The 144,179-nt window shown below is 41.5% G+C and overlaps 3 protein-coding genes and 1 pseudogene across 12 annotated transcripts; 1 reads left to right on the forward strand and 3 right to left on the reverse strand.

The window, feature by feature from the left end:
• Positions 1-4,515: 4,515 nt before the first annotated feature.
• On the reverse strand, positions 4,516-7,121 carry FAM24A (family with sequence similarity 24 member A). 2 transcript variants are annotated; one of them, XM_055246595.2, is made up of 3 exons: positions 6,989-7,115; positions 5,939-6,065; positions 4,516-4,942 (listed from the first exon to the last, which is right to left on the reverse strand). In XM_055246595.2, the coding sequence occupies exons 2-3, from the start codon at positions 6,052-6,054 to the stop codon at positions 4,750-4,752; spliced, it is 309 nt and encodes a 102-aa protein (XP_055102570.1). In that variant the 5' UTR covers positions 6,055-6,065; positions 6,989-7,115; the 3' UTR covers positions 4,516-4,749. The 2 variants fall into 2 exon arrangements, 1 of the variants encoding a protein (XP_055102570.1); XR_008651820.1 differs by lacking the exon at positions 5,939-6,065 and having other exon boundaries at positions 4,799-4,942; positions 6,989-7,121.
• A 9,147-nt stretch (positions 7,122-16,268) lies between these two features.
• On the reverse strand, positions 16,269-22,160 carry LOC129461937 (non-histone chromosomal protein HMG-14-like; annotated as a pseudogene).
• Positions 22,161-26,889: 4,729 nt separating this feature from the next.
• LOC129464976 (putative uncharacterized protein C10orf88-like) lies at positions 26,890-41,209 on the reverse strand. Its single transcript, XM_063617153.1, has 6 exons — positions 40,985-41,209; positions 40,233-40,436; positions 39,434-39,503; positions 37,182-37,388; positions 32,501-32,841; positions 26,890-27,043 (listed from the first exon to the last, which is right to left on the reverse strand). Exons 2-6 carry the CDS (start codon positions 40,304-40,306, stop codon positions 26,947-26,949), a joined length of 789 nt encoding a protein of 262 aa, XP_063473223.1. The 5' UTR covers positions 40,307-40,436; positions 40,985-41,209; the 3' UTR covers positions 26,890-26,946.
• A 224-nt stretch (positions 41,210-41,433) lies between these two features.
• CUZD1 (CUB and zona pellucida like domains 1) lies at positions 41,434-96,863 on the forward strand. Of its 9 annotated transcripts, XM_063617059.1 has the most exons (10): positions 41,502-41,623; positions 83,853-84,244; positions 87,680-87,830; positions 89,802-90,016; positions 91,474-91,624; positions 91,979-92,196; positions 92,680-92,852; positions 93,935-94,326; positions 95,081-95,349; positions 96,566-96,863. In XM_063617059.1, exons 2-10 carry the CDS (start codon positions 84,163-84,165, stop codon positions 96,736-96,738), a joined length of 1,824 nt encoding a protein of 607 aa, XP_063473129.1. In that variant the 5' UTR covers positions 41,502-41,623; positions 83,853-84,162; the 3' UTR covers positions 96,739-96,863. The 9 variants fall into 9 exon arrangements, with proteins under 9 accessions (XP_063473140.1, XP_063473159.1, XP_063473162.1 ...); XM_063617065.1 differs by lacking the exon at positions 83,853-84,244 and having other exon boundaries at positions 41,458-41,623; XM_063617061.1 differs by lacking the exons at positions 41,502-41,623; positions 83,853-84,244 and adding an exon at positions 70,958-71,091.
• The last annotated feature ends 47,316 nt before the right edge of the window (positions 96,864-144,179 follow it).

The raw sequence follows: 144,179 nt of genomic DNA on the forward strand, positions 1-144,179 counted from the left end.
TTTGCTGTGGAGGTGACAGGAAGCTGTACCTTTGCACTGTTCCTGCAAATCATGAACTGGCATTTGAGGCCTTTGACATTTGAGGCCTCAGTGACATCTGAGGCCTTAGGGGCTCTGGGGGAAGGGAAGCCTGTGGGAGGCTAGAGGATCAGTAGAGCAAGGTGGGGGTGTGGCACCTGGGCAAACTCTAGGTCCAGCTGGGTCACTGTCCTGCCGAACGCCTATCAACTCCAATGGAGATGACACTAGGTTCAAGAGGCCAAAGAGGAGACTCAGAGCCAGAAAATGAGACATGGGATTTTATTAGGGGCTACATACAGGAGACAGAGTTCAGCATGGGCTGGACAGAATAATTGCGTGGCCCAGTGGAGATGGGCTGGGAAGGAAAATCACAGCTGCTGGCAAAGAGCATGCAGTTTATATGGCATTTTCACTTAGCACCCTTCCCCTAACAGTCTCTACCTGGCAATCTTTACTTAACCCGAAACTCAGGGCCTTGGTCTACTGGTTGGCCTGCAATTCCTTCGGATGGGATGGGGGCTCAGATGTTCCCCACAGACAAGAAATGAATCTCAGGGCTAACCACTCCTGGATTCACCACCTCTGAACATACATTCAGTAGCATCTGCCACACAGGGTCATTCTCAGGGTATGCTTCAATTATTGATGTCAGGTGTGTTTACCTTACAGTCGCTCAGATGCCCTGCCAGATGACTGAGGGGTGGAAACGGGGCAGAGCATTGTGAGGAAAAGGGAGAGCAGATCCAGGTTCCCCTGCAAGGATTTCTAACAGGTTATGTCTGGAGAGGCTGGAGCAGTTAGCTTAGTCCCTTGGGCACTGTGTTTTGCGGCCAAGAGAAGGAAATCCTGGTGTCCATGATGAGACTAGGAAGGGCAAATGTGTGTGTACTAGGGAGGGTGGGGGCTGCCCTCTTTTCATTTTCATTTATTTATTCATTTATTTAGCAAATATTATGTAACGTTCTAGGTCCTGAGCAATACGGAATTGAACATGAGAGACACAGTCCTGCCCTCATGGAACTTGTATTCTAAGTGGAGAATTAAACAAAAATAAATGAAGAATTCAAATAGTGAGAGGAGCTCTGACTGCAATAAAACAGGGTGACCTGTTTTATTAATAGACAGTGGCTGCCTTGGGGTGGGGAGGAAATATGAGGGTGGGAGGGAAGGTGTCTTGAGAGATGAAATCTGAGCAAAGACAGAAAGATAAGAGGGAGGCATTCATGTGTGATCTGAGCTTGGGGGTTGCATTTTAGGCAAAAGAGAGCAAGTGCAAAGGCCCTGAGGCAGGGACCGGATGGGCACACCTACAATAGTAGAGATGAAAGAACAGCTTGGCTGGACATGAGTGGGAGGAGCGAGCTAGGAGGGGAGGATAGAGAGGAGCAGGTAAAGGTCAGATGTGGAAAGGACCTGTAGGGCAAATGAGGAGTCTGAGTTTCACTCTAAGTTCAGGTGGAATATTTTGAGTGGACAATGCCAGGACTGGCTACTTTTTGTAGAAACTCTGTGCAGCTTTGTGGAGGTCTGACGCTGGTGTAGGCTGCGTCTCCTGGGTGAAATCCTCTGGCTACCGCCAACTCCTCTTTATTGTTCTGACTGTGCTGCAGCCCAGGATGCCTCCCTGGGGAGGCATGCTGTGACCCAGGGGATCCATTCCTTGTTGGGCCCACACCTATTGCTGCAGGGGAAAGGCAGCACCTGAGATGCTGGGATGTGGTGCTCAGGAGGAGCTTAGACACTCTCCAAGGCCCCTGCCCAGCTCTGCCGCATTCCTGTCTGCTCGGGCTGGCTGTGGATGAGGTGGGACTGGGGCGAGTGAGCAGGGTGCAGGCATTTGAGAGGGGACCCTTCTGATTACTAAGCGCTGCTCACTCACAGCTGCGTCCATGAATGCCCACCCCCACCCTGGGCTCTCCCTCTGAACCCCTCTCTCTCTCCCATGGCCAGGATCTCAAACATCCCTGGCCCATCCCCACTGAGTGCGAGAGTTTCATGACCACACTGTTGAGGGGTGGGGTGCCTGATAAATGATCCAGGCTTCTGGGTTCAGTCAGGAGGGAAGCCACCTTCAGGCCCTTGGCAACTTTCTGTGGATCATGGGGTGCTGTGAGGTCATCCGGCCTCATCTTGCTGCCTCTTCCCTGTCACCTGTGCTAGTCCCCACTTCACATCAAGGACACAGAGGCTCAGATGGGTCAAAGGACTTCCCCTAGTGAAGGCCGAATTGGGATGGGAACCGAGTCCATAGGGCTCCAAAGCCCATGTGTGGTGTTTTGCCCTCCTGCTAATGGGGGCATCCTGAAGACCCTTGTCTCACCCGCCTCCCTCACGGCCCCTGCGATGCCTGCACCAGGCATAGTTGCCCATATAGGGAGGCCCTGGCACAGGCCTTCTGCGTCCAGGCACTGGGCTGCCCACTGGGTAGGGTAAGAGGGGACTCATGGGTGCTCTGTCAGCTCAGAGCTTGCTGGTGACAAGAGTAAATCGGTGTCAAAGGATGGAAATAGTGCCCAGAAACTCGAGAGTGAGAGATCACTTCCAGGACGAGGGTCTCAGGGCAGCCTCCAGGGAGTTGCTCGGCTCCAAGGGCAGCCCCTCCAGAGCTGCTGGGCCTGCCCACCTCTGGCCTGTTTTTCCAGCACTAAGGTTGGGGGAATCCTGAAGATTCCCAAGACTCCCACACACTCTGCCCAGGTCCCTGGAGTTCAGCCAGCAGGCAGCCCCCCAGATGCTTTGTTCCACCCTTGTTCACCCATCACCTGGAAGCCACAGCTGTTTCTTTCATTTGCTATTCCTGTTTTCCTGTTTACCCCTTTAGTAGGTAACCAACGGTTACTAGTTAATAATTATTATTTTTTATTTTTTATTTTTTTTGGAGACAGAGTCTTACTCTGTTACTCAGACTGGAGTGCAGTGGTGCGACCACGGCTCACTGAAGCCTCCACCCCAGGGCTCAGATTATCCACCTCAATGCCCGCGGAGCTGGGACTGCAGGTGTGGGACACCACATCCAGCTAATTTTTTTATTTTTATTTTTGGTAGAGATGGGGCCTCACTATGTTACCCAGGCTAGAATAATTCTTTATATTGTCTACACGTGATGTTCACAAGCAAGGGTTTAGTTCATGAGAGGAGTGTACATGGCGGTTATGCCTTTCTCGTGCTTGAAAGCAGTTCCAGGAGGCTCAGAGGAAGGAGCTGGAACAGAAGGCAACTGGGAGCAGAAGAAGCGAGGGGGTGCTTCCTGCTACCTGTTGCTGTCCTTGACCTAAGGAAAGAAACTGAAGCAAAATTAACATAGAGAGGTTATTTGGCCCAAGGTTGAGGACCGCGGCCAGGACACACTTCCAGGTTGCTTTGGGAAGTGCTCTGCTTGGCCTGTTACTAGTAGGTTCTTAAAGGCAAAGGGGCAGGCACGGTGGTTCATGCCTGTAATCCCAGCACTTTGGGAGGCTGAGGTGGGTGGATCATTTGAGGTCAGGAGTCTGAGACCAGCCTGGCCAATATGGTGAAACCCTGTCTCTACTAAAAATACAGAATTTAGCCGGGCATGGTGGTGCATGCCTATAACCCCAGCTACTCAGGAGGCTGAGGCAGGAGAATAGCTTGAACCCAGGAGATGGAGGTTGCTGTGAGCCAAGGAAACGCCACTGCACTCCAGCCTGGGGGACAGAGCAAGACTGTGTCTCAGAAAAAAAAAAAAAGGCAAAGGTGATCAGGAGTGGCTAATACAGGAATTCTCACTGGTTTACAGAGATGACATTGGTTAGTGATTGGTTCTACAGGGTTGGATTATGGGGTATGAGTTTTGGGGTCCAGCATGGATTTTTATGGCTTCTTGGCATCAGTTAGTCCAGAGCCCATATAGCAAGTGGCTTCAGGAGGTAATTATTTAGCTCAAGGGGGCAGTGGGACATGACTGCTGTTTCATTTCAGTTTCTCTCTGGGAATGATAATTAAAGGAGGCTCACATTCCTCATGTTTTCCTGCTATCCTCAGATAAAGTTTCTTTGCTTTCTCACTGTGGTTCAGAAAGTCTGGGCTTTGGTGGAAGTCCCTATTATAGTTGAAGATGCTGATAGCTGGATCAACACACACCAGTGTTACCGTGATCCACAAAGGAGGCATCTGCTCTGACGATCTAGGGGTGGCAGCAGGAGAAATCTGGTTTTCCAAATGTGCCCCTTGAGGCCACTGAGCTCAGGACTTCTTTTACACAGATCAGACAACTTTAATGCAAGGGAGGTCCTGCCTGGCTCCTCTCACTGTCTTAGATGAATGAACCATTATTCATGGTGGAGGAACTAGGTGTCAGCGACCACAGCTCTCAGGAGAGCCGAACAAGCTACTCCAGCTGGGTGAGATCAGCTGGGACTGACATTGGAAATGTCCTAATATCAATGTGCATTTTCCTTGTAGGGTGGGAGATGTGCTGGACACTTTCATTTTCTAACTTTCTTTTACCACAATGTAATATTACCAGCTAGTGACCCCAAATCCCAAAGTAGGTAATACACACATTTAAATAAGCAATGTTTATAACTAACAAAAATACTGGAGGCAGAGGATTATTTCCAATATTGCACATTTATTCAAAAGTACAGAAAATAACACTGTACATTATATAATAGCATGTAAACACTCTAGAACTTGACTTGAATAATAAAACGTTCTATTAAGAAAGAAGTACTGCTCATGAAGATTTTTGTGCCCAGCTTTCCCAAGTCAGAGGCCTTCATTTACCTCACAACAGCAAGGTGGCAGGGAATCAAAACTGGCATGCATTCTACATCCTTCACAGCACTGGAGAGATGGACAAGACTCCATGGTGGTGGCTTTGGCCTGGCTGTTCTTTGCCCAACACACCTTGTCTGGGTTGTGATTTTTTACAGCCACAGCATCAGGGTCCTTTGCAGCTCTTAAGAAAAGACACACACAAAGCTCAGGCTTAGAATTTTTCTTCTCAGTCCACTTGTTAGAATTGTTGGGGGTATTGGGGAAGTTTAGTGCTGAAGCCAATCAAACATGAACACCAGCCCTACATTAAGGCTCTCTCTCCCCTGTCTCAAATTCCTCTTGAATCCCTTCCTCTCCTACGGTTGCTATAAATATAAACTCAGGTTACAAAAGTAAGGGTAAGTGAATTGCAAGCAATCACCCAGCTGGTCACTGCAGGCTCCTGAGATGCAGGAATGATGGGAAGGTGCTGCATTCAGCTGTGCTCCAGGCTCCGGGATGTGTCTCTGTGAACTCCTTAGAATGGACTGTGTCTGACAACCAACCTCTCTGGTACTTGAAGATCTTCTCTCCAAACTGCAATTGTCTTTTGTTCAACCTACATTCCCCTTTCTGCTGTCTCCCAGGATATTCACACGTCAGCTGTCCCAGAGTCCTAAAGACCCACCTCTTTGTCCTCAAGACCACCAGAAATAAATGAAGGAACACTCTCAGAGCTCCCAACTCAGGCAAGAGGAGATCAATCCAGCCCATCCTCCGCATGAGCACAAGGCAGAGGCTCATTCATGCAGTCTCCCCTACAGAGTCTTCAGCCTACAGTGCCCAGGGAGGTACTGGCCAAGGTGCTGAACAGAGGGAGGCACTGGCCAAGGTGCTGAACAAAGGGAGGCTTGGCCAAGGTGCTGAATTAAACACCTGATGGTAAACTCATTGAGGTCCAGTGACAGCCAAGCACCACTGACACTCACGGCCTTAAACTGAGGACATTCTACAAACCCCAGGCAGAAGGGAAAAAGATTTTACACTCAGCTGCCATTTCTGCCTTTTCAAAACTGCTTGTTCTTCTTGACCTCACACACTCAGGGGTATGGCCACAGCAGCAAGGAATGACCTTGCTCAAATAGGGAGTTCAGGTATCCCATTTGAGGAGGTGTGATTCATCTTCCCCGTGACTCACTTTAGTGCCTTAGCTACTTTGAAGTAAAGACAGAACACAACACTTAGGAGCACCATCGCAGCAACCAGTAAGCTGCTTCCAATGCCGATCATGATCTTCGTCCTGAGATCAAACATCTTTGCCACGCCTAGGGAGAAAGTGCAGGGAAGCAGAATGTGGCCTTCCTCCCCACACAGCCACTAAGCAATCTTCCTTTAGTAGAGGAAGAGTGAACCCCAAACACAGATCTTTATGCATGTAAACTGCAAGCAAATCTTTCCAGAGAGGCCTAGGATCCTAAGCTGGTCCAGGGGTAGACAAAAGGGTTTATTTATGGATAAAAATGGACTTAAATGCAAACTCCAGAGGGAAGGAAATCATAATGGCAGACAGTGGGAAGAATCTTTCCCTCTCATAGGCATGATGTGCAGCTGGAAATGACCACAGGCCTGCCTTGGAGCTGATGGCTTCACTCCCCATCACCTGGGCCCTGAAATATGTTCACTCAGAGGGTCAGAAGTCACCCCTCACTGTACATTAGGTTTAAAATTATTTTATGAAACTAAGAGAATTAGTTTAAAAAGTATTGTCCAACAATACTGAGAATATGAAAATCTATTTTGTAAGTGATAAGTATTTTGGGAAAAACAGTTTTCAATTTTCCCACTGACAACTGGGTTATCTCAGGGTTTAAGGAGATTCCTGACACTTCCAGCCAAACCCTTGCCAGGGCTCAGAAATGGGATGTGGTCTGCAGAGACCATCAGCCAGCTTATCCAGGAGCCCCTGTCCCTCATTCTGTCTTCCTAGTAGACCATAGGCCTACCTCTGCCATTTTTCCTAGTAAATACTAAATTCACCCAGGAAACCCAATTTGTTTGGAATAAGTAATTTGCTTAATCTAACACTCTGAAATTGGGGAACAGTGAGCCAGGAGAGAAGAATAACCAATCTGATAGCTAAGCATACTCACTACAGTTCAACCATCCAGAGCTAGATGGAGGCCAATTGTAACAATAAAATTAAGGGAAAAAAAACTTTAGGGCATGGGATATTTGGAACTTCTCAAACCTGTAATCTGAGAAAGAGGGACCTAATTATCCCTGCTAGGAGTAATTAAGATCCAAGGTTGAACAGCTCAGCTCACTTTTGGAAGTTCAGGCTCAGCCAGAGCTGGTAGAATGGGCCTACTCTGACATTCATGCCACAGGCTGTGTGACATCAGCTCTCTGGACACCATATCTCTTTCATGGAATTCTGAATTCTATTCCATGGTTATATTTTTGCTTTTGTGAAATATAAATACTATTTTGAATCACTTAATTCTAAGTCTTTTACCTTTTCAGGTCTTATTTCCCTTCCATTAATTTTTGGAGTTTGACTGCTAATCAAAATGAAGTTTGAGATTTCAATTTAACAAATAAAAGAAAAAGAAATGTGGGAAGGGTAAAATAATCTTACATTTAAAAGTTCAATTATAGAAGACTGGTTAGACTTTAGATTTTAGTTGCACAGTGAAATAATATGAAGCCGTTTACTAGGATTCAAGCACACTTCCATTGACATGGGAAGATTTTAATGCTTTATAGTTAAAAAAAGTACAAAAATGAAAGTTGAACAGGATATCTGTTCTAGTCAGGTTTGTATGATTTTAAGGTACTTATATCCAGCCAGTGTAGTAAAATTAAGTGAAGAGACACCAGGTTCAAGGAAGATTGCGTAGACATGTTTCCCCCTGCTAAGCATAACTATTATTCCTGGAAATAACACGAAATCAAACAAAGGAGAACTCTGAAATTGGAAAGAAGAAAGCAAACTACTAGGGACCCCAGGCCTGGGTAAGCTCCACAGTAGCAGAACAGGGGAGTAGGACAGGCCTGGTGTTTTCCAATGCTCAATCTAGCCTACTCCATTCCCAGATTTAATGTGAGTCCTGCTGACAACCCCAGGCTTCCCAGCAGCAGTGGCACGTTGGGTGGATTGCGAACCCCACTGGCAATAAGCCTGCAGGGGAAGTGCTCATCTTCCTTGCTAGTCCTGAGACTCCCCTCCTCAGACCCTACAGGGGATCTGACCACATTCAGTGACCTAGCCCAGGAAGCACTCTGTTCTCATGTGCTAGAGACCCCCCTGGACTCCAGGTGGCTCCAGCTTGGGGACCCTCCTTCTGTCCCTCAGGCAGCACTTTCAGGGACCCAGAAGCCCTAGTGACACCAGATAAATGAAGTAGACCAAAATACCACCACAAAACCTCTGAAAATTAAATTGTCATTGGAATCTAATCCCACAAAAGTAAGCCAAGATCTGCATGCTAAACCTAGTCAGTGACTAACTAATAAAATAAAATGTTTAAATAGGACCTAGAGTCTCCTAGCATAGAGTCAAAATGTCCATGATTCAATGAAAAATCGCCCTTAATACCAATAACCAGAAAAGTCATGCCCAAATGAGAAGAGACAATGAATTGATGTCCTGAGCATGGAATAAGTTTGGTGTGGTCCAGGAACAAGAAAAAGGCCATTTGACTGGAGATGCATAAAAGCGAAGATGGCAGGAGAGGACTTGGAAAAAATTGGCCAAGGATATGAACATGCAGGGCTTCAAGCTCTAGTATAAGCTTAGATTTTTTTTTCTGCCTGTTATGGAACATCCTTGGAAGATGTTGATTGGGATTTTAGGAAGAAACGCATGCAACCTGGCTGAGGAGGATGTGCTTTTAAACATAGACCAGTGGTTACAGAAGAGAAAACTGAGGTCAAGTAAGGTCAAATAATTTCTCCAAAGTTACCTAACAAGTAAGTGACTAAGGTGGAAGGAGAATTCAGGTTTCTTTACCTACTGTTTTTTTCCTGTAAGCCATCTTGAGCATGTATCTTCTGAGGGTATTTGGGGAGATGATGTCAGAATGGGCAGAAAACTAAAATCCTAGGCTTCCTTGCCTGATGAAGGCATGGGACTGTCTTTCAGTATGAGGAAGTAGGGACATGGGAAGAGGAAGGGACAACTGGGAAGATGCTAACATTTGCTTTACCTTGAGAGGCAGCCATGGAGGAAGAGTTGCTTCACCTTTCCATAGATTGCAAATGTGAAAGAGAATCAATTCTAAATAAGAAGGTTCTACACCAAAACCCACATGGGCATGGGGAACAGGAGAGATGGAAATAGGGAGAAGGAAAGGGGTCCTGGATTTCAAACCCATCCTCACCATCTGTTGATACCAAGACTAATAAAGCAGTTCACCTCCCTGAGCCTGCTGCTTCTTTTCTGAAGTGAAGGGATAATGAATGGTGTGAGGTTTGACAATGATGGCGGTGGCAGCTGTTAGTGTCTCAGAGGTTTCTACAAGGACACATGTGTCACAGTTTGGAAAATTGTGATGCCAATGTGAGTAATTAACTCTTCTGCTGTGGCTCTTCTCCAGCCACAGGTGTGTTCTGCCCACAGGCTGGATCCAGGCAGAAGGTGTGAAAGTGAGGACAAGATTTTGAGGGAATCTTTACCAATGGGTCTCTGCTAGAAGTCTGCAAATGACTGTTCAATTGGAATCATCACTTGGTTTCATCAGGTTTCAAGATTTCTGACTCCTCAACAAGTCAAAGAGCTTTACTACTTCTCTTCTGGATCCCACAGTTCTCATTTAAACAGCAACTTTCAGGAGCATCTCCTGAACGCACAGGTTGCGCAGACACCTACTCTGAGTTTTTGGAATCTTCAGTCTACTTCTTCTGAGACTTATCCATTTATTGAAGCAGCGTTTCTCTAACTTATGTGTGCATAAGAATCATCTAGAGAGCTTGTTAAATCACAGATTCTGGGCCTAACCATAGAGATCCTATTCATTGGTTTGGTGGGGAGAGCCCATGAACTTGCCTTTCTAAGCATCTCCCAGGGGAGGCAGAGGCACAGGTTGAGGGGTACTGTGTTAGAGCCTGTGTTGGTCAGGGTTCTCTAACAGGACAAAACTAATAGGATAGATGAATACATAAAGGGGAGTTCATTAGGAGAACTGACTCACACAATCACAAGGTGAAGTCCCACAATAGGCGATCTACAAGGTGAGGAGCCAGGAAGCCAGTCCGAGTCCCAAAACCTCAAATGTAGGGAAGCCAATAGTGCAGACTTCAGACTTCAGTCTGTATGGAAGGTCCAAGGGTTCAAAAGCTGAAGAACTTGGAGTATGATGTTGGAAGGCAGAAAGCATCCCACACAGGAACAAGATGTAGGCTGGAAGACTCAGCCAGTCTAGTCCTTCCAGGTTCCTCTGCCTGCTTTTATTCTGGATGCTATGGCAGCTGATTACATGGTGCACACCCAGATTGAGGGTAGGTCTGCTTCTCCCAGTCCACTGACTCAAATGTTAATCTCTTTTGGAAACACCCTCACAGACATGCCCGGGAACAATATTTTCCATCCTTTAATCCAATCAAGTTGACACTCAATATTAACCATCACAGAGCTGAAAACAGGGACTCCATGTTCAGCCTGTTTAATAATAGCCCTGGAATCTCCTGCAGTGGTTCTTCAGTGACCACACCTCATTCTGCTCTGATTCCTTAGATCTGGGTTAGGACTGTGGAACCTTCATGTTTAACAAGTCCCCCAGGTGATTCTGACAAAGAAGACTGTCTGGGGAGTGCGTGCTGGGCATCTCTGGCCTCGTTTCTGAAATTTAAGGCTGTCAGGCAGTTGGTCAGAGGCTACATGTACAGGGTTCTGCATTCACAGCACCTACATTCCATTATGACCAATAACTTCTTCAAGTGGGTTCATGAGGAGAGCTCCAGTCTGTTTTTTTCCTTTAACGTTTTTTTAAAATAATTTCTCAACGTTTTTCATCGCATGGTTTATCTTTTTATTAACAAAGTATTTTAATTTTTTTCAATAGGTTTTTGGGGAACAGGTGGTGTTTGGTTACATGGGTAAGTTCTTTAGTGGTGATTTCTGAGATTTTGGTGCAGCCATCACCCAAGCAGTATACACTGTACCCAATGTGTAGTCTTTTATCCCTCATCTCCCTCCCACCCTTCTCCCTGGGTCCCCAAACTCCATTGTATCATTCTTATGCCTTGGTACCCTCATGGCTTAGCTCCCATTTATAAGTGAGAATATAAGATGTTTGGTTTTCCATTCCTGCGTTACTTCGCTAAGAATTATGGTCTCCAACTCCATCCAGGTTGCTGCCAATGCCATTATTTCGTTCCTTTTTATGGATGAGCAGTATGAATAAACCACATTTTCTTTATCCACTCGTTGACTGAAGGGCATTTGGGCTGGTTCCATGTTTTTGCAATTGTGAATTGGGTACTGTAAACATGCATGTGCAAGTGTCTTTTTCATATAATGAGTTCTTTTCCTCTGGGTAGATACCTAGTAGTGGGATTGCTGGATCAAATGGTGGATCTGCTTTTCATTATTTAAGGAATCTCTATACTGTTTTCCATCCCACCAGCAGGGTAGAAGCATTCCCCTTTTCACCACATCCACGCCAACATCTATTATTTTTCAATTTTTTCATTATGGTCATTCTTGTAGAAGTAAGGTGTTATCACATTGTGATTTTGATTTGCATTTCCCTGATAATTAGTGATGTTAAGCATTTTTTCATACGTTTGTTGGCCATTTGTGTATCTTCTTTTGAGAATTGTCTGTTCACGTCCTTAGCCCACTTTTTGATGCGATTATGTTTTTTTTTTCTTTTGTTTCAGTTCCTTGTAGATTCTGGATATTAGTGCTTTGATGGATGCATAGTTTGCAAATACTTTTTCCCACGCTGTGGGTTGCGTGTTTACTCTGCTGATAATTTCTTTTGCTGTGCAGCAACTTTTTAGTTTAAGTCCCATTCCATTTATCTTTGTTTTTGTTACATTTGCTTTTGGGTTCTTGGTCTTGAAGTCTTTGCCTAAGCCAATGTCTAGAAGGGTTTTTCCGATATTATCTTCTAGAATTTTTATGGTTTCAAATCTTAAAAGTTTTTGACTCATCTTGAGTTGATTAGTCGATTTTTGTATAGAGAGATAAGAATTCAGTCTCAGTCTTCTACATGTGGCTTGCCAATAAACCCAGCATCATTTGTTGAATAGGGTGTCCTTTCCCTACTTGAAATTTTTGTTTGCTTTGTTGACGATGAGTTGGCTATAAGTATTTGGCTTTATTTCTGGGTTCTCTATTCTGTTCCATTGGTTTATGTGCCTATTTTTATACCAGTATCATTTTATACCAGTACCACATTTTGGTGACTATGGCTTTATAGAAGTTTGAAGTTGGGTAATGTGATACCTCCAGATTTGTTCTTTTTGCTTAGTCTTGCTTTGGCTATGTGGGCTCTTTTTTTGGTTCCTTATTAATTTTAGGATTGTCATTGCTAATTCTGTGAAGAATGGTGGTGGTATTTTGATAAGAATTGCGTTAAATTTGTAGACTGCTTTTGGCAGTATGGTCATTTTCACAATATTGATTCTACCCGTCTATGAGCCTGGAGTGGGTTTGCATTTGTTTATGTTGCTTATTATTTCTTTCAGCAGTGTTTTGTAGTTTTCCTTGTAGAAGTCTTTCACTTTCTTGGTCATGTATATTCCTAAGTGTGTGTGTGTGTGTGTGTGTGTGTGTGTGTGTATACATATATACTTCCAGCTACTGTAAAAGGTGTTGAGTTCTTGATTTCATTTTTGGCTTGGCCACTGTTGGTGTATAGCAGTGTTACTAATTTGTGTACGTTGATTTTGTATCCTGAAACTTTATTAATTCATTTATCAGATATAGGAGCTTTTTGGATGAATCTTTAGGGTTTTCTAGGTATGCAATCATATCATCAGCAAACAACAACAGTTTGACTTCCTCTTTACTGATTAGTATGCCCTTGATTTATTTCTCTTGTCTGCTTGCTCTGGCTAGGACTTCCAGTAGTATGTTGAATAAAAGTGGTGAAAGTAGGCATCCTTGTCTTGTTCCAGTTCTCAAAGGGAATACTTTCAACTTTTCCCCATTCAGTATAATGTTGGCTGTGGGTTTGTCATAGATGGCTTTTATTACCTTAAGGTGTTTCCCTTTTATGCCAATTTTGCTGAGGATTTTAATCATAAAGGGATGCTGGATTTTGTCAAATGCTTTTTCTCCATCTATTGAGATGATCACGTGATTTGCAACAGACGACTTGGTGAGTGATTATCCATTCTGCCATTCTGTATCTTTTAAGTGGTGCATTTAGGCCATCTACCTTGATTTTACATTTTGTTTTTAATTCTGTTTATGTGGTGTATCACATTTATTGACTTTTTATGTTAAACCATCCCTGCATCCTTGGTATGAAACTCATCTGATCATGGTAGATTATGTTTGATATGCTGTTGGATTTGGTTCGCTAGTATTTTGTTGAATACTTTTGCATCTATGTTCATCAGGGATATTGGTCTGTAGTTTTCTTTTACTGTTATGTCCTTTCCTGGTTTTGGTATTAGGGTGATACTGGCTTCATAGAATGATTTAGGGAGGATTCCCTCTCTCTCTACCTTTTGCAATAGTTTCAATAAGATTGGTACCAATTCTTCATTGAATGCCTGATAGAATTCAGCTATGAATCCATCTGTTCCTGGACTTTTTTCTGTTGGCAATTTTTAAATTAAAATTTCAATCTCACTACTTGCTATTGGTCTGCTCAGAGTTTCTATTTCTTCCTGGTTTAATCTAGGAGGGTTGTATATTTCTAGGAATTTATCCATCCCCACTAGGTTTTCTAGTTCGTGCACATGAAGGTGTTTATAGTAGCCTTGAATGCTCTTTTGTATTTCTGTGGTATTTGTTGTAATATCCCGTTTTGTTTCTATTTGAGCTTACTTGGGTCTTCTCTCTTCTTTTCTTGGCAATCTAGCTAATGGTCTATCAATTTTGTTTATGTTTTCAAAGAACCAACTTTTTGTTTCACTTATCTTTTTTATTGTTTTTTGTTTGTTTCAATTTCATTTAATTCTGCTCTGATCTTTGTTATTTGTTTTCTTCTGCTGGATTTGGGTTTGATTTGTTCTTGTTTCTCTAGTTCTTGAGGTGTGACCTTAGATTGTCTATTTGTGCTCTTTCAGACTTTTTGATGTAGGCATTTAATGCTATGAACTTTCCTCTTAGCACTGCTTTTGCAACCCCAGAAGTGTTGATAGGTTGTGTCACCATTATCATTCAGATCAAAGCATTTTTAAATTTCCATCCTGATTTCACTGTTGACCCAAAGATTGTTCAGGAGCAGATTATTTAATTTCTATGTATTTGCATGGTTTTGTGGATTCCTTTTGGAGTTGATTTCCAACTTTATTCCACTGTGGTCTGAAAGAGTACTTGACATAATTTCGATTTACTTAAATTTATTGAGGCTTGTTTTGTGGCCTATTATATGGTCTATCTTGGAGAATGTTCCCTGTGCTGATGAACAGAATGTATATTCTGAAGTTGTTGGGTAGAATGTTCTGTAAATAGCTGTTAAGTCCATTTGTTCTAGGGTATAGTTTAAGTCCATTGTTTCTTTGTTGACTTTCTGTCTTGATGACCTGTTTAGTGCTGTCAGTAGGGTGTTGAAATCCTCTACTATTATTGTGTTGCTGTCTATCTCATTTTTTAGGTCTAGTAGTAATCGTTTTATAAGTTTGGGACCTCCAGTGTTAGGCACATATATATTTAGGATTGTGATATTTACCTGTTGGACTAATCCTTTTATTATATAATGTCCCTCTTTGTCTTTTATAACTGTTGTTGCTTTAAAGTCTGTTTTGTCTGATGTAAGAATAGCCACTTGCAGGGAAGAGGAAGATGGAATCACACTCAAGGGGGAGGCAGTGCAGAAATTAAAATCATACACTGTATCTTGATTTAATTTCTTGATCACCCACACATCCTTTTCAGCCATTTCAAACGCAGTGGTTACCTTGACACTTTTGAAGGTGCATTTGTCAGCCCTAACTTCCCAGCATCCGGACTTGGCTTATTGGGTGTGGCACATACAGAGAAAAGTTATAAGAAAAAAAGACTGAATAGAGATTTTTAAGTGCTGTGCTCTACTTTGCCTAGTTGAGCAAATTCAGGCAGAGTTTTCTTAGGACTAATAATTTTAGCAAAGCAATTACACACATATAAATATGTATGGTACTTATATAAACACAAGAAAATCAACACCTATGAATTTCTAATATAAATAAAATATAATTTAGGTCTTCATTAGCCTGTAAAAGTCAAGAAATTGAAGATCAGGAATTAAAACTCACTGGAATTATTTTTAGTACTACAACCATGACTATTTTAATTATTTTATAAAATATAGCTTATGTGTTCTAGTTATAATTATATTGGAGCATTTTGTGAATCAAAAAACAGACTGCAATTATCAGACACTAAAGAGTTCATTCATCCTTAACTGAGACACATTTCTCCCAAATGCTGAAGGAAATGCTTCCTCATGGCTACATATATTATAAAAAAATTAGGATGCCATCCTGGCTAACACAGTGAAACCCCATCTGTACTAAAAATACAAAAAATTAGATGGCTGTAGTGGCACGCACCTGTAGTCCCAGCTACTCGGGAGGCTGAGGCAGGAGAATCGCTTCAACCCGGGAGGCGGAGGTTGCAGTGAGCCAAGATCACACCACTGCATTCCAGCCTGGACAACAGAGCGAGACTCAGTCTCAAAAAAAAAAAAAGAAAAATTAGGATGAGTCTGGTAAAAATAACATACACGTTCTCATGTCACTGAGGTCCGAGTGAGAGTCACAAATGAACAAACATTATATGTTAGTTCTCATGTAAAAGAAGTAAATTCACCAAAATATTAAATGAGTGTAAGACATCCTTTTACATAAAAACAAACATGTTCACAAAGATGCGAACAATAAACACTCGGGATTCCAAAAGGGGGAGGATGGGAGAGGGGGGAGGGTTGAAAAAACTACCTATCAGGTCCTATGTTCACTACTTGGGTGATGGAATCACTAGAAGCCAGTCTCAGTATCATGTAATATACCCATGTAACAAACCTGCATATGTACCCCCTGAATCTAAAAAACCAAAAATCTTAACAAATATTAGATAAAAAGACAATATTTCTATTTATTTCAGACAAGTAGTTTCCAGGGTGGATGCATTTATTTTTTGGATGTGAATATATCACTCTTCAACACACACACAACAGTTACAATCTCTGAAAATGAAGTCTGCCAGAGAGAACTGCAATCTCCTTGATTCATATACCTTAATCCTTCAGTGGGGAGCCTCGGCATTTCACACTTTAAATGTATCAGGAAAGGGTTTCGAAAGAAGAATCTATATCAGCTCAAAAAAATTAAAAAAAAAAAACCCAACAACAAACAAAACAGACTTCCTTACACTTTCTGGGTTTATTGAGATAAAATGAGATGAATTCTCCCATTTTACATCATATACTAAATCCAAAGTAATAATCCTAACAAGGAATAGACCAGTTCTGATATTCACTTTCTTATCTACTGTTACAATGTGACAGAATGTACAATTAATGGCCCCAATGTGAACTGATTTTACACATGCCAAACATCACATCTAATTTTTTATCTGAAATAAACAATATAAAATTTAAGTTGGTGATCTAAAATAAAGGTTCCAGGTTAAGTACCCAGTTTTCCAAGGTCAGTCAATTAGAAAAAAAAAAATCAAATACTCTAAGCATTCCTTTTATATCCCTGAAACTATAAAATAAGGTCTTCATATAAATTAAAACAGTACTTCAATCAAACATATACTATATAAACTAATGAATTATATTAGAAATCCTTAAACATTTAAAACATATAACACAGAAGTATATATACACTTATGAGTGAAAAATATTACTAGCAAAAATAATACTGTATCATGTTAACTCTTAGTATACAGTACAAGTGTAGTAATAATGAACACTGAGGTCACTTCAGTAAGTAAGATGATGATCCTTAAAACGACATTAAATTCTTGCTTTTTATAAATATTTTTGGGTTTTGGCTTTGTAATAAATATGTAATAAATATCTACAGTACACTCTTTATGTTGAGAGCTTATCTTTCTCCATTTGAAAGTCTTTCTCCAGAGTCATAATGTCTTAGAGGCAGACCACTGGGCGGGGAGTTGGGATTTTGCAGCAAATCCATTAACAAAGCAATCTTATCATCAATGTGCTCCTGGAGTTTATATATTTGCTGATCGATGTAGTCTATAAGTTTCTTTTCCATCAGTTCCATATTTTTAGAAAGAATCTATTCCAAGTAGGAGCAAACAGGCTGCTCTTCCATTCTGGAAAGACATTTTAAAAATATATCAGTTTTCCTTAATATTTTAACAAAACAACTGAACTATACAACAAGCAACCAACATATATTGCTGAAATTTGTCTCTATAAACTGTGCTGTCTTCTTACGGTGTATTTCCAGGTTCTAATGTACATCCACAGCAGATGACTGCAGTCATGAACACATACTTATTTCTTTAAAAATTTACTAAATATACAATTGAAATGGGAATATAAAAGTGAAGATGATTCCTTAAAGACCAAGTCCTTAGGAAGGGTCTTTTTGATATGGAGTTCCAAATCAAAACTGAACTTGCCGAATTTATTTTAAGGTCAACCTGTATATTTTCCAAGTACTTCCCCCAAGCAACCCTACAATTTAAACAGTTTTGTCTTCTTTCTTTCATACAAACCTTACTAAAGTACTAGAAAGTTCTTTGCTAACCTAATATGAAACTGAGGAAGAATTTAACTGGAATGGGCAAATTAAAGATTAAGAAAAAAAGCACACCAGTTTCTAAAACAAAACTCATATTGCACTCTAGGGCAGTGACTCTTAGAGTACAGTTCATAGAACACTACAGGATCCTTTTAAAAGTTCCAGGAGGACAAAGTGTTTTTATAGTAACAAGGAGGTAATGTATGCCTTTTTCATCCTCATTCTCTCATGAATGCACAGTGGTATTTTCCAGAGGCTAAACAACCTGTTATTGATATAATGACTAATCAAATGTGTGATAGTACATTTTTGTGTTTTCTAGAATTTCCTAAGGTACTAGGTTTAGGGTATAAATATTTGCTTTTTAAGAGATCAATTCAGTTTGTTTTGAGTAGTTATATTGTGCTTTTATGCTATATTGGACTATATGTACTATAATGCAGAAGCAGACATGAGCAAGTTAATACAGATTTGTGTAAATTTAATACAATGTCATTCTTTTCACTGATTTTTTGAAAATAAGATTTTGTAAAATAAAAACTATTGTTTATATTTATATGCAAATAATTACTATTTAAAAATAAATACAAATTTTAATATAGTCTATATAAACAGATATTGAGTTCTTCATTTTTGAGATTAGACATCCTGAGATGAAAACATTTGAGAACCACAATTCTAGAAATTGCCAAGCAGGTTAAAAATTATTAAATTAAAAAAATTGAAATACAAAATTATAGATTCAAAAAAAGTTGCAAAGATACTGTGGAGAGTTATCCAGTACCCTTCACCAATGATCTCAATGGTTACATCTTACATAGATATGGTACAATATTAAAACTAGGAATTGACATTGGTACGATGTATGCGTATAGTTCTACTTCACATGTGTAGATTCATGTAACTACCATTACAATCAAGACAGAGAACTATTCCTTAGCCACAAAGATTATCCTTGTGCTAAACCTTTACCATCATAGTCACCCCTCTTTTCCCTATCATCCTTATTCCATGGCAGCCATGATGTTCTCCATTTCTATAATTTTATTTTGAGAATGTCATATATGTTGAATACTATAGTGTGTAATCTTTTGATTTGTTTTCCACTTGTCATAGTTCACTGGAGATTCATCCAAGTTGTTGCATGTATCAATAGTTCACTTTTTTTATAAGTGTATTAAATGTACTTACATTCACGCAGAAATCTTATGTATGTAATTGTTCATAGCAGCTTTAATGTAAAGCCCAAAACTGGAAATAACTAAAATGCCCTATATTAGCTGTGTGTTAAAGGGTGATACATCCATAAGTTTCAATTTCTGTGGGATACATGCTAAGGAGTATGATTGCTGGCTTGTATCATAAGTGTATGTTTAGTTTTTTGAGAAATTGGCACTGTTTTTCCAGAGTGGCTGTACATTTTACATTCTCACTAGCAATGTATGAAAGATCTAGTTTCTCTGCATCTTTGCTAGCATTGGGCACTCTCAGATTTTTTTCTTTCATAATGGAGATTGTATTGGTTGTGTTGAGGATCACTACACAGACATTTCAATTTCTGCACATCTCAAATGTATGTACTGAAAATCTAAAAAGCCATGCATCATGATTCTTTTTTGAAGTTATTTCAGTGACTTTTTAGCTTAAGATTTAGAGACAAAATTTCCTTGAGGATATTAAGCACCTATATTGTTAAATGTTGTAAGCTGTTATAAAGTCCCACCAATTCAAATTTAATATTATATATAACATAGTCAGATTTTCAGTCTTTCACAACACATTAAGAAAGTTATTAAGAAAACTGGACTACTACATGACCAAAGACACTACAGAGTACACATTATTCTGACAGGGAGAGGCAAGATCAAGGAGTAGTTTTTAGTAAACAATTCTGCTAATAAACATAAGAATAGAAGTTAAAATGATCAAGACATATTAAATACACAACTGTGACTCAAATTGCCAATTATGCCTTGTATTATAAGATATAACCTACACCCTCATGGAATGTTAAGCTAACACTCAAAAAAGTCAAATCCTCCCATAATTCAATATCCCACTATTTTCTGGTTGTACCAAAAATACAACCAGAAAGTGATTTCTCCTCTTAAAAAGAGCATTTAGGCTGGGCACAGTGGTTAACAGTTGTAATCCCAGCACTTTGGGAGGCTGAGGTGGGGGGATCACTTGAGCTCAGGAGTTCAAGACCAGCCTGGCCAACATGACGAAACCTCATCTCCACTAAAAATACAAAAATTAGCCGGGCGTGGTGGCAGGTGTCTGTAATCCCAGCCACTCGGGAGACTGAGGCACAAGAATCCCTTGAACCTGAGAGGCAGAAGTTGCAGGGAGCTGAGATTGCCCCACTGCACTCCAGCCTGGGCCAACACAGTGAGACTCTGTCTCAAAAAAAAAAAAAAAAAAAAAAGAGCATTTACACTTTAAAAAGTGGGATGAGGTGGTATTCCCTCCTTTTCAATGTTTCCTAGAGCTACTAAAAAAAGTGTAGTTACAAACTAGTTGATAAAAATATTCCTCTGGATTACACGAGAAGGGAGACAGGGACCACTGATAAGACATGGTACCTGACTTGAATCAGACGTGGCTTCTTTCTTTCCTGCTTCATCAGATGCTGGACTCTTCTCATTTTCGGTCTCTCTGTTTTCTGCAGGTAAATCTTTAAATCTTTAGTTTCTTGTTTATCCACTTTGAATCTGCTTTCCCTTTGCTCCCCTTTTCCCTTTTATTTGCACTTTTTTGTCTGAGGATGATTCTTCCTTGCTGCCTCTTTCGGTTTTGTTTTCACTTTTGCAGGAGCAGGTTTATCTGACAACCTCATGGGCCTCCTCTTGGGCTCTTCCTTCACCGCCCCTTCAGCTGGGCTGAGCTTCCTCTGGTGCCTGAGGGCTGAGGTGCACCATAAGCCTTCATGAAGCTGGGCTGCTGGACTGCCTGCACACTGCCACTTGTCCTGCCACCTGAGCTTTTATTTTAGCTGTTCAAATAGGTGTGTTGCGATATCTCATCACGGTCTTATTTTGAATTTCCTAATGGATAGTAATGTTGAATATCTTTTCATGTTCATATGCTGTCTGCATATTCTCTTTGGTGAAATATCTCCTGTCTCGCCCATGTTCTAAATGGATTTTATTTTATTTTTTTTTACTGTTGAGTTTTGAGAGTTCTTAATATACCCTAGGTATGAGTCATCTGTCAGATTATTTGGTTTGCAAATCATATATTCTCCCACCTGTAGCTTGTATTTTCATCCTCTTAACTGAGTCAGAGGGCAAAATTTTTTATCTTTAATGAAGTCAAATTTATAAATTTTATTTTATGGATTGTACTTTTGGTGTCATGTTTAAGTACTTTTCTGCAATTCTTAGTTGCTAAAGATTTTCTCCAGTTTCCATCCAAAAGATCATTTAAATCTATGACCCATTTGGAGTTAATTTTTGTATTGGATGTGAAGTTTAGGTGAAAGAATTTGGATATGTAATTGCTCTAGCACCATTTTTGGAAAGTGCTATCCTTTCTGCACCCCGCCCCTCCTTTTTTTTGTGACAGACTCTCACTCTGTTGCTGAGGCTGAAGGGCAGTGGTACAATCTCAGCTCACCACAGCCTCGACTTCCTGGGCTCAAGTGATCCTCCCACGTCAGCTTCCCAAGTAGCTGGGACTACAGGCATGCGCCACCATGCCTGGCTAATTTTCGTATTTTTTTTGTAGAGACAGGGCTTTGCCATGTTGCCCAGACTAGTCTTGAACTCCTTGGCTCAAGTGATCTGCCCACCTCGGCCTCCCAAAGTGCTGGGATTATAGGTGTGAACCACCACCCTGGCCAGTTTTGCACCTTTATCAAAAATCAATTGAGCATATTTGTGAGGGTCTATTTCTGGCCCTCTATTGTGTTCCATTGATTTATACTTCTATCCCCACACAATACTACACAGTATTGGATACTCTACACTGGGAAGAGTGATTCCCAATCATTTAATTCTTTATTTGAAAGTTGTTTTAGGCTGAGCGTGTAATCCCAGTACTTTGGGAGGCCAAGGCAGGCGGATTACTTGAGGCCAGGAATTCAAGACCAGCCTGGCCAACATGGTGAAACCCCATCTCTACAAAAAATGCAAAAAATAGTCAGGTGTTGTGGCGGGCGCCTATAGTCCCAGCTACTCAGGAGGCTAAGGCATGAGAATTGCTTGAACCCAGGGGGTGGAGGTTGCAGGAAGCCGAGATTGCGCCAATGCACTCCAGTCTGGGTGATAGAGCAAGACTCCATCTCAAAAAAAAAAAAAAGAAGAAAAAAGAAAAACAAGTTGTTTTAGCCATTCTACTACTTTTGCCTTCTCATATAATTTTAAAAAGCCTTGTTTTTGTCTACAAAAAGTCTTGGTGGGATTTTGATACAAATTACATTAAGCCTGCATATCAATAGGGAGAACTAACAATTTTACTATGTTGAGTCACCAATCCATAAACAGGGTATGTCCCTCAATTAGTTCTTCTATGATTTCTTTCATCAGCATTTTACAATTTTCAGCATATATATCCTGTGCATGTTTTGTTAGATTCATATCTAAGTATTTAGTTTTCTTTGGAGCAACTATAAATAGTATAGTGAGTGAGTCTCTTTTAAGTTGAAAAGCTTACTTTTATTGTTACAATTTTCTACTAGGAAGTCAACATTTAATAATTCATTCTTGACAGGTGAGTTATAAAAATAAATTGTTTTTAATTTTGGTTTCCACATGTCATCATTTGTACAGTTAAGCCTCAGTATCTGTGGGAGACTGGTTCCAGGACCTCCCTCCCCAAACCCACCCTTGTGGATACCAAAATCTGCAGATGCTTAAGTCCCTTACATAAAATGGCATACTTAATAAAAGTAAATTCTATGTAAATACTTGTTATACTGTATTACTTAGACAATAAGGACAGGAAAAAAGTCTACCATGTTCAGCAGAGACACAATTATTTTTTCTCTATTTCTGATCCACAGTGGGTTTAATCCATGATGCAAAAGCCATGGATATGGAGGGCCAACTGAATATAGATAAGCAACTGATTTTGATCTTTCATCCTGTGACTTTTGCTGAACTCATTTATCAGTTCTAAACCTTTTTTAAAAAAATATTCCTTGGGATGTTCTACATAGACTATCTTGTCATCTGTAAGTAAGGACAGTTTTCTTTCATTGCAATCTGTATTTAATTTTTGTGGTCTTACTGCAGTGGCTATAACTTCCAGTACTATGTTGAGTAAGAGTGGTGATGGCCGGGCGCGGTGGCTCATGCCTGTAATTCCAGCACTTTGGGAGGCCGAGGTGTGTGGATCACGAGGTCAGGAGATCGAGACCATCCTGCCTAACATGGTGAAACCCCGTCTCTACTAAAAATACAAAAAAATTAGCCGGGCATGGTGGTGGGCACCTGTAGTCCCAGCTACTCAGGAGACTGAGGCAGGAGAATGGCATGAACCCAGAAGGTGGAGTTTGCAGTGAGCCGAGATCGTGCCACTGCACTCCAGCCTGGGTGACAGAGCGAGACTCTGTCTCAAAAAAACAAAACAAAACAAAACAAAAAAAAACTCAGTGGTGGGAAAGGACATCCTTGCCTTGTTTTTCACTTAGGAGGGACGCATTCAGTCTTTCACCATTAAGTATTATGTTAGCTATAGGTTTCTTGTAGACATCCTTTATGAAGTTGAGGCAGCTCCTCTCAATTTCTAGTTTTTTGAGTTTCTTTCATCATAGATTGGTGTTAGAATTTTAAAAATACTTTTCTGTGTTAATTTATATAGTCATATGAATTTTCTTCTAGTCTGCTGAAATGGTAGATTACATTAACTTTCGAAATGGCTGAAATGGAGTGCTTTACAAATGTCAACTAGATCCTGATGACTGATAGTGTGCTATTCAGTTCTATATCTTTCCTATAAGTTTGTCTAATAGTTCTATCAATAACTGAGCGTGGGGTGTTAGGTATTCAACTATAATTATGGTTATGTCCATTGCTCCTTTCGTATCTATCAGTTTTTTGCTTCATGTAGTTTGAACCTCTGTTTAGTGCATACCCATTTAGGATCACTATGTCATTGTCTTTTTATTATTATGTAATGTCCCTCTTTTTATCTAGTGAATTTATTTGCTCTGAAGCTTGCTTCACCTGATACTAATATATGACTTCTGCTTTTTAAAAAATTAATGTTTTCATGGCATATCTTCCTACTTTTGACCTATCTATGTCATTATATTTGAAAAGTGTGTTTTGTCAACTGCATATGGTTGGGTTGTTTTATAATCCATTCTATACATCTCTTTTAATTGGTGAATCTAGCCATTTATATTTACAGTAATTATTAAAATATAATTATCTTAGATACTTCATCTACATATATTAAGTACCACATCATACGGTGTTATAATTTTTACTTCGACCATCAAATATGATTTAAGAGACTTATGAGAAGGATAGCCTGTTATATTTACCTCTATTTTTATCCATTCCATTGATCTTTCTTTTTTATTATTATTATTATTATTATACTTTAGGTTTTAGGGTACATGTGCACAATGTGCAGGTTTGTTACATATGTATCCATGTGCCATGTTGTTTTGCTGCACCCATTAACTCGTCATTTAGCATTAGGTATATCTCCGAATGCTGTCCCTCCCCCCTCCCCCCACCCCACAACAGTCCCCTGAGTGTGATGTTCCCCTTCCTGTGTCCATGAGTTCTCATTGTTCAATTCCCACCTATGAGTGAGAACATGCGGTGTTTGGTTTTTACTCCTTGCGATAGTTTACTGAGAATGATGTTTTCCATTTTCATCCATGTGCCTACAAAGGACATGAACTCATCCTTTTTTATGGCAGCATAGTATTCCATGGTGTGTATGTGCCACATTTTCTTAATCCAGTCTATCGTTGTTGGACATTTGGGTTGGTTCCAAGTCTTTGCTATTGTGAATAGTGCCACAATAAACATACGTGTGCATGTGTCTTTATAGCAGCATGATTTATAGTCCTTTGGGTATATACCCAGTAATGGGATGGCTGGGTCAAATGGTATTTCTAGTTCTAGATCCCTGAGGAATCGCCACACTGACTTCCACAATGGTTGAACTAGTTTACAGTCCCACCAACAGTGTAAAAGTGTTCCTATTTCTCCATATCCTCTCCAGCACCTGTTGTTTCCTGACAGTGAGATGGTATCTCACTGTGGTTTTGATTTGCATTTCTCTGATGGCCAGTGATGATGAGCATTTTTTCATGTGTTTTCTGGCTGCATAAATGTCTTCTTTTGAGAAGTGTCTGTTCATGTCCTTTGCCCACTTTTTGATGGGGTTGTTTTTTTCTTGTAAATTTGTTTGAGTTCATTGTAGATTCTGGATATTAGCCCTTTGTCAGATGAGAAGGTTGCAAAAATTTTCTCCCATTCTGTAGGTTGCCTGTTCACTCTGATGGTAGTTTCTTTTGCTGTGCAGAAGCTCTTTAGTTTAATTAGATCCCATTTGTCAATTTTGGCTTTTGTTGCCATTGCTTTTGGTGTTTTAGACATGAATTCCTTGCCCACGCCTATGTCCTGAATGGTATTGCCTAGGTTTTCTTCTAGGGTTTTAATGGTTTTAGGTCTAACATTTAAGTCTTTAATCCATCTTGAATTAATTTTTGTATAAGGTGTAAGGAAGGGATCCAGTTTCAGCTTTCTACATATGGCTAGCCAGTTTTCCCTGCACCATTTATTAAATAGGGAATCCTTTCCCCATTTCTTGTTTTTGTCAGATTTGTCAAAGATCAGATAGTTGTAGATATGCGGCATTATTTCTGAGGGCTCTGTTCTGTTCCATTGATCTACGTCTCTGTTGTGGTACCAGTACCATGCTGTTTTGGTTACTGTAGCCTTGTAGTATAGTTTGAAGTCAGGTAGCGTGATGCCTCCAGCTTTGTTCTTTTGGCTTAGGAATGACTTGGCGATGCGGCTCTTTTTTAGTTCCATATGAACTTTAAAGTAGTTTTTTCCAATTCTGTGAAGAAAGTCATTGGTAGCTTGATGTGGATGGCATTGAATCTATAAATTACCTTGGGCAGTATGGCCATTTTCAACGATATTGATTCTTCCTGCCCATGAGCATGGAATGTTCTTCCATTTGTTTGTATCCTCTTTTATTTCATTGAGCAGTGGTTTGTAGTTCTCCTTGAAGAAGTCCTTCACATCCCTTGTAAGTTGGATTCCTAGGTATTTTATTCTCTTTGAAGCAATTGTGAATGGGAGTTCACTCATGATTTGGCTCTCTGTTTGTCTGTTATTGGTGTACAAGAATGCTTGTGATTTTTGTACATTGATTTTGTATCCTGAGACTTTGCTGAAGTTGCTAATCAGCTTAAGGAGATTTTGGGCTGAGACAATGGGGTTTTCTAGATATACAATCATGTCATCTGCAAACAGGGACAATTTGACTTCCTCTTTTCCTAGTTGAATACCGTTTATTTCCTTCTCCTGCCTGATTGCCCTGGCCAGAACTTCCAGCACTATGTTGAATAGGAGCAGTGAGAGAGGGCATCCCTGTCTTGTGCCAGTTTTCAGAGGGAATGCTTCCACTTTTTGCCCATTCAGTATGATATTGGCTGTGGGTTTGTCATAGATAGCTCTTATTATTTTGAGATACGTCCCATCAATACCTAATTTATTGAGGGTTTTTAGCATGAAGTGTTGTTGAATTTTGTCAAAGGCCTTTTCTGCATCTATTGAGATAATCATGTGGTTTTTGTCTTTGGTTCTGTTTATATGCTGGATTACATTTATTGATTTGCGTATGTTGAACCAGCCTTGCATCCCAGGGATGAAGCCCACTTGATCATGGTGTATAAACTTTTTGATGTGCTGCTGGATTCGGTTTGCCAGTATTTTATTGAGGATTTTTGCATCAATGTTCATCAAGGATATTGGTCTGAAATTCTCTTTTTTGGTTATGTCTCTGCCAGGCTTTGGTATCAGGACAATGCTGGCCGCATAAAATGTGTTAGGGAGGATTCCCTCTTTTTTTATAGATTTGAATAGTTTCAGAAGGAATGGTACCAGTTCCTTCTTGTACCTCTGGTAGAATTCGGCTGTGAATCCATCAGGTCCTGGACTCTTTTTGGTTGGTAAGCTATTGATTATTGCCACAATTTCAGAGCCTGTTATTGGTCTATTCAGAGATTCAACTTCTTCCTGGTTTAGTCTTGGGAGGGTGTATGTGTCGAGGAATTTATCCATTTCTTCTAGATTTTCTAGTTTATTTGCATAGAGGTGTTTGTAGTATTCTCTGATGCTAGATTGTATTTCTGTGGGATCGGTGGTGATATCCCCTTTTTCGTTTTTTATTGCATCTATTTGATTCTTCTCTCTTTTCTTCTTTATTAGTCTTGCTAGCGGTCTATAAATTTTGTTGATCTTTTCAAAAAACCAGCTCCTGGATTCATTAATTTTTTGAAGGGTTTTTTGTGTCTCTATTCCCTTCAGTTCTGCTCTGATTTTAGTTATTTCTAGCCTTCTGCTAGGTTTTGAATGTGTTTGCTCTTGCTTTTCTAGTTCTTTTAATTGTGATGTTAGGGTGTCAATTTTAGATCTTTCCTGCTTTCTCTTGTGGGCATTTAGTGCTATAAATTTCCCTGTACACACTGCTTTGAATGTGTCCCAGAGATTCTGGTATGTTGTGTCTTTGTTCTCGTTGGTTTCAAAGAACATCTTTATTTCTGCCTTCATTTCGTTACGTACCTAGTAGTCATTCAGGAGCAGGTTGTTCAGTTTCCATGTAGTTGAGTGGTTTTGAGTGAGTTTCTTAATCCTGAGTTCTAGTTTGATTGCACTGTGGTCTGAGAGACAGTTTGTTATAATTTCTGTTCTTTCACATTTGCTGAGGAGTGCTTTACTTCCAACTATGTGGTCAATCTTGGAATAGGTGTGGTGTGGTGCTGAAAAGAATGTATACTCTGTTGATTTGGGGTGGAGAGTTCTGTAGATGTCTATTAGGTCCACTTTGTGCTGAGCTGAGTTCAATTCCTGGATATCCTTGTTAACTTTCTGTCTCGTTGATCTGTCTAATGTTGACAGTGGGGTGTTAAAGTCTCCCATTATTATTGTGTGGGAGTCTAAATCTCTTTGTAGGTCACTCAGGACTTGCTTTATGAATCTGGGTGCTCCTGTATTGGGTGCATATATATTTAGGATAGTTAGCTCTTCTTGTTGAATTGATTCCTTTACCATTATGTAATGGCCTTCTTTGTCTCTTTTGATCTTTGTTGGTTTAAAGTCTGTTTTATCAGAGACTAGGATTGCAACCCCTGCCTTTTTTTTGTTTTCCATTTGCTTGGTAGATCTTCCTCCATCCCTTTATTTTGAGCCTATGTGTGTCTCTGCACGTGAGATGGGTTTCCTGAATACAGCACACTGATGGGTCTTGACTCTTTATCCAATTTGCCAGTCTGTGTCTTTTAATTGGAGCATTTAGCCCATTTACATTTAAAGTTAATATTGTTATGTGTGAATTTGATCCTGTCATTATGATGTTAGCTGGTTATTTTGCTCATTAGTTGATGCAGTTTCTTCCTAGCCTTGATGGTCTTTACAATTTGGCATGTTTTTGCAGTGGCCGGTACTGGTTGTTCCTTTCCATGTTTAGTGCTTCCTTCAGGAGCTCTTTTAGGGCAGGCCTGGTGGTGACAAAATCTCTCAGCATTTGCTTGTCTGTAAAGGATTTTATTTCTCCTTCACTTATGAAGCTTAGTTTGGCTGGATATGAAATTCTGGGTTGAAAATTCTTTTCTTTAAGAATGTTAAATATCGGCCCCCACTCTCTTCTGGCTTGCAGAGTTTCTGCTGAGAGATTAGCTGTTAGTCTGATGGGCTTCCCTTTGTGGGTAACCTGACCTTTCTCTCTGGCTGCCCTTAACATTTTTTCCTTCATTTCAACTGTGGTGAATCTGACAATCATGTGTCTTGGAGTTGCTCTTCTCGAGGAGTATCTTTGTGGCGTTCTCTGTATTTCCTGAATCTGAATGTTGGCCTGCCTTGCTAGATTGGGGAAGTTCTCCTGGATAATATCTTGCAGAGTGTTTTCCAACTTGGTTCCATTCTCCCCGTCACTTTCAGGTACACCAATCAGACGTAGGTTTGGTCTTTTCACATAGTCCCAAATTTCTTGGAGGCTTTGTTCATTTCTTTTTATTCTTTTTTCTCTAAACTTCCCTTCTCGCTTCATTTCATTCATTTCATCTTCCATCGATACCCTTTCTTCCAGTTGATCGCATCGGCTACCGAGGCTTCTGCAATCTTCGCGTAGTTCTCGATACTTGGCTTTCAGCTCCATCAGCTCCTTTAAGCCCTTCTCTCCATTGGTTATTCTAGTTATCCATTCATCTAATTTTTTTTCAAAGTTTTTAACTTCTTTGCTATTGTTTTGAATTTCCTCCCGTAGCTCGGAGTAGTTTGATCGTCTGAAGCCTTCTTCTCTCAACTCGTCAAAGTCATTCTCCATCCAGCTTTGTTCTGTTGCTGGTGAGGGACTGCGTTCCTTTGGAGGAGGAGAGGTACTCTGCTTTTTAGAGTTTCCAGTTTTTCTGCTCTGTTTTTTCCCCATCTTTGTGGTTTTATCTACTTTTGGTCTTTGATGATGGTGATGTACAGATGGGTTTTTGGTGTGGATGTCCTTTCTGTTTGTTATTTTTCCTTCTACCAGACAGGACCCTCAGCTGCAGGTCTGTTGGAGTTTGCTAGAGGTCCACTCCAGACCCTGTTTGGCTGGGTGTCAGCAGCGGTGGCTGCAGAACAGCGGTTTTTCGTGAGACCACAAATTCAGCTGTCTGATAGTTCCTCTGGAAGTTTTGTCTCAGAGGAGTACCTGGCCGAGTGAGGTGTCAGTCTGTCCCTACTGGGGGTTGCCTCCCAGTTAGGCTGCTCGGGGGTCAGGGGCCCACTTTAGGAGGCAGTCTGTCAGTTCTCAGATCTCCAGCTGCGTGCTGGGAGAACCACTACTCTCTTCAAAGCTGTCAGTCAGACAGGGACATTTAAGTCTTTAGAGGTTCCTGCTGAATTTTTGTCTGTCTGTGCCCTGCCCCCAGAGGTGGAGCCTACAGAGGCAGGCAGGCCTCCTTGAGCTGTAGTGGGCTCCACCCAGTTCGAGCTTCCTGGCTGCTTTGTTTATCCAAGCAAGCCTGGGCAATGGCGGGCGCCCCTCCCCCAGCCTCGCTGCCCCCTTGCAGTTTGATCTCAGACTGCTGTGCTATCAATCAGCGAGACTCCGTGGGCATAGGACCCTCTGAGCCAGGTGCGGGACACAATCTCCTGGTGTGCCGTTTTCCAGGCCCATTGGAAAAGCGCAGTATTAGGGTGGGACTGACCCAATTTTCCAGGTGCCATCTGTTACCTCTTTCTTTGACTAGGAAAGGGAACTCCCTGACCCCTTGCGCTTCCTGAGTGAGGCAATGCCTCGCCCTGCTTCGGCTCGCGCACGGTGCGCTGCACCGACTGTCCTGTACCCACTGTTTGGCACTCCCTAGTGAGATGAACCCGGTACCTCAAATGGAAATGCAGAAATCACCCATCTTCTGTGTCGTTCAGGCTGGGAGCTGTAGATCGGAGCTGTTCCTATTCGGCCATCTTGGCTCCACCCCAATCTTTCTTCCTTTCTGAAGTTCTAAGCATTCTTTTATCATCATTTCCTTGGATAACTTGCTTTATCTATTCTTTAAGGGTAGGCCTGCCAGTGCAAAATAATCTGTTTTCGTTTATTTGAGAATGTCTTTATTTGCTGTTTGTTCCTAACGGATATTTTTGCTGGATATACAATTTGTGACTCACAGTTCTTTTACAGCACTTGAAAAATGTGCCTCTTCTTATTGGCCACCATAATTTCAGATGAGAAATCAGCTGTCGACAAATTTGGTATTTCTCTATGAGAATATGTTGTTTCTCTCCAGCTTTCTTTTAGAATTTATTTTTTATTTTTTCGTTTTCAAAAAATTATGATATGACTTGGTATAGACTTATTTGAATTTATCCTGTGTAGGACTTACTCAGCTTCTTGAATCTGTGAGTTCATGCCTTTCCCCATTTCAGCTTTGGGGAAATTTCAACCATTATTTCTTCAGATATTTTTTCAGCTCCAAACTCTCCCGTCCTCTCCTTATACCACCCCAGCTAGAAAATTAAAGTATCATCTGATTTTGCAGGGCAGTGGTGACATCACCCTGGTAGAACTGAAGTACTGCTGGTTTCAGCTGAGCAGGGGCTGGAAGTTTAGCTTCTACTTGGCTCTGTTGATACCACCCAGTAGCAGAATTGGAATGCTGCCCACTTCTTCTGACTGAGAGATGGAAGAACAGCTCACCATTTAGCTTGCTGATACCACCCCAGTAGAGAAACCAGAGTACAACTGCCTCATTCAACAGGGCAGGCAGGGGGGCAGTATTTCCATTGGTGTTTGACTGGAGTAGGACAAGTATTATTGAAAGGTTTTGTTTTGTTAGGACTCCCTTTTCCTGGTCCTTTGGTTAGAAGGAATAGGCTTTTCTTGAAGCTCTTAATTTTCGTCCCCATTGGTTGTCCCAGGTTGCAGACTTCTTTGGCACCCCATCCAAGATATATGGCAGGCAAAAAAACTCAACATTGCATTGCTCCTCAAATCCCACAGTCCCTAAGCAGTCTGACTTCTTTCTACTTTTCACAGTCCTTGTATGTTTCTTCGTTGTACTATGTCCAAGGATTTTTATTTGTAAAATGAGGATCTGAGAGGAATGGCAATATTCTATCTCAGCTGGACCCAGAAGTGTCCCAAGCAGTTTTTGAATCCCTGTATACTGTATAGTCTTTTAATTTTTTTTTTGCCATTACACATAACAACTAGTTATCATTGATACAGATTATCAACAATTGAAGACTATGCCATCTCATATAACAAGTAATTATCATTGATGTAGACCGCCAATTATTGAACACTAATGTTATCTTTCTATATCCTAAGAACCACCTTTATTTAAATAAATTAAATTCCTAAAATTTTAACAATGTTGGAAACCGTAAACAAATCTCAACCAATACAAATATCTAACTTTACACATTGAAAAAAAAAAAAAAAGATTTAACCAGTAATGCAAAATAGTTAAGCCAGGTCTCTGACTGAGTCCTTAATTCTAGCCTAGTGCAATATTTCAGCATGCTCTATCTACGTAAAGAATGGGGAACATATTAAATACTCAGCCATTCCTCAATCCAATCAGGACTGTCACAAACTTGGAATTATGAGACCAGGGTATAAGGGCCTATATGCTATAAATAATTACAATGTTAATACATTTTTTGATGACTTCAAAATTAGCCTAGGTCAAATGTGATTTACAAAGAAAATCTGTTATGATGGCTCATTTGCTACAATCAGGAAAAAATATATACATATTATGGTTCCCACAGCTGCTCTCCATTCATATGGATCACTTTCAACTTCAACCATTAGCTATGCTTGTAACTCACAAAATGCCTGACAAGTGTGCAACACCTCCAGTTACAGGCACAGGCACTTCTTTCAAAACAATCTGTTCTCTGTAGAATAGTTATTCCCTACAAGTATATTAATAGTAAGCTGTTAAAAAAAAAAAGCTGCTAGAATTTTCTATTGAAACAGATTTTAGGCAGTACTCACTGAGACAAATCTGCTTCTCTTTCTCTTCATCTAATTCTCCCACCTACCAAATCAAAACTAGATCCGTGTTAAAATACTTACCCAACACCAAGAATGACTTCATCAGGTGATGTTTTCCTGTCACTCGGCCTTATGTCCCACAAAAAGATAGTTAACTTGACTACATAAATTCTGGAGAAAAGGCAGCAACTCAGAGTTAGGTATATTTGAGCTGTCATTTGCTTTCTTTGGTAAGAAAGGGGATGTTGCATTTTTAAGATCATTTTCAAGAAGGGAATGGTTTTGTGGCACAACTTTACACTCATCAAGCTTTGTAGAATTCTCTCCACTAGATGCCTGTGTACTTTTATCAATGTACGCTTGTAAGTTTTCAGTCACGTTTCCAGATGTCAATCCAGTTCTAAAAGGGAAAGGCGTGGAGGATGACTTGTCTAAGGCTCCTAAGGCAGATGAGCATTGTAGTCCAATCATATGCTTGTATCCAGTATTGCCCAACACCAAATGAAGCTGCTCTTCAATAGGAATACAATTCTAAACAAGATAAATAAGTAAATGTTAATATTAGTAATCTTGACAGCTACCTTTTAGAGTAATTAACAGCTAACTTTTGGAGCATGAGTCAGGCACTGTGCACTATTTCATCTAATCCACAAAACATCCTTATGAAGTAGGGTAATATTACTATCACTTTATATTAAATTAAATTGAGGAGACCAAGGCTAAAGGTGGCCTGGCCAAAGTAACACAGCCAGTAAGTGGCAGAACTGCAACATGTACTCAGGCCACTTAACCCCACAGCTGGGGCTTTTAATCATTTAACTGTAGTTTTTTCTAAAAATATATTAAAATAAATATAGAATGGTTAGTAAAGTGGCATTGGCATATTTCAATGTTTCCACTACAAAGACTTCTTTAATTAGCAGTAATAAAATGCAGTACTCTCAACTGAGTCACAAGAATTGACAATTTTCTTAGAAGTTTCTGCTTAGCAGTGCTAATCACAATACCAAAAAATTTGAGAAGCCTAAATACTCACTAATCTAGCAGTGATTAAATAAGTACAAAATATTCATAAAGTGACATAGTATATAGTTATTAAAAATGACATAGGGATATACTTCTCACTTAGAATGTGGTCCATCTCATATTAGAGGAAAATGACTATAGAGCAGCATAAAGGAACATTAAAAATATTTATGCAGAATTGTGTCAATATATATGAATATGTAAAGAACTATATATGTGTGTATACATAATTTCATATATTACATACACACAATTTCATATAAGTGACATTTCTGAAAAATCAAGTGTTTTATCTCTGAATATCTTATGGGATTTATGAAATTAGTTTTACTTATAAAAAATTCATATATCATTTTGAAAAAACAAGAAAAAGTTATTTTTATTTGGAAGGGGAAAAGGAAACCGTATAAATCATAATGGAATATATTTTGAGAAAATGGGGTGCACCATTCTTTCATTCAGATAACATTAAATGACAACAGTATACTACACACTTTGATATGGAATTCCTACTCAATATTCTAAATTGTGAAGCAAAAACAAAGCCAGCAATCTAAACTTCAAACACAAGGAAATAAGAACCTTTATATTTATCAAGATATCACACAGATGACCATTTCAGACTTACATGACTCAGAGTACCAAACTTTAGTAAAACTTTCAAGAAAGCAAGTAATCTCAATTCAGAAGTAAAGCTGAGGGGCTGAGACTTCCAACACAGGTCCCCAGGTGCTTCCTTTCTCCAGGACAGACCCTGCCTAGACAATGTGTATGGTTACACCATTACACAGGAGTTGTTTTAGTCATGAAACATCCCCATTTTATGCTCAGATAGTTACAAAGCTTATATGACATTTTCTAGGGAGACAATATATAGATGTCTGGTTTGTTAACTCCATAAATAAGAACTTTCTTACTAGGAAGTAAGTCTTTTATTAGCACGTTTAAAGGAAGAATTAACATTCTTCCTTCTCCAGGGTGTTCCCCAAATGTCTCCAGATGCAATGATTTAGAGTGTGTGCTGGGAGACACAGGGGGTGGGAATTGGTTACAACACAATCTACTGACTGGAAGGAACATGCTTCTATATGCATAGAAAACTCTAGACAGATAGAGTTTATATTCATAATACACTATGCATAAGACTCATCTGGAGATGCTTGTTTAAAATACTGATTCCTGGATCCCACTCCCTAGGATTCAGGGCACTGGTGAGGGCCAAGAATCTGCATTTTATAAACATTTCAAGGGATTCTTGAAGTTCCTTATCTCTTTCTTGAAATAAACCCGTTACCCTGGGTACCTCCATATTCCAAAAACCCATTTACTATCAAATCCCTGAAAATCTGATTTCCACCTCATCACTATTCAAACTGACCCCCCCAAGATCTCCAGGGAGTACTTAATTGATAATCCAGAGGGCACATTTATCGTACATATATTCCATACCATAAACAAGAAAGACTAGGTGTCTATTGCATAAAGTTTATTTTAATGAGATAAACAGACCAATATATAAACAACAGTAAAAATAGTCAAGAGGGCTCTGAAGAAAACGTGATATAGATTTGGAGGGAAAGCCTACTTAAAACTGGGTGGTTAGGGAAGATCTCATTGAGGCTGTAACATTTAAGCCAAAATCTGATAGGACAAAGTCAGTTATGCCAAGATTTAGGGAAAGAAAACAGTTATAAGTGTAAAGGTCCTGAGGTAGAAACACATTTGGATATTTATAGAATGTATACATCAGAATGTCTGGAGCAAGTTGCCCAAGGAAACATGGCAGGAGATGAGGTTGAGGAGGCAAGCAGGGCCTACACCTTAGAGATCAGGGTCAGGAATCAAGATTAATTCTAAGTGTGATGGGAAGCAGTGAGAAAGTCTTACACAGGATGAGAACTTAGGCCATTCTGAGTGCACTGTGAAGAATGAATTTTAGCAGAGCTGGAGGACCAGTTAGGAACCTCCTGAGGTATCCAAGTGAGATCACGGTGTGGGAGGAAGAAAAGTACACATTTCCATCTTTTTTGGAACTCTTCCTTCTGTCGTTTCCATAATCTTCAGCTCTCCTTGTTCTCTTAACTCAGCCCACATGGTAATAGTGGTACTCCATTAATATCTGTAGGCCACACATCTACAAGGAGTTCTTTACTTGCATTATTTATTTTAAATTTTTACGTCAAATTTAACATTGTTACAGTGTTACCACTTAGATTTAGATTTTGTACATGAAGAATTTGTGTTAAAAAAAAAATGAATCAACTTGCCCAAAGGATGCAGAACTAAGAGGAGACAGGACAAGAGCTTAGGGAATTTTACCTGACATCAAATTCTTTCTATTGCTACTCTATCACGCTGCTACCTTCTACATTTCTGGTTCCTTTTTCCTCTCCCTGTATCTGTACAAACGCAGCTATTCTCCAAGGATCTTTCTTCCTTGCTTCAGTCCCTCTCTTCACCACACTCCGTCAGCTACTGTGGGTACACCTCTAAACTTCCCTTCCAGCCACTTAAGGTTCATTCCATTTCTAATCCTCTGTTTTCAGATGTTTGCAATATCCTCCCAGGGAATGTTTTATTCACAGCTAAAACTCAATATTCCCAAAACTAAACTTTTCTTCCCCCCAAGCATCCTCCTTCCTTGGGTTGAATTTAGATTATTTGTATTGCCATCCTTAAAGCCTCAATTTCACATTTGATTCTATTTTTCTCCCACAACACCAATATTAAGTAAGTTGTAAAGTCCCAACAGCTCCATTGTTTTAGCATTTCACCATCCAGCATCATGTTACTATGTTGAATCTTAGACCCTCATTCTCGCCCATCTGGATGAGGGGAATAACGTGTAGCTGGTCTTCTCCTTGTAGTCTCACTTTCTTTTGATTTACCTTACACATGACAGTGGAAATACTTACAAATTTAAAGCAGCACTCAGACAGGGTGTGGTGGCTCATGCCTGTAATCCCAGCACTTTGGGAGGCCAATGCGGGTGGATCACTTGAAGTCAGGAGTTTGAGACCAGCCTGGCCAACGTGGTGAAACCCCGTCTCTACTAAAAATACAACAACAAAAAAAAAATTAGCCAGGTGTGGCGGCAGGCACCTGTAATCCCAACTACTAGGAAGGCTGAGGTGGAAGAATCACTTGAACTTGGGAGGCAGAGGTTTCAGTGAGCCGTGGTCGCGCCACTGCACTCCAGCCTGAGCAACAGAGTGAGATTCCATCTCAAAAAATAAGTGAAGTAGCATTCAAAGCTCTCACTATGACCTAGCTGAAATCTACTTTAAACTTCCCCTACTACCCTTCTGCTTCAGAGAAATGAACTACTACGCATTTCTCAGCTATATCCAATTCTTTCAGCATTGAAGATTTTATTCACCCTATTTTTTGTCTGAATTGGCCTTCTTCCAAATTTACTTGCCTAATCCTGTCCTTCAAAGGCCTAGATAAAAGTACCACTTCCTTTAGTGAGCCTTTCCTAATCTTCTTCATCCTTCCCCATTTGTATGTCCTAGAATGTAAATCCTTAAAGACAAATTATAAACTGATAGCTCTGCATCATGAAATGTACTCAAACTAGTGCCTTGTTCACTAAGAAGGTGCTTAATAAATACTTGCTGAACGAATATGTGAATGAATTCACGAAAAAGTGTGAAGATTTGTAGTCAAAATATTTTGTAGGAGGGCAAGTCTATGAAATGTTATTTTTTACACAAGTAAATAAGGATAACAGTTAAATCAATTACAAAATTTCAAAGAAAAAATTTACATCACTACATGTACTTATAAAAAGCCATTACTTTTAATTTTTAATGGGATCTGGAAAGTCATCCATTTCTACTTACCCACTGCTGAAACCTAACCATATTAATCAACTGCTGAGCTCCAGGAGATAACTTTGACCCCATGGACTCCATTATGGTTTGGATCCTGTCTAGGTCTATTCTTGATTTTAGAGCAGGAGAGCTTGTTGAATAATTTGCTGAAACTGCTCTCATGTGTATCACAACTTTACTGATGAACACACACTGCCTTTCACCAAAGGAGTGCAACTATTACAATACAAAGTTCAGGAAAATAAATAATAATATTAAACAATATTCACTATTTAAGGTCACTTCTTTGTATTATCAGCAAGAGTAAAGTATTCAGGAAAACAAAGATAAACTTTAAATATATTTTCAAGTTTTCCCTAATACAGTAATGGTCAGAGGTTTCCATTTATTATAAAACTCAGAAGAACAATTTATATAAGATAATGGCATTTTCAAACTAAAAAAATATACTAAATATATGAAAGAAGGTAAAATTAAAGTTTCATTTATTTAAGCAACTCAGAATAGACTATGCCAATCTGAGACTTTAACACACAGCAGCTTACTATAATATTCTTTAATACAAAATAAGGGTGTTCAGAAGCCCATCCAAAGTGTTTACTGAATTACTAAATATAAATGAGCCATTTAGAATTATAAGGCAGGGTCAAGATGGTCTCATGTAACCCACTGGTTTACACATTTAAAAAGATGAAGTTAGAGGTAATTTTCTAACTTGTCAAAGGATTACCCAATTAGTAAAAGTCAGGCTTAGAACCTAGCTCTCCTGGCTGTTGTAACAGTGCCCTCTCCAATGCTTTATGCTGCCTCTCTTCATTCATGTTTATGACCAAAAGACATTTCATGTGTGGCACGAAAAACAGTATCAAAGTGGAAAGGAAACAGGATTTAGAATGAGATAAACCAGAGTTCAGTTATGAGTCTGCTCTGTATAGCCTGTATGATCCTGGACAAATGCCAAAATGCAAATCAGAGTTAACATGAGGGAGGATAATATCAATGATTTCACATGGTGGTTGTGATTATGTACCAAAATTTCCAATAAGTATTTGAAAATATTCATCAGTAACTATTTTTTTAACTTTCATATTCTGCTGCCTCAGAATAAGCTTTAGTAGGCTTGAGATTTTCCTAAATGAAATGACCCTTTGCACTCACATATACTTCCACAGAATAGTTACAAAAAATACTCATCTTCAGAGAGACACACAGAACCATATGTAACCCAAAGACACAGGTCAATTCAGACCCATGGCACCAAAGACGTGACCATCCTTCACAATTAAGAAAACACTGTTAAATTTAAACACTCGCCTCTCATCCTCTCTCTTATCCCTTTTCTGCTTCTTAATCCTTACAGCCTTTCTCGCCACCAAACAAAACACAATTTTATTCAGAGTGTGCTCGTTACCTGTCTCATCCCATTTGAATATAAGCAACACAAGGATAGTTGCTCCATTTTATTACTGCTGCTTCCAAAATGCCTACTACAGCCTGTATCTGGTATCAGTAGGCACTCAAGTATTTGTTGAATAAATCACTTTATTTAAATGACTTTGAAAGCTATTAATATATACTACCTAAAACAATGTCTTGGAACAATCTGATCTGTAAGTTTGTTACTTGCCTGCTATAAAAATCACTAACTTTTTCCTTATTCTTTTCATTTTTTTTTCTTTTTTGAGACAGGGTCTCCTTATGCCACCCAGGCTGGTCTCAAACTCCTGGGCTCAAGGGATCACCCTGCCTCGGCCTCCCAAAGTGCTAGGATTACAGGCATAAGCCACCATGCCTGGCCAACTTTTTCCTTAAAGTAAGTCTCACAACCCTGCATAATGTGGAGACAAAAAGAGTACAATGCTTTATTTTCTTTAGTCCTCTAATTTACCCATGAGGTAGGTCCAAAGAAATGTAGAGATTTTCCCAAGGTCACTCAGGCAGTAACTAACAGAACGGCATTAATACTTTGGGCTATTTGTAGCTCAGTACTCTTAGACTGATGACATCACTAAAGTTCACTTCAACAATATTTTTCATATTAAAGGTACCAGTCCAAATAGCTTTTAGGTGCTTTTCTCTGCAACTTCTCTAATTCTTGTCTTTTTAAATATAATGGGGCCAAAACGTGGTTTTCTTGGCACCGTAGTTTCATATAAACAGGGACTAAGTTGGACTAACTGTATGAACAAACCAACAGTACATAAGTATATTATACATACATTTGCAATTGTCAAATTAGTTAAAATTTAGTGATGACCTACCTTTATTTTACAGGCATGAGTGGAGGATGCCAATATTAAGTAATTTTTGTAGAAAATAATTTCGTGTTTACTGAAAATAAAATAGAATAAAAATTATCTTTTCACTTATATAAATTATCATTTTAAACAGCTGCAGTAAAAAATAAATTGTTTCCAGGCCATTAGTTAAATCCTGAGATTCAGTTTGCCTGGTAGGGGACAAAGAGTTGAGATCCCTTCTCAAGTGACCTGGTTAATAACCCTGTGTCGTGTATTTATTATTTCTAATATGCACAATATATAAAATAGTTGACATTTTGATTTATATTAAGGCGAGATTAGCGTAGAATGTTCCTATACGGGACTAGAGAAAAGATCAAACTATAACACATTGAATATGGACTAAATAGGCTGGTGCGGCACAATCTTGGGCTTGTAGGTTCCTTACAAAATATGTGATCAAAGTTCCAGACTGACTGTTAAATTAATTTCTGGAAAACAGAGAATTGTGAGTTTATGGAGAGAGTCAAGAAGCAGCAATAAGGACTGCACTCTTTCCTGGACACTTTAACTAGTATGACCCTTTCCAGGCTCACCTCCCCTTTATTAGCTCTAAATTTCTGCATTCCTAAAAATGAGGAAGCTGAACTAGATTGCCTAGAAGATGCTTTAATGGTCTAACCTTCTATCCCATAGTAGGTTTTTATCTTCTCTTCTCTAATGTAAACATCAATGTCAGAGAGTCAATCAATATTGCAAAAGGTGAATAGAATAAAAACACCAATTCAGAAGAACACTTTCCCACGTACAAGTCACACACCTGTCATCCAGGACAGTACAAACATTCTTGCCCCTACTGGTTCCACAGTACTCCTCGCCTAAGTACACTTCCATATTTCTTGCTGAACTTCAAATGCCAATAGAAGCGATTTCTTCACCTCCATCAGGGCCACACCTCAGGTAAAGAAAGCAGGGGTTTTCATCTTGGTTGTTCAATCTTCTCTTCTAAATCACCAGATTCTGGCTGAGAAGAAAACAGGTGAAAACATCACACAGTATAGTTTCTGAACATGGCTCAAAACCCACTTGTTAGGCCATGAGGTTTATTCCAACAAATGCTCAACAGAGAATTCATAAGGAAATGGAGGCATCACACATCGGGGCTTCCCCCTCTATTTTTTCCTCAATCATCAACGTTCTACTCAGTCCCCTGCAATTGATTCTCGGATAAATTACTGGACACCTACTGTGTGCATAGGAGTAGGAGCAGAACACAATAAAAGACAAAGTGTATCTTTTTCGAAATGAAGTCGACGGCGGTCGTCTGTAGCTGGACTTTTTACACAGCCTGTTTTGGTGGAGAGGAGGTGGCTTGTTTGAGGGTAGATGGGCGGACTGACTTTGACAGCAGCCCTGACGGGGACGTTTATGAAATTCCAAGTCCTGGTCACCTTCCCCCGCTCATGCCTCGGGGCCTCGGGTACTTCCTGGCCAGACCCACCCCGCCTCCGCCCACCCCGGTCCTCGCCTCCACCTCGCAGCCCCGCTCCCCCGCAGAGACCCGACACCAACTGCTCTCCTGGATCCCAGACTCAAACCCTCACGGTTCCCCGAGGAGCGCGGCAGTCGCCGAGCGCAGCGACCCGGTCCCCGGCGGCCCGGCGCATCCTGGAGCAGGTGGCGCCAGAAGCTCCTCCCAGTCGAAGTCGCAGGCGCGGAGACCAGCCCCGGTGAGGAGGCTGTGAGTTAGGGCCCCGCCTGCGGCATCCCAGGAAGCGGCAAGCGTGGGGCAGCGGGTGAGGCCCCCGTCCTCGGACCGCGTGTCCACTGCGCCGCCTCCTGCCAGGCCAGCCCAGCCCTGGAACCTCTCTTCCAGTGCTTAAGTGTCGGCCAATGCAGCGCAGAAACGGGCAGGCAGAGCGACTCCCGGCTCACATCATTTCAAATGCCCGCCCCTTATAGCTTTGGTGAGAACCTGCACCAGAGACACGCATGCGCATAAACCAACCGGACTCGAGAGGCGTTCAAACTGTGCTCAGGCGGCGCGAAAGAGCGGAGCATGCGCACTGGCAGCCCCTCGCGCAGCCTTTGGAGACTATGCGCAGGTGCCGTGCACTGCGCGCGGGCACCAGGGCGGTTTTTCGACGCTGGCGGTGGAGGGAGGCAGCATGAACCACGGTTGCTGGGCGGATGGGGAGCGTCTGTGGTCAGGTAGGTGTCGTCTCTTCGCTCTACGCGATGTGCACGACCGACTCCTGACCTCGTTCTTTCCCGAGTGGACGCCAGGGCCTTTTCTGCCTCCACTCCGTCGGGTCTGCAGCATTTGTGGCAGCGAGCGCGGCGGAAGCGCTGTCCGCTCGGGTTAATTTTACTCCGAACTCTCCCTGCCTCCCTCATACACATTCTCGCGTTAGAGGGGAGTTGGGGTGGATATTGAACGGCGTTAGTGGTGGGCGTCGGGCCACACGGGCCTTCCCCAGGTGCCATCTCAGCTGATGCTCCTTTATCCTACGGCGCTGCCAGGACTGTGCTGGACGCCCTCGTGACAGAAATCAGAAGGCTGAGAAAGATCCCAGGTGTTTGGATGGAGCGGTCACCTGAGGGAGTTTAACAGATGCCCCTTGGGATAGGAAGTAGATGTCGCCTCTTTCTTCCTTTTGTACTCCGGATGTATTCTAAGTTGTGTACACCAGACTTTCTGTTCTTTATGCCCTGCCCATTGTAGTCATAAGTTAACTTTGATACGTGTCATCATAATTGGACAGTCTAAAGGAAAATAGGCTTTTTAGAATTACCTATCTGAAACTTCATGAGCAAGATCAATACTATAAGCTGGATTTTGACTTCCTTAAATAAGGCAGAAAGCCTACAGCATTTTGTCTTCTCCCCTTTCATTCAATCTCGTATATTCAATATATCACCCAGTCTTGTTTTATTTTTGGTTTTTAAAGAAAAACTTCCCTGTCTTTCTCCGTCTCTGCCTCTCTGTTTTGAAATACTAGCTTTCATCGGAACAATTCCAGGAGTTTCTTTACTGGTCGATAGTCGTTATCTCCTCACCTGCGTTTCATTTTCTGCACTGCCCTCTAATCTTTTATCAATCGTCCTGGTGCTTGATGCTTTCTGACTGAATCACCATCACCATTACTTTTTTTTTCTTTTGAGATGGAGTTTCACTCTGTCACCCAGGCTGCAGTACAGTGGTGTGATCTCGGCTCCTGCAACTTCCGCCTCTTGGGTTCAAGCGATTCTCCTGCCTCAGCCTTCCAAGTAGCTGGGACTACAGGCGTGCACCACCAGGCCCAGCTAATTTTTGTATTTTTAGGAGAGACAGGGTTTTGCCATGTTGGCCAGGCTGGTCTCAAACTCCTGGCTTCAAGTGATCCACCCGCCTCGGCCCCTAAAAGTGCTGGGATTACAAGCGTGAGCCACCGCACCTGGCCACCATTACTTCTTAACAGGCATACAAAGCCCTTTATCCTTGACTTCTGCCTGCCTCCTAGACCCCCCAGCTTTTGTATATGTTTTTCCCTCTACCTAGAATGCCCCTTCTTTTGGATAGCAGGAAAAATCCAGTTCATCATTTAGTGCCAAGCACAGCCCTCCACACTGTGAGAGAATTTGTCGGTAATTTCTCTCTGCTACACTTAGAGTTTTTAGATACTATAATTCTCTTCTGGTATGGAGCTTTACCAAATAATTCTCACATTTGTTTTCCCAACAATCTGTACAGTTGTTGAAAATAGGAATTGTTTTGTGCCTAGTAGAGATTGAGTATAGGTTTGTTGTGTGGAATTGATAGAGATAGCAATAGAGGTTGTTTGGGAACTCTATCACAGTATAAGAGGAGTAGGAAGAGGTGAAACTGGCAAATTCAATCTTATTTTCAAAGCTGAAAAACTTTGCAAAAGTTAGTGAGAAAATTATGACAGTGAAAGAGATCTGAGCTAACCCATCCCCAGTCTTGCCTTGATTATTCTTGGGCTTTTGGGACATTTAGGCTATAGTTTAAATTATCATAGGCCTTCCCCTAAACTCAACTGCTTTTGCATCAGGCTGGCAGGAGGAGAGGAGCCTGGGTCCTGCTAAGGTGCAGACATGAACTATTATCAGTCATTATTCAGAAGTTATAAGATATGCAACTTCCCCAATTATTCCTGCAGATAACACCACTATTGTAGATTGGCCTTTTGAGATATCTTTTCAGGTTTTTTTGCATGTCTGACACCCACCATTCCTACAGCCCCACCCAGAAGTGACTCAGTGCGCAAGAGGACAGCTTCACCCCTTGTGATTTCATCTCTGCCCCAACTAATGAGCAGCAAGCCTAGCGACCTCCACCACTTCCCCCAAACTGCCTCTGAAAAATCCCTAACCTATAAGCTTTGGATGAGAATGATTTGAGTACTAAATCTATCTCCCTCATGGTGTGGCTGGCTTCATGTATATTAAACTCTTTCTTTACTACAATGCCATGATCTTTGTGTAGCAGGCAGGAAGAACCCTTCAGATGGTTACAAAGCCAGGGTGTTGTGCTGGTGCCTAGGTGACCGCAATTTTAATGTAATAAATTACTCTTGTCATGAATGGCAAATGGTATTTTTTGCTTTATTTTTATTTTTTCACTTGAAATAAAGAATAAGGCATATCTTTGAAATCTTTCCACCAATATCACGATGTATTTTTTTTGGCTTGACTGTTTTAAAGAGAAGTTTATTATATACAACTTGTAGAATTTAGAGTAGAATCATATATGTATCTACTGTTGCTAACAGAGTGCCTTTGCATAGTGGCAATCAAACACTTTAGTCCCAGGACCTTTTACCCTCAAAATATTGAATATTCTAGAAAGCTTTTGTTTTTGTGTGCTCTTTTCTTATTTTTTAACACTTCTGGTTTTATCTGTGACATGTAAACCGCTTAGAAGTCAATCACAACTGTCCTCACAAGAAAAAAGCTGAACAAATGGAACATTAACAGCCTTTAAAATATCCATCAGATAATGGAGGTCACAAATTGGCTACCCCCAAACTGGATAGGCAAATACAAACAATCACAACTGATATCAGCATGCTAGGAACCAAAATCCTCATGAGGCAGTAAATGGTAGGAACACTTAAAATGGTCATTGATGACTTGCTGGAGGCTGAGTGTGAGTTAGCTTGAGAGTTAGAAACTCCTGGGAGACCACTCATATGGTGCCCTTACACTTTTGGGAGTTTTACTTTTCAGAGCTGCAGCAGATTCTTAGGACAAGGATTGGATTAAAACTCCCTCCTGCTTTGTGCAGAAAGAGGGGGCAAAGTAACCTTTTTGAAAACTGCCCTCAGCATTTTCCCTAACAAAAGCCTTCTCTCAAGGGAAGGTACTTTACCAGAGCCTTATCTGTTCTAGGGAAAGGGCAATTAGAAGATTCCAGCCCCCTCTAGCCTTCCTGTTGTTAGTGGTAGTGAATCTGCAGGGGGCTGCAGCAACCTCAATTCTTGTCAGAAGAAAGAATTTGACCAAGGGTCGTAAGGAAGAGTGAGAGACCAAGGCAAGTTTTAGGGCAGGAGGAAAAATTTATTTAAAAGCTTTAGAAGTGGAACAAAAGGAAGTAAAAGTACACTTGGAAGAGGGCCAAGCAAGCGCCTTGAGAGATCAAGTGCGTGGTTGGACCTTTGATTTTGGGTCTTACATGTTGACATGCTTCTGGGGTTGCATTATTTCTTGCTAATTCTTCCCTTAGGGTGGGCTATCTGCATGCTCAGCGGCGTGCCAGCACTAGGGCAGGGCCGTATGCGTAGTGTGTTTACTGGAGTTGTATGCATGCTCACTTGAAGCATTCTTCTCTTACCCATCAAATGTTCTTAGAAGGTCATATACCAGTTAAACTCTGCCATTTTGCCTCTTAGTGCACATGCTTGAACCCACTTGCGAACTCCTGAGATCTTATCGGCAAGCTATTGATAGCCAGTTTCAGGATTTTTTTTAATTAGGAGACTGCCTTTCCCTAGTGTCAGCTGTGACCAATTATTATCAGACTAACATTTTATTGAAAAGCAGTCTCTGGGGAAACCCAAAGACAATGACAATGTGGAAACTCAAAGCAAGAATAGTAGATTGAAGCCTCTGACACTGATAACTACAGCAAACATTAAACACAGCCTAACTTCTAGTCAGATTGACATTAATCAAGTAGCCTGATTACCTCAGTTTCTATACATTCTTCCAGATATATTATGTCTGGCTTTCAACAAAAATTTACAAAGCATGCTTAAAGGCAAGAAAGAACAAGAAATAAAGGAAATATCAGAACCATTCTTACATATGATGCAGATTTTGTAATTCTCAAGCAGGGAATTTAAGGTAGCTATGATTGATATATTAAAGGCTCTAGTGGAAAAAGCAGATAGCATGCAAGAGTGAATGGGTAATGTAAGCAGAGATATGGAAACTCTAAGGAAGATTTAAAAGGAAATGATAGAAGTCAAAAAACAATGTGACAAATGAATGCCTTTGATGGGTTTTTCAGGAGACTGGACAGGCCAAAGAATAAATGAGCTTGAAGAACTGTTAATAAAAACTGAAAAGTAAAGAAAATAGAGATGAAAAAGTAGACTATCCGAGAACTGTTGGACAGTTACAAAACTTGTAATAACATGTATAATGGTAATACCAGACGGAGAAGAAAGAAAAGAGAGTAGAAGAAATATGTGAGATAATAATGGTTGGGAATTATCCAAAGTTAATGACACCAAACCCGTTCTTAGAGCAGGAAGCTCAGAGAACACCAAGCAAGATAAATACTAAAAGGTCTATACCAGGGGTGTCCCCGGGCCACCCTGGAAGAAGAAGAATTGTCTTGGGCCACACATAAAATGCAGTAACGCTAACAGTGGCTGATGAGCTTAAAAATTGCAAAAAAAACCTCATGCTGTTTTAAGAAAGTTTGCAAATTTGTATTGGGTTGCATTCAAAGCCGTCCAGGGCCGTATACAGCCCGCAGGCCGTAGGTTGGACAAGCTGAGTCTGTACCTAGGCATATTATATTCAAGATGGGAAAACCAAAGTCAAAGAGAAAGTCATTGAAAGGAGCCAGAGGAAAAAATACACACTATAGAGGAACAAGAATAAGAATTACATTTCTGATTAGAAACCCAGCAAGATGGGACTGGAGTGAAATATTTACAATGTTGAAAGAGAAACCCCACCAACCTAGAATGTATCCACAAGAATTACCTTTCAGAAGTGAAGGAGACTTAAAGATTTTCTTAAACAAAAGCTGAGGAAATTTGTCAGTGATAAACCTGTGTTGCAAGAAATATTAAAATAAGTTCTCCAGAGGGAAGGAAAATGAACCAAGGTCATGAACTTGGATCTGTATAAAGGAAGAGCATCAGAGAAGGAATAAATGAAGGTGAAATAAAATCCTTAATGTGTATGTATACATAATGTATATGTACCTAACAACAGAGCATCAAATATGTGAAGCAAAATTGATAGACTTGCAAAGAGAAATAGACAAATTCACTATTACTGTTGGAGACTTCAACAACCCTGGATCAGTAATTGACAGTTTCAGCATGCAGAAAATCAGCAAGAATATAGTTGAACTGAATTGTACCATCTGTCCACTGGATCTAATTGATATTAATAGGACACTTCAACAATAGCAGAATACAGATTTTTCTGAAACACTCCTGGAACATTCACCAAGATAGAGCACATTCTGGGCTATAAAACACCCCTTAACAAATTTAAGAGAATAGAAATTATACAAAGTGTGTTCCCAGATCACAATGGTATTTAATTAGAAATTTGTAACAGGAAAATACTTGAAAAATCCTAAAATATTTGGAGATTAACAGACATATTTCTAAAATAACATTTGGCTTGAAGTTTCAAGAGAAATTTAAAAATATTTCAAACTAAATGAAAGTGAAAATACAACTCATTCAGAATTTGTAGAATTCAACAAGAGCAGTGCTTAGAGGGAAATGGAGAGTATTGAGTACATGTTGGAAAAGAATGATCTAAAATCTATTATGTAAGCTTTCATCTTAAGAAACTAGAGAAAGAAGAGCAATATATAGGCACACCTAAGAGATTCTGTGAGAAATTGCTATCTATGGCTACTAAAGCCTTATGAAATGTATTTCTTATACAATAAGACTTGAAAGTTGAAATTACTCCTTGATCCATGGGCTGCGGAATGGATGTTGTGTTGGTAGGCATGAAAACATTAATCTCCTCGTACATCACCATCTGAGCTCTTGGGTGGCCAAGCATCAGTTAGCACTAATGAATTGAAAGGAACTTTTTTCTGAGCAGGAGGTCACAGCAGGGAGCTTAAAATATTCAGGAAACCAATGTGTTGTCATTCTGGTTTTGTTGTTCCATTTATAAAGCAAAGACAGAGCAGATTTAGCATAATTCTTAAGAGCCCTAGGATTTTCAGAATGGTAAATGAGCCTTGGCTTAAACTTGAAGTCATCAGCTATATTAGTCCCCAGCGACAATGTCAGCCTGCCTTTTGAGTCAGAATCAGCTTTTAAGCCAGGCGTTGACCTCTCTAGCTGTGCAAGTCCTAGAGGGCATCTTTGTCCTATAGAAGTCTGTTTTCATCTATACGGAAAATCCATTGTTAAATGTGGCCGCCTTCATGAATTATCCTAGCTAGAGCTTCTAGATAACTTGCTGTACCTTCCTGTTTCACCTTGCACTTTTATGTTTTGGAGATGGTTTATTTTTTAAACCTCATGAACTGACCTCTATTAGCTTCAATCTGTTCTTTTTTTATTTTATTTTATTTTTTTAAATTATTATACTTTAAGTTTTAGGGTACATATGCACAACATGCAGGTTAGTTACATATGTATACATGTGCCATGTTGGTGTGCTGCACCTATTAACTCGTCATTTAGCATTAGGTATATCTCCTAATGCTTTCCCTCCCGCCTTCCCCCACCCCACAACAGTCCCCGGTGTGTGATGTTCCCCTTCCTGTGTCCATGTGTTCTCGTTGTTCAATTCCCACCTATGAGTGAGAACATGCGGTGTTTGGTTTTCTGTCCTTGCGATAGTTTGCTGAGAATGATGGTTTCCAGTTTCATCCATGTCCCTACAAAGGACATGAATTCATCATTTTTTATGGCTGCATAGTATTCTGTGGTGTATATGTGCCACGTTTTCTTAATCCAGTCTATCATTGTTGGACATTTGGGTTGGTTCCAAGTCTTTGCTATTGTGAATACTGCTGCAATAAACATAAGTGTGCATGTGTCTTTATAGCAGCATGATTTATAGTCCTTTGGATATATACCCAGTAATGGCATGGCTGGGTCAAATGGTATTTCTAGTTCTAGATCCCTGAGGAATCGCCACACCGACTTCCAAAATGGTTGAACTAGTTTACAGTCCCACCAACAGTGTAAAAGTGTTCCTATTTCTCCACATCCTCTCCAGCACCTGTTGTTTCCTGACTTTTTAATTATCGCCATTCTAACTGGTGTGAGGTGGTATGTCATTGTGGTTTTGATTTGCATTTCTCTGATGGCCAGTGATGATGAGCATTTTTTCATGTGTTTTTTGGCTGCGTAAATGTCTTCTTTTGAGAAGTGTCTGTTCATATCCTTTGCCCACTTTTTGATGGGGTTGTTTTTTTCTTTTTCTTTTTTTTCTTTTTTTTCTTTTTTTATTTTTTGGATAGCATAATGTTTCTTTTCTTTTTTTTTATTATTATACTTTAGGTTTTAGGGTACATGTGCACAATGTGCAGGTTTGTTACATATGTATCCATGTGCCATGGTGGTGTGCTGCACCCATTAACTCGTCATTTAGCATTAGGTATATCTCCTAATGCTATCCCTCCCCCCTCCCCCCACTCCACAACAGTCCCCAGAGTGTGATGTTCCCCTTCCTGTGTCCATGAGTTCTCATTGTTCAATTCTCACCTATGAGTGAGAACATGCGGTGTTTGGTTTTTTGTCCTTGCGATAGTTTACTGAGAATGATGTTTTCCATTTTCATCCATATCCCTACAAAGGACATGAACTCATCCTTTTTTATGGCTGCATAGTATTCCATGGTGTATATGTGCCACATTTTCTTAATCCAGTCTATCATTGTTGGACATTTGGGTTGGTTCCAAGTCTTTACTATTGTGAATAGTGCCGCAATAAACATACGTGTGCATGTGTCTTTATAGCAGCATGATTTATAGTCCTTTGGGTATATACCCAGTAATGGGATGGCTGGGTCAAATGGTATTTCTAGTTCTAGATCCCTGAGGAATCGCCACACTGACTTCCACAATGGTTGAACTAGTTTACAGTCCCACCAACAGTGTAAAAGTGTTCCTATTTCTCCACATCCTCTCCAGCACCTGTTGTTTCCTGACTTTTTAATGATGGCCATTCTAACTGGTGTGAGATGGTATCTCATTGTGATTTTGATTTGCATTTCTCTGATGGCCAGTGATGATGAGCATTTTTTCATGTGTTTTTTGGCTGCATAAATGTCTTCTTTTGAAAAGTGTCTGTTCATGTCCTTCGCCCACTTTTCAATGGGGTTGTTTTTTTCTTGTAAATTTGTTCGAGTTCATTGTAGGTTCTGGATATTAGCCCTTTGTCAGATGAGTAGGTTGCAAAAATTTTCTCCCATTCTGTAGGTTGCCTGTTCACTCTGATGGTGCTTTCTTTTGCTGTGCAGAAGCTCTTTAGTTTAATTAGATCCCATTTGTCAATTTTGGCTTTTGTTGCCATTGCTTTTGCTGTTTTAGACATGAAGTCATTGCCCCATGCCTATGTCCTGAATGGTATTGCCTAGGTTTTCTTTTAGGGATTTTATGGTTTTAGGTCTAACATGTAAGTCTTTAATCCATCTTGAATTAGTTTTTGTATAAGGTGTAAGGAAGAGATCCAGTTTCAGCTTTCTACATATGGCTAGCCAGTTTTCCCAGCACCATTTATTAAATAAGGAATCCTTTCCCCATTGCTTGTTTTTGTCAGATTTATCAAAGATCAGATAGTTGTAGATATGCGGCATTATTTCTGAGGGCTCTGTTCTGTTCTGTTGGTCTATATCTCTGTTTTGGTACCAGTACCATGCTGTTTTGGTTACTGTAGCCTTGTAGTATAGTTTGAAGTCAGGTAGCGTGATGCCTCCAGCTTTGTTCTTTTGGCTTAGGATTGACTTGGCAATGCAGGCTCTTTTTTGGTTCCATATGAACTTTAAAGTAGTTTTTTCCAATTCTGTGAAGAAATTCATTGGTAGCTTGATGGGGATGGCATTGAATCTATAAATTACCTTGGGCAGTATGGCCATTTTCACGGTATTGATTCTTCCTACCCATGAGCATGGAATATTCTTCCATTTGTTTGTATCCTCTTTTATTTCATTGAGCAGTGGTTTGTAGCTCTCCTTGAAGAGGTCCTTCACATCCTTTGTAAGTTGGATTCCTAGGTATTTTATTCTCTTTGAAGCAATTGTGAATGGGAGTTCACTCATGATTTGGCTCTCTGTTTGTTATTGGTGTATAAGAATGCTTGTGATTTTTGCACATTGATTTTGTATCCTGAGACTTTGTTGAAGTTGCCTATCAGCTTAAGGAGATTTTGGGCTGAGACAATGGGATTTTCTAGATCTACAATCATGTCCTCTGTAAACAGGGACATTTTGACTTCCTCTTTTCCTAATTGAATGCCCTTTATTTCCTTCTCCTGCCTGATTGCCCTGGCCAGAACTTCCAACACTATGTTGAATAGGAGTGGTGAGAGAGGTCATCCCTGTTTTGTGCCAGTTTTCAAAGGGAATGCTTCCACTTTTTGTCCATTCAGTATGATATTGGCTGTGGGTTTGTCATAGATAGCTCTTATTATTTTGAGATATGTCCCATCAATACCTAATTTATTGAGAGTTTTTAGCATGAAGGTTGTTGAATTTTGTCAAAGGCCTTTTCTGCATCTATTGAGATAATCATGTGGTTTTTGTCTTTGGTTCTCTTTATATGCTGGATTACATTTATTGATTTGCGTATGTTGAACCAGCCTTGCATCCCAGGGATGAAGCCCACTTGATCATGGTGGATAAGCTTTTTGATGTGCTGCTGGATTCCGTTTGCCAGTATTTTGTTGAGGATTTTTGCAGCAATGTTCATCAAGGATATTGGTCTAAAATTCTCTTTTTTGGTGGTGTCTCTGCCAGGCTTTGGTATCAGGATGATGCTGGCCTCATAAAATGAGTTAGGCAGGATTCCCTCTTTTTCTATTGATTGGAATAGTTTCAGAAGGAATGGTACCAGCTCCTCCTTGTACCTCTGGTAGAATTTGGCTGTAAATCCATCTGGTCCTGGACTTTTTTTGGTTGGTAAGCTATTAATTATTACCTCAATTTCAGAGCCTGTTATTGGTCTATTCAGAGATTCAACTTCTTCCTGGTTTAGTCTTGGGAGAGTGTGTGTGTCGAGGAATTTATCCATTTCTTCTAGATTTTCTAGTTTATTTGCGTAGAGGTGTTTATGGTATTCTCTGATGGTAGTTTGTATTTCTGTGGGATCGATGGTGATATCCCCTTTATCATTTTTATTGCGTCTATTTGATTCTTCTCTCTTTTCTTCTTTATTAGTCTTGCTAGCGGTCTATCAATTTTGTTGATCTTTTCAAAAAACCAGTTCCTGGATTCATTAATTTTTTGAAGGGTTTTTTGTGTCTCTATTTCCTTCAGTTCTGCTCTGATCTTAGTTATTTCTTCTGCTAACTTTTGAATGTGTTTGCTCTTGCTTCTCTAGTTCTTTTAATTGTGATGTTAGGGTGTCAATTTTAGATCTTTCCTGCTTTCTCTTGTGGGCATTTAGTGCTATAAATTTCCCTCTACACACTGCTTTGAATGTGTCCCAGAGATTCTGGTATGTTGTCTCTTTGTTCTCATTGGTTTCAAAGAACATCTTTATTTCTGCCTTCATTTCGTTATGTACCCAGTAGTCATTCAGGAGCAGGTTCTTCAGTTTCCATGTAGTTGAGCGGTTTTAAGTGAGTTTCTTAATCCTGAGTTCTAGTTTGATTGCACTGTGGTCTGAGAGACAGTTTGTTATAATTTCTGTTCTTTTACATTTGCTGAGGAGTGCTTTACTTCCAACTATGTGGTCAATCTTGGAACAGGTGTGGTGTGGTGCTGAAAAGAATGTATATTCTGTTGATTTGGGGTGGAGAGTTCTGTAGATGTCTATTAGATCTGCTTGGTGCAGAGCTGAGTTCAATTCCTGGATATCCTTGTTGACTTTCTGTCTCATTGATCTGTCTAATGTTGACAGTGGGGTGTTAAAGTCTCCCATTATTATTGTGTGGGAGTCTAAGTCTCTTTGTAGTTTACTAAGGACTTGCTTTATGAATCTAGATGCTCCTGTATTGGGTCCATATGTACTTAGGATAGTTAGCTCTTCTTGCTGAATTGATCCCTTTACCATTATGTAATGGCCTTCTTTGTCTCTTTTGATCTTTGTTGGTTTAAAGTCTGTTTTATCAGAGACTAGGATTGCAACCCCTGCCTTTTTTTTTTTGTTTTCCATTTGCTTGGTAGATCTTCCTCCATCCCTTTATTTTGAGTCTATGTGTGTCTCTGCACGTGAGATGGGTTTCCTGAATACAGCACACTGATGGGTCTTGACTCTTTATCCAATTTGCCAGTCTGTGTCTTTTAATTGGAGCATTTAGCCCATTTACATTTAAAGTTAATATTGTTATGTGTGAATTTGATCCTGTCATCATGATGTTAGCTGGTTATTTTGCTCGTTAGTTGATGCAGTTTCTTCCTAGCCTTGATGGTCTTTACAATTTGGTATGTTTTTGCAGTGGCCAGTACTGGTTGTTCCTTTCCATGTTTAGTGCTTCCTTCAGGAGCTCTTTTAGGGCAGGCCTGGTGGTGACAAAATCTCTCAGCATTTGCTTGTCTGTAAAGGATTTTATTTCTCCTTCACTTATGAAGCTTAGTTTGGCTGGATATGAAATTCTGGGTTGAAAATTCTTTTCTTTAAGAATGTTGAATATTGGCCCCCACTCTCTTCTGGCTTGTAGAGTTTCTGCTGAGAGATCAGCTGTTAGTCTGATGGGCTTCCCTTTGTGGGTAACCTGACCTTTCTCTCTGGCTGCCCTTAACATTTTTTCCTTCATTTCAACTTTGGTGAATCTGACAATTATGTGTCTTGGAGTTGCTCTTCTCGAGGAGTATCTTGGTGGCGTTTTCTGTATTTCCTGAATTTGAATGTTGGCCTGCCTTGCTAGATTGGGGAAGTTCTCCTGGATAATATCCTGCAGAGTGTTTTCCAACTTGGTTCCATTCTCCCTGTCACTTTCACGTATACCAATTAGACGTAGATTTGGTCTGTTCACATAGTCCCATATTTCTTGGAGGCTTTGTTCGTTTCTTTTTATTCTTTTTTCTCTAAACTTCACTTCTCGCTTCATTTCATTCATTTCATCTTCCATCGCTGATACCCTTTCTTCCAATTGATCGCATCGGTTACTGAGGCTTGTGCATTCATCACATAGTTCCCGTGCTGTGGTTTTCAGCTCCATCAGGTCCTTTAAGGACTTCTCTGCATTGGTTATTCTAGTTACCCATTCGTCTAATTTTTTTCAAAGTTTTTAACTTCTTTGCCATTGGTTCGAACCTCCTCCTTTAGCTCGGAGTAGTTTGATCTTCTGAAGCCTTCTCTCAACTCATCAAAGTCATTCTCCGTCCAGCTTTGTTCCATTGCTGGTGAGGAGCTGCGTTCCTTTGGAGGAGGAGAGGCGCTCTGATTTTTAGAGTTTCCAGTTTTTCTGCTCTGTTTTTTTCCCATCTTTGTGGTTTTATCTACCTTTGGTCTTTGATGTTGGTGACGTACAGATGGGTTTTTGATGTGGATGTCCTTTCTGTTTGTTAGTTTTCCTTCTAACGGTCAGGACCCTCAGCTGCAAGTCTGTTGGAGTTTACTGGAGGTCCACTCCAGACCCTGTTTGCCTGGGTATCAGCAGCGGTGGCTGCAGAACAGTGGATACTGGGGAACCGCATATGCTGCTGCCTGATTGTTCCTCTGGAAGCTTTGTCTCAGAGGAGTACCCGGCCGTGTGAGGTGTCAGTCCGCCCCTACTGGGGAGTGCCTCCCAGTTAGGCTACTCGGGGGTCAGGGACCCACTTGAGGATGCAGTCTGCCCGTTCTCAGATCTCCAGCTGCGTGCTGGGAGAACCACTACTCTCTTCAAAGCTGTCAGACAGGGACATTTAAGTCTGCAGAGGTTATTGCTGTCTTTTGTTTGTCTGTGCCCTGCCCCCAAAGGTGGAGCCTACTGAGGCAGGCCGACCTCCTTGAGCTGTGGTGGGCTCCACCGAGTTCAAGCTTCCCTGCTGCTTTGTTTACCTACTCAAGCCTGAGCAATGGCAGGCGCCCCTCCCCTAGCCTTGGTGCCGCCTTCAGTTTGTTCTTATGCGGCTTCCTTACCTTTCTTAGCTTTCACAGAATTGAAGAGAGTTAGGGCATTGCTCTGGATTAGTTTTTGGCTTAAGGGAATGGTGTGGCTGGTTTGATCTTCTATCCAGACCACTAAAACTTTATTCATATCAGCAATAAAGCTATTTTGCATTCTTATCTGTGTGTTCACTGGAGTAGCACTTTTAATTTCCTTTGAGAACTTTTCGTTTGCATTCCAACTTGGTAACTGTTTCATGCAAGAGGCTTAGTTGTCAGCCTATCTGGGTTTTCAACATGCCTTACTCACTAAGCTTAATCATTTCTAGCTTTTGATTTAAAATATGACGTATGTGACTCTTCCTTTCATTTGAACACTTAGAGACCATTGTAGGGGTATTAATTGTTATCATTTTGATATTTTTGTGTCTCAGGGAATAGGGAGGCCTAAGAATAGGGAGAGAGATGAGGGAATGGCAGTCAGTGGAGTACTCAGAACACAATTTGTTGATTAAGTCTGCCTTATACGGTCATGATTCATGGTGGACCAAAACAATGGCAATAGTAACATCAAAGATTGCTGATCACAGATCACCATGACATATAGAATAATAAAGCAAAGGTTTGAAATATTGTAAGAATTACCAAAATGTGACAGCAGAGACATAAGTAAGCACATGCTGTTGGAAAAATGGCACTGATAGACCTTCTTAATACAAGGTGGCCAGAAATCTTCAGTTTGCAAAAAATGCAGTATCTATGAGGCACAGTACAGAGAAGCACAGTAAAACAAGGTATGCCTGTATACCTAAAACAAGCAGAAGAGAAGACATAATAAAAATCAGCAAGAATCAATGAAATTGACAGAGAAAAAAATCAATGAAATCAAAAGCTGTTTCTTTGAAAAGATAGATAACGTTGATAGGCCTCTGGTCAGGCTAAAAAAGACACCAATTATTAATATTAGAAATGAAAGTGGGACCATTAGTATTTATTCCACAGGCATTAAAAGGATAAAAAAGGAGGTCAGGTGCGGTGGCTCATGCCTGTAATATCAGCACTTTGGGAGGCTGAGCTGGGCGGGTGACCTGAGGTAAGGAGTTAGAGACTAGCTTGGCCAACATGGTGAAACCCCATCTCTACTAAAAATAAAAAACTAACGAGGTGTGGTGGTATGCACCTGTAGTTCCAGCTACTCGGGAGGCTGAGGCAGGAGAATCGCTTGAACCCGGGAGGCAGAGGTTGCAGTGAGCCAAGATCGCACCACTGCACTCCAGCTGGGCAACAGAGTGAGACTCCATCTCAAAAAAAAAAAAAAAAAAAGATAAAAAAAGAATAATACAAACAGCTGTCTCCGAATTTGATAACAGATGAAATGGATCAATTTGTTGAAAGACACAATGTACCCAAACTTAGAAAGGATAAATAGATAATCTAAATAGGCCTATATCTAGTAAAAAAAAAAAATTAATAATTACCTTTCCAAAAAATAAAGCACCAGCACCAGATGAGTTCACTTGTGAATTTTCCCAAACATTTGTGGCAAAAATAATACAAATTTTATGCAGTTTTGTCCAGAAAATAGAAGCACAGAAACACTTCCTAATTCATTATATGAGGCCAGCATTACCCTAACACTAAAGCAAAATAAAATCATTAGGAGAATGGAAACATACAGACCAATACCTCTCATGAACACAGATGCAAAAATCCTCAACAAAATATCAAATAGAATCCAACAAGTAGAAAAAGTATTATATATCAACAGCAAGTGGGAGTTACTCCAGGTGTGTAAGGTATTCTAGTATGTTTCTGATTCAATATTGAAAACCAATTAGTGTAACCTATCACATAAAGAATAAAAGAATAAAAATCGTATCAATAGATGCAGAAAAGAGGATTTGACAAAATTCAACACCCATTCATCATAAAAAAAATTCAGCAAACTAGAAATAGATGGAAACTTCTTCAGGTTAATAAAGAACATGTACAAACATCATACTTAACAAGTATGTATTAGAATGGCTAAAATAAAAAAACAAAACCTGAGAATACCAAATGATGCTGGTGGGTATGCACAGCACCAGGAATTCTCATTCACTGCTGGTTGGAAATTTTGAATGGTACATAATGGCTCAGCAGTTGGACTCCTAGTTATTTATCCAGCTGAGCTGAAAATCTATGGGTACACAAAATCCTGCACATGAATTTTTATAGTAGCTTTATTCATAATTGGCAAAAGCTGGAAGCAACTAAGATGTCCTTCAGTAGGTAACTAAAGAAACTGCTATTTTCATATAATGGAATATTATTCCGTGATAAAAATAAATGAGCTATCAAGTAACAAAATGACATGGAGAAACCTTAAGTGTACATTGCCAGTTGAAACAAGTTAGCCTTAAAAGGCTACATACTATATGGTTCCAACTATGTGACATTCTGGATAAGGCAAAACTACACAGACAATTAAAAGAATGGTTGCCAGGGTCTGGCAGGGGGAAAGGAGAAGGGTAATGTTGAATAAGTGAAGCATGGGATTTTGGGGGCAAAATTAATCTGCATGTGATATTATAATGGTGGATATGTGTATTTGTCAAAACCTATAGGACTGTACAACACACAGAGTGAGAAAACTGAATATAAATTGCCGAACTTAGTTAATATATTAATATTGTCCCATTAATTGTAACAAATGCACCACAGTAATACAAGATGTTTTTTCTTGTCAAAGTTACTTTTATTAGTAAAAGTGTAGTACCTAAATATGTATACAAAAGTTACTCAAAAAATCCATCATTTTTCCTTTGCTGGTGAAAAGTAGTACACACAACAGACCTCAGTGACATTATGCAACAGTGACCCATGCTGGTGTAGAATTCTCACAACTTTTTAGGAGAACTTTTAAAAAAGCAAGTGAAATATGTAATACCTGATTGTTTTAACTCCAGTGAACTGTGGAAGTATGAAGAAGCTAAGGTTCTTCATTATTCATCAATGCCAAAAATAAAGGTGAAAACTTGAATTCCTATTTGGCTTTCTTGTATTAAATGATCAGAATAAAATTACTGTAATGCTAAACTTTTTCAACAACTTCATGTTTTTCACTCTTGCTTTCTATAGTGAACATGTGTTGTTTCAGTTTGCTCTGAATCCCTTTCCTTTTGGGATGAGCTTCACCACTTATCCATTGTGATTGTGGCAGGAGTTATCAGTGACAGTGCATGTGACCCTGACCTGAACAAGATCATGGGCCCTTGTCCCTTTTTCCACAGGGACTGGTACAATTCAAGGGCAGGTGATCCAGGGAAGACCAAAGTCCTTTTGTAGGATTTGTGCACGCTGGAAAAGGACATTATCTCTCTCCTTTTTAGATCATAGATCTTAAGGATGTGGGCTTGTAGCTGACACTGGCCCAGTATGTGGAGGGGGCCAGCCTGAAAATGAAACCAGGAAATGGAAAAACAGTCAGGAGACATTGGTAAAGAGCCCTGGCAACATCAACCGAGGCTATGCCTATGGATGGTAATGAAGTTTTGAGGTTGTTACTTCAGTGAATCAGTGTAAATGAAGTATTCACTAAGGAATTGAACAGAACTAAACAGGACAGATTGAATAAAATAAAATAACAGTGTATGTGAGCAGGGGAGAGGGACATATGGGAATTCTGTCCTATCTACTCAATTTAAAAATAAATAGAAAACTGTTCTAAGAAGACTTTTGAAAGCTCTGTAGCTGATTTGAATGCACATACAGTTTGCTAACCACTAGTCTCGTGGTTTATAGCCTGCCTCTGGAACCAGATTTGCTGAGTTCAATTCCTGGCCCTTTTCCCTGCTAGCTATATGGCCTTGGACAAATTCTTAACCTCCGTATGTCCATGTTTTCCCATTTGTTATTGCCTCCATTAATAAAATGGGGATGATAATAGTATTACCTACCTCATAGGGTCTCTTAAGAGAATGAAATATCTAAGAGCTAGTGCCAGGCATGAAGTCATTAATCAGTGTAATATCAGCTATTACTTTGTGATTGTGGATGTTACTGTTACCTGTAGGTAGGGGCAGCTGAATTCTTTCCACAGAGATTCTTCAACATGGCCAAAAAGCTACATGTCCTGGTGATAAGACCAAATGCCTTGGCTTAATGGAAGTGGGAAAGATGGTTCTGATGTCTCTGGTCTTTCCACTCTTCAGGAATGGTTCTCATTGAAATTGAGCTTAGATTCAATGCTTCATGGGTTTCCTTTAGCCTGTCCCGTCCCAAGCTGGCCCTGCAGCTTGATTTGCTTGATAGAGACTGCACTTGGTGCTAAGAAGAGTTGGCCACACAATGAGTGGGAATATACTTTCCTCAGGTGATTCTTACACAGTCATTTAGCTAAATACCATCAGCAATTGGTTTCTCCCATTTGGACACCTGAGAGAAAAGTAGTTATGATGTCTCTGTGTATAGTCCTTAAAAGAGCAAAGAAAATATAAGGCAGAAGGAACGTTGTCATACTAGAAGAATTATTATTTGCATTTGTGTTAAAAAACCCAGTTTGTAATGAACCTGACTTATTCTTTATAATCTCCATATATAATGCAGCAACCATTTTGCTTATTATTGGCTGAAAAGTCCCTAAAAGCAAAGGCCTTTTATTCATTTATTTTTACTTAAAAATAACTCATTTGAAGAACAATACATGTTTATTATAGAAAAATAGGAAATACACTGAAAAGAAAAATAATAAAATTCCACAATCCCAACCACGTATAGACAATCACTGTTAATAACTTCATGTATTTACTTTTCTTTTTTCTCTTCTTTCTCCTCCAGATTTCTAAAATGCATATACTTACTGAGTCTTATTCTAGGGAATGTGAATATTGAAATGAACATGAGAGACGGTCCATGCTGTCATGGCATTTATATTCTAAATAGGGGAGACACACAGCAAATAAACCAAAATTAAATTATAATTGCTGTTTAGAATCTAATTAAACAAGGTGATGAGACACAGGATGTCTTGTAGGTGGGGGTTCAATAATATGGCCAAGGAATGCCATTTGGAGAAGGGGAAATTTTAGCAAAGACATAAAGAGGAATGCACTCAGGTGTGACATGTCTTGGGGAGGGGTTGGTGCATGTTAGGCAAAGAAACAGACAAGGGCTAAGGCCTAGAGGCAGGAAGCAACTGGGCATGTCTACACAGTAAGGGAAGGAGGGCCATTGTGGCTTGAATGTCAATGAAAGGAAGCAAGATGGGAGGTGATGACAGAAAAGAGAGGCAGGTAAATGGTCAGATTATGAAGGTCTGTGTAGGTCAGATAAGGAGTTTGGATTTTACTCTAAGGTCAATGGGTACTGTTAGAGCAGGAAAAATGATACGGCTGACTAGTTTTTAAAGAATGTCCCAGTGGCTCAGGATGTGAGCTCAGCAATGATGTCAATATGTAAAAATTCACTGCTCCTGGGTACCAGCAATGAACAACTGGAATTTGAAACTTGAAAATAATACTGTTTACAATAGCACTAAAAGTTAAAGAAGCATTTAGGTATAAATCTAATAAACTTTGTGTAAGATCTGTATTCTGAGTATTATAAAACGTTGATGGAAATTAAAGAATATCTAAATAAATGGCTATAGTCCATGTTTATGGATAGGAAAATCCACTATTAAGATGTCACTTCTCCCCAATTTGATCTACAGATTCAATGTAGAAAGTTTTTGTAGATAGCTACAAGTTTAGTCTAAAATGTATACGAAGAGGCAAAGGAATTAGAATAGCCAAAACAAACTGAAAAATAACAAAGTTTAAGGACTCACACTATTAATTTTAAGACTTATTTTGAAGCTGCAGTGATCAATGCAGTTTGACATAGATCAGTGGAACAGAATGGAGAGCCCAGAAACAGATACACAAAAACAAGATGATTTTTGAAAAATTTTCAAAGGCAAAGTTTTTATAAACCAATTGGATGTCCATGTGCCAAAAAATGAACCTCAGCATATACCTCATTTACAAAAACTAAAGCAATATTAATTGTAGACCTAAATGTAAAATATAAAACTATAAAACATATAGAAGAAAACAGGAGAAAATCTGTATGACAGTGGGTTTGGCAATGACATTTTAGATATGACAACAAAAATATAATCCATGAATAAAAGGATAAATTGGAATTTATCTAATTAAAAACTTGCTTTATTGAAGACACACTTAAAAGAATGAAAAGAAGGCTGGGCGCGGTGGCTCACGCTTGTAATCCCAGCACTTTGGGAGGCTGAGGCGGGCGGATCACGAGATCAGGAGATCGAGACCACGGTGAAACCCCGTCTCTACTAAAAATACAAAAAATTAGCCGGGCGTGGTGGCGGGCGCCTGTAGTCCCAGCTACTCGGAGAGGCTGAGGCAGGAGAATGGCGTGAACCCGGGAGGCCGAGCTTGCAGTGAGCCGAGATTGCGCCACTGCACTCCAGCCTGGGCGACAGAGCGAGACTCTGTCTCAAAAAAAAAAAAGAATGAAAAGAAAAGCCATAGACTAGGAGAAAATATTTGCAAATCACATATTTCATAAAGGGCTTAGATCCAGAGCATATAAAGAAGGAACTCTAAAAACTGAATAATAAAGTAAATACCTAATTTCAAAAAATAAGCAAAAGAGCTAAAAAGATACTTTATCAAGGAAGTTATCTACCAATAAGCCTATGGATGGCAAATAAGCATATGAAAAGATGCTCAAAATTATTACTAATGAATCAAATAATAACAGCCAGATACCACTTCAGATGTATTAGAATGACAAGCAAGCAAACAAACAAAAAAGTCCTCTGACATTATCAAATGCTGACAAGTAAACATAGCTGCTAGAATTCAATTTCATTGCTAGTGAGAATAAAAAATGATACAACCACTCTGTGAAACAGTTTGGCAGTTTTTTATAAAGTCAGACATACACTGAATACACAACCCAGCAATTCTACCCTTAGGTATTTACCAAATGAACTGAAAACTTACATTCACACAAAAACTGGTATGGGATGTATTATAGCAGCTTTTTTATAATTGTCAAAACCTGGAAATAAATCCACATGTCCTTCAATGTATGAATGGATAAACTGTGGTCCAGTCAAACAACAGAATAGTACTTTACCCTAAAAAGAAACTACCGATATACAAATATTAAATGCATTTTCCTAAGTGCACAACGCCAGGTCCAAAAGGCTAAGTATAATATGATTTAGTTTATATGACAATCTGCAAACCCAAAACAAAAGGATGGAAAATTGATCCGTGGTTGCCAAGTGGTGGCATATAGGGGAGAAGCTGACTGTAGGGGCCACAGAAGGGAACTTTTTAAGGCGATGGAACTGTTCTTTATGGTACTGTTGTGGACAGATACCTGATTCTGTGCATTTGTCAAAACCCATACTACTGTACATCACAAAGAGCAAACTTTACTGTGTGCAAGTTAAAAAAAAAAAAGTCAGACCAAAATGTTGGTGGAAGGGGCTGTGCCAGGACAAAATACAACCTGCCGGGAGTGTTGGCAGCTGATGGCTCTCAGTGCCACTGCTCTCCAGGAATTCAAGACAGTTGTTCACAGGCCCTCCTTGAACAACTCCTCATCCAGTGACTAGTCAATATAGGCATATAAAGGTCTGAGCACACTGCCTCAATGGGGCATCTCGGAAGGGCCAGGCTAGCCTTAAACTCTCTGGGGAGTTGGTGGGAACCTTTTATTGCAGCTGCTTCATAGTTCATTGACTCTTCAGTCCTGCTTCCCTCACCCCTCACAGGGGTGGATTTTGAATACACTCCCCAGGGAGCCTCCTGTACACAAGCCTCTGTGTCAGAGTTTGTTTTCCAGGTTCCTGACCTATGACAGTTGGTACAAGAGTATGTAAGGGAATGGCTCTGCCATTGCACCCTGGCAACCTTGCACCTTTCCACCTTTCTGACCAGGCAAGACAAGGTCTGAACCCTAGTTAATCTGAGGCTTGGTGGAATGCCTTTGATCCTCCAGGATCAAGAAGGATTTGAGAGGCTTGTAAGGAGCTGCTACAAGGCCATCTCTCACTCACCATCTTCTCTTCTCTGGGAGGCTTTAATGAGTCAGTTCCTAATGGCTGCCTCTGTTCTGATAAGGTGTAAAGCTTTCTGCCATGCTTCCATCAGAATACAACTTCAGAATATTAAACCACTTAGCCTTAGTATAGAATTGGCTCCTTAGCAAAAATTATCCCACAACTCACATTGCAGTCATCCAATGTGTTTCATTTGGTGTCATCCTATTTGGAGTGTGGAACAGGGATTGGGGCACCTTTGGCTAATCTCTCTTTCAGTGTCTGAGTACTAAACCTTCTGAATCAAGAAGTGGATTACTGTGTCTTTACCTGTAGAATCAGTCAGTTCTTGCCTTGTCTTATGTGTGCTGTCCACTTCTATCCAAAAGATGCAGAGAGACCAAGGATGGCCAGTTCTGTGGGATCCTGGTTTCCTGAGTCCTGGAAGAGGAACCGCTGATGGAAACCTGAAGTCTGCAAGAAGAAAAAAGCATCTTGCCTAAGGAAATTTAATATATTGCCAGATCCCTAGAGGAACTATGTTCAGATTTTGCTCACAGAAGTCTGTTGCATAACTGCCAGGGAGGGTGGGGTGCCCTGAAGCCTTAGCACGCTCCCTCTGTAGTCTCTGGGGAGCACCAGCCCAAGGGGTACTTCTCGCTGGTACTGGGGACACCATGTTTAGAAGGATTCAGAGGCTCTGTGTGCCCCACAGACAGTAAGGGCTACCTGGGTAACCATTCTCTGTGGTCTTCCCCCAGTTCCTAGAACTTTCCTGCTTCAGGACCCGAAGGTGCACATTCAAGAATGCAGGAGTGATCTGCTGTGGGAACAGGTGTGCATTGAGAGGGATGCACAGGGGCACAGTGACACTCTTTTTTTTATTATTATACTTTAAGTTCTAGGGTACATATGCACAACATGCAGGTTAGTTACATATGTATACATGTGCCATGTTGGTGTGCTGCACCCATTAACTCGTCATTTACATTAGGTATATCTCCTTATGCTATCCCCTCCCTTCCCCCCAACCCACAACAGGCCCCGGTGTGTGATATTTCCCTTCCTGCGTCCATATGTTCTCATTGTTCAATTCTCACCCATGAGTGAGGACTTGTGGTGTTTGGTTTTCTGTCCTTGCGATAGTTTGCTGAGAATGATGGTTTCCAGTTTCATCCATGTCCCTACAAAGGACATGAACTCATCCTTTTTTATGGCTGCATAGTATTCCATGGTGTATATGTGCCACATTGTCTTAATCCAGTCTATCATTGATGGACATTTGGATTGGTTCCAAGTCTTTGCTATTGTGAATAGTGCCGCAACAAACATACGTGTACATGTGTCTTGATAGCAGCAATGATTTATAATCCTTTGGGTATATACCCAGTAATGGGATGGCTGGGTCAAATGGTATTTCTAGTTCTAGATCCTTGAGGAAAGTGACACTCTTAAGTGGTCACCACATGTGAATCGTCAGAGTATTCACAGCCAGCCTTGCCAGTGCCTGAGTAGTTGTCAGGTGGTCAGCAGGCACTGACACGCACTTCCAGCCCATTTGGGGGACATAAAAGTAAACTGATAATGTTTTCTTTTGTTCCTTTTTAAAGCTTCAGTTTGACAGTTTAAGGCCTAGAAATGTGAGTTTGAAGGGTTTGTACTTCCTCAAGCGTTTATAACATTCTTCTTGTCATTAAGGCCTCAAAACTTGACTGGAGGCAAGTTTGAATGATGAGTGCTTTGGAGAACATGACAAAACTAGAGAAATACAAGGAAACAGATACATAAGTACTATAAATACACAAGTACAGCAAAACTGCCTTTGTGGAGCAGAGGTAAAGGTTCCCAGCATTGTATTGATAATTTGAGTTTTATAAATTTATTTAAATGTAATAAGAGAAATGACCAGTTGTGAAGTGTAAATGGGTTAGATAGCAATTCAGTATTTATTGCTGTAAAGACTGACTTATGTAATAGCAAGAAAGAATAGTGAAAATTCAATTGCAGCAAAGCTCGTTGGCTTCATGTTTTGGACCAAAATGGTTCCCTTTTATAAGTGGAACATAGTAACCTCATGGTAGGCAAAGTTCTCTGATGACCCCCAAGATTCCAGCTCCCCCATGCAGATATCCTGTATATTCCCATCCCCTAGAGGGTAGGCTGGACCAGCGAATATGATGGAATGTCACTCTTGTGTCTAGGTTACTAATCAGCTGACTTTGAGCTAATCAAAGTAGAGATTATCTGGGTAGATCTGACCTTATTAGGTGAGCCCTTTTAAAGAAGGTGGGTGGAGCATCAGAGAGAGGCTTTGCTCCTAGCCTGGGAAGGAGAAGTAAACTGCCTTGGAGTGAGAGGGCCTTTGAGTGGGTGGCCTGTAGGAGCTGAGAGTGGCTTTGGGCTATTAGCCAGCAAGAAATAGGAACCTCATTCCTACAATCACAAGCAACCAAATTCTGTTTGTCTCCATCCAGTGAAATGTAAATGCAGGGCTGGGCCTGGCTCTGGGGGCTGGCAGCTTAGGGACATCATGAGGCCACTGGTGTTTAGAGGTGGGAAGTGGAAGGAGGGATATAGTGTCTGAGGGAAGCAGCAGTAACCCAGGGTGATTTTTCTCAGTCCAGGTGAAATGAAGATCGATCTGTAATCACTGTCTACATCTCTTTGCAACATGCAGTGGGTCTGTTCAGGGGAGAGGGGGCTGGAGAAGGAACCTTTGGGGCCAGTGAGGATGCTCTGCAGTCCTGATTTAGGCCGAGGGAAAGAAGAAGAGACCCCTGGAGACTCCCCAGCATGGCTAGACTGAGACTAAGGCCTCAACACACTGGAAGTGGGAAAGATATTCAGATGCTTTTGCTCTCTGGTCTCTCCAGTGTCAAAGGCCGTTCTCACTGGGATTGAGCTGCAGAATCAGGGCTTTATGACCTCCCCCAGGCTGCCCCTTGAAGGCAAGCACTGCTGACTCCCCACGCTGACACTGTCTGCTTCAGCAGGGTCACTCCTTGCTGCAGCAGCCACAGATGGCTCAGGTCAAGAACAGCAGGACAGGGAGCTTGTTTGCTACAGAGGGAACATAATTGGCACTGTCTGCTTAGCTCCTCATAGATGATATTTGGCTTTTCACAAAGTAAGCCACCACAAGTTGGGTGAGACTGCTGGTCTTGGGACAGAGATTGTAGTTGGTTTTGGTCTCTTCCTAGGTGCTGCCCCTGTGCTGATTGTGTCTTCTTGTAATGTGCCATGGCAAAGATATGAGTCACTGAACAATGAGGGACATCCCTTCAAATGGGATACCTGGACACTCTCTGCTTCAGGAGGGGCATTCTTTGCTGTGGCAGCCACATATGGCTCAGGCCAAGAACAGCAGGAGAGGTTGAAAGGCAAAGGAATGTTTGTGTACACTCTTGGCTTTTTTACCTTCTGGCCTGGGGCTATGAGCTTGTAAATAAAATGTTCTCAGCCTGGTGGCTCTGTGTGTCAGCGCTGCCTTGTTGTCACTTTAAATAATTGAGTTTACTATCAGGTGTTTAACTCAGCATGTTAGCTGAGCTCTCCCTCTCTCTGAGGCACTGTAGACTGAAGAAACTGACAAGCTGAATGATCTCCCCTTTCCTGAGCTAGAGAGTACTTGAACTGTTCTCTTTTCCCCTCGCCAGTTGCCTTAGAAATGGTGAGAGGGGAAGACCCTGGAGGATGCCTGACAAGGGGATGTCTGACACATGATAAGGTTGGAGCTCTTTTTGAAATGTTTCTTGCCCTTCCTGGAGCAGAGGAGCCATTATTTATGCAGGTAAAAAAGATGAACTGTTACTTCTCTTGAATCGTGTGAGTATGGAGAAGAATGCCTCCCAAGAAATGAAAGATTGGTTTGACAGACTCAGCCTTGTCACATTTTGTGGAAGTTAAGCCTGTGAGTTAGAGGGCAAATCCCAGAGCCCAGTTCGTGGCAGATTGTGACCTTCCTCATTGTGCCTGCACCTCCGGGGGATCTGCATGGATCACCTAGACAGGCACTGATAAGGTAGAACATGGTAATCCATCACTAAGTTTGCAGTTTTTTCTCTTTGGTTCTTTTAGAACTGATTTTGCAGTCATAAAGTTTGGTGAGGGAAAGACTGGATGGGAATTTCAGAGATGGGAAGAGAGGTGTAATCTGGTTCTGGGACGTATAGTAAAATGTGCCATTTGGATTTTACAAAGACACAGAAACTGTCTTCAAACCTTGGCAGTTCATAAAATCCGATTGCATGTTGTTCACCACAATCTTTATTTCTCTGAGAATAAAGGATTCAGTTAAGGAGATCCTCTCTCTGGGGCAAAACCCAACTCTTCTCATGGCATTTGCCAGGGCCATAGCAAGGTCCCCATCTGCACCAAGAGTCTGAAGGTAAAGATAAGTTTCCCGGGAGCAGAGCAGAAGGAGCTGTGGAGGAGGCACAGAGATGGGAACTGGGTCAAGTAGGGAGCTCACAGGCTTATGTAGTTTCGGATCCAGGATCCTCTGTCACCAGAGATGCAATTTAGCAGGCATCAGGGTGTTTGCAACCATTTGACTCAGGTGTTAGTCACAGGATGGGCAGTTTGCAAATAACTGACTTGGGTGAAAGTCCTTGTGGATGTGAATTACAGAGAATTTCCATAGAGAAAAGGCCAGCCCCTGTATCGGGAATCACATTTTGCAAAGTTGAATTCACTGATTCTGAGCACAGTTGCTGCCTACCTTTTGCCATCTGGAATACATGGCCCCATTCCTCTCAATACTCTTAAGCAGTCACCACATGTGAATCATCAGTGAGATATTGCTTTGAATGAAAACATCAACACAAAAATCAGCCCCTTCCTTAAATGAAATGCAACGGGATTTATTTGCAGATCTTTCAGCTGACAGCCAAAATCACAGCCTTTGAATAATAGAGTTAGGGGGACCAGGAGTGGGGAACAACACATCATTTCAGAAGGTTCAGGAAGGCTGGGGGTGGAAGAGCATTGGACTTTGGAAGCAGGAGATGGAGGGAAGGATTATAGAACCGGGTCCTAGTTTCTTTGCTGCCAGTGACTTGCTGTGTGACCCAAGGGAGTCACCTCCACTCTCCGAGCTTCAGTTTCCTCATCTTTCAAACAGAGGTTTTAGTTACTGCCTCCTGGTTGTCTTCATTACAACTCAGAAAGATATTACTAAAACACATTGGAAGTAGTTAAATGTTGGTGACTTATAAGCAATGTAGAAATTATGCATTCTTTTTAATAAATGAAATAATATTGGTCAGGGTTTAATTGCTATATCTGAGTCACTGCACTGTCTAAATTTAGAAGCTCAGTCAGAGAAAGTGAGTACCAGATTGACAAAATTCAGATTTCAGTCATTGATCATAACATGTGCCAGCACCTAATAGGTTCTAGGTTCTTTGATACCTAGGGTTGCAGAGCTCCTGCCCCCATGGAGCTCACAAACACCTTGAAAAAGCAAACTTTAAATGCACAAGCCCACAGACTATCAAACAGCAATCAAGTAACCACAGAAATAGAGGGAAACCGAGAGATGAAGTAGTCACCCCCATGGGGAGGGTCCACAGTGCCTAGCTCCTTAATGATGACTAAGCTTATTTAGGGTTATATCCCTCTGAACCCGAGTAGGGACTACAGACATCTGCTACCACATCTGGCTAATTTATTTTCATTTTCCTTTTTAAATTTTTTTGTAGAGATAGGGTCTCATCATGTTGCCAAGGCTGATCTCAAACTCCTGGGCTCAATCCAGTCCTCTTGCCCTACCCTCCCAAAGTGCTGGGATTACAGGCATGAACCACTACACCTAGTCAACAATTCAAATTTCCATGTAGGCACAAACAAAGGGCATGGATACATAGGGAGAGGAGCAACTAACACGGGAGGGAGAGAGGCGGAAATCAGTGAAGGTTTTATAAGGACATGGCATTTTATTGAAGTCTTGCAGGATTGGTATTTCAGCAGATAGAGGAGGCGAGGGACAGGGAGGGCCATCTAATCAGGTCAGAGGCATGAAAATACATGGGGTGTGGGGTAATGCAGAGGGAGATAAGGATGGAAAGATGTTATGTTGAGATATGGGCTGGATAACACATGCGAAGGGCCCAGGGTACAAAATTTAAGGAGATACTCATTTTCAGGATTTAGCAAGTGTAGGGTTGGTGCAGAGGCTGTGGCTTTTAAGCAGAGAACTGATTTAAAAACTTCCCATATGGGGGACTTCCACTTATGGGAAGAGATACTTTTTCTTATTCCTAAGTACAACTAAAATCCATGGACATTATACATAAAACAAACATAAGACTTGAATAGGTGGCGAGAAGAAGGAAGGCTAGCTAGGGACCTTGGGATCAAAGTAGTAGCATGGTAGTGAGTTCCGTAAGTTTTGCTTTCTGCCTCAGATTCCTAAACTTGGAGCTGAAGAAGTGAGCAACTTGGAAACACCAATGGGTTCAGACAAAAGAGCCCCAGCAAGAAACTAGTTTTTCTGGCCAAAAGACCAGGAAATGGGCAACTCAACAAGACAGAAAACTTTTAGACAATAGCTTCTGCATTCTAGGCAAACACCGTAGAAAAAACTATGGCCCTATCCCAACTCCACCAGCGAAAACTGAGTAGAGAGCCTAGATGTCTACTGTTACCAAGCTGTAAAGAAGTTTCCTAAAGAAGTTTCCTGGTGTCAGAGAAGGCTGAATAAAGAGCAGAGACTCAACTCTGACCCCTGTGGTATCTCAGTGGAGACCCCTTGGGGAGTCTGGATTTCTTCTCTGACCCAGTAGATAATGGGGCAACTTTCCACTTAACTTCTGGGGTGGCACGAGAGGAGGCCTGGTGAAATTTCATGACTTTTATTATCTCACAGTGGTAATAAGGCCACCTCCACTGCAGTGTCAGTGGAGACTAAAACAGAAAGGAATTTTCCTGTAGTCTTCATTATAAGAACCTGGTGAGCTCCTGGAGATATGACTCATGAAAGTGCGCCCCCACCCAACAAAACAAAACAAAACAAAACAAAACAAAACAAAATTGGGCCCTCAGGAGTTTTTAAATATTCTGCTAGTCCCTATTCATCATCCAGGAAGACATCAGTTACCATGTAAGTGTTCTTACCAGTTGCTGGCTCTGGCAATGTCTTCTGCTCCTAAGCTGGGATTCTCTGTATTTACCTCTCTCTTTAGTTTTGGGGGTGGCTGTTTGCCCTGTGACTTCAATTTTCTGGTTGACTTAAGAGTTGTTGATTCAGCTTTTATTCAGTCACTTTTTTCAGCTTTTTACTTGTTGTGAGGATGGGAATGATGACTCCCAAGCCCTTCACATGTTGGTGCAGAAACCAGAAGTCCTGTGTTCATTTTTACCCATTTTTTTTTTCTTTCTGTATTGCAGTTTGGATAATCTCGACTGTCTTGAAGTTCACTGATTCTTTCTTCTGTCAATCCAAATCTGCTATTAAGCCCTTCTAGTGAATTTTTCATTTCAGTTATTGTAGTTTCCAATGCCATAATTTCTGTTTTGTTCTTTTAATAATTTTTATCTTTATTGGTATTTTTTATGATGAGGCACTATTCTCATATTTTCCTTTAGTTTTTTGGACATGGATTCCTTTGAACATATTTAAAAGACTTTAAAAGTCTTTTCTAGTAGGGCCAATGTCTGGGCTTCTTCCAGAAAAAGTTTTTACTTATTGCTCCCCCACTCCTTTATGGGCCATACTTTCTTATAGGCTTTTTTGAAAACTGGACATTTAAAATAATATAACGTGGCATCTCTGGGAATCAGACTCTTAACTAAAACTTTCCTCTGAGGGAAACAAAGCCTGAAAAGGGGAGATTGAGTATTACATGGCTTAAGAGAGTGTTTAGGCATACCTACTTCCATTGGTGCTAAAATATATCTGGAAGTGGAACGGAATTCAGAACTCCATGAAAGAGAGCTGGTGTCCAGAGCATTGATGTCATACAGCCTGTGTCCTGATTGGCACAGAAGTTGGAACTAGATTGTGGATATCTATTCTGCTAGCTCTGCTAGAAGACTGCTTCTAAAAGCAAGCTCTTCAACTTTGGATGTTAATCATTCGAATTTTCTTTCTCAAATTAAAGGTTTGAGAAATTCCTGATAAGATGTCCTGTTCTCTAAAGTTTACTTTGATTGTAATTTTTTTTTACTGTTGGCTTTCATCCAGCCATGAAGAGTTAGAAGGTGGTAAGTATGCTTTGGCAATCAGATTGTTTATTCTTCTCCCCGACTCACTTTTTCCCAGTTTCAGAAAGTTAAACATTTATTGTCTCAAATTGGATTTCTTGGGAGAATTTAAGATTTAGGAGGAAAAATGTCAGTTGTCAGAGGGAGAATTGTAAAGTTCTTTTCCTAAAACATGCATCATTTACAAAATGGATTTGCATATTCTCAGTATTGTTGGGACAGTAACATTTGGAAACAGTCATTTCCATAGAAGGGCTCTGAGCCTGATATCCAACGAGGGGTCATTTCTGACTCTGAAAATGAGTATAGCTCAGGAGGCCCAGGTGCTGGGGAGTGATGCCATCAGCTCCACTGCAGGCGTGCTTGTTATTTCCAGCTGCACATCACACCTGTTAAAGGGAAAGATTCTTCCCACTGCTTGTCCTGCTGATAGCCTTCTCTCTGGACTTTGCATTTCCATTCCTTTTCATTGACAAACTGACTTTATTTGTTTTCTTTTTTTTCCATCTCTGGGCCAGCTTGGGATCCTAGGCTGCCCTGGGAAGACATTTGTGTTTTACACACATAAGGATCTGTGTTTGGGGTTTCCTCTTCTTCCCCTGACATTGGCATTGCTTAGTGGTTGTGTGGGGAGGGAGACCACACGGGCTCAGTGTTTGCTTGCACTTATCTGCCTAGGTACATCGAAGTCTTTTGACCTCCCTACAGTGATTATGCTTGTCATCGCTTGTGGCATCCTGGTGGCCTTGCTCCTGCTGATAGTTGTCGTGCTCCGTCTTTACTTCAAAATACACAACACACTAACGTGAGTCACATGTTCAAAATAAACAACGAACTAAAGTGAGTCACGTGGGGAAAAGGGGATAACACTCCCTCAGTGGGATACTTGGGCTCCCTGTTGGAGCAAGGTCATTCCTTGCTGCTGTGGCCATACCCTGGGTGAGGGCAAGAAGAACAGGCAGCTTTGTAAAAGCAAAAAGACAGCTGAGGGTAGAGTCTTATTTTTTTCTTCCTGGCTGAGGTTGGTAGAATGTTCTCAGCTTTGGCCTGTGAGCATCAGTGCTGCTTGGCTGTCACTGGACCTCACTAAGTTTACCATCAGGTGTTTAATTCAGCACCTTGGCCAAGCCTCCCTCTGTCCTGGGCACTGTAGGCTGCAGACTCTGTGGGGGAGGCTGCGTGAAAGAGCTCTGCCTTGTGCTCATGTGGAGGACGGGCTGGATTGATCTCTTCTTGCCTGAGTTGGGAGCTCTCAGGGTATTCCTCCATTTGTTTCTGGCGGCCTTGGGGAAAATGACTGGGGCTCTAGATCTCAGGGACAGCTGAACAGTGTGGAAAACTTGGGGGACAGTGGACAAGGGAGGGTAGGTCAGATAAGAGATTATATTTTGAGGAGAAGACCCTTTAAGTACCAGAGAGATTGGTTGTCAGATGCAATTGTGTCCCCATTCTAAGGAGTCCACAGTGGCACATCCCGGAGCCCGGAACACAGCTGATTGCAGCACCTTCCCATCATTCCTGCATCTTGGGGGCCTGCAGTGACCAGCTGGGTGACCTTGCTTGCGAATTCACTCACCCTTACTTTTGTAACCTCAGTTTACATTTATAGCAATCATAGGAGAGGAAAGGATTTGAGAGGAACTTGGGAGGAGGGAGAAAGCTTTAATGTAGGGCTGGTGTTCATGTTTGACTGGCTTCAGCACTAAACTCCCCAGATACCCCCAACAGTTCTAACAAAAGGACTGAGAAGAAAAATTCTAAGCCTGAGCTTTGTGTGTGTCTTTTCTCAAGAGCTGCAAAGGAACCTGAGGCTGTGGCTGTAAAAAATCACAACCCAGACAAGGTGTGGTGGGCCAAGAACAGCCAGGCCAAAACCATTGCCACGGAGTCTTGTCCTGCCCTGCAGTGCTGTGAAGGATGTAGAATGTATGCCAGTTTTGATTCCCTGCCACCTTGCTGTTGTGACATAAATGAGGGCCTCTGACTTGGGAAAGGTGGGCACAAAAATCTTCATGAGCAATACTTCTTAGTAGATTGTTTTGTTATTCAAATCAAGTTCTAGAGTTTTTATGTGAGATGATATAATTTACAGTGTTGTTTTATATACTTTTGAATAAATGTACACTATTAAAAATAATCTTCCTTGCTGCCAATATTTTTTGATGGTTAATTATAAACATCCTTTGTTTATATGTATTTATTACTCACTTTGTTGTTTTTTTTTTTAAGTAAGTTTCGTTTATTAATGTTAGAATTATACATCTAGACTGGATAGATATTAATAGCCTGTGTTACTCCCTTTGGCCAGCTCCCACCCCCATCCTCAGATTCTAATTCACCAATTCAACTCTTGTGAACAACCTGTATGAACTTGGAGGATGTTGTGCTATGTTAAATAAGCCAGGCACAGAAAGATAAATACTGCATGATCTCACTTATATGTGGGAACTTTATTTTTTTTTTAATAGAGACAGAGTTTTGCTCTGTTACCCAGGCTGGAGTACACTGTCACAATCATAGCTCACTGAAGCCTCAGACTCCCGGGCTCAGGTGATCCTCCCAGCTCAACCTCCTGAGTAGCAGTAGCTGGGATTACAGGTGCTTGCCAGCATGCCCGGCTAATTTTTTTTAAAGAGATGGGAGTCTGGCCGGGTGCGGTGGCTCACGCCTGTAATCCCAGCACTTTGGGAGGCTGAGGCGGGCGGATCATGAGGTCAGGAGATCGAGACCACGGTGAAACCCCGTCTCTACTAAAAATACAAAAAAAAATTAGCCGGGCGTGGTGGCGGGCGCCTGTAGTCCCAGCTACTCGGAGAGGCTGAGGCAGGAGAATGGTGTGAACCCCGGGAGGTGGAGCTTGCAGTGAGCCGAGATTGCGCCACTGCACTCCAGCCTGGGCGACAGAGCGAGACTCCGTCTCAAAAAAAAAAAAAAAAAAAGAGATGGGAGTCTGGCTGTGTTGCCCAGGGTGGTCCCAAACTCCTGGCCTCAAGCGAGCATCCTGCCTCAACCTTTCAAAGTGCTGGGACCACAGGTATGAGCCACCACACCCAGCGTTATATGTGGGATATTAAAAACTCAAATCCATAGAAACAGAGAGTAGAAGAGTGGTTATAGCAGCTGGGAGTAGTGAGGGGGTTGAGGATATGTTGGTGAAAGGATACAAAATTTCAGTTTGATAAGAGGAATAAATTCAGGAGATCTGTTGACAATATGGTGATTATAGTTACATATTGTATCCTTGAAAATTGCTAAGAGAATAGATATTAAATGTTCCCACTAGAAAAAAAGATGATAAATATGTGAGATAATGGCTATGTTAATTGGCTTGATTTAGTCATTTCACAATGTATACATATATCAAAAAATCACATTGTACACCATAAATATATATATCAAAACAAAACAACTCATTCTCTAGGCATCTGAAAATGTTCTTCCATTTGCAGATCTAGGATTGTCATTTACTTCTGGGTTCTACACATTTGGCAAGTCAACTTCAGTTAAACATCTACCAATTTCTCCCTATAGGTAGAGAGGAAGAAGAACGTAGACTGGAGAAAGGAAAAAAGAAGGGAACTACTACTATTCATTGAGTTCTTACTATATGTTGAGATACTGTGGTTGCTCTAGAAGCTTTTTTATCTCATGTAATACTGGACTGAGCCAAAACTGTATTTGGATACATTATAGTTTACAGAAATTGTATAACACTATATTATTTCCTTTTGAATTTTTTTTTTTTTAATTATTATTATACTTTAGGGTTTTACGGTACATGTGCACAATGTGCAGGTTTGTTACATATGTATCCATGTGCCATGTTGATTTCCTGCACCCATTAACTCGTCATTTAGCATTAGGTGTATCTCCTAATGCTGTCCCTCCCCCCTACCCCCACCCCACAACAGTCCCCGGAGTGTGATGTTCCCCTTCCTGTGTCCATGAGTTCTCATTGTTCAATTCCCACCTATGAGTGAGAACATGCGGTGTTTGGTTTTTTGTCCTTGCGATAGTTTACTGAGAATGATGTTTTCCAGTTTCATCCATGTCCCTACAAAGGACACGAACTCATCATTTTTTATGGCTGCATAGTATTCCATGGTGTATATGTGCCACATTTTCTTAATCCTGTCTATTGTTGTTGGACATTTGGGTTGGTTCCAACTCTTTGCTATTGTGAATAGTGCCGCAATAAACATACGTGTGCATGTGTCTTTATAGCAGCATGATTTATAGTCCTTTGGGTATATACCCAGTAATGGGATGGCTGGGTCAAATGGTATTTCTAGTTCGAGATCCCTGAGGAATCGCCACACTGACTTCCACAATGGTTGAACTAGTTTACAGTCCCACCAACAGTGTAAAAGTGTTCCTATTTCTCCACATCCTCTCCAGCACCTGTTGTTTCCTGATTTTTTAATGATGGCCATTCTAACTGGTGTGAGACGGTATCTCGCTGTGGTTTTGATTTGCATTTCTCTGATGGCCAGTGATGATGAGCATTTCTTCATGTGTTTTTTGGCTGCATAAATGTCTTCTTTTGAGAAGTGTCTGTTCATGTCCTTTGCCCACTTTTTGATGGGGTTGTTTGTTTTTTTCTTGTAAATTTGTTTGAGTTCATTGTAGATTCTGGATATTAGCCCTTTGTCAGATGAGTAGGTTGCAAAAATTTTCTCCCATTCTGTAGGTTGCCTGTTCACTCTGATGGTAGTTTCTTTTGCTGTGCGGAAGCTCTTTAGTTTAATGAGATCCCATTTGTCAATTTTGGCTTTTGTTGCCATTGCTTTTGGTGTTTTAGACATGAAGTCCTTGCCCATGCCTATGTCCTGAATGGTATTGCCTAGGTTTTCTTGTAGGATTTTAATGGTTTTAGGTCTAACATATAAGTCTTTAATCCATCTTGAATTAATTTTTGTGTAAGGTGTAAGGAAGGGATCCAGTTTCAGCTTTCTACATATGGCTAGCCAGTTTTCCCAGCACCATTTATTAAATAGGGAATCCTTTCCCCATTTCTTGTTTTTGTCAGGTTTGTCAAAGATCAGATAGTTGTAGATATGTGGCATCATTTCTGAGGGCTCTGTTCTGTTCCATTGATCTATGTCTCTGTTGTGGTACCAGTACCATGCTGTTTTGGTTACTGTAGCCTTGTAGTATAGTTTAAAGTCAGGTAGCGTGATGCCTCCAGCTTTGTTCTTTTGGCTTAGGATTGACTTGGCGATGCGGGCTCTTTTTTGGTTCCATATGAACTTTAAAGTAGTTTTTTCCAATTCTGTGAAGAAAGTCATTGGTAGCTTGATGGGGATGGCACTGAATCTATAAATTACCTTGGGCAGTATGGCCATTTTCACGATATTGATTCTTCCAACCCATGAGCATGGAATGTTCTTCCATTTGTTTGTATCCTCTTTTATTTCATTGAGCAGTGGTTTGTAGTTCTCCTTGAAGAGGTCCTTCACATCCCTTGTAAGTTGGATTCCTAGGTATTTTATTCTCTTTGAAGCAATTGTGAATGGGAGTTCACTCATGATTTGGCTCTCTGTTTGTCTGTTGTTGGTGTACAAGAATGCTTGTGATTTTTGTACATTAATTTTGTATCCTGAGACTTTGCTGAAGTTGCTAATCAGCTTAAGGAGATTTTGGGCTGAGACAATGGGGTTTTCTAGATATACAATCATGTCATCTGCAAACAGGGACAATTTGACTTCCTCTTTTCCTAATTGAATACCCTTTATTTCCTTCTCCTGCCTGATTGCTTTGGCCAGAACTTCCAGCACTATGTTGAATAGGAGCAGTGAGAGAGGGCATCCCTGTCTTGTGCCAGTTTTCAGAGGGAATGCTTCCACTTTTTGCCCATTCAGTATGATATTGGCTGTGGGTTTGTCATAGATAGCTCTTATTATTTTGAGATACGTCCCATCAATACCTAATTTATTGAGAGTTTTTAGCATGAAGGGTTGTTGAATTTTGTCAAAGGCCTTTTCTGCATCTATTGAGATAATCATGTGGTTTTTGTCTTTGGTTCTGTTTATATGCTGGATTACATTTATTGATTTGCGTATGTTGAACCAGCCTTGCATCCCAGGGATGAAGCCCACTTGATTATGGTGGATAAGCTTTTTGATGTGCTGCTGGATTCGGTTTGCCAGTATTTTATTGAGGATTTTTGCATCAATGTTCATCAAGGATATTGGTCTGAAATTCTCTTTTTTGGTTATGTCTCTGCCAGGCTTTGGTATCAGGATGATGCTGGCTTCGTAAAATGTGTTAGGGAGGATTCCCTCTTTTTCTATCGATTGGAATAGTTTCAGAAAGAATGGTACCAGTTCCTCCTTGTACCTCTGGTAGAATTCAGCTGTGAATCCATCAGGTCCTGGACTCTTTTTGGTTGGTAAGCTATTGATTATTGCCACAATTTCAGAACCTGTTATTGGTCTATTCAGAGATTCAACTTCCTCCTGGTTTAGTCTTGGGAGGGTGTATTTGTCAAGGAATTTATCCATTTCTTCTAGATTTTCTAGTTTATTTGCATAGAGGTGTTTGTAGTATTCTCTGATGGTAGATTGTATTTCTGTGGGATCGGTGGTGATATCCCCTTTTTCGTTTTTTATTGCATCTATTTGATTCTTCTCTCTTTTCTTCTTTATTAGTCTTGCTAGCGGTCTATAAATTTTGTTGATCTTTTCAAAAAGCCAGCTCCTGGATTCATTAATTTTTTGAAGGGTTTTTTGTGTCTCTATTTCCTTCAGTTCTGCTCTGATTTTAGTTATTTCTAGCCTTCTGCTAGCTTTTGAATGTGTTTGCTCTTGCTTTTCTAGTTCTTTTAATTGTGATATTAGGGTGTCAATTTTGGATCTTTCCTGCTTTCTCTTGTGGGCATTTAGTGCTATAAATTTCCCTCTACACACTGCTTTGAACGTGTCCCACAGATTCTGGTATGTTGTCTTTGTTCTCATTGGTTTCAAAGAACATCTTTATTTCTGCCTTCATTTCATTATGTACCCAATAGTCATTCAGGAGCAGGTTGTTCAGTTTCCATGTAGTTGAGCGGTTTTGAGTGAGTTTCTTAATCCTGAGTTCTAGTTTGATTGCACTGTGGTCTGAGAGACAGTTTGTTATAATTTCTGTTCTTTTACATTTGCTGAGGAGAGCTTTACTTCCAACTATGTGGTCAATTTTGGAATAGGTGTGGTGTGGTGCTGAAAAAAATGTATATTCTGTTGATTTGGGGTGGAGAGTTCTGTAGCTGTCTATTAGGTCCACTTTGTGCAGAGCTGAGTTCAATTCCTGGATATCCTTGTTAACTTTCTGTCTCGTTGATCTGTCTAATGTTGACAGTGGGGTGTTAAAGTCTCCCATTATTATTGTGTGGGAGTTTAAGTCCCTTTGTAGGTCACTGAGGACTTGCTTTATGAATCTGGGTGCTCCTTTGTTGGGTGCATATATATTTAGGATAGTTAGCTCTTCTTGTTGAATTGATCCCTTTACCATTATGTAATGGCCTTCTTTGTCTCTTTTGATCTTTGTTGGTTTAAAGTCTATTTTATCAGAGACTAGGATTGCAACCCCTGCCTTTTTTTGTTTTCCATTTGCTTGATAGATCTTCCTCCATCCCTTTATTTTGAGTCTATGTGTGTCTCTGCACGTGAGATGGGTTTCCTGAATACAGCACACTGATGGGTCCTGACTCCTTATCCAGTTTGCCAGTCTGTGTCTTTTGATTGGAGCATTTAGCCCATTTACATTTAACGTTAATATTGTTATGTGTGAATCTGATCCTGTCATTATGATGTTAGTTGGTTATTTTGCTCGTTAGTTGCTGCAGTTTCTTCCTAGCCTCGATGGTCTTTACAATTTGGCGTGTTTTTGCAGTGGCTGGTACCGGTTGTTCTTTCCATGTTTAGTGCTTCCTTCAGGAGCTCTTTTAGGGCAGGCCTGGTGGTGACAAAATCACTCAGCGTTTGCTTGTCTGTAAAGTATTTTATTTCTCCTTCACTTATGAAGCTTAGTTTGGCGGGATAGGAAATTCTGGGTTGAAAATTCTTTTCTTTAAGAATGTTGAATGTTGGCCCCCACTCTCTTCTGGCTTGTAGAGTTTCTGCTGAGAGATCAGCTGTTAGTCTGATGGGCTTCCCTTTGTGGGTAACCCGACCTTTCTCTCTGGCTGCCCTTAACATTTTTTCCTTCATTTCAGCTTTGGTGAATCTGACAATTATGTGTCTTGGAGTTGCTCTTCTCGAGGAGTATCTTTGTGGCGTTCTCTGTATTTCCTGAATCTGAATGTTGGCCTGCCTTGCTAGATTGGGGAAGTTCTCCTGGATAATATCTTGCAGAGTGTTTTCCAACTTGGTTCCATTCTCCCCATCATTTTCAGGTACACCAATCAGACGTAGGTTTGGTCTTTTCACATAGTCCCAAATTTCTTGGAGGCTTTGTTCATTTCTTTTTATTCTTTTTTCTCTAAACTTCCCTTCTCTCTTCATTTCATTCATTTCATCTTCCATCAGCGATACCCTTTCTTCCAGTTGATCGCATCTGCTACTGAGGCTTCTGCAATCTTCACATAATTCTCGAAACTTGGCTTTCAGCTCCATCAGCTCCTTTAAGCCCTTCTCTCCATTGGTTATTCTAGTTATCCATTCATCTAATTTTTTTTCAAAGTTTTTAACTTCTTTGCTATTGTTTTGAATTTCCTCTCGTAGCTCAGAGTAGTTTGATCGTCTGAAGCCTTCTTCTCTCAACTCGTCAAAGTCATCCTCCATCCAGCTTTGTTCCGTTGCTGGTGAGGAACTGCGTTCCTTTGGAGGAGGAGAGGTGCTCTGTTTTTTAGAGTTTCCAGTTTTTTTGCTCTGTTTTTTCCCCATCTTTGTGGTTTTATCTACTTTTTGTCTTTGATGATGGTGATGTACAGATGGGTTTTTGGTGTGGATATCCTTTCTGTTAGTTAGTTTTCCTTCTACCAGACAGGACCCTCAGCTGCAGGTCTGTTGGAGTTTACTAGAGGTCCACTCCAGACCCTGTTTGGCTGGGTGTCAGCAGCGGTGGCTGCAGAACAGTGGATTTTCGTGAGACCACAAATTCAGCTGTCTGATAGTTCCTCTGAAAGTTTTGTCTCAGAGGAGTACCCGGCTGAATGAGGTGTCAGTCTGTCCCTACTGGGGGGTGCCTCCCAGTTAGGCTGCTCAGGGGTGAGGGACCCACTTTAGGAGGTAGTCTGTCTGTTCTCAGATCTCCAGCTGCGTGCTGGGAGAACCACTACTCTCTTCAAAGCTGTCAGTCAGACAGGGACATTTAAGTCTGTGGAGGTTCTTGCTGAGTTTTTGTTTGTCTGTGCCCTGCCCCCAGAGGTGGAGCCTACAGAGGCAGGCAGGCCTCCTTGAGCTGTGGTGGGCTCCACCCAGTTTGAGCTTCCTGGCTGCTTTGTTTACCTAAGCAAGCCTGGGCAATGGCGGGCGCCCCTCCCCCAGCCTCGCTGCCGCCTTGCAGTTTGATCTCAGACTGCTGTGCTAGCAATCAGCAAGACTCTGTGGGCATAGGACCCTCCGAGCCAGGTGCGGGACACAATCTCCTAGTGTGCCGTTTTCCAGGCCCATTGGAAAAGCGCAGTATTAGGATGGGACTGACCCGATATTCCAGGTGCCGTCTCTTTCCCCTTTCTTTGACTAGGAAAGGGAACTCCCTGACCCCTTGCGCTTCCCGAGTGAGGCAATGCCTCGCCCTGCTTCGGCTCGCGCACAGTGCGCTTCACCGACTGTCCTGAACCCACTGTTAGGCACTCCCTAGTGAGATGAAACCGGTACCTCAAGCAGAAATGCAGAAATCACCCGTCTTCTGTGTCGCTGGGGCTGGGAGCTGGAGACGGGAGCTGTTCCTATTCGGCCATCTTGGCTCCACACCCTTATTACTCACTTTGGAATGTGGGGGACTTAGCTTGTAGCACTGCAACAGAAGAAAGAGAATTGGAATAAAAGTGTCCAGCCCATCTCCCACCCAAGAAGGAAGATGCACACTGTTCTTAGGACATTTCCAATTTCAGCCCAGCTGATCTTTTCCAGCTAGAGTCGTTCATTTAGCTCTCATGAGGGCTTGGATGGTTGACATCCACCGCAGAAAATGGTGTCATGTCCTGATACCTGTCCTGTTGCCCTGTCCATTTATCCAAGACAGTGAGAGAAGCCAGGCAGGACCTCCCTGTGTTAAAGTTGTCTGACCTATGTAAGATAGGCCTGAGCTCAGTGACCTCAAAAGGACCTTTTGAAAACCAGTTTCTTCCTACTGCAATCCCCAGATCTCCAGAGCATGTGGCTGCTTCATGGATTACGGTAACAGTGATGTGTGTTGATCCAGCCATCAACATCTTCAACTGTAACATGAACCACCAGCCAAAGGCCAAAGCCCAGACTCCCTGACCACAACAACAGCTGGCAGGAAGCACCCCTCCCCACTTTACTCCCAGCTGCCTTCTGTTCCAGCTCCTGCCCTTGAACCTCCTGGAACCTCTTTCTAAGTATGATTCCCTATCTGTAACCGCCATGTCCACTCCTCTCATGAACTAAACCCTTGCTTGTGACCATCACATGTATACTGAATGTAAAGAATTATTAGCTAGTAACAGATTTAGTAATCTACTAAAAGGGGGTAAAAAGGAAAACAGAAATCACAAGTGAAGGAAACAGCTGTGACATCTAGGCCCAGAAACGGGCCAGATGTGGGTGGAGGAGCTGCCTGTAGAGGCCGAGCACCTCCTGGAGGCTGAGCCTCCAGCCCCAGCATGCTTGGGAAGAGCCCAAGTCAGGGCCACCTCCAGCTGGAGGTCACCTGTCCCCCTTAAGTTTCCGGGCACTGTCTCTGTCCCCTGCCTTTGATTTTCTCTTGTCACCAGCAACCTCTGACAGATGGAGCACATACAAATCTCCTCCTACCCCACCCAGTGGGTGGCCCAGTGCCTGGACCCAGGACGCCTGTGCCAGGGCCTCCCCATGTGGGTGACTATGCCTGGTGCAGGTATTGCAGGGGCTGTGAGGGAGAGGCAGGTCTTCAGGATACCCCCATTAGCAGGAGGACAGAGCACCACACATGGGCTTTAGAGCCCTATGGAGCCGGTTCCCATCCCAATTTGGCCTTCACCAGGGGAAGTCCCTTGACTCATCTGAGGCTCTGTGTCCTTGATGTGAAGTGGGGACTTGCACAGGTGACAGAGAAGGAGCAGTGAGATGATGCAGGGTGACCCCACAGCACCCCGTGGTCCCCAGGAAGTTGCCAGAGGCCTGAAGGGGGCTTCTCTCCTGACTGGACCTGGAAGCCTGGGTCCTTTACCAGGGCCACCTGACAGAGTGTGGCCACGAAACTCTCGCACTCAGTGGAGATGGATTAGGGACGTTGGGTGACAAGGAGGGGTTCAGAGGGAAAGCCCAGGGTGGGAGTGGGTATTCATGGACATAGCTGCAAGTGCTTAGTAACCAGAAGGGTTCCCCATCTCAAACACCTGTGCCCTGCTAACTCACCCCAGGATACCCAGTCCTGCCTAATTCACAGCCACCCTGGGCAGATAGGAATGGAGCAGAGCCAGGCAGGGGCCTTGGGGAGTGTCCAAGCTCCTCCTGAGCATCCCAGGTGCTGCCTTTCCCCTGCAAGGGCCCAACGAGGAATGGATCCCCCGGGTCACAGCGTAGGACTGTGCTCTCCCTAGGGAGGCCTCCTGGACTGCAGCACAGTCAGAACAACACAGAGGGGCCGACGGTAGCCAGAGGGTTTCACCCTAGGAGACTCAGCCTACACGAGTGTCACACCTCCCCAGGGCTGCACAAAAGTTCTTCAGAAAGTAGCCAGTCCTGGCATTGTCCACTCAATATGTTCCACCTGAACTTAGAGTGAAACCCAGACTCATTTGCCCTATGGGTCCTTCCCCATCTGACCTTCACCTGCTCCTCTCCATCCTCCCCTCCCAGCTCACTCCTCCCACTCATGATCAGCCAGGCTGTTCTTTATTCCCTACTATTGTAGGTGTGCCCACCTGGTCTCTGCCTCAGGGCCTGTGCACTTGCCCTCTCTTTTGCCTAAGATGCAACCCCCAAGCTCAGATCACCCATGAATGCCTCCCTCTTGTCTTTCTGCCTTTGTTCAGATTTCATCTCTCAAGATGCCCTCCTTCTCACTGTCAGATTTCCTCCCCACCCCAAGGCAAACACCATCTATGCAGTCATCCTGTTTATTGTATCCGTAGCTCCTCTCACCAGTTGAATTCTTCATTTATTTTTGTTGTCTAACTTTCCACTTAGAATACAAGTTTCATGAGGGCAGGACTGTGTCTCTCACATTCAATTCTATATTGCTTAGGCCCAGGATCAATAAGTAGTATTTACTGATTGAATGAATGAAAAGAGGGCAGCCCCCACCCACCGCCACTCGCTCCTCCCAGTCTCACTGTGGACACTAGGATTTCTTTCTCTAGGCTGCAAAACACCGTGCCCGAGAGACTAATTCACCTGCTTCAGTCTCTCCAGACATAACTGGTTAGAAATCGCTGTGGGGGAATCTGGATCTGCACTCTTTTTCTCTTCATCCTCTATGCTCTTCCCCTCCCCCACAGGGTCAGCCACCTGGCAGGGCATCTGAATGTCCCAGCTGGACCCAGATATTGCCCAGGTGCTGCACCCCCTGCCTTGCCCCACAGGCCTTTGTTCTCCCACAAGCTCCCTTCTCAAAGCAGAGCCCTGAAGACTTCAGTGATGTTAATGAGGCCACCTGTTTGTGATGTGCAGGCACAGAAGAAAGGCACAGCTCCCCATCAGTTTCATGGAAAATAACTCAGTGCCTGCTAGGAACCAGCTGCTGGAGATCCCTACAAAGAGCTTCCACTGGGAGCAACCCTTCCAGGAAGGAGTTGGGGAAAGAGAACCCTCAGTGTGGGGAATGCTGATAAGAAACCAGTCACACAGCTGCTCTATTCTCACACAAATCTACCCCTTGCGTGGCTGGAACTGACGTTTCCCTGGAGGTGTCCAGAAAGCTGATGTAACACAGAGCCTATAAAAGCTGTCGGTCCTTAAGGCTGCCCAGCCCCTTGCCAAAATGGAGCTTGTAAGAAGACTTATGCCACTAACCCTCTTAATTCTCTCCTGTTTGGCGGAGCTGACAATGGCAGAGGCTGAAGGTAAGAAAATTGAACCAGATTTATTCACCAAAACAGATAAGTTCTCTTAAGAGGCCTCTTTCAAAATTTTTCAAAGTGTTTATATCTGTTGGCCCCAGTTGAGAGAAAAATGTACTCCAATGCTCTTGGAGGGGATTTTAAATTAGTTCTAATTTTATTTGGCTCATCTGACAATGTCCATAAAAATATCAAAAGCATATACAATTTTACTGGGTAATTTACTGCTAAGAGTTTATGTTTTGGAAATAAGCATAAAAGTGTCCAAAGATATATGTGTAAATATGTGCACTTACATAATTGTAAACTACAACATGAATTTTCATTATTTGTTATGGTAAATCCATAAAATGGAACACTCTTTTTTGCAACTTAAAAAAAAATGATGGCTGGGGGCGGTGGCTCACGCCTGTAATCCCAGCAATTTAAGAGGCCCAGGCGGGTGGATCACGAGGTCAGGAGTTCGAGACCAGCCTGGCCAACATGGTGAAACCCCGTCTCCACTAAAAATACAAAAATAAGCCAGGTGTGGTGGTGCGTGCCTGTAGTCCCAGCTACTCGGGAGGCTGAGGCAGGAGAATCACTTGAACCCGGGAGGTGGAGGTTGCAGTGAGCTGTGATCATGCCACTGCACTCCAGCCTGGGTGACAGAGCAAGACTCCGTCTGTCTGTCTGTCTCTCTCTCTCTATATATATATTTATATATAGTCTATCTATATATATGGTCTCTCTCTATATAGTCTATATAGTCTTTCTATATATAGTCTATATATAGTCTCTATATATAGACCAATGTTTTATATATATAAATATATCTAACATAATATATATAACTATATATTATATATAGACTAATGTTGTGATGAATATTGGTGTACAAGTTTCTGTGTGGATATATATATATATATATATGTGTGGATATATATATATATATATATGTATGTATATATATGTATGAAGAAACTCTGTATTCACTACCATTCACTCTCCATTTCTCCTGATGTCTCCAGCACAAGGAAACCAGTACTCTCTGTCTCTATAAATTTACTTATTCTGGATATTTCACATAAATGAAATCATGTAATATGTGGTATTTCACTTAGCATAATATTTTCAAGGTTCATATATATTGTAGCATGTATCAGTACAATCAGCCCTCAGTACCTGTGGGTTCAGCATTCATGGATTCAACCAACCATGAATTGAAAACATTTGAAAAAAAAAGGGTTGGTTACGGAACATGTACAGACTTTTTTCCTTGCCGTTATTTCCTAAATGTAGTAAACAACTATTTACACATCATTTACACTGTATTATAAATAATCTAGAGATGTTTTGAAGTGTACAGGATGTGTGTAGGTCACATGCAAACACTAAGTCATTTTACATAAGGGACTCCAACATCCATGGATTTTGGTATCCACAGGGGGTCCTAGAACCAATCATTCGTGGACACCAAGGGACGACTGTACCTCATTTCTTGTTATTGCTGAATAATATTCCAATGTATGGATAGACCACGTTTTATTTATTCATCAATTGATGAACATTTGGCTTATTATGCCTAATGTTGTGATGAATATAGTGTACAAGTTTTTATGTGGACATTTGTTTTTATTTCTTTTGGGGATATGCCTAGCAATAGAATTGCTGGGTTATGATAACTGTATGTTTAATCTTTTGAGGAACTGCCAGACTGTTTTCCATGGCAGCTGTACCACTTTACAATCCCATAAGCAGTGTATAAGCATTCCAGTTTCTCCATGTCCTTGTCAACACTTGCTGTTTTCTGTGTTTGACTCTAGCCATCCTAATGCATGTGAAATGATATCTCATTGTGGTTTTGATTTGTATTTCCCTGATGACTAATGATGCTGAGTATATCTTCATGTGCATATTGGCCATTTATAGATCTTCTCTGGAAAAATGTCTATTCTGGTTCTTTGTCCATTTTAAATTGGATTATTTGCCTTTTAATTATTGAATTGTAAGAATTCTTTATACGTTCTAGAAATCAAGCGTCTTTTAAAAACCATCCTTTTTTTCCCAGGTTGATCTATAAATTCAGTGCAATTCCAATAAAAATCCCAGTAAGAATGTTAAATAGATACAGACATGCTGACTCTAAAATTTATATGAAAAAGCAAAGGAACTGGAATAGCCAAAACACTTTTGCAAAAGAAACGTAAAGTTGGAACATTTGTGTTACCTAATTTTAAGACTTCTTATAAACTACAGTAATCAAGAAGGTGTGGTTTGCCAAAAGGATAGACAGAGAAAATTGAAATAGAATAGAGTTCAGAAATAGATCCACACAAATATGGTCCATTGATTTTTGACAAAGGTGCAAAGGCAATTTAATGGAGAAAGGACAGCCTTTTCATCAAATGGTCTTGGAACAATTGGACACCCATATGCAAAAAATGAACTCAACCTAAGCCTCATTTGTTATACATAAATTAGTTCAAAATGGATCATAGATCTAAATGTAAAATGTAAAACTATAGTATTTTTAAAAAGAAAACATAGGAGAAATCTTTGTAACCTGGGGTTAAGCAAAGAGTTCTTAGACAAGACACCAAAAGCACAACCCATAAAAGAAACTATTACTAAATTGGACTTTATAAAAGATTTAAAACTTTTGTTTTGGGAAGGACACTGTTAAGAGGATGAAAAGACAAGATTGGGAGAAAATATTTTCAAATTGCAGATGCAACAAAGGACTTGTATTCAGCATATATAAAAAACTCTCAAAACCTAAAACCTAAAGTATAATAAAAAAAAAAAACCCAATCATAAAAACAAAAAGCCAAGTTAAAAAAAGGGCAAAAGACTTAGAGATACTCACCAAAAAGGATATATAGAAGGCAAATAAGAACATGAAATGATGTTCAATGTTATTAGCCAATGCAAGTTAAAACCATGATGGGATGCTGCTACACATCTGTTAGAATGGCTAAACAAAGCAATACAAAAACCTGACAATAGTGTGTGTTGACAGGAATCTGGTGCAACTGGAACTCTCATACATCATTGGTTGGATTGTGAAATAGAACAGCTACTCTGGCAAATGGTTTGGCAGTTTCTTATGAAGTTAAATATACACTTAACATATGACCCAGTGATATCACTCTTAGGTGTTTATGCTAGAGAAATAAAGACACATGTTCATATGGAAACCTATTAAAAATACAAACCATCCTTCTTCAGGTCTTAATATAGTCTCTATATGTAGAGAAGTTAAAAATACTTCTCCTCAAAGGGTTCAAGACGGAGAAATCAACTGCTTTTGACTTACTTTGGAGTAAGCTAAGTGCCATCCACAATTACCTGCCTGCTTGTATATATATTACATGTGAGAGGTAGATTCATAATCTCTCAGGGAGGGGAAAGGGTCTGTTGTTGACTTTCCTCAGTGCCATCTGTGGTCTCTAACAGGCAATTCAAGCTGCACAGTCAGTCTAGGGGGTGCCAATATGGCAGAGACCCACAAAGCCATGATCCTGCAACTCAATCCCAATGAGAACTGCACCTGGACAATAGAAAGACCAGAAAACAAAAGCATCAGAATGATCTTTTCCTATGTCCAGTAAGTAGAAGCTTTAGTTTCCTAATAAGGGATATCGAACTCTGACCACATTGGGGTGGGTAGGGAGACTCTCTGTAGAAAGAATTCAGCTGCTGCTAGAGGTGGTAGTGACACTGACAACCATTGTGATGATGAAGGTGATGGGGATGATGGCTGATAGTCACTGATGATGGCTGTGTGCCCGGCACTGGCTCACAGAGGTCCTTCAAGGTCAGCACTATAATAGTACTACAAACACAGCAAGGTTGAGAACTTGTCTGAGGTCACACAAATAGTGAATAGCATGACGAGGGTTAGAACCTAGCTGGTCTAGTTCCAGTTTCTTGGCCTTAAAACACTAAACTTTGGTTCCAAATTTTTCTATGCATTTGAATCAGTGGAGGAGCTTTCACACATCCAGACTCCCAGGCTGTATACCATATGATTAGATTATAATCTCTGGTGGTAGACTCCAGGCATCAATATTTTTTATTTTATAGTTTTTACTTTGAAATAAGTATACATTTATAAGTGCCCAGGTGACCCCAGTGTGAGGCCAAGCTGAGAACATGATCCCGCCCTGCAGAGACGCTCAGTGCTTCCTATCTGCCTCTAGTTAATCCTCTCAACAACCCTCTGGGCAGATGCAGTCTAATCCCCATTCTATAGATAAGAAAACCCAGAGAAGTCACTTACCAGGTCCAAGACTAAAAAATAATAGAAATGGGATAGGAACTGAATCCAAGCAGCCTGGCTCCAGAGCCCCCACTCTTACGCCTGTCCCAGTGGTTCTTACACCTGTCCCAGTGGTTCTTACACTTGATCATACATCAGAAGCATGTGGCAGGCTTATTAAAACACAACTGCTGGTCCCCACCACCAGAGTCTCTATTATCTTATTCAGATGGAGTGTGTGGGACCTGAGAATCTGCATAGCTAACAAATGCCCAGGTGATGTTGATGCTGCAGGTCCAAGTACCACACTTTTGAGAACCATAGCTCTGTACCACTGAAGTTGGAATTTACTTTATCCTTCAAAGAAGCAAAAGAGGCCTCAAATTTCCTGGAATGGTTGCTGAGAAACATATATGCTATTCTTGCTGTGTAAGAAGACAGGGGAAGAGAAAGTGTGGGAAGAGCAAGGAAGGTGAGAAATTAACATTTAACATCTATCAAACACCTATGTGCCAGGCCTGTGGCAGGTGCTTCCTATTCAGAATATTATAAACCTCACACAGTAATGAGAAGTAGGCTGTGATGTCCCCATTTTACAGATGAGAAAACTGAAACTAAGAAGGGTTAAATCGCTTATCTAAAGTTATACAGCAGTGACTTTAGTGGAAAGTGACTAAAGTGGAAAGAGAACCCAGATTTCTCTACCCTTGTCTTACTTCCTATAAGTTTGGACATATGTCCTCTGAGGATATTTGGGGAGACCCTGTCAGAATGCACAGCAAACTAAAACCCTGGGCTGTCCTGTCCAGTACAGGGCATGGGACTGTCCTTCAGAATGAGGAAGTGGTGATACAAGGGAAGGAAGGAGCAACTAGGGAGATGCTAAGATTTGCTTTTCCTTGGGAAAGGTGGCTATGGAAGAGAAGAGTTGCTTCACCTTTCAACAGCCTTGGATATCAAGTGTCAATGGGAAACAATTCTAAATAAGAAGGTTCATCAAGCAGTTACATGGACACGGGGAACAGAAGAGATGGAAATAGGTAGAAGGAAAGGAATTCTGATTCCAGGCCCATCCTCATCATTTACTTGATACAAGACATAGACAAAGCAGTTCACCTCCCTGAGCCCATTAAAGTTGAGAGTTTGTGGTTTGATGTTGAGGATGGTGGGGCTAGTGATTGGTCTTGGAGAGGTTTAAATGAAAACAGATGTGCCACCACTTTGTAAATTTACATGCCTAGGTGAGCAATTGACTCTGCTCTGCAAACCTCCTTTGCATGTGACACTTCTTCAGCCACAGTTGTGTTTTGTCCACAGGCTTGATCCAGATGGAAGCTGTGAAAGTGAAAACATTAAAGTCTTTGATGGAACCTCCAGCAATGGGCCTCTGCTAGGACAAGTCTGCAGTAAAAACGACTATGTTCCTGTATTTGAATCATCATCCAGTACATTGACGTTTCAAATAGTTACTGACTCAGCAAGAATTCAAAGAACTGTCTTTGTCTTCTACTACTTCTTCTCTCCTAACATCTGTAAGTCCTCATTTACACAACCTTCACCCACATCTCCTGCAAGCACAGGTTACACACTCTTCTGTCCGGGTTCTTATCTTCTTCAGTCTGAGTATATTCCCTCAGAGTCTTCTCTATCTGAGCAGTAGTTCTCTAACTTACACGTGCATGAGAATCATCTGGAGAGCTTGTTAAATCACAGATCCTGGGCCCCATCACAGATATTGTGATTCATTGGTTCTGGATGAAGCACATGATCTTGCCTTTCTAACCAGCTCCCAGATGAGGCAGAGACAAGGGGCTGATCAGATGGCTACATATTGAGGGGTACTGTGATAGAGCCCAAAGCAGAGATTCTGCGTTCAGTCTGTTTAATAGTAACCCTGGTATCTTCTGCAATGCCTCTTCAGGGACTGCACCTCCCTATGCTCTGATTCCTTAGATCTTGGTTGGGGTTGTTGAACCTTCATGTTTAACAAGTCCCCCGGATGATTCTGACAAAGAAGATTGAAGAGTGCATGCTGGGAGTCTCTGGTCTCACCATTGAAATTTAAGACTGTCAGGTGGTGGAGGCTACATTTACAGGGCTCTGCATTCACAGCACCTACATTCCACTGTGATCCAAAGCAGAATGCCAAGAACACCTGCGAGTGGGGTCATGAGGATAGTTCCACTGTGGATTTCTTTCCAAGGCCCAGAGCTGACCATGTCACTCTCCTGCTAAAACCACTGACTTCTTGGTACCAGCAAATCTCCAGAGTGCAGCAGTTAAGGTTTTCCCAAGCTGGACCCAGGCCACCTTTTCAAGCCTTGCCTCTAGCTGCTGCCTGGCGTGCACCCTGTGCTTCAGCCAATCTAAACCATTTTACATCTCCAAAAAGAGCTCTCTGCATTGTTTCTCCACATTTCATCTGTCCAGCTGCTTCCTTATGTACTTACTGGGGAAAGGAGAGACCAAAGGCTGCTTCATGAAGGCTGTTTCTGAGCTGAGCTTTAAACAATAGCATGATGAGGGTAGGTGGAGGTGAGAGTCAGGGAAGAGGACTCACCTCTGCTGGAGCTGACAGCCGAGGAGTCACGGGAAGAAAGGGAGGATAGAACAAAAGACCACGTAGTAGTGGCTGATGAGACTGGAAAGCTGAGCTGGTGAGAGTGAGGAAGAGCCTTCAAGGGAGGGTGTGACTTTATTTTCTATGGCGCAATTCGGGTAATGGGAGTCTCTCCAGATGCAACACATCTTACAGCACAACTTTAATATGATTCGTTTGGCAATAGTATAAAGATTCCCTCTCTGCCCTGCACCAGTGGGCAGAAATTTCAATGATAAAAAAGGATGAAAACTTCAATATGTGACCCATGGGAAAGATAGAGATGGAATTATACTCAGGAAAGATGTGTTAAGCTTGATGCACAACACAGAAATTAAAAGCAATCTCTATTTCGATGTTCATTCTTGACCACCTTCACATCCATTTCAGCTATTCCAGACTGTGGCGGTTACCTGGATACCTTGGAAGGATCCTTCACCAGCCCCAATTACCCAAAGCCACATCCTGAGCTGGCTTATTGTGTGTGGCACATACAAGTGGAGAAAGGTTACAAGATAAAACTAAACTTCAAAGAGATTTTGTAAGTACTGCTGCCCAATTCTGTTGGAACAAATGCAGTAAACCCACCTGGCAACTGGGGGATTTGGGAAAGAGAAATTATCATACGTAATTCTCATATATGGGCACTTTTCAAAGAATTGATGTAGAAAGGAAAACAGTGATACTATTCCATTGAACTAAGTTGACTATTTTTCTGAAGATTCTGAGGTCCTTGTCGGAGACTATCAAAACCCCAGGTTTGTCATCGTAAACCTGAGATACCATTGAAGGAAAAAAAAATCCATAATCACTTAAGAGTAGGATTGTTGGGATGTTAGAAAATAGAATTGAATTGGTTTGAAACTCTTTTTCACCAGAGGCCCTCATTCTCTAGCCTAGAAGTAGACAAACAGTGCAAATTTGATTTTCTTGCCGTCTATGATGGCCCCTCCACCAACTCTGGCCTGATTGGACAAGTCTGTGGCCGTGTGACTCCCACCTTCGAATCGTCATCAAACTCTCTGACTGTCGTGTTGTCTACAGATTATGCCAATTCTTATCGGGGCTTTTCTGCTTCCTACACCTCAATTTATGCAGAAAACATCAACACTAGTAAGTCATGTTTTATGTTCTTAGCTATTTTGAGCTCTCTGAAGATTGCATATGTAGAAACTGTTAATTTTTAGCCTACCTGTGGCTATTCCTATTTGCAAGCATGTCACATATAGTTGGGAACATATTCATAACCTTAAGCTTGACAATCATTTCTGTGCATTGCTTAATGCAAGAGGAAATTAATGATTTTATTAACCTGAAAAAAGATTTATGCAGATAGTATGGACTGTTTCCCTTAATTCCTTCTGCAAAGATACAATTAAAAACATCAGGTTTGCAGATTCTAGCTCTAAACAAGGTCACAGTGAACACAGTAAAAGGTGAATCAATTGCTTGGCTATCTCAAACTTATGATTACTGTTTAGGGCAAGATGGTTTTGACTTTTTATATATTTACTTGCACACATAGCTCTTCAAGATCCAACGTTCCTAGCTGGCATAAACATGACCATTCTTTTTTTTTTTTTTTTTTCCTGACAGCATCTTTAACTTGCTCTTCTGACAGGATGAGAGTTATTATAAGCAAATCCTACCTAGAGGCTTTTAACTCTAATGGGAATAACTTACAACTAAAAGACCCAACTTGCAGACCAAAATTATCAAATGTTGTGGAATTTTCTATCCCTCTTAATGGATGTGGTACAATCAGAAAGGTAAAGTGAAATACTGATAGCTGGATTTTGTCAAATGCTGAGTGCATGTTGAGCAATGCAGTCAGGGTAATGCTTGCTAGCTGCCGTAACAAACGACCCCCAAATTTTAGTGGCTTAACCACATGATAAGCAGGTGAAGACATATAAGTGCACATACCCATTCATACATAGCTGCCAAATTGCTGCATTCATTTTCAGGATAAGTGGGGGATGGTTATCTTTCCCAGAAGGTAAAGAACTCCAAAAACTCACTAAAGAGAGTTTGAACATCTATATGCAGTTGGCTTAATAGCCTACCAGTAACACTTAATGCAGAAAATGTTTACACCTTGTATTTAGTGAAAATCTAGCTAAATTTTTAGGATCTTCTTCTTTTCCTTTTAAAGGCAGAAAGAAAAACATTTTTAAAAACCCATTTAAACCTGAAGGATATTACTGGAAGTTTGTGATTTGTTCTCCATTTTCTAGAAGTCCCATTCAAGATTTCAAACATTTTCAACCTTTGGTCTCTTTAGGATACATACCATAAACTTTTCACTCAGACATTAAACAATAACCTAATTGAAAAGAATGGGGGTTAATCCAGAGGAATTGATAAAGACAGAAGTAAATCATCATATCTTGCCAAAAATGAACACACAGGCTTTATTACACTGTGAACCCCCAGGGAAGGCAGCTAAGGGCCTTCCTCTTGCAGACCCTTGGTCTACATATATTTTGGAAACTGCCCAGTTAGCCACACTAACTTAAAGCTCCTTAAGGAAGGCAATATATAGTAAGGTGTAATGTCTTTTTAAGACTGGAAATTTGCATTCAAAATGGATTTTACTGTAACTGAAAAAAGTTCTGATTCTATCTTCAGGTCTTTCTAATACAAGCTGTATTTCTCATCTCATTCTTTCTTTCTTTCCTGGAATATTTCTTCAATAAAATACATTTAAGGTTTATAGTATTCTGACATGAAAGCTGTTACCTCGTGATTTAAGAAAATTATGTCTGTACCTGCAAATGATATCCACATCTATGCTCTAAAATATTACTGGACTTAAAATATAAAAATTGAATTCTATCTTGTTCTGCAGGTAGAAGATCAGTCAATTACTTACACCAATATAATCACCTTTTCTGCATCCTCAACTTCTGAAGTGATCACCCGTCAGAAACAACTCCAGATTATTGTGAAGTGTGAAATGGGACATAATTCTACAGTGGAGATAATGTACATAACAGAAAATGATGTAATACAAAATCAAAATGCACTGGGCAAATATAACACCAGCATGGCTCTTTTTGAATCCAATTCATTTGAAAAGACTTTACTTGAATCACCATATTATGTGGATTTGAACCAAACTCTTTTTGTTCAAGTTAGTCTGCACACCTCAGATCCAAATTTGGTGGTGTTTCTTGATACCTGTAGAGCCTCTCCCACCTCTGACTTTGTATCTCCAACCTACGACCTAATCAAGAGTGGGTATGTATTAATGTAACTGATGTATGTATGATATTCCTTCCTGTGGAATAATAATTTAAATAATTTTTTGTGTTGTATATATATACATTTTTCCTAGCACTACATGAAATTTCATTAAATTTGTTCTAATCATTTTATAAAATAGTTACTATGTACTAATTATGAATAATTTAAACATTTATGCACACACAGCTTATATCTAGAATTTTAAGTGTATTTACAAAATATTTGCTGGTAGAAACAAATTTATTTTTTTGTTATAAAAGCTCTATTTGCGTTTTGGTTTTTGTACGTTTTGGTTATTTTCAACAAAAACCTAGATTATTTCATGTGTGTTATCTTTAAAATATAACGCCATCAGTAAAACATATGCAGCATTCTTAAGAGAAAAAGTATAAAGTTCTTATTTGAAAGGAACAATTTCCTTTTTTCCTTACAATTTGTTGGATTTCAACTATGTCATTCGTACTGATACATTAATGATAAGCACGTAAGGAAAGAAGTTTGACTTCCAATACGTAAGTATTGGTTTTCTGATTAAGTTATATGGACCAGGAATTTTAGAGCTAGAAAGAACCTTGCTATCTCACTCAGGAATCAGATCTATAGTCTTAACTCACCATAGTATGAACTAGAGACACTGTCTTTTGAGAGAGATTTTTGGATTCACAACTTAGTTGAGAGAAGACTTTTTAGTATGGAAAAGACTGAATTTGTCTGTATCTTCTAAACATGTTCATAAATTCTGTTCCAGATGTAGTCGAGATGAAACTTGTAAGGTGTATCCCTTATTTGGACACTATGGGAGATTCCATTTTAATGCCTTTAAATTCTTGAGAAGTATGAGCTCTGTGTATCTGCAGTGTAAAGTTTTGATATGTGATAGCAGTGACCACCAGTCTCGCTGCAATCAAGGTTGTGTCTCCAGAAGCAAACGAGACATTTCTTCATATAAATGGAAAACAGATTCCATCATAGGACCCATTCGTCTGAAAAGGGATCGAAGTGCAAGTGGCAATTCAGGTAAGAAAAAAGCTATTCCATGATCAAAAAGCACATCATGGCTCATAAAATGCTGCTCAAATCCAGTAACTCTTAAGCATGTACAGTTTAGAGATTTATAATAGTAGCTTTAGCAAATAAGTTGAATTTTTAGTATACAGGATTAGTATTCATTTCCATCAGTTGATAATATGCATACCATGTAGAATGTAAGCATATGATACACTGATAGTTAGCCATTATTCATTTGGATTTTGAGTATAAGTATAATGTCCTCATCTCTAAAAACAAGTTTCTTTTAGTTTCCTGACTTCTTATTATAGATGCCATAGCAGATAATTGAATCAAAAGCAATGTATTTTAACTCCTAAATGAGTAAAACAAAATGAACCAGCATTCCACATAATAGCCTATTTGAAAAAAGTTATTAAAAAAAAAGACAATCTATTATGTTAACATAGGCTAACCCTGCTTCTTTTGAAAGGCTTGAAACCTGAGATCTGCCCAGATGCATGAAAGGAATGATGGTAAATACTCAAGGAAGGTTCATAATTAAATGGCTTAAGATAAGCCTTAATGAAAGAAAAACTATAAGAAGTTATTTTAGTTGTAAATGGCATTAAAGGACCTTATGATCTCTGTATTTATTCATTATTATTAGCACTATAAAGGAGTATGGTTCTGATTTGTAACAAAATATTTCTATGGCAAAAACAGAAAAACAAAAGTTAAATTCAGTAATTTTATAAACGCATTCACTAAGTGGCTTACATAGTGTATCTATAGACACTGGTTCGAAATTAGTTGAAAATTTATAAATGGAAGTCATTATGGAAATACCACCAATATGAGAAAAATATCTTTTTCCTATTTCAAGGGAATGAACAAATTTTTTTTTCTGTTGACAAAATGTATTTTGGCAACAATGAGCAACAGTGACCATTAGTAAGTGAACCTGCATTTCCATTTGACTGTTATGCTTGAGTTTTACACATTTTTTGTGTGATATCGAGAAATCAAACTAAGTCAACCATTTGAAACAAGTTCAAAATTAAATATAAATATAAATAAATTCAACTATTTGATAATGGTTCCTCTATATTATGTTGGCATTATGCATTATACATTAATTCATATATAAGATTCATAGGATATGTACAGGTATTATAAAAGCTACCAACATTTTATAATGTTAACACTTCTTAAAAAGTGATTTTCATCTTGTTTCCAATTTTAGGATTTCAGCATGAAACACATGCGGAAGAAACTCCAAACCAGCCTTTCAACAGTCTGCATCTGTTTTCATTCATGGTTCTAGTTCTGAATGTAGTGATTGTAGCGACAATCACAGTGAGGCATTTTGTAAATCAACGGGCAGACTACAAATACCAGAAGCTGCAGAACTATTAACTAACAGGTCCAACCCTAAGTGAGACACGTTTCTCCAGGATGCCAAAGGAAATGCTACCTCGTGGCTACATATATTATGAATAAATTAGGAAGGGCCTGAAAGTGACACACAGGCCTGCATGTCACTGTGTCAGTGTGTTTCATTACAAGACGATGGAAATAAATACCACGTCAGTTGGCTCTCATTTTAGGAACTAAAGATACAAAAATACTACATGAGGCCAAGGGCAGTGGCTCACGCCTATAATCTCAGCACTTTGGGAGGCCAAGGCAGGTAGATCACCTGAGGTCAGGAGTTCGAGACCAGCCTGACAAACATGGTGAAACCCCGTCTCTACTAAAAATACAAAAATTAGCTGGGTGTGGTGACACATGCCTGTAATCCCAGCTACTCAGGAGGCTGAGGCAGAAGAATCACTTGAATCTGGGAGGCAGATGTTGCAGTGAGCCAAGCTCACGCCAGCCTGGGCAAAAAGAGTGAAACTGTAAAAAAAAAAAAAAATTACACGAATTAACACCTCCTTTTATAAATACAAAACATTTTAACCAAATATTAGGTGAAAAGAAAAAGGTTATTTTTACTTAAGAAAAGTAGCCTTCAAAGATAGATATATTTATTTTTTAGATGCAAGTATGCTACTCTTTGAAACATCAAAAGTTAGAATTTCTGAAACTAAAGCGTGAAAAGGAGAACTGCAGTCTCCTTGATTCACATGCCTTCCTGCTTTCACGCAGAGCCTCAGCATTTCTCACTGTAAGCATTTCAGGAAAGGGCTTTGGATAAACAAATGTGAATATAAAACGAGAGACTTCATACCGTTTCTGGGTTAATGAGATAAAAACATTTTTTTTCCCCTTCACTATCAAGCACCAAAGCCAAAGGTTCATTGTCCTCAAGGAGTAGCCAGTTTGGGTTTACACTTTTCCATTTACTGTGGCTGAACAAGTACAATTAAAGACCCCAGTGTGCACTGATTTTACACATGAAAACAGAATCTAATCACCCTAGATGATCAACACAACTCTCTCTTATCATCTAACAACACACATAGTTTCGGGTTCTAACATGCATCCAAACAGGTAACCACATTCCCAAATGCCCAAAGGCATTCTCCTTCCTTCTAAACATGCATTGCATCTACGGGATGCTGAAGAGAATACACGGTAGATGTGATAGAATCTCTGCCCTCACAGAACGCCTTTAGGACACTGATTTTCCAGCTCCAAATCACAACAGATCTTCCCCATTTTCTTTTCAATATCTCCATGTCGATCTCCTAAATAATACTTTCTCCCGCAGCCACGCAGTGACTCTCTTCTACGTTCATCCAGGTAGCCTAAGTTGAACGACTGTGAAGTTATTTTTTAACCTAACGTGAAAACCCCTAAACATTTAATTAAAATGGGCAAATCAGGTTAAGTGCTTAAAAACAGTCTGGTCTGGTCACAGCTCTTCAGCCATCTCTCTATCCGGAACTGACTGGACATTCCCTGCTGGCCAACATGGTAGGGATTCAGATGCATATCAGGCACAAAAGTGTAACACTAAGAAAATGATCAAATATTTTGACTCACTAGATGGTGTAAAATCATATTACCATGAATCATAAGATCATTTGTAGTGGAGCTATTGAGGTATATCTCCAATATCAGTGCATATGCATTATCAATACGTGTGCTACTATTTAAGTTTTCTTTCTTTAGAAGGGACTCCAGAGAAGTGATAAAGTTCCTAGGTCTGGAGTGGGTGGCCTGGGTTCTAGTTCTTTTCACTTACCTGGTGGGTTACATGAGCTGGGTCACCTTCAGCCTTGGTCTCCATAATTTAAAACTGATTGGTAGAAGCTACCACCCCCCCGGGCTGTGGTGAGGATTAAAAAACAGAATGTGTTTGCAGTCTGGAGCCATCCATGTTCCACTTACCATCAGTGAGACGTTCTCACCGCCAGCTCCAAAATCCCATTCTAGAATCTGCTTCTAATATGCTTGGGCCACATAGGTTGGGTTCCTGGGAAACAGACTCTGACACAGAGGCTGGTGTACAGGAGGCCTCCTCAGGGGTGTTCTCGGGATCAGCCCGTGTCCTAGGAGGGAAGCAGAACCAGGCAAGGGAGTTGGTGCACAAAGAAGCAGCTGCAGCAGCAGGGTCCATCCACTCCCCCAGGGTGTCCTGGGGCCGCTCTGCCCTTCAGAGATGCCCCACTGAGGCAAGGTGCTCAGACCTTTCTATGCTTCTGTGGATCAGTCATTGACTGAGGGCTGCCTGAGGGAGGAGGGGTTGTGAACTTGGATTAGACAACAGCCTTAAGCTGAGGGAAATTCTTGGTGAGCAGTGGAACTGAGAGCCTGAGAGCCGCCAGCCACCAACACTGCCAGCAGCCTGGAGAATGAGTGACTTTCTCTGAGGGGACATCTGGGTGTCACCCTAGAGCGGTCATTCTACTCAACTTCTAAAAGGGATGGGTTTTCAGAATATTTTACAAAGTAACTGTATATTGTATTCAAAAGACTTACTTAACAAAGTGTTTCGGAGAGGCTAAAAACGAAGGGATGGGCAATGGAATACCAGGCACACACAAACTAGAGGGGTGGGGTGGGGTGGAATCCGGGCTACCTCTGCTTTCCCAAGGCAAGTGGGGTCACTTCATTACTGCTGGGTTGGGATAAAAGTCCTGGCTCTCCACTGGGCCTCCTCTAACCAGGATAGAATAAAAGGGTGCCTCATCCCTTCCAAGTAGGGGTAAAAATTGAAGTCTAGACTCACCACCTGGTCTGCACCTGACATGAGGGCTGCAGGTGAGGGTCTCATTACTACCTGGAGGTGATGAGCATCCCAGTGCCCGCTTTGCCTTCTCTGACATCACTCTGGGTGAGGGAGGGGAAGAGAAGGAAGGCTGGGGATGGGCAGAAGTCTAGGCTCTCCACTCAACATTTGTTGGCTGGGATGAAGGTGGGGCCACAGTGTTTCCCACAGCAGTTAGCTAGAGTAGGACAGTTTTCATCTAAGTGTTTTCTGTCTTGCTAGGTTGCTCCTTTGCTGGTCCTTTGGTTAGAGAGAGCAGGCTTTTCTTGGTTCTTTTTGGTCTGTACCCTTGGTGTTTCTTGATTGCAGGCTTTTCCCTGTGAAGTGCATTTTGATCCATGAGGTATGGAATACTGAACAGTGGCCATGGCTTTCAAACTTCAGCCTTTCTGAGAATCACCTGGAATGCTTTTGGAGAAGGTTGCTTCCTGGATCCCATCCTTTGAACCACACGCCAAGAGGAACTGATCTGGAAGTTCGTTTGGACCCTCGTTTATTAAAATGTTAGTTCTTTCATTGTCAAAACGTTCCGTATTAGGGATTTGTTAAAAGTCATAAAATGCTAGGTTTTGGTAGCTGTTAGCTTCTACTTCCTCAACATGCTATGGGCTATGAATAAATACAGTTAATGGGTAGATGACTTTGAAAGTAGAAACTCTAGCAGCCTACAATTACTTGGAAAAGCTCCCTTATTCATTTGAAGCAATTGCATGAAATACACATCAGATACTAAAATCATTGTTCCATGTGACTAAAGTTGGAGCTACTCAGGGACAAATAATTAACTCTGATTTAAAGATATCATTTTCACCAAACTGGCCAGTAATCACATTTCAGCAATTTCTATGTATAAGCAGGGAACTTCATTAAAATAAATACCAGTATATTTTACCAAGATAGTTGTTGATGAAGGGAAAATTTGTAATGAAACAGATGTTTGGCTCACAGGCTACACCACTCCTTGGGTCATTTGTCAGATTTTTAACCTTGAGGACCTCAGGGTTAGCTCCTAGGCTCTACCCAAAACTGCCCTCCTCCATGGGGGACTTGACAATACTGTAGTCCCATCCTGTGCATGTCATTTATTGACAAGGAGGGGAACCAGTCCTTGGAGATAGGGACCCATCTTTTAAATATTGCTACTGAATATTTCTTGACAAGCAAAAATAAAAGTCTCACTACGTTCAAGTCTGTTTCTTTAAAGACACCTTCAAGGATAGTGAGTCTAGCACAGGTCTCTTTCTGTTAAGGTAGAAAGTGAGATGAGAGTGGATGCTGCTCTCCTTCTCTGGGAGGATGCAGGAATAAGCTAATCTTTCCTTGTTTGCTTTTCAGGTTTTATGTGTACTTTTCAAGTTTCCCAAATGCTTTGAGGATTTGGGAAACAGACTGAGAACATGGCCACACGAACACCTGGTAGTGAAGTAGGAGGCGGGATTCAACTCTAGAGGCAGAGCTCGGGCACCAGACCAAATTGAGGACTAACTGAAACAGGGTTGGAAGCAGCTTTCAATCAGACATGCCCACCAGTGTGCCATGTCAATTTACTGTTGCCACGGCAGCACCTGGGAGTTACTGCCCCTTTCCATGTCAATGACCCACTAACTCAAAAGGTACTACCCCTTGCCTAGAAATTTCTGCATAAACCAACCCTTAATCTGCATGCAATTAAAAGTGAGTATTAATATGACTGCAAAACTGCCCTGAGCTGCTACTTTTTGCCTACAGGGTAGCCCTGCTCTGCAGGAGCAGTCATAGAGCTGTAACACTGCTGGAGCTGTAACATTGCCTCTTTGATAAAGCTGTTTTCTTCTACCTCCAGCTTGCTCTTGAATTCTTTTGTGGGCAAAGCCAAGAATCCTCGCAGGCTAAGCTTCTCTTTGGGGCTCGCCTGCCCTGCATCAGCAGCTCAGACAGCAGATACATGGTTCCTGTGATTGCATTTCAGCCTTTCATTTGTAAGCTATAACCCAAACCCAACAAAGCCTAGGTCCAATTTATTCCCATCAAAACAAAATGATCAAAGCTTGTTGTGATGAGTAAATGACATGCTTGATTCAAGCAACGAGTTAGAGTTTAAAAAAATGAGTAGAGTTTAAAAAAATAAGTGGAGTTTAAAAAAATGAGTGACAGACACTTAGTTTATTTTTCCTAAGACTCTTGGCAAGAGCTGAAAATAAATCCTCATACCATCAGAGGATAAAAACAGAGATCCACTTAATAGCATCTGATGATTAAACCGTCAACTTAAAAAGACAATCTTTAAATTGACAATGCGGTATAGAGAGATAACCCTGCTCTTTGTAACATTTTGTACACTTTAAGACAATAATTAGAAAATGTAGCATTTGTGGCAGCAAAGAGAGTAATTGCCTTAGAAGTTTAGTAATCAGAGAAGATTTTAGTAACAAACCTCAGAGAAGCAATCCCCTCTGGCTGTTTCTTTGACCTGTCTCTATGCAGATAGCTTCTGATTGGTCAAACATTACTGAAGAGAAATAGACTTTGCTTTCTGCAGATTCACATGAAAACTGCAGAAATCACTCAAGAGTCTTCCTCTGAGCAGTAACTTTGTGGATCTCCAGTGGCCCTACCATTTGGAAATGCTCAGTCTGCTTTTCCTTGGCCTCCATGGGGCCTGAACCTCTCCTACTCTGTCCTGCACAGCCCCGGGAGCAGAGAGAGGCATAGTCTCCCACCTTGCACACTGCAACCTTACACTGCAGATATACCACATCATAGCTGTCAAGAAAGCTGAAGGCGTTGAACTTGAACTGAGCCACGTTCTTCTGGCGGGGATGGAGGTTGACGTAGGTATTGTCTTTGATGCACCTGATGGGAAGAAAAAACCCAGGACAAAAAGATTAACTTAAAGCACGATATGAGTTTACTGCAACCCAGATAATCAGGCATGGACCCACATCTCTGATTTGCAAATAGAGTTCTTCCCACTACCCACTCTTTCTTTCATAAAGAAACTTTTTAACACTACTATGAGTGGAAAAACCACTATTCCTGGACATAAATAGAAAGGAACTAGAAAATAAAACAAAAAAAAAGTAATTAAATTCTAGGTAGAACTCTTGCCTTCAAAAGGCCTACTCTATTTTGTCCAAAGAGAGATGAAAAGTGTTGGTGGTTTTATTTGAAGGCAAACTTGGATTATTTAAAAATGTACATCGGTAAACCCTAGGGAAAGCACCAAAAAAAAACTAAGAAAAGTGATGCATTCAGAGGAGATAAAATGAGTCATATAAAATGCTCAATTAAAACTGGAGAAGGCAGCAAAAGGAGTGTGAGGAGAGAAACAAGGAACAAATGCAACTAATAGAAAACAGTTACTGAGATGGTAGATTTTAATCCAATGATATCAAGAATCACTTTAAATATAAATGGTCTAAATATAGCAATTTAGAGGCAGAGTAGATTAAAAAACAAGTCCCAACTATTTATTGTCTACAAGAAACCCACTTTAAATATAAAGACACAGATAAGTTAAAAGTAAAGGGATGAAGAAAGATATACCATGCAAATACTAATCAAAAGAAAGGTGGAGTAGCTATATCAATTTCAGAAGAAAACAAACTTCAGAGCCAGGGTAATTATCAGGAAGCAAGATGGGTATTATATGAAAAGAAAGTGATCAGTCCTCCAAGAAGACACAATAATTTTTCTTGTGTAAGCACGTAACACAGTTTTAGATAGAACTGCAAAGAAAGTCAACAAATCCACTATAATAGCCAGATACTTCAAAATTCCTCCAACGGTAGTTGACAGATCCAGCAGGAAGAATATCAGTGAGGATACAGATGACCTAAACAGCACTCCCAATCCACTAGATCAAATTGACATTTATAGAGCCCTCCATCCAGCAACAGCAGAACACACATTCTTCTATTCATCAGGACAGACCACATTCTGGGCCATAAAAGACACCTTAACAAATTTAAAAGAACAAAAATCACACAAAATACATTATCAGAATCGTGGAATTAAACTCAAAATGGAATAAGAACAATTCCTGGAAAATTCCCAAATGTTTGGAAATTAAACAACACATTTGTAAGTAACCCATGGGTCAAATAAATCTCAAAAGAGAAATTAAAAAATATTTTGAACTAAGTGATAATGAATATACAAGTCATCAAAAATTTGTGGAATGCAGCTAAAGCAGTGCTTAGAGGGAAATTTATAAAATACATATATTAGAAAAGAAGAAATATCTAAAATCTGTAGTCTAAGCTTTGAAAACTAGAGGAAGAAGAACAAATTAAGCCTGAAGAAAGCAGAAGAAAAAAGTGTCAGTTGTTAAATTCTGGCCCCAAACTGAGCCTCTTGCCTGATATATTTATAAGGGGGGTTGAAAGGGAAGAGCTTTCTCACTCTGTGGCTCAATGCAGTTTAGTGCCACCTCCGTGCACCTCTCACACCATAGCTCACACTGCCTATGGAAGGTGCTGTGACCTGTCCCTCCCCTGGCTTTTGGAAACGGGTGCCACAGTGCTCCCCATGGACTTTAGGGTGCTGTGGTCCTCACCACTCTAAAACTGCCATTGAGTAGTAAGTGATGGATTTTTGTTGTTTTCAAACTTGTTGCCAACTGCCCATCTATAAGCACTTTGCCTCTGTTAAGGGACAAGAGAGCTATAAAGGCAAACAATTGGCCAAAGTTCTAACTTGGCAAATCTTTTGGTTAACCAAAGGAGCCAGAATAAGTCTCACAAGTATAACTAAGATCTTAGCTTGGGATAACCTATTAGTTCGTCAGTGTAGGCCAATGTCCTGAGGGCCTGCACCATGAATGGGGAGTCCAGTGAAGTCATATGGCTGGAAGGGGCTGGAAGGGAAGGAGGCATGGACATGAAAGGGTGAAGTGAGGCAGCAGAGCCTGGAGCAGCAATGGCCCTCCCCAGGACTGTGGGGAGTTAAAGGAAGGTGTCTATAACTGCCTGCCTATAACTATTTGTCCCCACTTGTGATCAGAGGATGGTGAGGGCTCCCACTGTGCCTCTGAGACACAGTGAGGACTCTGCACAAAGTTCTGATATAGGAATACCATTTGAGAAGCCACAGGTTCCCTAAAGGCATGCCAGGTGAATATAACAGTCCACTCCAGAGGGCCTTCCATCTTCCTTACCCCTGCCGGATCAAATCATACTTGATGGTTGTAAAGTCATGAGGATCAGGAGAAGCCACACAGGTATCCACGAAGAGCATCAGGTTGGGATTGAGGCTGTGGAGGGTGGCTTGGAGGAAGACCTCTTTCCTCTGGCTGTCATAGTAGGGCACCATGCCTCCCACATGCTGGGACTCAGGGGACTGGAGGAAGGATATGGACACAGTGTAGCCAGCACCCTCCGTTGGGGCGTCATCCCCATGAATGATTTCAACTGTGGATGGGCCGTCCACCCTACAGGTGAACTTCAGCTTGGGCACCTTGTGCCACACAATGACTCGGCCAGGGTGGCTCCGTGTCTGGCCTCTGATGGAGTTGGAGTAGCTGAGGGAGCCGAGGTGCTCCTGTGAGGATGAGAGAAGAGTTGTGGGCAGCACTCTTGGCTCCCTGACAAGCACCTGCCTCCATGAGCTGAGACCTCTCCTTCCACCCCACTTGGCACCAGCTTGCTGACCTGCAGGAGGGAGGACCTGCCGGGGCCAGACCTCTGTGGTACTTAACACCACAAAGGGGTGACATGACATGTGGGGTGCACGCAGGGAGCCCCCAATGGGCAAGTCTGGACTGTCCCTTCCATCCTCTGAGGACTAAGCTGTTGTGCTGGCTGTGAGGTGGGGTGGCGGGTCCAGCTGCTCCAAGCTCCCCTCCTGCTGAATTACTCCACAAGCTCCATTCCTGCAGGCTCCCGAAGGCCAACCCCACCCTCGCCCCCAGAGCTCTTGTCCTCTCTTTGGTCTCTTCCCTGCCCTTGACTCCAGACCAGTACTGGCTCCATGTGAACTGTGGGCCTGGCCCTCCTGAACTTCACTCCCAGCCTTCAAATCCAACATGACTTGCAGGAGGTAAGGTTGTGCTGGGGCCAACAGGCAGGGGTCCCTGCCTCTCATGCCCTGTGTAGATGCCTAGAGGCTCATCCTGCCCGGGAATTTTCAAAGAAGCCTCAGATTGTGGGACTCAGATCCTGTGGCATTCTGCTTGGAACCTCCAAGAACTGCCCTGTCAGCTTAGGCCAATGTTTGTCAACTTTCTTCCACCGTGGCCCCACTAAGGAGCCTCTGTAGACATCTTACTCATCCTGGCCTCTCTCAAACCCTGACTATGGATTGTGATATAAGTATACTGTTTATATACCAGATGTGTATCTGTGCTTGAGCTAGAAAGAAAGATATTATACTTTTTGCCTCTAAGAACCAATATCTATATCCCCCTGCCACCCATAAGGGTAACATTACCCTCCTTGAGAATCCCTGACTTAGAATAAAAGTCAAACTCCTCACCCACATGGTCCTGCCCTCCTTCCACTCTGATCTTGGGCTTCCTGGCCTCCAGTCTCTTCCTGAAAGCCCCAAGGCTGCGGCTGCCTCAGGACCTCAGCCCTGGCTGATCCCCACAACCTCTGCCTGGCTGCCCCAGCCTCAGCTTCCCAGCCACTAGCCTATTCAACACGGCTTCCCTTCCACCCCAAATGACTCTTCTACCCCTCCCTTGTTTTACTGTCTTCGTAACCTCTTTTGGTATAAAAAGGACCCTGGTTTGGGTGTTTGGTCCAATCCTGTCCCCCTTTTCGTGAATGTAAGGGCCATGGAGCAGGGGCTCTGTCAGTCTTGTGGCTGCTGTGTCCCCAGCACCTAGAAGGTGACCCATCCACTGACTCTGAAAGCAGACATGGACCTCTGTGCAGCAGTGTTTTCCTTATCAGTGCTCCCTGACCCTCCTGACTGCTACCCCAGCACCCTGGTCGGCTCATGGGGTTTTCAGGGGAAGCTGAGCCAGCCAGGCCAAAGAGAACATTTGCAGGGTCTTCCCTGATGGCCCAGAAGCTTCCCTTGGAGTGCCCACTTCCCAGACACAGGCAGCATGGATCCTGGGGCAGAAACTTCTGAGGTTAAAAAGTAGAATTGTCAAAGCAAAAAGGATAAGAATGACTATGATCTGTGCAATGAAATAGATAAAATGTGAATGAATTCAACCTCCAACAGTGCCAAGGGTTTCCTGGCCTCATGTTTGTGTCTAATCAGGGGATGTAAAAGAATAGAGGAGCAGTATGGGGATCTTGCTTGGGAACAGGTTATCCTGTTTAAATACCGAGAAAAAAAATATTCTGTGGTTATACACTCTCCCTATATCTCTGGTGTACTTGTTTTCTTAACTTCAATACCATTGTTTTGTGAAATAAACCAGTGGTCAAGGAAAATCAAATAAACATATGTATGTCATGATTTATAAATGTCCTAAAGGTTTGCTTTCTTGATCATGGAATGCAGTTACCTGCTTAGAAACCTAGCAGTCAGATGGGCAAGTGGACAATCTGTCTTCCCGCATGCCTGTCACCATAGCTTGCACGTGGTAGGTGTACACCAATGCTCAATCAAGAGGCATGTGTAGAAAATACATTGCCTCTGGAGTGAAAAGAATATACCATCCATCCATCCATCCATCCATCCATCCATCCATCCATCCACACATCCATCAGCCCATCAGCACTCAATACTTGTTATTGTGTATCCCAAATTCCCCAAAGGAAGGCAAGTTTCAGACAAACTAATGAGCTGCTCTATGTCTTACCAAACTCAGAAATGAAGTTATGGTTTGCATTTTCCCTCTGTCCTTACACAGATTTTTAATAGGTGGTTGAATTTCCCAAACTTTTCACCCGGGCCTCATCCACAGAAGGGTAGCACCACCTGGGAAGTGTCCTACCTGCTGGATAGTGCCACAGTGGCCATAGGGAATGTTGAAGATCAGGTAGCGTCCCATGACTTTGGGGCGACATAGCTCATCATTTAAGTGGATGTCCCAGGAGGAGTAGCCCAGCCTCCGGAGATCGCCTCGGTCAATGATGGCTTGGAAGAGGTGAGGCAAGCAGGATAGCTGGGCTGCAGGAGGGGAAGATGGAGAAATCCTCACAAAGAGAAACTGGTTCACTGGTCATGTAGGTCCTGGGTGCGCGTATATCTTTACTTCATTAAACTACCATGAACAACACCCTGAGCTGGGGCCGAATCAGCTCTCCTCACATCCCACCCTTGACTTGACTTTCATTAATTTTACTTATACCAACCCTTTTCCAAGAAGCCTTTCAGGTCATGCCACACCCTTGGGGAATCCAACCCATAGCCCACATTCCATGCATGGCTCATTTCTCATGTTGAGAACTCTGTGCCTGAACATAATCTATCTGGGTCTTTGTATGGAGGTAAGTTTGGAGAAAGGGAACCTGGGTGCAAAGGGGCTTTTTCCCAAGCTCCTAAAACCCAGCGAGTGGGTGGAAATCCAGAGATCTCAGTGTAAACACAGAAGCAGGTCCCGCTCACAGCCTGTTCTTTCTCCCCTGCTTGGCTGTTTTCTTAGCTCCCCCATCAGCATCCTTAGCCTCAGACCCTAGAGGGAAGACTTTACCATTGTCCTTAGGTACAAGAGAGTCAGCCAGACCTGGTGAGAGAAGGATGAAAACAAATATCAACTGTGTTGGAACACTGCAAGAGGATAATGTAGCTGGTAGTAGACATGAAGTGTAGGGGAATGGGCTCATTTGATTTCGCTACTAAAGCTGGGGTACAGTGACATGAGAATTTTCCAGATCATGCAAAGGAAAGGAGGGCCCAGGGCCTCCTAAGGGAGCTGGAGCCTGGCATGTGTGAACTACAGTTGAAAATACATGTATCATCAATTCCAAGATTTATTGGAGCAAGAGAATAGTAGACACATGGCTTCTAAGGTTATAACGCTATCCTGTGTTTGAACACTGATTGGTGTCCTTTCCCAAGCACATGAGACACTTGGAGCCTCAAGCTGGGAAAGATGTAATTTGCAGATATCAAAGTCTTCTCCAGCTCAGAAGCAAGGCAGGACAGTACCCCAGGGCCAATACCCAGCCCAGGAAGCATGGCCAGCTAAGTTCACTTAACCCCTCAGTGAATGTCCAAAGGACCCACTTGGTATATAATCCAAAAACGGAAAATGGATTGTTATTTAGAATCGGTCCCCTGACAGCATCAGGAATAGCTGGAACCAGGAACTGACATAATCAAAACAAGGATCTGGAAGGTGAGGGCCCCATGACCCTAGCACACATTCATACTCCTTGACTCAGTGTGATTCATGTCTGTCTTCAGGGGCCTCTGACAGCTTTTCTATTTGGGTCTCATGTCTGTGCAAAACAAGGCAATATCTACAAAGGCAAAAGCAACGGCAACAATTCCTTTGATTTACCCGTAAAAAACTAAGAATGGAATAGACAAGGTGAGCTCAGACTTGTGTATCAAATCCTAGAATTCCATAACTCCTTGAGGTTTAGGGTAAGTTTAGGACACATATAAAGAAGCAGTGCTCCATACAGAAGGTAGTCAACCTCTTGAAGTCAGAATGCCCAGACAGATGTTGGGTGATAAAATACATTCCAGGAAAGGTATAGGCCAAATCTTGGATGAAAGGGACATCAGAGGAGCCAGGGACACCCTGGGGTGTCTTTCTGACTTCTGAGGGTTAGGGGCCAGGTGAGGAGGAGTGTTTACCCAGGACTATGCTCTTGAAGCCCTCCTCCGAGATGGAAAGAGGGACTGGACAAATCGTAGACAAACAGCAGCAAGTTCGACGGCCTTAGTCATTTTGTTACACCGCCACTCCTTCCTTTGACCCCCATCACCGTTTAACTGTATTTCAGAACCAATACTGCGCTGAACTGGAATTGGACAAAAGTGATGAGTGCGCCCCCAAGCCTGGATGATTAAAACGTTTACCACCAAGGGCACCTAACCAACATGCTTTCGGTAGCATAGGATCTGGGACCCTGGCCGCACCTGATATCCCCAGGATGGTGAATTTGGACCCCAGGAATGTGAGGAGAGAAAAGGCAGGGTGGGCAGGGGATGCGGTACCTGTGCACACCACGCCCGCGTCCTCGCGGTGCTGGCAGTTGTGCCGGGCCCAGCCCAAAGTGGTTGCAGCGCTCCAGCGCGTCCTCGTTGCCGGCGCAGCGCACGTTGTCCAACAGGATGGGCCCGGTGCCCTGGCCAAAGTGGCCGTGGCCCGGGGCGCCCAGAGTGCGGCCGCAACCCAGAAGGCGGCACACCACGCGGGCGTTCCTGATGTTCCAGTGGTCGTCGCACACCGTGCCCCACACGCCCTGGTGCCGCAGCTCCACCCGGCCCTCGCAGGGGCTCCGCCCACCCGCCAGGCGCAGGGGCGGCTCTGTGCGGCGAAAGAAGCGGTCAGGTGGGAAGAAACTCGAGGTCAGGTTTCCATCCTGGACAGGATCGCAGGGTGCCACTTGCTATTTGCAATACGAACTGTTTCTGGTTTTGCTGTTCTCTAACACACACACACACACACACACACACACACACACACACACACACACACACTTTCTCTCATACAGTAAAGCCTTAATTATCTGAAGCCCTCAAGGAATGGTCCTTGTGGGCAAGCCTAGTTTTCCAGGTACCTAAGAACTTAGTCTTCAAGCAAAAATATAAAAACCCAAAGAAAACAAAGCAAACAGGCAAAACAAAAAACCAAAACACTTCCAAATATTTAGGAGACAGTTGTTCTAAAATGAGGCACTGCCTTGACTCATCAAACATGTATCCAATGAAATTACTTTTACTCTTGATGGCGAAGAGGTCATATGCTCGCTCTAAAAACCATATTGTACAACCCAGCTCTTCCACTTGGTATTTACTCAAGATGAACGAATGTGCATGTCCACAGAAAGATTCGGACAGAGCAGAAGCCTCCACAACAGCCCAAATCCAGAAACCATCCCGGTGCCCATCTGCAGGAGAAGGGGTAAATCATGGTATAGGCACACGGTAGAATAATACTGCGCAGTAAAAAAAAAGTCACAAATGACCAATACGTTTGTTCCTTTATGAATCTCAAAAACATTTGAAGTGAAAGAAGTTAGAAACATGACAACACATGTTATTTGATTCCATTTATATGACATTCTAGAAAAACAAACCTATTCTATAGTGACGGAAGGCAGATCAGTGTTTGCCTGGGGAAGATGGGAGAGATTTACTGAGAAAGGGCATGAGGGAACTCCTGGGATGATGGAAACGCTCTCTACCTTGATGGTGGTGGTGGCTACACAGTTGTGTATGTTAGGTAAAACTCATAGATGCATGCAGTTTATTGTATAGAAATTATACTTCAAAAAGATTGATTTGAAAAATACAAATAATAAAAAATAAAGTCTATATTCTGTTGGTGGTATCATGCCCACAGACATGTGTAGGATGATTTGCCTTTATATTGGTCTGTGGTAACTGCATCTTTCAATTTTCTGCTCTGTTTGACATATAGAAGATGCTTAGTGAATGTTAAACACTACGGGCTTCTGTTTCTCTGTGACTGTAGTATGCTGGTCTAGGCTGGTTACTCTTCTCATCTTATTTATTGCTGTAATATTGGAAGCAAGATAATCATGCTTGTTTGAACTATGAATAAGGGTAAATATCTTCTGGGTAAGGTTTTGGAAAGTGAATTTTGGGATTTCAACCTACAAAGTGCATGTGTATCCACACACACACCTGTGTCTGCACATACACACCTACAAGCTCATAAAATTTTCCTGTAAAGAGTAAGGAAGTTAAATGAAAAATGAATATGATCCTAACAGTATTAATAGAGTTATGATCATTTTAGCATTTAGAGACAAACAAAAATTACCAAGTACAGGGACCATCTTTTCATCAACTGAAATTTTAACTGTAAATAAGAAAAAAAAAACTTTAAAAATGTGTATTCATATTTATATTCAAACCTGAAAAAGAACCAAACATTTTCTGTAATTTCAGATACCAATACATTGTTTAAGTTCCTACTTTAGTTTGGGTGCAGAAATATTATCCATTAAGTTTTACTTTTTTTTGCCATCAAAATGTATTAAATGGCCAGGTGCCAGCGCTCACACCCATAATCCCAGCACTTTGGGAGGTTGAAGTGGGAGAACCACTTGCATCCAGGAGCTCAAGACCAGCCTGGGCAATATGGTGAGATCCAGTATGTATTAAAAAAATTTTAAAAATTAGCTGCAGGGTGGTGCACACCTGTGTTCCTAGCTACTTGGGAGGCTGAAGTGGGAGGATCATTTGAGCACAAGAGGTCAAGGCTGCAGTGATTACACCACCACACTCCAGCCTTGGGAACAGAGAAAGACCCTATCTCAAAAAAAAAAAAAAAAAGGTAATAAGCAGTGCTGTATCCTGTTTATTCTCCAGATATAAAATGATGTATTAAATGGTCAGAAAAAAAGCTTTATAAATATACTGAATTTTGAAAGGAAGAATTTAAAAAACATATTTTGTAGAAAACATTTTTATAAGGCTGAAAATGAAGCCAAGAAAATCAAGTTAGTGGGTGAAGCCAAGATGGCTGAATAGAAACAGCTCTGGTCTACAGCTCCCAGCGTGAGTGACGCAGAAGACGGGTGATTTCTGCATTTCCATCTGAGGTACTGGGTTCATCTCACTACAGACTGCCAGACAGTGGGTGCAGGACAGTGGGTGCAGCGCACCGTGCCTGAGCCGAAGAAGGGCGAGGCACTGCCTCACTCGGGAAGCACAAGGGGTCAGGGAGTTCCCTTTCCTAGTCAAAGAAAGGGGTGACAGACGGCACCTGGAAAATTGGGTCACTCCCACCCTTATACTGCACTTTTCCAACGGGCTTAAAAAACGGCACACCAGGAGATTATATCCCGCACCTGGCTCAGAGGGACCTACACCCAGGGAGTCTCGCTGATTGCTAGCACAGCAGTCTGAGACCAAACTGCAATGTGGCAGTGAGGCTGGGGAGGGGCACCTGCCATTGCCCAGGCTTGCTTAGGTAAACAAAGCAGCCGGGAAGCTCGAACTGGGTGGAGCCCACCACAGCTCAAGGAGGCCTGCCTGCCTCTGTAGGCTCCACCTCTGGGGGCAGGGCACAGACAGACAAAAATTCAGCAGGAACCTCTAAAGACTTAAATGTCCCTGTCTGACTGACAGCTTTGAAGAGAGTAGTGGTTCTCCCAGCACGCAGCTGGAGATCTGAGAACTGACAGACTGCCTCCTAAAGTGGGCCCCTGACCCCCGAGCAGCCTAACTGGGAGGCACCCCCCAGTAGGGACAGACTGACACCTCACTCGGCCAGGTACTCCTCTGAGACAAAACTTCCAGAGGAACTATCAGACAGCTGAATTTGTGGTCTCACGAAAAACCGCTGTTCTGCAGCCACCGCTGCTGACACACAGCCAAACAGGGTCTGGAGTGGACCTCTAGCAAACTCCAACAGACCTGCAGCTGAGGGTCCTGTCTGGTGGAAGGAAAACTAACAAACAGAAAGGACATCCACACCAAAAACCCATCTGTACATCACCATCATCAAAGACCAAAAGTAGATAAAACCACAAAGATGGGGAAAAAACAGAGCAGAAAAACTGGAAACTCTAAAAAGCAGAGCACCTCTCCTCCTCCAAAGGAATGCAGTCCCTCACCAGCAACGGAACAAAGCTGGATGGAGAATGACTTTGACGAGTTGAGAGAAGAAGGCTTCAAACGATCAAACCACTCCGAGCTACGGGAGGAAATTCAAAACAATAGCAAAGAAGTTAAAAACTTTGAAAAAAAATTAGACGAATGGATAACTAGAATAACCAATGGAGAGAAGGGCTTAAAGGAGCTGATGGAGCTGGAAGCCAAGTATCGAGAACTACGCGAAGATTGCAGAAGCCTCAGTAGCCAATGCGATCAACTGGAAGAAGGGGTATCGATGGAAGATGAAATGAATTCGAACCAATGGCAAAGAAGTTAAAAGCTTTGAAAAAAAATTAGATGAATGGATAACTAGAATAACCAATGCAGAGAAGTCCTTAAAGGACCTGAGGGAGCTGAAAACCACGGCACGAGAACTACATGATGAATGCACAAGCCTCAGTAACCGATGCGATCAATTGGAAGAAAGGGTATCAGCAATGGAAGACAAAATGAATAAAATGAAGCGAGAAGAGAAGTTTAGAGAAAAAAGAATAAAAAGAAACAAACAAAGCCTCCAAGAAATATGGGACTATGTGAAAAGACCAAATCTACGTCTGATTGGTGCACCTGAAAGTGACAGGGAGAATGGAACCAAGTTGGAAAACACTCTGCAGGATATTATCCAGGAGAACTTCCCCAATCTAGCAAGGCAGGCCAACATTCAAATTCAGGAAATACAGAAAACACCACAAAGATACTCCTCGAGAAGAGCAACTCCAAGACACATAATTGTCAGACTCATCAAAGTTGAAATGAAGGAAAAAATGTTAAGGGCAGCCAGAGAGAAAGGTCGGGTTACCCACAAAGGGAAGCCCATCAGACTAACAGTGGATCTCTGGGCAGAAACTCTACAAGCCAGAAGAGAGTGGGGGCTGATATTCAACATTCTTAAAGAAAAGAATTTTCAACCCAGAATTTCATATCCAGCCAAACTAAGCTTCATAAGTGAAGGAGAAATAAAATCCTTTACAGACAAGCAAATGCTGAGAGATTTTGTCACCACCAGGCCTGCCCTAAAAGAGCTCCTGAAGGAAGCACTAAACATGGAAAGGAACAACCAGTACCGGCCACTGCAAAAACATACCAAATTGTAAAGACCATCAAGGCTAGGAAGAAACTGCATCAACTAACGAGCAAAATAACCAGCTAACATCATGATGACAGGATCAAATTCACACATAACAATATTAACTTTAAATGTAAATGGGCTAAATGCTCCAATTAAAAGACACAGACTGGCAAATTGGATAAAGAGTCAAGACCCATCAGTGTGCTGTATTCAGGAAACCCATCTCACGTGCAGAGACACACATAGGCTCAAAATAAAGGGATGGAGGAAGATCTACCAAGCAAATGGAAAACAAAAAAAAAAAGGCAGGGGTTGCAATCCTAGTCTCTGATAAAACAGACTTTAAACCAACAAAGATCAAAAGAGACAAAGAAGGCCATTACATAATGGTAAAGGGATCAATTCAGCAAGAAGAGCTAACTATCCTAAATATATATGCACCCAATACAGGAGCACCCAGATTCATAAAGCAAGTCCTGAGTGACCTACAAAGAGACTTAGACTCCCACACAATAATAATGGGAGACTTTAACACCCCACTGTCAACATTAGACAGATCAACGAGACAGAAAGTCAACAAGGATATCCAGGAATTGAACTCAGCTCTGCACCAAGTGGACCTAATAGACATCTACAGAACTCTCCACCCCAAATCAACAGAATATACATTTTTTTCAGCACCACACCACACCTATTCCAAGATTGACCACATCGTTGGAAGTAAAGCACTCCTCAGCAAATGTAAAAGAACAGAAATTATAACAAACTGTCTCTCAGACCACAGTGCAATCAAACTAGAACTCAGGATTAAGAAACTCACTCAAAACCACTCAACTACATGGAAACTGAACAACCTGCTCCTGAATGACTACGAGGTATGTAACGAAATGAAGGCAGAAATAAAGATGTTCTTTGAAACCAACGAGAACAAAGACACAACATACCAGAATCTCTGGGACACATTCAAAGCAGTGTGTAGAGGGAAATTTATAGCACTAAATGCCCACAAGAGAAAGCAGGAAAGACCCAAAATTGACACCCTAACATCACAATTAAAAGAACTAGAAAAGCAAGAGCAAACACATTCAAAAGGTAGCAGAAGGCAAGAAATAACTAAAATCAGAGCAGAACTGAAGGAAATAGAGACAGAAAAAACCCTTCAAAAATTAATGAATCTAGGAGCTGGTTTTTTGAAAAGATGAACAAAACTGATAGACTGCTAGCAAGACTAATAAAGAAGAAAAGAGAGAAGAATCAAATAGACACAATAAAATATGATAAAGGGGTATCACCACCAATCCCACAGAAATACAAACTACCATCAGAGAATACTACAAACACCTCTACGCAAATAAACTAGAAAATCTAGAAGAAATGGATAAATTCCTCAACACATACACCCTCCCAAGACTAAACCAGGAAGAAGTTGAATCTTAGAATAGACCAATAACAGGCTCTGAAATTGTGGCAATAATCAATAGCTTACCAACCAAAAAGAGTCCAGGACCAGATGGATTCACAGCTGAATTCTACCAGAGGTACAAGGGGTACCATTCCTTCTGAAACTATTCCAATCGATAGAAAAAGAGGGAATCCTCCCTAACACATTTTATGAGGCCAGCATCATCCTGATACCAAAGCCTGGCAGAGACACAACGAAAAAAGAGAATTTTAGACCAATGTCCTTGATGAACACTGATGCAAAAATCCTCAACAAAATACTGGCAAACTGAATCCAGCAGCACATCAAAAAGCTTATCCACCATGATCAAGTGGGCTTCATCCCTGGGATGCAAGGCTGGTTCAACATATGCAAATCAATAAATGTAATCCAGCATATAAAGAGAACCAAAGACAAAAACCACATGATTATCTCAATAGATGCAGAAAAGGCCTTTGACAAAATTCAACAACGCTTCACGCTAAAAACTCTCAACAAAGTAGGTATTGGTGGGACGTATCTCAAAATAATAAGAGCTATTTATGACAAACCCACAGCCAACATCATACTGAATGGGCAAATACTGGAAGCATTCCCTTTGAAAACTGGCACAAGACAGGGATGCCCTCTCTCACCACTCCTAGTCAACATAATGTTGGAAGTTCTGGCCAGGGCAATTAGGCAGGAGAAGGAAATAAAGGGTATTCAATTAGAGAAAGAGGAAGTCAAATTGTTCCTGTTTGCAGATGACATGATTGTATATCTAGAAAACCCCATTGTCTCAGCCCAAAATCTCCTTAAACTGATAAGCAACTTCAGCAAAGTCTCAGGATACAAATGTACAAAAATCACAAGCATTCTTATACAACAATAACAGACAAACAGAGAGCCAAATCATGAGTGAACTCCCATTCATAATTGCCTCAAAGAGAATAAAATACCTAGGAATCCAACTTACAAGGGACGTGAAGGACCTCTTCCAGGAGAACTACAAACCACTGCTCAATGAAATAAAGGAGGATACAAACAAATGGAAGAACATTCCATGCTCATGGGTTGGAAGAATCAATATTGTTAAAATGGCCATACTGCCCAAGGTAATTTATAGATTCAATGCCATCCCCATCAAGCTACCAATGACTTTCTTCACAGAATTGGAAAAAACTACTTTAAAGTTCATATGGAACCAAAAAAGAGCCCGCATCACCAAGTCAATCCTAAGCCAAAAGAACAAAGCTGGAGGCATCACGCTACCTGACTTCAAACTATACTACAAGGCTACAGTAACCAAAACAGCATGGTACTGGTACCAAAGCAGAGATATAGATCAATGGAACAGAACAGAGCCCTCAGAAATACTGCCGCATATCTACAACTATCTGATCTTTGACAAACCTGACAAAAACAAGAAATGGGGAAAGGATTCCCTATTTAATAAATGGTGCTGGGAAAACTGGCTAGCCATATGTAGAAAGCTGAAACTGGATCCCTTCCTTACATCTTATACAAAAATTAATTCAAGATGGATTAAAGACTTACATGTTAGACCTAAAACTATTAAAACCCTAGAAGAAAACTTAGGCAATACCATTCAGGACATAGGCATGGGCAAGGACTTCATGTCTAAAACACCAAAAGCAATGGCAACAAAAGCCAAATTTGACAAATGGGATCTCATTAAACTAAAGAGCTTTTGCACAGCAAAAGAAACTACCATCAGAGTGAACAGGCAACCTACAGAATGGGAGAAAATTTTTGCAACCTACTCATCTGACAAAGGGCTAATATCCAGAATCTACAATGAACTCAAACAAATTTACAAGAAAAAAACAAACAACCCCATCAAAAAGTGGGCAAAGGATATGAACAAACACTTCTCAAAAGAAGACATTTATGCAGCCAAAAAACACATGAAAAAATGCTCATCATCACTGGCCATCAGAGAAATGCAAATCAAAACCACAATGAGATACCACCTCACACCAGTTAGAATGGCCATCATTAAAAAGTCAGGAAACAACAGGTGCTGGAGAGGATGTGGAGAAATAGGAACACTTTTACACTGTTGGTGGGACTGTAAACTAGTTCAACCATTGTGGAAGTTGGTGTGGTGATTCCTCAGGGATCTAGAACTAGAAATACCATTTGACCCAGCCATCCCATTATTGGGTATATACCCAAAGGACTATAAATCATGCTGCTATAAAGACACATGCACACATATGTTTATTGTGGCACTATTCACAATAGCAAAGACTTGGAACCAACCCAAATGTCCAACAACGATAGACTGGATTAAGAAAATGTGGCACATATACACCATGGAATATTATGCAGCCATAAAAAATGATGAGTTCGTGTCCTTTGTAGGGACATGGATGAAACTGGAAACCATTATTCTCAGCAAACTATCACAAGGACAAAAAACCAAACACCGCATGTTCTCACTCACAGGTGGGAATTGAACAATGAGAACACATGGACACAGGTAGGGGAACATCACACACCGGCGACTGTAGTGGGGTGGGGGGAGGGGGGACGGAAAGCATTAGGAGATATACCTAATGCTAAATGATGAGTTAATGGATGCAGCACACCAACATGGCACATGGATACACATGTAACAAACCTGCATATTGTGCACATGTACCCTAAAACTTAAAGTATAATAATAATAATAAAATTTTACACTGTAGACTATAAGTGCATGAAAACGAGCCTATTTCATCAGTGATATGCAATAGAAATCCACCCCGTGCATTGATCTTGTGGATTTACACATTCAGGCATGAACCGGAGTATGAGAGGTTGGCATTTTGCGAGGGAGATTGACAATTCTTATTTTGAACATCTACAATGTGTCCGATAATTTGCATCTCTGGTCCTCACGACAACTATTTTAGTTAAGTGTCGTCATTATTTTAGAGATGAGGAAATGGAGACTCATGGGTTTTATAGCATGCTCAGATTATCCACAATTAAAACTCGTGAGGCCCCAAAGCATGGATGACATCCAGATGAAAATATTGAGTCTTATCTACAAGTCAGTGAAATGTAAAGGGTTTCCTTAGAAAGGTCAATGTACTTAGTGCAAACTGAGGAGAGTTTGCACTGAAGGTGCTGAGTGAATATTTTCTATGGTTCTGTGGCAGGTTAGAGAAGGCCACAAATTCTTAGACATGCCTCCTGTCACAAGGTGGGGTCTAGGTTCCCTCCCTTGAATCTTGGTGGGTTCTGTGACTGCTTTGACCAACAGAATATGGTGGGAGTGGCTCTGCACCTTAAGAGACTGGTGGCTTCTACCTCCCATCTCTGGGAACACTGGCTCGCTCATGCAGCCCTAAGCCACCTTACAAGAAGTCTGAGTGTGGCCAAGTGCAATGGTTCATGCCTGTAATCCTAGCACTTTGGGAGGCCGAGGCGGGTGGATCACCTGAGACCAGCCTGGCCAACATGGTGAAACCCTGTCTCTACTAAAAATACAAAAATTAGCAGGGCATGATGCCTATAATCCCAGCTACCCTGGAGGCTGAGGCATGAGAATTGCTTGAACCTGGGGGGCGGAGGTTGCAGTAAGCAGAGATAGCACCACTCCACTCCAGCCTTGGCAAAAGAGTGAAACTCTGTCTCAAAAAAAAAACACAAAAAACAAAAAACAATAAACAAACAAACAAAAAGAAGTCTGAGTGTGCATGGTCTCTCAGCGTGGTAGTCAGACTTCTTGTAACCTGAGACCACCTAAAAAGGAAGAGGGCTGTGGCCGAGCCTTTCCTTCCAGCTGACCCCACAAAGGCACCAACTGTATGAGTGAAGCTGTCTTGAATTCTCCAGACCAGTCATCAGATGAACTCCACTGAGCAACCCTGCTCAATGCTCTATGGAGCAGAAGGGTCTGCCAGCTGAGCCCTGCCTGAATTCCTGACCCTCAAAGACATAATGTACATCTAAATGGTGGTTACTTTATATTGCTAAGTTTCAGTGAGCAATAGATAACCAGAATGGCTCCTTTCACTCAATCTCATTTTTCTCATTTCCCTGCTGTCCATAAAATGAGAAAACTACAGATGATCTTCATTGGAATATCCACTGCCCTTGACCCTAACCATGGCCCTTTAACTTTAGACAGTCCCTCCCTTCTCACTCATGGTACCAATAGGTAAAGCTGGCCTTCCCTCAAGAACACCAGGACACATCGAGGTCTTTTCCAGGCAAGTGCCCAAGAGAGATGCTTCTGCCAATGGCTGATGGCTTATCTGTGTTCACTGAGGCTGTGTAGGGGACAGCCAGGTACATTCAAAGGGTGAGAGATGGCTTTGTAAATTCCAGTCCTGCCACTTTCTAATCAAGTTATCTTCAGTAGGTTTTTTGATCTCCCTAATCCTCAACTGTGAAATCACCTTTCAATCACCTTCAGCATCATTTCAGAATTCACAGTGCATGTAGTTGGTCTGGTTTTTCTAATATTTGGTTTTTATTACAGATGAATATTGGTCAATAATTCAATTATAAGATCTTTGAAAAGAGGCAAAAGTCATAAGATCCCTAAGAGCATGTACTTTGGGGCCAGACTGATCAGTGTCAAAATTTGGGTCATTAACTTACTGAGTGATCCTGAGAAAGTTACTTAACCTTCTGTATCTCAATTTTCTCTTCTGTAAAATATAATAGATAATGCCTTTTGGCAGGATTGTCCTGATGATTAGCAATGATCTGAGCAAAACGTCTCCCCACATTTACACTAGTTTCCCCTGGTCTTTGTGTAGCTGAGCCAAGGAATGGGTAAATGAGACTGATGGCCAAGAGCATCGGCAGCTTGGGTTCGGATACCCTGGCTAGCCCTGGGCACCTTGCTAACTTTCAATGTCTCAGGTTATCTGGAAAATATGAATAATCCAAGAACCTGCCTCAAGGGGCTATTGTGGGGATTGAAAGAGTTATATATGTGAAGGGCTCAGAACAGTGCCTGGTTCTTACTTATTACTTATTACAGCAAATACTTATAAGTATTTGCTGCTTTTATTATTATTATTATTAGTAGTAGTAAGTTGCCTGAATTAGAAAAAAATATGGACATACCTGGAGGTGTGGGTGGAGGTAGGTCTTCCACATCTGAATGCATAAAGAAAGGCGACAGGATACTCTATTTGGGGTGACAAGGTATAGGAAACCAGGGTACTGGAATTACCCCTTGGGCAACTTCAACCCTCCTCTGGCAGGGTCCTTGGCCTAGGAGGCTGGGGAACAGCAGCTGGGTCAACTCTGTCCCATAGCAGCCAGGGCTGGACTGCCCTTGGCCCTTCTTATGCAGAATCCCTGAACCACTTGTTAAGATGCAGATTCCAGAGCCTTTTTCCTACTTAGTCATAATCTCTGGGGGTGGGACCCTAGAATCTACATTGTAATGCCCAGGTGGTGCTCATGCCAAGTAATTAGAAACCTTTCCAGAGCTGCCCATGGCGTCTGAAGGAGACGCTTGAGAAACGGGCAGACACATGGATGGATGGATGAAAATGCCACCCGGGATGCAGAGTTTCAAAATGTCACAATTGCAGCATCAGAAATCACTGGCTGAGAGGGGAGATGATACCTGAGCAGATGACACTGGCATCCTCGTGGTGGCCACAGTTGTGCTCTGCCCAGCCCAAGTGGGTACACTGGCCCAGGTAGTGCTCTACCCCAGTGCACTGGAGGTTGTCCAGGAAGATGTCTCCCAAGCCTGGGCCAAAGTGGGCCTCGCCAGGGCCAGAAACAGCCTGCCCACACCCCAGCTGCCGGCACACAACCTCGGCTTCGTTCAGGTCCCACAGGTCATCGCACACGGTGCCCCAGGCGCCCTGGTGGAGAATCTCCACGCGCCCCGAGCACCGGCCTGAGCTGCCCATCAGCCGCAGCTCTGGCCAGTCCTCTGCAGACAGAGACACAGCATGTGAGTTCCCAAAAGACCCGGCCTGGGTCCACCAGTGGCAGCTCAGAGAGGGTTAGGGAGGGACATTCCCCAGCCTTGAGCCTTGGGGCTTGTTCCTCAGATTTCTCATGTGTTCCTGAGTTGCAGGTTGTGGGGTCTTCAGTCAATTTCATTTCATTTTAGGTACTTATTGATTGTCTTTTATGTTAGGCACTGATGATACAGCTCTAAACCAGAGATGTGATTTCTGTCCTCAAGGAGCCCGGAGTCTACTTATTAGTCAAATGCAGGCACTGCTACAGTGCACCATTGCACACTGTGATAAATGGGCCAAAGAGGGGAAAAACAGGATGCTATGAAGGGGACAATAGAGAGGAAAGGGCTGGAGGACACCTCTTTAGAAAGTGAGAAGGAGCTAGTCAGGGGAAGAGCTGGGAAAGTGCCTTGAGCCAGAGGAATAGCATATGCGAAAAGGCCATGAAACATCGTTTAACTCTGCATGCATCTCCAAAAAATATAGACTTCACACACACACACACACACACACACACACACACACACACATCATCACCATCATCATCACATGTAAAAAATCAAAAGTATTTTTCAATAAGACTTTCTAATAGAATCTCAGTGGTGTGAAAAACCCTCCAGTTTAGATAGAGTGAACTTAAAACTGAAAAAAACAAATAGCTTAAGGACAAAATTAAGAACAGCTGATATTTAACTCCCATCGACAAAAGGTGTGACTGACCTGGACTGTTAGCAAGTGATTCTTCAGCATCTGTTTATAGAGAGAATAAGTACGTCAGCATTTTTTGGAAATCCTGACTTTAACAACTGAAGATGAAGGTTTTAGTTCCATCATTATATGTGTTTATTAATCTGATGTGGGAAAGATTAGTCCTTTTAAAAAACAGTACTGGGAGAAGGAGATTCATCTGTAGATAATGAAATTAAGTTTCTCTCTGGTTGTTGGTTTGTACCAAGTTATGTAAAAATGGCCAGATGCAAAGGTACATTTGGGATGATCTGACTTAAACCATCAATTTTGTAGCAGGTGTTTCACTTTGGGTGTCTTTGGGGGGACCTTAGATTTAGGCAATCATCCTCTGGAAGATTGAGATGTGGGAATAATATATACCCAGGAGGCTGTCACTAGGATACATGTCACCCATGATAAGATGTCACAAGGTAAACAGACAAATGAATGCACCAACACATAAGACAATGTTTTGAAGTATGCACTTCAAATTAAAGGTCACAGTTAGCAGGTCTGACATGCAACTGAGTTACTTCTCACATGGGCAACTCTGTGCAGCAAGCCCTCCTACTTTGAGTTATGATTACTGATTTTTTCAAATCACATCAGGTATTACAGCTGTCAGTTTACCAAAAGGCATCTCATTATCAGAAAGGATTATTAATAGACATCCCAGGGGTGGCTAACTTACTCGTAGCTGTTTATACACAAGAAAATCCAGAAGATATTTTAAAAATTGTCACAAGCCAGTTGAAATAAGTCAGGTTAGTGCACAGATTTCCTTGGTGTTGTGACTGAGTGAGGACATGGCAATAAGAATTACCAATATGTTTAAGAGAGAGTTTAAGTGTTCCTCACATACAGTCTGTGTGTCAGCACAGGCTCTGGAAGCCAGACTCAAGTCTTCCTGACCCTGAAGTCTCCCCTAGCCTTGCTACTGCAGGCTGCCTCTTTCAATGAGCTCCTTATTCCCATCATTAAAACAATTCTCATCATTAAACATGTTATTTGCATATTTCAGTAAAGCACACATACCTTTGGTAATACTTACTACCAAATTAGAAAATGAGGTTTTATACTGGAGGCTAGCAGATAAAACCTCATCTATTTAATCAAGTTAGAAAAGCTACAGCAAAGATCGAATGCTAAATGTTTGAGGATCCTGTTTTTGTTCCAGGCTGACTCTGAACACTGGCAGGGAGATTTTGAAGCACTCTGGGACTGGCAGTGCCCATATTAGAGGGGAGAAGATACCTGAGCAGATGACACTGGCATCCTCGTGGTGGCCACAGTTGTGCTCTGACCAGCCCGAGTGGGCGCACTGGCCCAGGCAGCGCTCCACACCAGCGCACTGGAGGTTGTCCAGGAAGATGTCTCCTGAGCCGGGGCCAAAGTGGGCCTTTCCAAGGGCAGACATGGCTCTACCACACCCAAGCTGCCGGCACACAACCTCAGCTTCGTTCAGGTCCCACAGGTCGTCACACACAGTGCCCCAGGCGCCCTGGTGGAGAATCTCCACACGTCCTGAGCACTGGCCAGAACCACCCACCAGCCGCAGCTCCGGCCAAACCCCTGCAGAGAGAGATCTAGTGACTGTTGTCCTCTGGGGGCACTGCACCCTTCCCATGAGTGTTGAGCTCCCCACCCCATACTACTTCTACTAGTGGAGAACCTTGTACTTGGTCAACTATTCAACCTCTTAGTTGGAAGTTGCAAAGCCATTAGGATTGTCTGTAGCACTAAAAGTCCACTAATTGAGTATCTATTTTTCCAGAGGTATGTGCCCATTTGTTTTGGCTAAGCGCAGAAAAACAAATAATTTGCAGTGATTTGTCATTTTACAAAGTGTGGTGTGTGTGTGTGTTTGTGTGTGTGTGTGTTCACCTCCACCTTTATCATAACTCAGGAAGGTAAATAGAAGACTAAGTATAAAACAAAGAGAGGCCTTGTTCACTGCTAGTTACCTCCTAGCTACACACGGAAGGGAAAACTTCTGACAACAAGCCCAAAGAGAATGACGGCTCAAATGTGTCCAGTCGGTGTTTTGGTTGGCTCCCCAAGAGGCAGATTCAGGTAGGGAGGATCATCCACTCTCCCTATTCTTCCACATTCATCTCTCACTAGTTAGAGCATAATGGGATGGGAAATCCAGTACTTTTAGAACTTTCACCTAGTTAGCACATTCTAACCCTTTAAACACCCATAAAATAAATTCTGAAAGGAAAATATTCCTTTTAGGAACAAACCAGAAATGTTTAGTTAAATGATTAAAGCTTTTGGTTTATTTCTAGATGTTTGCTGAATTTATTTGAACTCTTAGTAGCTTAAACCATGGGAGTCTCACATAACAAAATAAGATAGCCTCCATTTATATCCTATTAACTCATAAAATATCATTTCATTACTATATTGTTTTATTAAAAATCTAAAATAATTATAATAAATATTAATATTTGATAGAATCTACTAGTGAGTATTCAATTGTTCATTACACTATTCTTGACATATTCATTGTTTTTAATACATTTTATAATAAAATAATCTGACTTTGATTTCCATCTCAGATGTAGTAACTGGTGTGGGAGGTTAAATATCGACTTCCTTAAGATGTCTATGTTTTACTCCCTGGAATCTACAAATAGGTTACATGATATGGCAGAAGAGACTGCAGATGTGATTAAGGTTACAGATCACAAAATGGGAGATTATCTTGGATTTTCTGGATGCATCCAATCTAATTCTCTTTTAAAAGCAGAGAATCTTTTCTGGCTGAAATCAGAGAGGTATGGCAGAAGAGGCAGGAGATATTTAAAAAGCATGAAAATGACTTGACTCACTGATGCAAGCTTTAGGATGAAGGGCTCATGAGCTAGGGAATGTGAGTGGCTTCTAAAATCTGAGAACAACTCCCACCCAGCAGTCAGCAGGGTAACAGGGACCTCAGTTGTACAACTGTATGTAACTGAATTCTGCCAACTACCCCAGTAAGCCTGGAAATAGATTCTCCTTCAGATTTCTACTGGCATCTTGATTTTTCCTTTTAAGACTTGAAACAGAACAGCTAAGCCCACTGGACTTATGACTTACAGAACTATAAAAATGACACATTGATGGTGTTTAGAGCTGCTAAGTGTATAGCAGTTTGTTATGGCAGCAATAGAAAACTACCATAATTGGGTACAGATTTACCATTCTACAACTAAGAAATCAGACAAAATACATTAAATTATGGCTTTCTGATCTTGGACAACAGGCAGCACAGGAGAGCAATCACTAAGAGAGAGTGAATGAACATGGGGAGTCCTATAACTACCCTAGGTTATTAATTAGAGTTCCAGTGCACAACAGAGTGAAGGGGAACCCAGGTGGATCCTGGCAGACTCCTTCAAAAGATAGATCTGAAAATTCAGGGAAAACAAAGTGGCTGGAGTTCACTGGGAGTACTGGAGGTTGCTCACCTCTCTGCCTACAGAGAGAGCTCCAGAGATTTTCAGAGAGTCTCTCTCAAGTTTTTATCTGAGTACTAATCAGCAGATGTGTGTGGAGCAAATATCTAAGACCAAGGTAAGAGTTGCCTAAAAGGAGTAAAGGGAACAATTTCTGGTGATTGCACAGGGATGGGAATGTTCCTTTTCCTACCAGCCAGTGTGAAACCAGGCAATCCATGAGGCATTCAGTATGGTAATCAGAAGGGTATTTCCCAGTAGTGGGGAAAATTAGCTCCATACTAAAGTTTGCTCTACTCTTGCCTGACAGAACTTAATCACAAGGCTTAAATGGACCAAACTGTTTCCAAGTAACTTGAGTGATTTAAAGTAAGATTGAGAATAAACAATAACTCATACTCAAAATGGTAAATGGCAACATCTGGCATCCAATAGAAAATTGCCAAGGCTGTAAAGAAACAGAAAACTATGACCCATGATGGGAAGAATAAATCAGTGGAAACAGACCAAGAAATGGTAAAAATAATATAAGTTTTACACTAGAGAATGAAAACAATAATTATATCATACAATCAAGAAGGTAGAGGAAAGATGGAACATGGAAAGTATAGATATGGAAGATAGAAAAAGATCCAAATTAAACTTCTCAAGAAGAAAACAATAATGCCTGAGATGAAAAATACACTGGATATGATTAACAGCAGATTAGATACTGCAGAGAAAAAAGTAAGTGAACTTGAAGACATAGCCAAAGCTAAATGCCATGGGAAAAAAAAAAACAACTAAAAAAAATGAGCAGAGCACCAGGGAATTGTGAGACAACTTCAAGTAACCTAAAGTATGTGTAATAGGAGTCCATAAAGGAGAGGAGAAAAGATAGGAACAAAATATTTGAAGAGATAAACTTCTAAATTTGATTTAAAAAAACCTGTGAACCACAGATTTATGAAAGTCAATGACCTCTTACCAGAAGAAACATGAAGAAAACTATCCCAAGTTACGTTATAAGCAAATAGATTAGAATTCATGATAAATAGAATATCTTAAAAGCAGCCAGAAATGAAACATTGTATACAGAGAAAAAAGGTGATAATGACAATAGACTTCTTGACAGAAAGAATGAAATTCTGACAACAGCGAAATAACATCTTTAAAGCATTGAAAAAAAAAAGGTCAGCCTAGATTTCTATACCCAGGAAAATTATCTTTAAAAAATGAAGATGACATAAAGATGCTTTCAGGCACAGAAAAGGTGAAATAATTTGTCACCAGTAGACCTGCACTACAGGATGTGTTAAAGGTAGTCTTTCAGGCAGAAGAAACAAGATGCCACATAGAAAAGATGTTTATTATAAATCCTAAAGTAACCACTTAAAATACAATTATACCTAGCAGACAAAAAAGTAGACAAAATGGAACAATAAATTCAAAAAAAAAAAAGAAGAAAAAGACTGAAACCCCATCTCTACTAAAAGTACAAAAAATTAGCTGGGTGCCTATAGTCCCAGCTACTCAGGAGGCTGAGGCAGGAGAATGGCGTGAACCCAAAGAGGCAGAGCTTATAATGAGCTGAGATTGGGCCACTGCACTCCAGCTGGGGCAACAGTGCAAGACTCCATCTCAAAAAAAAAAAAAAAAGAGAAGAAGACAAAAACATGGTGAAAAAAGAACAGGTAGAATGAATAGAAAACAATTAGCAAAACGGTAAATTTAAACAAATATCACAATGGTAGATTTAAACTTAAGAGTGGTGATTTTTAAAATATACTCACAAATTATTTGATATTCCTTCCTTCAAGAGACAGAGTTTGATTTCCCTCCCTGTGTTTTGGATTGGACTTAATAACTCACTTTTGATCAATAGTATAGAGCAAAAGTAATGACATGTCACTTCTGAGATTGAATTATAAGACTGTGGGTTCTGTCTTGAGCTCTCTCTCTGTCTCTCTCTCATCACTTGCTATGGTGGAAGTCAGCTTCTATTTTGTTTATGGCCCTATGGACAGGCCCACGTGGCAAGGAATTGAGAGAAGCCTATAGTTAGAAGCCGTCAAGAAACTCAAGTCCTAAGTAAAAGAGCACACAAGGAATAGAAGACACCAATAAACCATGTGAGTGAGCTTGGAAAAAAGCCCTATTCTTGACTGCACCCCTGGCTGACTGCTTGACTATAACCTCATGAAAGACCCTGAGCCAGGACCACCCAGCTAAGCTAATAAGATATGTGACCCACAAAAACTGAGCTAATAAATATCTGTCATTCTAAAATAAAAATTTTGGGTAATTTGTTATACAACAATGGATAATTAGTAAGCTGTATCTTCCAGTCATCATATTAAATATAAATGGTCTAAACACCTCAAGTAAAAGTCAGAGATTTTCAAATCGGGTTTTTAATAAGCAAAACCCAAGTATATCCTACCTAAAAGAACTCCACTTTAAATTTAAAGATATGACTGGGTGCAGTGGCTCATGCCTGTAATCCCAGCAATTTGGGAGGCTGAAGTGGGTGGATCAGTTAAGGCCAGGAGTTTGAGACCAGCTAGCCAACATGGCAAAACCCCATCTCTACTAAAAATACAAAAAATTAGCCAGGCGTTGTGTGTGCACCTGTAGTCCCAGCTACTCAGGAGGCTGAAGCAGGAGAACTGCTTGAACCCAGGAGGCAGAGGTTGCAGTGAGCTGAGTTCACACTACTGCACTCCAGTCTGGACAACAGAGCAAGACTCCATCTCAATAAATAAATAAATAAATTTAAAGACACAGATAGGTTAAAAGTAACACCATGCTCTATCAGGCCGTGCTATCTTGGCTCATGAAAGAGACATAAATTTTTGCTTGGTTCTTTTGCTTTGGCAAAGATTGAACTAACCTGATAGTGTGTATGATGGAGTGACAGCTTCAGGCTCTATGGCTGGAGTGAGACCTGGTGAATTGCCAGCACCAGATGATCAAAAGAAAAATCAACATGGTAACATTTACAGTGCTATTTATAATATAATACTTACTAAAATCAATCATTGAGTATTATTCTAAGGGAAAACAAAGAAGTGACTTCTTGTTAAGAAAATAGCTCCTTACCTGTGCAGATGACACTGGCATCCTCCAGGTGCCCACAGTTGTGCCTGGCCTGGTCCCCACACAGGCATTGACCCAGGTGGCTCTCACTGCCCACACACCGCATGTCATCCAGTAAGATCTTCCCAGAGCCTGCCCCAAAGTGGTCCCCTGTGGGGGCTGCCACAGCCTGGCCACACTGTAGCTGGCAGCACACAACGGTGGCCTCAGCCAGGTCCCAGAGATCATCACACACAGTCCCCCAGGTGCCCTGGACGAGAACTTCCACACGGCCTGAGCACCTCCCTGTGCCGTTTAGCAGCCTCACCTCCATCCAGGCTCCTGGGGAGGCACAAGAAGGAGGGACACTGGGGAGTGGCCTTTGGTGTCAGGACATTGCCTTAGTCTTATTATGTTGGGCTGATATATTGCTGATGTCATAATACTTATATCTTCCATATGATATCATTTCATAGGAAGAATAACAGTAACAATAATAATAATAAATTCTACCACTCACATTTCATGGGTGATTACCAATAGCAGGTGCCATCCTAGGTTCTTTATAAGCTTGATCTTATTTGACCATTACATCTCTCTTGTTGGGTCTATTATTACCTCTGTTTTTCACATGAAGAAAGTGAGACTCAGAAAGTCCAAGTTCTTTCTCAGGGTCAAAGTGGCAATGTGAATTGGAACTGGGTAGTTTGATTAGTATTTCGTATAGCTTTCTAAGGCCAGTGAACTTTGTTATATGTATTTTCCTCCCTGAAGTTACCCTTCTCCTTCCTTCCCTCAGACTGAGCCCTGTGCCTCAGGTTACATGCAGAGTAGAAAGCTGATATAGCCTGTAGGATGTTCTGGCTTTGGTTTTCAAAGACCTGAGATCAAGGAAGAGAATAAGGTTTGAGGAAGAGAAGTGCTTATTCTACCTTTATGTGTAACTAAAAGGGTATTTCCTCTAGGTTAGGCAGATAGAAAGTTCTGTGGGTCTTGGAAAATCTGGGCTGGAACTCCTACTCCCTGGAAGTGTCTCGAGGAGGCCAGAAGACCCTGATGAGCAGTTGCATTAGACGTCTAGAGAGGTAATGCCAGATCCCTGGGCTCCCAACTTACACATGTCGCCTAAGCCTACACATGGCACAAGAACTCCAGAGGACCCCAGACCTGGGGGGAAATAGCATTCTTTCTAGCACTAAAGACATTTCTTTTCTTAGCTGCCAACACAGTTATACTTTCAACCACAGAATACTCACTTAATGCCTATTATGTGCAAGGCTCTATAAGGAAGAGTTTACACCTTAAGGGCTTTAATCAGTGATAGGATGGAGAAGACAAAGGAGAAATAATCTCAGATTATTTCTATGTCTGGTGAAAGTAATTGTTAAACCTCTCAAAAATCTGGAATTCTGATGGTTGTTTTATTTAGTAATTCATTACCCTGATCATGATATTTATATTGACATTCTGTGTTCTAGAATTTTCTAGAAACACTGGTGAGGCCTTTTTCTTAAGCCAATAGGAGAAGTAAAAAATAGAAACTACTACTCCATTAGATTTCTTAAACAAAAAGTTTGAGAGTCTGTGTCTCATTATATTAACAGTGCTCTAGCTTACAAAATAGGAGTAGTAGTACAATACAATACAATATTACGTAATGTCAATAATCCAATGCAGAAATATTTTTCATATCTAACATATGGGTTGTTTTGAGAACAAGTTAGAAAATATATGTGAGGAAAAATGTAGTGGAAATGTGAGTCGTTGTGATAGTCATAAGTAGATTATGCTCAGAAGAGAAGGTGAGGAAGATTTTCTGAGAGATTCTAGGTCAATCTCCCCTTTACAGGCTCCAGTTCTTCTGGGCCGGCAGCCTCCATTTCATAAACAACCCACTCCTACTCGCATTATTCAGTGTGACCATTAACTACTGTTCTCAACTCAACCCTGCCAGGAACTAAGCATAAAAAATGAACCTCTTTTCTCAACAAAGCTCTTGCGAGCAACCTGTGTCCAAAAATGCAGCCAGCTCACTGCGCAGCACTACTGACAACAGGGCAGACCGCCTATGACTCAGCTCTAAGGAGGGCATAAGGTTAGAACAGCTGTTACCACAGTCCATCGGTTCTGCCCCAAGCAGGTTATGAAATAAGTCAGAATCCTCCCCCACACCCTGATTTGAAGCAGTCTCAAATCAGGGGAAATGCATCATGTTCTTCCTCCTGAAATGTCCTTGTGGTGCTGGAGTCTAGTGGGTCTGCACGTGTTCATTACTCGGAAGAATGCAGAAGAGCAGGACAGATGCCTCAATCAGACGTGGCAGGCACAGTGCCTGGGGTCCACGTGACTTTTAAGGGCTCCCAAACATGCCTTCATTTGTTTTAAAATCAGAAGAAATGACTACAATATAGTCTTTATACCAACACAACCATAAACTAGAACATATACATACATATCTATGTGTATATAAATATACTTTTTTTTTAATGGAGGTAGGGGTCCCTGAAGGCAAAAGTTCCTAGGGGCCCAGAATGTCAAAAAGTGGCCCAAGTGAAGGCCTGAAACAGATGAGAGACCTCTGCCTGCTGTTTAGTGTTTTTTGAGGAGGTAGCAGAATGACTGCAAGGCTAGCTTAGTGCATCTACACAGCCTTAAACTTCCACCATAGTATTTATTCAAAACACAGACATGCACACAAAACATTAGGCTTGGCTCAGACAAATTGAGTTACTACTGATGTGAGTTACTACAGAACCAGAACCAGCCTTATAGTGTCAGAATGCTACAATGAGCTTTCTTTCTTTGTAAAGCAGATGTATAGGCAGTTCTGCCCAGGTGAGAAGGAAAGAACTGGGATTTGGGTTTACACCTGATATACAGTATCAGGTAAACTAAAAGGATAAATCTTGCCTAATTGTTACAGTGGAAAATATAAATTAGGAATTTTATATTAAAAGCTATAGAGTAGGTGGCAACTCGCGGCTGACTCCCTGATTTCCTGGTTATAGTCTTGATGTACCTGGGACATAGCAATTAGGCTTACAAGCATGTTCTCTTCCCATTAGCCCAAAGGTAGCTTTGGAGAATACTGCCCCACCACCAAAGGCAACTGGCTAAGCAGAGTCATATGGGTTTGGAGTCAGACATATTTGTGCCCAAATCTTGGCTCTACCACATTCTAGTTGGGTGACGCTAGGAAAATTTTCTGTGTCTCATTTTATGAAACAGTGAGGTGAGGTGGGGGGAAGGATAACACTTGTAGGTGGTTTGAGCATAGACTAGTGACAGCGTCTGATTCTTTGCTTATCACATTATGGTTGTTTCATAAATGTGAGCTCCTTCCCCCATTTTCCCAAGCACTTACCTGCCAGGGGCATGGGTGTGGATGGCAGGGCCACAGGCTCTGTTGTGGCTATGGTTGCAGATAACCCAGCACCTGGCACAGGGACAAACAGAAGCTGCCCTAATCGTTAGGACATCCCCTAAACCCAACTTTAGAAAGACAAAAGTTTGAAAATACACACGGCCTGGGCCGGGTGCGGTGGCTCACGCCTGTAATCCCAGGACTTTGGGAGGCCGAGGCGGGCAGATCACGAGGTCAGGAGATCGAGACCATCCTGGCTAACATGGTGAAACCCCATCTCTACCCAAAAAAAAAAAAAAAAAAAAAAAAAATTTAGCCGAGTGTGGTGGCGGGCGCCTGTAGTCCCAGCTACTCGGGAGGCTGAGGCAGGAGAATGATATGAACCTGGGAGGCAGAGCTTGCAGTGAGCTGAGATCATGCCACTGCACTCCAGCCTGGTTGACAGAGCGAGACTACTTCTCAAAAAAAAAAAAAAAAAAGAAAATACACGTGGCCTGAAGGTCACAGTCAAATATGCAGCATCAATTCCTGACTCAGCTCCTCCAGAGGCAAGGAGAATTTGCAGGAGTATGGTTAGCACTTAGTGTGGCTTCAGGTCTGGGAAGGCACCAGGCCAGTGCTGGGCACATGGTTCCCTTTCTCCATAAAACAAATGCCAACTGACCTGTTGGAGGAGGAGTTGGGGGAAGCACAGTGGGCTCTGTGGTAGTTAATGACAGTGCTTGACCTGTGAATGAAAAACAAAGAGAGGCCTTGTTCACTGCTAGATACCTCCTGGCTGCACATGGGAGTGTGAACTTCTGACTATAAGCCCAAAGAGAACTTCAGGTTCCAAAGGTGTCCCGTCAGAGTTTTGGTGGCTCCTGTATCTCCTTCCTGCCACTTCATTCAACACTAGATATCAGATGCCACCGCGCAATGAAAAGTGCCAATACTTTGAGGACACACCATTGGTTTGTACACTGTAGCTTGTGAAGTGCCCACAAAACCATTTGTGGATGGTTTCCTCTTTTTCTTTTTGGAGCAATCCATGGACATGGCAGTCAATGAAATGGCTGAATGTTTTGGTTTCCATCTAGATCTTTGGTGGCTGTATCTGGACTCTGAGTAGCTAAGCCACGTGAGGTTTTCATGGAGCATTAAGACAGCTCTTTTCACCGTATTAACTCCTAAATAGCAGTCAGGTATTGTGTTGTTTCTTTTTAAAAAGAATCTCAAACAATTAGGGCAAATATTAGGATTTCATAAAACTCAGTAGTTGGTACCCTGGGGCTCATTGTACTATTTTCAGCATCTGTCAGTGAGTTTGATACTTTTCATAATAGTCTTTATATATGTATGTAAATCAAAACGATTGAATACCCTCTCTATTATTGTGATCATTTAAAATAGTTTGGGAGTAGACTATCCAGAAGTGGTTAAATCATCAAACTGGTTGTTTAAAGTGGGTTGGAGTAGAAAAAGAAATAATCATGTAATTTATTTTTTTCAGTTGGTCATATAACACAATGTAAAATCAATCTTAATATGTCAGAAACGTACAGAGTTGACGGGGTGCGGTGGATCACTCCTGTAATCCCAGCACTATGGGAGGCCGAGGTGGGTGGATCACCTGAGGTCAGGAGTTTGAGACCAGCCTGGCCAACATGGGGAAACCCTGTCTCTACTAAAAATACAAAAATGAGCCAGGCGTGGTGGCAGGCGCCTGTAATCCCAGCCACTTGAGAAACTGAGGCAGGAGAATCACTTGAACCCAGGAGGTGGACGTTGCAGTGAGCCGAGATCACACCACTGCACCCCAGCCTGGGTGACAGAGTGAGACTCTGTCTCAAAAAAAAAAAAAAAAAAAAGAAACGAAGAAATGTACAGAGTTTTTTCCTGAAAGTGAAGCAGCTGGCAGTCAGCTCTGGTCTGGGCCAAGAAGGTACTACTGTGAGTGTGTGGCCCCCACCACGGGAATTTCACTAACCATGGTTCTATTCTGTTGTCCGTGTTATCGTGTACTGGAGGGAATGGGCTTCATTGCTCTCCTGTCAAATACCTACAGAGGCAGGAATGATGTGTTTTTGTTTCCTGCATCCTCTTCTAACCACTTATTTCTGCTTTTTTCAGATTCTCAAAATGAAAAGGATGGTACATAATAATGATGCAAATATTTACCAATTTGGGAATCTATAAGCAGTTTTTAATACCTGTTCTGAACACTAGATGTATCTCTTGGGGGATATTAATCCAATCCTAACTTATTTTGTTTCAATTGACTGAGCTCCTAAACCATTTGGAGACAACTAAAATTTCCAATTCACAGGCATAGTTTGGGCAAGTTCAGGGATTATTTAAGAAATCTAGGTGATGGAATGAATGAGAAACTTGTTTCCCTTCTGCTCTGTGCCCCTCTGTATGGTGTGCTGTGATGTGGAATGATTGTTAACTATCTTAATCCTAGAGTGACTCAACCACGTAGGACCACCTAGCTCCATGACCCCAGGGACCACCATTCCCTCATGGCATGTGACCATGTGCATGAGGATGCAATGCGCAATGCATTCTAGCAAGGTGGAGCCCTGGAAGTTGTGCAGTACAAAGACCCTGCCATCTTGGCTTAAGAAAGAGACATTCTATGGAGGAAAAGCTACAATGCGAAAGAACAAAGCAGAGATTGGACCAACCTGATGGTGTGTTTCATGGGGTGGCAGCTTCAGAATCTGTGGTCGGAGTGGGACCTGATGAATTGCCAGCATCTGATGATCAAAGAAATCAACATGCTATGGTCTACAGTGCTATTACAATATTATGCTAAATGACTTCCGAGAATATGAGTTGAATATTTCTGAAAAGACACAGAAGCAGTGACATCCAGGAGAGGTAACAGCCTCACACCAGTGCAGACAATCCTAGGGTTTCATGAATTAGATTAGAGCTCATGAATTATTTGGGAACAATTAATATTTTCTAACAATAACTCTTGGCAAAAAGTCACTGAGACATTCTAATGGGATTTATTTGATGCAACAAATATTCCACTGCCTAAACATCTCCATTTTTTGTTTATTCTTATCTCCAGACTTGTCATGAACAGGTCCCTCTAACTGTGAAGTGGAAGAGGACTAGAGGACTCTTTCTCTAGCCCTGGAGGAGCTCTACCATGACTTAATAAAACGACTTTTAGAAAGAAAAGTATACTCAAAGCAAACTACCCAAAGATTAGACCTACCTGGGAGCATGTCCAATGTAGAAGCTGCTTCAGCCCCTGTGGTGGGGGTGGGGGCTGGAGAACCATCAGCATCTAATCAAGAGATCAAAGTCTATGAGGTTATTTATAATGTATTGTCCAGTAGTTTCTATTAGTGTTGGCTGCCTGTGACAATAGTGAAGTCCTGGGAGGTGACAGCCCTCACCTGAACAGATGACACTGGCATCCTCCAGGTGCCCACAGTTGTGCCTGGCCCGGCCCCCGTGCACGCACTGCCCCAGGTGGCTCTCGCTGCCCACACACTGCATGTCATCCAGCAGGATTTTCCCAGAGCCTGCACCGAAGTGAGCCCCTAATGGGGCTGCCACAGCCTGTCCACACTGTAGCTGGCGGCACACGATGGTGGCCTTGGCCAGATTCCAGAGGTCATCACACACCGTCCTCCAAGTGCCCTGGACAAGAACCTCCACGCGGCCTGAGCACCTCCCCGTGCCATTCAGCAGCCTCACCTGCATCCAGGCTCCTGGGGAGGCACAAAGAGGAGAAGCACTGGGGCTGGCCTCTGGTGACAGAGATATTTCTCTCATCCTTTTTGGATCTAAGTCTGTTTATCACATAAGCTTGTGTTGCACATGTGGCCAGGACAGCAAGACATAATCACCTTCAGTTTCAAATGACCAATCTTTGTTATAAGCCTTCCCTCAGAAAAAGGTGGTTTTATCTTGAATTCTATATTAGAATTTTCTGGAAGTATCCATGGTGTTTATAAGGATCCATTCTATATTAGAAGTTTCTGGAAGGATCCCATACAAGGCCATATTATTCATAAAGTAATTTTATTTTATGAAACTCATGGACAGAGATATGTAAAATATGAAGAGATTTATGGCAACGCATACAAGGCTTAACTGCATGCTTACAGTTAATAGTTATGTCCTGATATCCAGAATGTTCATAACCATATTGGCCTTAAGATTTTCTAATACATCGACTCTCAGAACTATAATTTGTGAATTTATGATATTGGAGAGAGCTAAACATAAACATGTGCCTAGAATTCAACCATTCACTTCTTGTATATTAGTTCTCTCATTTTTTAAGGTATTCAACCACTATGCTGAAAAGGGGTACTGCACCTGATTTAGAAAAGGAAACTGACTCAGGTAGAACACCTAAATTGCTCAAGATCACATACCTTGAAAGTGAAAGAATTTACAGCTCTTTCTATTATACAGAACTACCTCCCAAAGTGACCCTATGCCTTCTCACCTAGCTCGGACTGATGCTGGGGACCTCAGCATCCATATCTCCTGGTTTCCCAGGCAAGTCTTTACCTGTTGATGAAAGTGTGGAGGACACAGGGGTTATGGCCAGTGAAGTCTCCGAGGTGACCCCAACTATATGGAACAACAAAAAAGTCATTATAAATAACAATGTAACATTAAAAAATATAAATAAAAAATCGTGAAAATTTCTTCAAGAATTCAACCCACAGCTTAATAGCCATCTTATCTGGAAAATTATGTTTTCATCTAAGTTTCCATCATCTCTGTTACCTTGAGGATTCTGTATTCAGGGCATTTCTTACCATAAAAGAAACTGGTCCTACAGAGCTGTCCTGATTTCATGCCAGGGCTAACTGCAGAAGAACAGGTCCTTAATGGCCTTGGCCAGCCCAGGTCTGCACCCCTCCTGCTACAGGTCTCAGAATAACTGCAGAATGTGCTGAGACTGCAATATCCTGGGACAAGAAGGAACTGTCTGGGACAGCTTGGGCTTTGTCCTCATCCTAGAGCAGGATGTTCCTCCTAGAACAGTATGCTCTGCAACATGAGCCAAGTGGCCCCCAGCAATACCAAACCCTGAGTCGAATGCTTTCAGGGTCCCTCGCTGTGTTGTGAAGTGGAGCACATGCAGATGAGACTCCATCCACCCTGGGCAGCTTTCCTTATCCTTGGGGGACCACCTCCCCACGGTCCTAGGCTTCTGAGGGTCCTTGCTGCCTGTCTGTGAGTAATCGAGTTGCTTAGTTGACTTGTGCCAGTGCTCGTCTCACTGCACTAGACCTAGGAATTCAAGTGCAGAGGCGGGACTGCTGTGGTGACTGAGTCTTCTTTCAGTTCCTGCCACAGTCGAGAACCCTTGCACCAACCAGCTAATGTTAAGTTGAATTGTTTATCAAACTAAGACATTAAAAAACAACACAAAGTTAAGTTTCTCAAACCCACTACTGTGTAGTAAGCTACCTACCCAACATTAATAATGTTTTGCATCACTTCTGTTAGTAAGGATGTTTAGTCAATCAAATAGGACCTGTAGAATATGCAATTTGTTACTGAAATAAGAGTCCCTGCAAACAATAGGTTTGTAATTAAGTTGGGGACTAGTAGAAACATCCAGATAGCTCTGCTATTAATAACAGAAGAGGTAGAATGCTAGAAAAGTATGCAAATGATACTCTGAGCAGAGAAAAGACTCCACTGATGGTGGAGCTCAGGAAAGTCCTTCTACAACCGGGCCCAGAAGCAAGCGTAGGATTTCACAGGGAGACGCAATCTGGACATGATGGAAATGGGCGCATTTCAGGCAGAGGGAGGGAGAAAGAAAAGTTCTTACCCTTAGGATGTGTTGTTTAACAGAATCATCAGGATGAGAGTCTGGGCCCAAAGGTCATAAGGAAACTTAATTACTCAAGGGGATAAGGTCACTTAAAACAATTTGATTAGGTATTTAACAACTATTAATGGCATGTTCTAAGCACTTGGAGTTCAGCATTATTTAAACTCATTTTTGTAGACACTAGTCCCAATCTCAGTGAGCAGAAGGAGCCTTTGCAGTCAGGTAAAGCTAGGACAACCTGGTATAACATAGTCCCCTCTTAGAGAATGCTCGTGTCCACTGGTAGAGAAAGGGCTCTGATAAGTCCTGCAGTGTTTGAGCGTGTGTAAAATACCTGTGAACATCATAAAGCATGCACAAGGGGAGCATTAATAATACTTAACAGCCCTTTCCTGGAATAAAGATTGTCAAATATAGTCATCTAATTAACTCATAAAGCAGATTATTATACTTTTCTTTTAACTCTTATTTTTAGTATATTTAAACACAAAAATATGTAAGATATAAAGACAAGTCTTATGAATATTTACTTTTAGAATTATTGTCATTATATGGATATGGATGATGAAAATACTAACTCAGTAGCTGGTGTCAAAGGAAACACTCAACATTGATAAAGAGCTGCCTTTAACAGGTTAAAAATAGGTTACAACAAAAAGATATCTAATTCGCAAGGTGGATGCTTATTCTTGCTTGGTGGCGCAAGCACATAGGTTAGGATACACACAAAATTTAAGAGTGTTTATGAGGAAGGACAGAGAAAAGACTGAGATTGAGGAGTATTGGGAGCTTCAAATTTCACCATGTTTTATTTCTTGATTGATAGGACAGGAAAACCAATATAACCAAATGCAAGCATTGGTCATATTTAGATAAGACAGCCATGGTTATTCGCTTTCTTATTCTCTGTATTTTCTGAACTTTAAAATGTTTCCCTGGAACAGCAGCAGGTGAGGATGCTGTCTGGGAAGCCCAGTGAATCGGCCCCAGTCCTGGAGGTCGAGGTCCTCTCAGGATGGTGCTTCCCCTTTACACCAAAGAGGCTGCAAACGGTGCTGCTCCCCCAGGCTCCTCCCTCATTGGGATGACCCCATCTTCACCCTGTGGTTTGGAGAGCAAAAGGGTATCCTCAGGAAGGTTGCTCACCTGAAGGGCTGGGTCCAGGCATGTTGGCCCTACGGCCGGCAGATGCTGAGTCGGCCACAGGTAGCACTGGAACAACATGGAAATGGGGATTAGGACCGGCTGAACACAGAACAGATCAGACAAGAACTCAGCTGGCAGCTGGTGAAGCACCCCCAGCCATGTCACACCTTAACCAAAGCATTTGGACTGGCCACACGCTGCCAATGAGCTGCCAGATTTCTTCTGATGAGGTTGGAGTCAAGTTCAGGTTAAGCTCCTCAGTGTGACCCTGCTGTCCCCAAATGCCTGTATGACTCCCCCCTTCAACTCTGCATCAGCCCCAGGTTCTGCAGGAGGCACTCAGCAGTAGTCAAAGAAGTCATTGATGAACTGGGAAAAGTTGGTAAAAATCATTGCATTCATAAGGATGCTGATTATCTTAGATGACCCCATGGAAGACATCATACAACCTAGTGATCCACCTGCCTGGATGTCCCCTCTGGATGGTAAGGCCTCCCATCCATAGAATGAATGATAGAATCATTGCTTACCTGCTAGGGTAGTTGGTAACTTTTCATTATCTGCTGACACTGAAAAATGTAAATATTTGTTAGATCTGATTTCATTAGTTTGCTATGATGCTAACTTCTCTTTGAGGCAGGATATGTGTACCAATAGGGGCTGCTGGTGTTTTTCAGAGTGATACCTGTGTCTCTTGAGTGGAGAGATTTGCCTCCACTATACACTGTCTACCAGGATTGTTCTTGGCTGAGGCCAAAGCTGCCTCAAGAGGGGTCCAACAGCCTGCCCACCATGCAACACCTACACATTTGTTTATTCTTTCAATAAACATTTATTGTGTGTCTATAATGTGTTAAGCATTGGGATAGGGGCTAGGGATACAGTAACAAGCAAGACAGATAAAAGCCTTGCCTCATGGAGCTTCAAATGTGGTGCTGCAAGTGACATTGGGCATCACACATGGTCCTTAGATTCCTTGGTAGTATATCTCCCCTGGCCCTAAACAACAATTCAGCCTTTCATCAATGCATCACACCTATTTTTGTTGTTTTAACTAGCAGCTCATTGACCTACCTGATGATGTGGTTGGGTGGTTAACATCTTCCAGGGTGGTGGAAGCTGAGAGAACTGCTGGAAAAAGCAATACAAAGAAAATGACCAGGCTGGGCATGGTGGTTTACGCCTGCAATCCCAGCACTTTGGGAGGCCAAGGCAGGCGGATCACTTGAGGTCAGGAGTTCTAGACCAGCCTGGCCAACATGGTGAAACCCCATCTCTACTAAAAGAAAAAAAAATACAAAAATTACTTTGGCATGGTGGCATGCACCTGTAATCCCAGCTACTCGGGAGGCTGAGGCAGGAGAATCACTTGAACCCAGGAGGTGGAGGTTGCAGTGAGCTGAGATTGTGACACTGCACTTCAGCCTGGGCAACAGAGTGAGACTCCTTCTCAAAAAAGAAAATAAAAATTAAAAATAAACAAGAAAATGATCCCTGATATTTAACGTTGAATAGAAAGAGGGACTCTATTTCAACTACCTTTATACAAGCTCATTCAAAATGGATAATTTTTAAAGGAACCAGCAGCGTTAAAAACGTTATGCTGGCCGGGAGCGGTGGCTCACACCCGTAATCCCAGCACTTTGGGAGGTCGAGGCGGGCGGATCACGAGATCAGGAGATCGAGCCCATCCTGGCTAATACGGTGAAACCTCATCTCTACCAAAAAATACAAAAAATTAGCCGGGCGTGGTGGCGGGCGCCTGTAGTCCCAGCTACTCGGGAGGCTGAGGCAGGAGAATGGTGTGAACCTGGGAGGCGGAGCTTGCAGTGAGCCGAGATCGCGCCACTGCACTCCAGCCTGGGCGACAAAGCGAGAGACTCCATCTCAAAAAAAAAAAAAAAAAAAAGAGAAAGAAAAGAAAAAACAAACAAACAAACATTATGCTAGGCAGGAAAGGCCACATGTGGTATGACGCCATTTATATGAAATATCCAGAATAGGTAAATCCGTAGCGACAGAAGCAGACTGGTGGTTGCCAGGGGCTGGAGGAGGAACTGTGATAAAATGACCTGGCTATAGCAGTGAGCAGAAATGCCATGCTCTTTTCACCTGGCCTAGCCGCTATGGGGCAGAAGCCCCTCCTCATGAAAAACAGCATCCCACAGGACATTCCTCCAGGCACGGAAGGAGGGCACACTCGCTGTGCACCTACCATGCTCCAGGCTGCCTGCTAAGTGCTTTACACAGATTCAGTGACTTAATCCTCAGAACTCTTTGAAATCAGTGGCTATTGTTTCCACTTCTCAGATGGGGTAACAGAAGCACAAAGGGGTAAAGAAACATCATGAGGGTCTCATAAATGGCAGGTAGAAGAGAGTAGACCCTAATCCAGTAGTCAGCTGTGAGCACTACACTGTCAAGTAAGTGCGATGTGCCACTTAACGTGCAAAAATGTCCGCATTTAGTCATGTAGACACTACAGCTAGGAATTTAACGTGTTTTTTCTCTTTGTTGTTCATGTTTAGAAGTGGACATAAATATGCAAACTGGCAAAAGCCAAATGACATTCATTTATTCAAGCATTTACTCATTTATTTATTTATTTAACCACCACTGAATTCCTGCCAATCAGAGAGCAGACATGCTGACATTGTCCTCAAGATATCTGTGTGTATGTGTGTGTGTGTGTGTGTGCACACGCGTGCTGTGGGCAATGTTGAAAATGAGAAAGATGGATTCTGCCCTCGTGTCACTGGGGAAGCAAGTGGATACATATGCAACTGGATGAGAGAGGAATAAGAGCTAAAGTGAGGACAGATAAAAAGCTGTGAGAATCTAGAAGAGGGAGCCACTCCTGCCAGGGCAGCTTGGAGAGGGATGGGGAGGATTGGACCAGGCAGGGCAGGGGACTGGCGCTGGTGTTGCAGTGGCCACCAATATGCAATGGATATGTGAGTTTGGGAGAGGCGAGGGTAAGAGTACAAAAATTAAATGCAGACCCAGCTCAGAGATGAACTCTTTTGCGTCTTAGCTTTTGTCATCTCAAATAGAGACTCCTAGTTTCTGAATAGGCAATGTGCCTTGTCAATATTTTTTAGAATAGGATTTTAATGTGGTTTAGAGAGTTTAGAATAGTTCAGAGATTAAGCTTTAGGGCTCTGAAGTCAGATTGTGTTATCATTCCACCAACCTTGAGGACAATATTTAACCTATCTGAGCATAGGTTTCTTCATTTTGAAAATTGAGGTTATAGAAGTCCCCTCATCCAGCTGTTGGAAGGATTAGACAAGAAAATCCATATAAGACGTTCAACATACGTGATTGTCTCAGTGGAAGGCAATGCTGTTTATTATAAATTAAGTGCAAACTACGTATGTAATTTTAGATTTTCTGGTTGCCACATTTTAAAAGTAAAAAGAAACAGATGGAATTAGTTTTAATAATATATCTTATTTAATCTGATGTATCCAAAATATTATCATTTCAATGTAATAGTATAAAATATAAATACAAAATATAATCCATATAAAAAAGTCAGTGAGCAATTTTGCTTTTTTTGTTTTGTGGGATAGAGTCTTGCTCTGTCACCAGCAATCTTGGCTCACTGCAACCTCTGCCTCCCGGGTTCAAGTGATTCCCCTGCCTCAGCCTCCTGAGTAGCTGGGATTACAGGCATGTGCCATGGCGCCCAGCTAATTTTTGTAGTTTTTAGTAGAGATGAGGTTTCACCATATTGGCCAGGCTGGTCTTGATTTCCTGACCTCGTGATCCACTCACCTCGGCCTCCCAAAGTGCTGGGATTACAGGTGTGAGCCACTGTGCCTGGCCTACATTCTTTTAATAGTATTGTCTTTCTTAAAACAATTTTTGAGGTATAATTGATAGACCAAAAAACTATGCATGTTTAATGTGTATAGCTTGATGTGTTTGGATACAAGCACACACCTGTGATACTATCACTACAACCAAGATAATAAACATATCCATCACCTCCAAAAGTTTCCTTACGTCTCTTTCGGGTGTGTGGTAAGAACACTTGACATGAAATCTGCCCACAACAAATTTTGAAGTACACAGTACAGTGTGTTAACTATAGGCATGATGTTGCACAGCAGATCTCTAGAACTTATGCATGTTGCATAACTGAAAGCTTATACCCATTGAACAACAACTACCCATTTTCCTGAGTCTTTGAAAGATCCAGTGTGTATTTAACAGACACAGCACATCTCAATAAGCACATGGATAGTGCAGGCTTAAGGACTTACTAAAGATGATTATTAGCATTGTCAGAATGTGAATTATATGATGGTGTAACTGAAATATCAGCAGTTACAGGTGATGCAGAAGTGGAGACAGAATCAACTAGCATGGTCAAATGAAAATGGATTATAATGGTGGTCACTGAGATGTAATTTAGACGTCTCTAAGTTGGATAATTCCCAGACATAAGGCCAAGTGCTGTAGTTTATTTCTTAAAATCAAAAGATATGAGGAGACTCTTTAATAATCTTTTTCTCTAACACACACTTCCCCCATTTCTTTTCTTCTTACTCTGCATTTGTGAAAGCACGTGAAATGAGAAGACTTGCGTTCTCATGTTTTCTGATAGTAAAATTATAGGTGATCAAACACAAAGTGAAATTCAGACCATCTCAGGGTCCTCTTGTTCCTTTCCTCTCAAATCATTTGATCTCAAGTGATCTTTTAGCAATACCAAGTGAAGGTGCAGAACCACCGACTATCATTCATGCAACTTAGAATCTACAATGAATTTACCATGGCAGAGTTGCTGGTAGTGTCCTACCTGACGATGCCAAATGTGCAGCACTTGTAGGAGAGAGTTGAGTTGAGATGGCAGCGGGTAAAACTGTAATAAAGAAGCACCTGTGAACAATAAGTAACTTGAGGGAGGGGTGTTTGGCCAGGGGTTACCTATGATT

This window comes from Symphalangus syndactylus, chromosome 2 (assembly GCF_028878055.3).
Source record: "Symphalangus syndactylus isolate Jambi chromosome 2, NHGRI_mSymSyn1-v2.1_pri, whole genome shotgun sequence".
Lineage (NCBI taxonomy): Eukaryota > Metazoa > Chordata > Mammalia > Primates > Hylobatidae > Symphalangus > Symphalangus syndactylus.

Coding starts and splice junctions, on each gene's coding strand:
- FAM24A (XM_055246595.2), bottom strand. CDS start 6,054: ATGTTTGATCTCAGGACGAAGATCATGATCGGCATTGGAAGCAGCTTA. Junction 4,943..5,938: donor AAAGTAGCTAAGGCACTAAA/GTGAGTCACGGG, acceptor TCTTTTCTTAAG/AGCTGCAAAGGACCCTGATG.
- LOC129464976 (XM_063617153.1), bottom strand. CDS start 40,306: ATGGAAGTGTACTTAGGCGAGGAGTACTGTGGAACCAGTAGGGGCAAG. Junction 39,504..40,232: donor TGTACTGTCCTGGATGACAG/GTGTGTGACTTG, acceptor TTTTATTTTCAG/TAAACACGAAATTATTTTCT. Junction 27,044..32,500: donor TCAAATATACCTAACTCTGA/GTTGCTGCCTTT, acceptor ATAGACCGCTAG/CAAGACTAATAAAGAAGAAA.
- CUZD1 (XM_063617059.1), top strand. CDS start 84,163: ATGGAGCTTGTAAGAAGACTTATGCCACTAACCCTCTTAATTCTCTCC. Junction 87,831..89,801: donor ATGATCTTTTCCTATGTCCA/GTAAGTAGAAGC, acceptor TTTTGTCCACAG/GCTTGATCCAGATGGAAGCT. Junction 90,017..91,473: donor CTTCTTCTCTCCTAACATCT/GTAAGTCCTCAT, acceptor CATCCATTTCAG/CTATTCCAGACTGTGGCGGT.